This window comes from Necator americanus, chromosome III (assembly GCF_031761385.1).
Source record: "Necator americanus strain Aroian chromosome III, whole genome shotgun sequence".
NCBI lineage: Eukaryota > Metazoa > Nematoda > Chromadorea > Rhabditida > Ancylostomatidae > Necator > Necator americanus.
In genome coordinates this window covers 35,579,345-35,723,523 of record NC_087373.1, presented here as the reverse complement: position 1 = coordinate 35,723,523, position 144,179 = coordinate 35,579,345, and the positions used below count along the sequence as shown (strand labels likewise).

Sequence of the window (144,179 nt, the reverse complement as noted above, 5' to 3'; positions counted from 1 at the left end):
AAGGGATAGGTAGATCATGACCTAATGCTACGTCTGGATCTACTCGGATCTGGGCGCCTTTATTTTTTGTATAAGAGAGATCTACAGTAAGTAAGTAAAACACTGCAATATGGGATAACTTCAAGCAACACTTCCTCGAATACTACAAGGACCTTTACCTACTTTTTGTTTTTTCTCATCCTATGGAAAAAAAATCATGCACATTTTTTATTCAGAGGTGCTTATAACGGGTTATTATCATTGTTTTTATCGGCTATGTTATCTGCTTCCAAGGATTGTACGAATTTTCTTTGTATGCAATGAATATTTGAAAAATTCGAAGCATGTATCGATGGGTCCCATTTATCTATTGTGTAGCTATTCGCCATACACATGGTCTGTACGCATCATGTTTGTTGAACGTGCCGTGTGTCACGTAATACTGTTTTTTTTTGAGAATATCTATATATTGTAAAAAAGAAGGTCTATGCATTCTTTGAAAGTCGCATCGGACTATTTCTTCAAAAAAATATTTAGTCATTAAAAAAGCAGGAGAAAGTAATAGTGTTGGATTATTAGGAATTATTATTTAAAATCAGCACCGAATAAATTTGACTGGAGACTATGACGTACTTTTTTTTTGCTTTTGAGCGGACAAATAAATGACAATTTAGCGTGAGAGTGTCAAAAATCTCTAAATCTAGCCTTTCACGTGAGTGAATTGCAGAAGTTGTGAGCTTAGGAGTTTTATCGTGGGATTACTGAGTGATTTTATCCCAAAATTTCCGATTATTGCTTTTGAAAGCTCAATGGTTCTTTAGCGAATTACTTTCAACCTAAAAAATCGTGTTTTTCGGAATATAACCCTTGAAAGGCACCTTCACGAAACTGACGGGTTCACGATCTCCACGAAAAAGTATGGCCGGTGGTGTAAAAAACAAGTGCAAGCGCAGTAACGTTCAATTCTCCTTGATTGTACCCTAGAGAACGACATGGGAAACTCCCTTGACGATCGAATCCTCCTACGAGGCACCTCATTACGCGCTATGTCAGCGAGCAAACGGATGGAAACCAGGAGCTTTTCTCTGTAGCCTATTCAAGGGATATCAATAGAAGCACAATAAAAAGCCGGCTAAGGGAGCTGGTGCATGTACAAACGTGGCGCTTAATAAGGTGTCTTGTGGGAAAATTCGATCCACATGGCAGTTTCCCACATCGTTTTTCGGGACGCTTGGAGGGAATTGAGGGTGATCTTCTTCATACTCGTCATCTACACTCTAACTAGTCATACCTAACCATATCTCTTCCTGGAAAGATCCCAAAATTGTCAATTTTGTGGTGGGATCCTTTTAGTAGATGCAAAAGCGATGCTGATTCAATGAAAACTGTCATTTTTGTTTTGCCGCCAGATTTAAAATTAATTGAAGGCTAACAACAAGCAACATACAGTTCTATACATTTATTATTTCCTAGCACACACATACGGTAAGTACAACTAAACATAGATCATCAACAATGCAACTAACACAACAATCATCTGTGTAACTGTTACCCGAATCGTGTCGAGACCATTCATGGCACGTTGCCAATCGGATACATTTCCATGGATTTGTAATTTACCGCAGTCAACCACGTTTGATGTGCCCGCTTCGACAACGATAATTACCTAAAAATAGGCGTCAGGATAAGAAAATCTTCAAGAAATCCCAAGGAAGCCAAAATTTCCTTAATGATATATAACTTTCTTGAGATGGTTGACGAGTTAACCCTTAAGGGACCCAGTATTAGGAGGGAAGATACATATCTTGCTTGTAAGAATAGAATCTTTTGAAAAAAATCTCTCAATAAGCAAGGTCCAATAATCGTAGACTACTTTTTTACAGATGAATGCCATCAGAGCCAAGAGCTATAATCCATACTTCCAGGCAAAGTTGCATATTTTCTGGAAAATTCCGAGAGTTTTTCCCTTGAACTGACTCAAAAATCCTCGTTTTCCTTGCCTCCGATAACCTCTGGAGTTTTCTCGAATGTTTGACTATTACAATTTCGAATAAACAGTTAATTCAATGAAATGTTCTGCGTAATTTCAATTCTCGAATAACTCGATTTCCGATCACTCATTCGAGCAATCAGACGAATATTCGACCTGTTGTAGTTCGATGCGACATTGCTTTCATTTCTGATAGATATCGATTGTGCTTGATCGCAGCGATCGATAGTTGCCAGACCAAGCGCCATTCGTATCAAACCAAAGCAGCAGCAGCACAATCCCGTCACTTTGTTGCGGCGACCGCGTCGCGTCGAGTCTTGCGTAGCAACACGGGAGACAATAAACTTGGTAGCGTGTATGAATACATAGAATAACGATTTTTCAATGAGACGAACGATTGCTTCGCTCCAACTCAAATTATTCTTTTAGTAATATCTTGCAATAAATGCAATGTAATTGTAACTGTTATAATTATAATGTAATTAATTGTGATGTAATTAATGTAATTTGTAAGGTAGTAAGCTGCAATTATTAATTATCAAAAAAATTGTCGTTATCCTTTTTTTGAAGAATTTCTTTTCTTTTCATCTTTCCATTTATTAGCTTAGAGGTGTATTCGAGCGAAAATACATAAAATCCGATTACCTTATCAATAACTCCATCATCTAGGATATGGAAATCAACGTCGGTCCATGGCTAAAATAAAAAGTTAGCTAAATGGAAAATCAACAATCAACAAACAAACAATAATAAACAATAAGGCAATAATAACCTGAATAGCCATTCCTCGACTATCACTGTCAATAGTGATTAGTTTCTTGCCTTTATGTTCATTGACCATGCCCGGTTTAAAGCAAGCGGATAGCTCGATATCAGGCATGTAGATCAAATGGAAGTCCTGGAACACGCTCGGACAAATAAGGAATCTACAATGCAATAAATAACAATAGAAATGTAGCATTTGTTGAAATTTGTTAGAAATCTCCGCCAAAAAAATTTCCTCATCACATCTGAATGCAAATCTAATTCTTTGATTTTTTTTTGAAGTTTTTTTTTCTTTTTTTTTTTGAATTCTGACAATAAATCTTTCCTTCCCGTAAAAGAAGAACGCAAAAGAAAGAGCTAAGATGAGGAGAAAAATCAATATTAGTTTTTTTTTGGAGTTTTTTTTTAATTTGTATCGTTTGATTTAAAATCGCTGCACATCGTAGATGTGATCCCACCTTATTTTCGTGCAAACCGGTCATTATGGCTAGTAGCTTAGGATTTTGTCCTTTTCGTTGTGCTAACTCCAAAATTCCTTCACCACCACGAAATCCGGTTAGACGAGCTTCAAGTCGACCACCTTCTGTAAAAATATGTGAGTAGTGTAGTTTATCTTCAAAAAAAAAAATCACGTGAAAAAGTTAATCCCAACTCATCCACAACCTTTTTTCTCAAACTTTCTCAGTTGTACTTTTACTATTGACTTAGTCTTAGTCGAAGGAAAAACTACGGGAAATAGAATTTTAAATTTTTCCCGCTTTCAGTTTTTCGGTAGCGAAAATATACCTTTTGCGTGTTCTAGGTGGGAAAATACAAAAAATCGATATTTTCAATAGTTTCTCGGATTACTGCGACAGAGTTCAGGAAAAACAACAGAACAACATCTTTTGAGTGCGATAAGCTCATAAATCACCACCAAAAAATATATTTTAAAAAAATCATTTAAAAAACACTACGCGAACGCCACGATCCAACTATGAGGTTCACTTTTAGATTTAAAACCATCACCCCAGGAATCTGGGGTGGTATGGATTCTGGATGGCTAAAGACTATACGGGGTCGTAGTTTGCAGAAACGGGTGGGATCAACCGGTCATTTCTCCCTAATCGCCGTGAAAAAAAAAACGGTCCATGCTTCGAGCGTCACGGCGTTTTCTACGACGAGTTCTATTGGAGCGCGCCAGCCTTGTGCACGCGCCGCATCTTCGGGGCCGTTTTTTACGGCTATTAGGAGGAAATGAGCGTTATCCCACCCAAGTTTCTGCAATCAACGAGCCCGTATAGTCTTTAGCCATCGAAAATCCATACCACTCCAGATTCGCGTGGTGATGCCTTTAAAGTAGAACAGGACCTGTAGGTGGATCAAGATCAGCGTCGTTCACGGTGTCAGTCATCTTTTTTCCAGAATAATCTTTACGTATGAAATCATTCTGTCACATAAAGCCGACGACTGAGCCCGCCGCCGAAAAGCGACGCGACGAAGTTATTGACAGCCAGCTGACCAGCTATTTTTGATCTACAGGATCCATAATCCTGATCCAAAACGACCTAAGGGTGAAGTTCGTGGTGAAGTTGCGTAGGCCGTCGCTGCGCTAGAAGTAGCGTTAAGGGACCGTTGTTCACTTCTGTAGATCGACTGGAGTTAGCGAGGGTCCCATCTCGATTCGCTGTCGCTTTACGAAACTTCATCAAGAATAAGGTGTTTTTGACCCGACTTGATCTGAACCTTGCCAAGGATCAATCACCCAGTTGTGTTCCTTCACCAATATCCGTGTGACCGCACAAACTTTTCAGTTTTCAGTTTAAGGATGAACATCCTTGAGGTCATGTTGTCTGAAACCTAGTCGGTGAGGGACGACCTTCCCACTGTTTGATCAGGGCCATGTTAATATCAGCAGATCCATGGCGATTGTAATCCATGACCTACAGTACTTAGGTCACGCCAAATTTCCATACGATCCATCATATTGTCGTCATTTTGATCGGTTTTTCTTACTCAATCCTGCAGTACTACAGTAAGGTCGAAACGACATGAAGCACGTACGCAATTGCGTACGCGGCTTCTCTCGAGGCGATTCAGTGGAGCGTAGCGACTAGGAACCTACTGGGACCCTTGCTGGCACAACCCTTCGCTGCAGTTTGCGACGGTCCCACCTCGGTTCCAATCGCTGCCTCCAGTGAACTGTTTCGAGCGCGTACGCAAATGCACCGCAACTACACTCGTGCACATGTCGTTTTGACCCGACTATAGATTTTCATTTGAACATTTCAATATCGCTCCTTTCCCATGCTCAATACGCTAAATACAAAAGCGGTACGGTGAAGAGTAGCGTTTAGGATCGTGTCAACATCACTAATCGCTGCAGCTCACCTGGATCCCAGCCGCTACCGGCTTCACCGCGCCGCTTCGAGCGCAACCGCTTACGTGACCACGCACTGTGTTTCATATCGTTTTCACCCGACTGCGCTCCGAAGAAGTATCTTCAGGATTTTTACAAGTACATCCCGGTAAGATTTTCTCTTAATTAAGTACTTATGATTTACCTGCCAACTATTTCTTGCATACTTTCATATTTCTAGGTTTCATCCTTATAGGAGATCCATTTGTGATCGTGTTTACTTCCTTTCTTAGTTCTATCTCTATCTATTATATGGTTCTTTATGTAATAATGTTGCTAATTGGATCAAAACGATATTATAGTGGATCTACTATACTATTATTCAATTTCAGGTCAGTTCTTTTTTTCGCTTGGTATCGACTTTTCACTTTTACCAAATCTTTTTTTGGTTACAAAAGGTGAGTGAACGATTTCAATACTGTTTTCCTTGTGTTGATTCGGTATTGATTTGTATTTGGTGTTCGATTTTTATTGATTCTTTGAATTTTTCTCCGTAACTATTTGCTCGATTATTTATCATTCATTTACAACAGTTATGTTATTCCTGTGTTCCTCCTTACGTTCAGAAATCCTTCGTGATTTATTGATTATGTAATTAATTCCATTAATAAGCGCAGAAGCGCATTTTTTTCCCATAACCATTGGAGGGCAACAGTTTTGTCGTGGAGTATGAATGCAAATCAAAAAAACTTTAAATTTGTGTCTTTCTCATTCTAAGTAATACAAAAAAAAGCGTGAATATATGTTCTCTACGTTCTAACTATGGTGCAATTGTCTACAGTTTATGGGTCATGGCTCCGTGAACTTTGGATAATTCCACCATGATTCGTCAAATGTTCTTTTACTGAGAAATAGTTGAGGATATTAAGAAGTATCAAGCGGTAATACCACCCGTTTGTTTTGAAACTTTACCTAACCTTTTAAAGGCGGATCCACGCATGTGTTCCTAAAATAATTCACGGTAAAAGTGTTGTGCGCATCATTTTCGATAAATAAATCCGGTCTTGTTAATTGATCCTGATCCGAAATCACGCATTGATCATCGCCAGGAATATGCATTGCAGATTTACAACGTGAACCACGAATTAGCGCCGAAAGACATAGACGCAAACATTCGTCTTTGAACTGAAATAACGACTTTAGCGAAGAGTTTGAAGATTTTGGAGTAGAAAAAAAAGGATTTACTAAAGATATGAATCGTAGATGCTGGATTTAGAAAAGCTGAATGACAAAAAGAAGAGAGAAAGGCAGAGAGACAGAGAGATAGGGAGAAAGAGAGAAAGAGTGGGGAATCTTTGAAAACTATTTGCTGCTAGATGAGTTAGGTTCCAATGAAAGCTAGATGAAAAGAAACTTGCATAAAAATTGTATTTTCTAAGGCAAGGAGAAGAAACTTCTCCTTTTAAAGGTGCTAACTATATCGGAAAGCACCAGCTTAAAGACATCACCCCACGAATCTGAGGTGATACGGATTTTAGGTGGAGTATTCGAATACGGGATGGGAGACTGCGGAGAGGGGGGTGATTCCGTCCATTTCTTCCTAATTGCCGTAAAAAACGTCCCGGAAGATACGGCTTCATTCGTTTTGGCGCACCATTTTCTACAAGAGGTTAGATTGGAGCGCGCCAGTCTTGTGCGGCGCCACATCTTTCGGGCCGTTTTTTACGGCAATTAGGAAGAAATGGACGGAATCACCCCCCTCTCCGTAGTCTCCCATCCCGTATACGAATACTCCACCTGAAATCTGCACCACCTCAGATTCGTGGGGTGATGCCTTTAAGGTATTTTTTCAAGTTAGTAAGTCTCTGAATGTTGAATTTCATCAGGAAAAAGATCGTGAAATGAGTTTTAAATGTTTTCAAAACATCTGTTGTTTATACTTGTTTGCAATGTGGGCATCGTTAAAAATGTAGTAAACATCTGACTGGAATCCTCTTAAATTCGTTTAAAACCGTTCAAAAAAGTGACTTTATCGATTTATCCTACAGGATCAGAGTAGCTTTGGCGACATTAAGGCCTAAGTGAACAAACTTAAGTTAGGAATCTGGTTTTAATGGTCGTTTTTTTTTTGTTTAAAATCATAGCTAATCACTCACACGGTAGAAATAGTACAAATCCCACAACAAATTACGGTCAACGTGATTGTGTAATTTGTCGTGGAATGTGGTCATAGCATGCGATTCTTTCGTCGAATTCGTAAAGAAATAGTAGTGCCTATACACTAAAAGTCACCATTCGTAAATTGTTCGATTTCCCTCTCAAGGACGAGTGATACTCGTTGTTCCGTGGAACTAACGGAATGGTTTTTGATGCATCGGGTACGGGACTCGGCCCACTTTGTGTGACTTGTGATTTTCTTCAACACACAGTACAGTATTGTAGGAGCCTGTAACATGACAGAACGATGGAGAAGGTTAGGAATAGGAAAGTTCTGGTGGAGCTGGTTATCTCCATAAATGAACCCACATACCATCACATTATTTACTTAAATAAATTAAATGTCACATATAATTATGATTGTAATCAATTCACTTAACAACATTTCCATTGCAGTCATAGACGTTCAAAAATTTCATCTAACAGGTGGGCTGTGCAATTCCTACAACCAGTTTCATGTCAGAAAAATAAAGGAATCCGCTAATGTGAGCGAAGTTTTTGATCAGAAAACTCTATGGCTATCTGCGCGATCGCTCGATCACAATCCACTAAAAACTAGGAGATTGAACTGCAACGAGACGAAAAAAAAGAGCTTCCTAGAAAAATTATCTTAGAAAAATCAGTAGAACTACGTGGTTGTTTCTATGCACAAAAGAAAATTTCTTTCCAAATCAATGCGAATTTTAAATATTTGGCGGTGGTATGGAAAATGTGGCTTTTTAAAATTGATTTTTTTTTTCTGAATATGAGGAATGCTAGTAGTAGTGTGCTTCCCACAAATATAAATAGTTGAAGATTTCCTTTTTATTTTTTTCTTGATTGTGGATTATTATTTTTTGTTTGTTTTTAGTATTGTAGTTGTGGTACGAATATTTTACAGGAGAAAATCTGGGAAATTCTTAGTCAATCAAAAAAAAAAATCTGTACAATCAGAACTGGCTTTGCAATTAGTAAACCATTTATGCGGATGCCTTTGTTTGGCAAAGAGGAAAATTTGTTTACATGATTTGTTTTTCCTCATTCTTCCTTATTTATTGATCGCCTTGATTGAACCTACGAATAGATGAGGATAAAAACCCCAAGAAAGCCATTCAATCATTTAAAGACCTTTTTCTAATCGATTCAAAACGAGGGAAGGCAAACCTTATTGAAGATGAATATAAATTGAACACGAATAAGTATTCATTTCAATTTATATTCATCTTCAACAAGGTTTGCCTTTCTTCGTTTTGAATCGATTAGAATAATGTCTTTAAATGATTGAATGGCTTTCTTGGGGTTTTTATCCTCATCTATTCGTAGGTTCAATCAAGGCGAAAGGAATTTTCAGTGTAACGATTGTGGTACGAATATTTCAGAGGGAAAAATCTGGGGAATTGTGTAGTCAAACAAAATAATTTTCAACAATTAGACCAATCTAATCGATAAATAATAAATGAACAAGCACATAAATGCAGTTTTTTTTAAAGGAGGCATGCTAAGTACGTTTCCTGGGATTTCCATGGTTTCTGTTAGTTTGGACTGGATAAAGGATAAAAGGGTAGAGTTTCTGGCGTTAATCAATCCGCTTGGGATGCGCCCCCACGTTCACTTCAATTCAGAATCGTGATCTTACGGTGGCTAGCCGATGTGTCAAGTCAGTGTTTTTATCCTCCCAGACAAGTCTGGTACCAATTTATCGACCCCGTAGGGATGAAAGGCTTGGTGAGCGCTAGGGCGGATTCGAACCTCCGATCGATCGTGCAGGAAGCGGAACCTCTAACCGCTACACTACACCCGTCGCTTTCGACTGGAAGTTAAGACAAATGGTAAAGTGCAAATTTCTCAATGATGACCACAAGCTGGGGAAGTGATTGTCAAAATGGGATCAGTTTATGGATTTGTGATCTGCTTGGACGAGTTTACGGGACTGCCCTCTCCGTGCTAGTTGTACGTGCCTGTCCCCTGTACACGTGCACCCGAACAGATCACGTGATTGTGCCGTGATGTACGAGTGAACGCTGAAAACTCGTCCATTGAATTAATGTGACATTTTCGTTTCCTAGCAAAATCAGATCTTACTGGAGGAGTTTTGCATGAGTGTCTAATTCAGATCCACTCCTACAGTAATACATACAAGTAACTTTCTGTCAGGACTTTTCCTTCTATGTCTAGATACTGTTAGACTGTCGCGCTTTGGTGAAGATTTATCCTTTACCATAAATATTGTTTATTATTTACTATTGTTATTGTTTATCATTTATTGTTATCAGTGAAAATAGTTCTTTACTGCTATTATTGTTCAATATTTATTATTATTATCATTATTATTGTTATTATTGAAGAAAAAACCACTGCAAACTCAAAAGAGTGCACAAGTGAAAACGAGAGCATCAATTTTTTTTAAAATCTTATCTAGGTAAACCTCTTTAATACGTTTTTCAATAACTCAGGGAGAGACTGGGGGTACTGTAAACCGTTAGTAAATAAATTTTCGCCTTTTTTCTGTTACTTTTAGTTTTGTTTGGTCCTTTTGTTATATTTTATTATGTATGAGGCAAAATTTTGAGCAAACTCAACAATAATTCACAGTCACAGCTATAGATTATAGGCTCCTGATTGATCGATTGACCATTCAGGAACTCACTATGCACATAGATAAGGAAATTTGTGGAATTCTGCACTTAGGGACTTAGTCGTTCAAAAGTAGCAATTTTTCCAGAGATATCTTCTTAAACGCTTCGAGTAGATGAAATGAGTCAGTGAGGTAGGAAATGAAGAGATAAAGAAGAAGAAGAATGATGACAGAAGAAGAATTCTGGGACATTATTCGGCAAACCCTGGATGGGTCTAACCTTCGTAATACCCACTAGCTCATCTACTCGACAAAATCCGTGAGAAATATTTCCTTAAAAATATTTCAAAGTTCAAAATGGGGTAGTAAATCAGTGGTGGTCATCAATCTTAATAAAGGTGAAGTTCTTGAAAAGCACGATCTAGCAAGAGAATCTACAGTAAGATAAAGGTGCAGATAACAAAAGTAGAAGATACAGAAAGAAAAGCAACGAAAAAGCAAGGATCAAGAATAATCTAACCAAAGAATCTGAATCTCGATAAAATTTATACCGTACCTCCACAGATGAAGTGTGAAACGCGTAACCAACCAGCCAAAAATTACGTTTATAGTCGAAACATTCTAATAGCTTATAGTTTATGCCGAAATCAACCGCCGATGCAATATCCAGTATCGAACATACGAAGCCGAATAACCATATTAACCGCATATCAGCTGCCGATGCCGATCCGTAGTCTTGAATGAATGTCAGATGTGTGTATCAGATGACGACGACGACGACAACGACGACGTGCATCAGATTTCTTTGTAGGATTGTCAGCGATTGTGGGGCGTTACGTTTTCGCTGCTACGCCCACCCCACCCCCAAATCACATACACCTTAACAACGACCAACGGCCACATCTCATTTGTGAGTGTGTGTGCGTGTATGGAATGTCTTCTATGGATGGAACAAGTTCATTTCGATACACCGTAAATAGCAGCAGCAGCTCGCAAGGTCAGCAACCGGCCGATAACTGAAGATATCAGCTGTGATGTGATGGTTGAAATCGTCCGTTTTTATGATCGACAACGATTGAACATCAATCTAATCAATCTAAACCCCTTATATGGCCTAAAAATAGACATAGAACGATCTTCAAGTCTTTCCTTCTTAAAAATTCTTCATTGTGAACTGAATTTATGTTTTCTTGTTGTGCCATTAAGGTTTTGATGAAACTTTCTGCATCAAGATTTCTCTTTAGGGACAATTTGAGATAAGCCTTTGATAAAGAGAAGGTTGTCGAAACGTCATGGCACTAACAAAACTTCACCGAGACCTCGTTGCCACAACAAAAAAAAAACATAAATCTAGGCTTAGAACAGCCTCTGTGTTGCAAAGAAGACGTTACTTCCAAAGAAGCGGTGAACACTCGGCTCTACTCCTCATTCTGAAACCGACAACCTAGCGCCAAAATGTCAGTCCAAAATAGACATCTTATTAGCATCGTGCTAGGAGTAATCCATACGGAGTATTGATAAATAGGTTAAGCTTGGGTTAGATTTGCAAAGTACGCTAGCACATCCTTAGTTCCAAAAGCCAAGGATGGGGGAAAGATGCGTCCTCTTTCTGAGGATCCAGCGACAGTTCCTTAGGACCGAATCACATTCGCGCGAATCGCTTCACGTGCTTGTGGACCCATGTTCAGGTTCTAGTTTCTTAGGTTTTTTTTTTTTTTTTTTTTGTTCCGCTATCTCTAGGAACCTTTTAAACCCGAAACAAGAGAGAGGAATTTTTACTATCATCCCTTTATTTAGGATAAATGGATGTAAATTTAACGATAACTACCTACGGTCGTAGAGGAAAAGTTTGGTAGGGGAGATCAGTACAAGTTGATCAGGCGATTGTCGACTACTCCTTGCCTCTCTATGCTAAATTTAAGAGATGTTCGAGAAATAGAGAGAAAGAGGGAAGGAGAGAAAGAGAGAGAGATACATTTTAAAATGTTAAAAATTAACCAGATGGAGTTTCCTGGATCCCAGGGATGGTGTGGTCGCTTCCATATTAACTCGGAAGAGCAAGAGATTTTCTGCATATTTCATATTTTTCTGTGAGATTAATGTAGAATTGTACTTATATCTTTGTCCAAGATGTTCTTACAGCTTTCTTACAGTGCCATGATGGTCCCATTGATAATACTATCGCAGCGGTAGCCTCTAATGAAGAGGGAAGAATTTTTGGCTCCTTCTACCTCTTGAGAAACAAATTCGTCAAAGGATTCCTCACGTAAACATTTTAATTAGAGTTTTCTGGTTTTAGATAGATTAGAATAACCTTTCTGAATGATTACACGGTTTGTTTTTCGTCATTCTTCCTCATATACACATGTGTTCAATTTATATTCATTTTTATTTATTTTATATTAATTTCTTTTAATTTATTTCATACAAAGATAGTTGTTTATATCGTGGAGAACCTTGTGAGTTACTACCTGAACAGTTGATTGAAAACGAATTTACAGAAAATTTCTCCTTTGTAGATTGAAAGGAGTAAGGTCGAGAGAAGAGTAGCGAAAACTGGTAGCCTCTTCCACTTCTCTCAAAAATTAGAAATCTTTACGTGGTTCAAATCTCTCTCCACCTAAATGGTATGTCGTCTCTACGGTAATAAGAAAAGTGCAGAAACTTCTCTGAAATGCTTAGGTTCTTCTGCATCTGCAGGTAGATGATGAAAATCAGAAAATCGACTCAGAATCCAGAAAACAATCTTTTTCCGCTGAAGAATTACCTGGTCATATGAGTTGGAGCAGAAAATATTACAATTCCCAGTTTGTTGTTCTTTCCATATTTGAGTAAGTTTAAAAAATCTAAGGATAGAAATCAACTGAGAAAGTTTGAACGAACTTAATTACTTGACAGAAATCACTGGAAAAGGTTTTTAAAAAAAAAGTAATAAATTGTAGTAATAGTAATAATAATAGTAAGACTCCTCTTTGCGCGTGCTTAAATTTATAAAAAAAATGCATTCGTGAAAAATAAGAAGAAAGTTCCAACGAATCAAATCATTGAAACAATCTGTTGAGTCTTTTTAATTTCCCATTACCGATACACATTACCGAAATAAATCAAATTAAAAACAATTACTTGTATGGAATTCCAATCATCCGCGCAGTCAAGGTGAACCACCGTGGTTCGGTAACGAGGAGAGGAAAAAAAAACGCGCTCTCGCGAACGCTTCGACTGTAAATCACGCCGCGTCGCGCAATAACATTCCATTCGTTAACCAATGAACTAGGTGCGGGTGAGTCCTATACGGAAAAAAAGGAACCCTTTTACATCTAACCGACATTTTGAGAACGCAACGAATGAGGTGGAACGTGTTGGAGAATAACTCGTGGGGAGAAAAAAAACGAACGAACGACAGTTGAGTACGTGAGCGTGTAAGCGTTAAAGTATGAAATCGAATCTGACTCTGAGCAGAATCAAATCAAGCACACGGAATTCCTTGTATACCTCAAAATTAACGATGCGCGGCATCGTGTTTGGCGGATGTTTTCGTGGTTCCAACGTTACTTACGGTAACTGCTCTGAGATTCGGAGCATTCTGGATTTCCCGTCAAGAATCTATCCGTGAATAATAAAAAAGAGTGCTTATTAATTACCGGTGGACGTTATGGCGTTCGTAACACTCTGTGAGCTATAAGATTGTCTCACATACAGTTCTTTAGCGCTATCCAGACATCAATACTTAAAGGCATCACCCCACGAATCTGAGGTGATGCAGATTTCAGGTGGAGTATTCGTATACGGAATGGGAGACTATGGAGAGGGGGGTGATTCCGTCCATTTCTTCCTAATTGCCGTGAAAAACGGCCAGGAAGATGCGGCGCCGCACAGGGCTGGCGCCCTCCAGTCGAACTCCTTGTGGGAAATAGTGCGCCAGAACGCCCGAAGCCGTATCTTTCGGGCCTTTTTTTACGTCAATTAGGAAGAAATGGACAGAATCACCCACCTCCCCAAAATTTACTATCCTGTATACGAATACTCCACCTAAAATCCGTACCACCTCATATTGGAGTGATGCCTTTAAGGATGCTGCACAGTGTGTAGATATTATTCACGTTAGGTGACAATCCGTAGGAACGTAGGGGGTCACCAGCCCCGTTACTCGGTAAGATTCGACAGTTTGTTTTCCTGTTTAGAGTTCTAGCATGGTGTAATTAGAACAATATCGAGGTTTGGCGAGGACAGAGGAGGAGTTTGATGGGATATTCATAACATAAAAAAAACCTCGAACCATTTTCAGGTCATTGATTAAAAACGAGATTGCCGAAACGTCAGAAAATAGATAATGTTTCACCAGAACCTCGTTGGCATAACAAGAAAACATAAATACAGTTCCCAGTGCCGAGGTTTCAAGAAGAGAGGACTTGGAGACTATTATTATTATTCATTTCTTATTTTCTTATTTCTACTATTATCAAACAAACTAACCAATTAAACCTGAAAACACTTTAAAGAGCCCATTATTTCTTTTACACTACGGTATTATTTCCTGGTTCCTCGTTGCCAAAACACAAAGACATAAATTCTGATCTCTCTCTCTCCCTATTCTTCATTCTGATAACCATGTGCGAGCATAATTACGGTTATGAGATCTATTTTCAGAGACAATATGATTTTATGCTTGTCAGTAGTAAAGCGATCAGTATCAACTGTTCTGCTCTAAATTTATAATTCACTCTAATTTCATGCGCAGAACCGCTTCAAACAGAGCAAATTTTGTTTGCAACAGATTTATTCTGTTGCTACCAAGCGCAGTACGACCATTGCGGATCGAGTGCACTGATCAATACTCTGTGAGTTAACGGCAGCATTCCACGAATCTGGGGTGATACGGATTTCAGGTGGAGTATTCGTACGCGGGGTCGTAGATTATGGAGACCGAGGTGGTTCCGCTCATCTCTCCCTGAATCACTGCAAGCAGCCGGCCCCTGAATGCTGCTTTGTACGATGCTTTCTATTGCAGCGCGCCACCTTTGCACGCGTAGCGTCCCTTACTGGCCTATCGGGGCAGTCCGAATTGATTTTCGACGAATCACAGGGCGGCAGGGGGGAGCGTGCAATAGATGGCGTCGACAAAACCCATTCGGTGGGGGTTGTGCGGAGCAGGAAGCGGAACACCCCCCCCATAACACGACCCTGTATAGAAACCCACCTGGAATCCGCACCGCCTCAGATTCGTTGTATGCTGCCTTTAAATTTTGGGGTTAGTAGGTATCGAGGGTCAATTAGCAATGTCGCACGATAGCTCCACCATCTAGCTCTGCTATATAGCCTGAAGTATAGTGAGAGTCATTACAGTACGATGTGTCGAAGCGGCGGTGAGGCGTTTGCTTCACTTGCTCAACACAGAGTCACCAACACTTATGTTTGCTGGGATTGCCGCGACGCGTCTAGGAGAAATAACAGAACACTATTTTCTCGCTTCTCACCTTTCTATCTTTGTGCCCTGTCCCAATTAAAAATAGCGCCGCAGTACTTAGAATGTAAACCCTTTCTATGATTCCCTAATTTAGAAACAACGCCGTTGAGCGAGCTCTCTTACACTGAAAAACAGAAGAAGAAGAAGAGGAGAAAAAAAAAGGAAAAATGAAATGACAGAAATGTAAATACTGGCGCATACATCTAGCAGCGCAAGAGAACAAAATGTACAGTCGGGTCGAAACGGCCTAAAGCTCGCTGCAATTACGTAAGCGGCGCGTTGGAAGCGGTGTGATGAAGATAGCGATTGTGATCAAGATGGGACCCTTAGTCATCTTGATCACAATCGATCCAATCAATCAGTCGATTGGACCAAAGAAGTGTTTCTTCTCGATCTCACCCCGGCTTTGTGTCGTTTTCACTTGCCTAGGTCGAGGCTAGACAGTGAGTGTAGCGTAGTCGGTAAGAGGTTGCACTGTAACTGCACGATCGATCGATGGTTCGGAACCGCCTTGATGCCAACTAAGCCTTTCATCCCTCCGGCGTCGATAAAATGGTACCAGACTTGTCTGGAAGGACTGACTTGATACAACGGCTATTCCCTCAAATTATTGTATAGGCTACACACGTGTTCGTAAACCTCGAACAGTCCTGAATTGAAGTGATCATGAGTGAGTATCCCAAGCGGATTCACTAATGCCAGACACTTTATCCCCTATCCTTCTTGTTTTCGAATTCTTTTTCTTATGAGATGGTCTAGCGCTGAGGTAACAACATCTACAGTTTCCGTGGAGCCAAGGAGGTACTGTAATTGTTTGGTGTTGCTAGAACCAGTTGCTGCGCATTTGAGTTGTTGAGTGGGGGGAGGGGGTCTCGCGCTTGCGGTGCTTTACACGCGTGCTAATGGGACAATAAGAAAAAGATACTCTGTCTTTTCTATCTTTCTATCTCCTTCTACTTATCTCTTTTCCTTTCTCCTCTCTTTTATCTTTTTTTCTTTATCCAGCTTTTTTCTTTTGGTGCAAGACAGGATCACCATTACTTTAAACACGATTATCTATAGACAGGATAGGTGTAGCGCAGTTTCAGTTGATAGATTCCGGTGTGTCTCATGGTTTGAAACCTGCCTAGGGCAACCAAACTTCTCGTTCTGTCTTATGGTAGATGAACTACACTACGAGGTTTGTCTGGGAATATGAAAGCGCTGAGTTGATCAATCGGCTAATTTTAAGGACGAAACGATCAAACCCAGGAACTCCTGAAAAAACATTGTGCGGGTGATACTTTGATCCAAAAAATTGGAAATCCAAAGAATAAAAGATAAAGAGATGAAAAAAGAGATAAAATGATAATTTTGTGAAAAGATCCTAGTTGACCACAAACGATTAAACTGTTCCAGCAAAAAAAGCAAAAAAAAAACAATTCAGCGATAAAAATTGAGATCGAATAGCAACTCTTCATATTTGTTAAAAGAAAAGAAGGTATCAAAAAACGCCAAGCAACGCATCGTCTTAAGCAAAATAAGGATAGCACATTTCTTAAGATCACTTTTTCTGGGGAATTCTTGAATTCGGACTCAGAACATACACTTTTTCTAAATGAGTTTAAAGTAGCGTGACACGGAGAACCACATCCGAGAATTTGTGGTCCCATATTCCCGTAATAGGCAGCACGTTTATCAACTGTAGAAATGGATCTCAACTCGGGATTCACCTAACAATTAGTTTAATTGGTTTCATTTCGATTGGAGCACGTTATTGAACTTTATAGGTTGAAATATTTGTTGGTGCTCGGACTATGCATTTTCAGTCATCCTGTAATAAATAGCGGGTAGAAATGTGGAAATGTAGGAGAGCGAGCTCGAAAAAATGATTGATTCCACGTCAATTTCATAAATATGAAGAAGTTAACAGTGTCTGCCTTAAAATGGTAGAAAACACACGATAAATTGAATCATAAAGACATTATGGAACCAATTTGTAAAGCCACGGTTAGAGGAAAGAATAGAATTGTTGTAAATGAATACTGTCAGCGATGATTTATAGCGAATAGAACCAACAAAGTCAGCACATTGGCGGACTCCACGAATCAATCAATTCATATCCGCCGTACTGCGTCATGGTCGCGCTCGTGCCAGGTGCATGTCGTGAATCCCAAACAAGCAATCCCGTTAACGCCTATTAATAATTCTAACAGTTTTAATCTTTTCTTTCCCTAATCTAACCTGTGCCGCTTTCTCTTTATTTATTATTTTTTTACTTTATTTTTATTTATTCTTATCACATTATTTTTATTTATTTCTAGTACTTTTTTCTAGTAATTTTTTTTATTATCTTTATTTACTTCATAACTTTTGAATGACGAAGTTTCAGGGCAGTAATAGAAAAAAAAACAAGAATGCTATCTTACACCTTTTTTTTAAATAGAGTTATTCTTGTAATCGTATTTTTTCTTGTGGAAATCTTTCTTTTTTTCGGGTATGGTGACGTAATCGACATACTGCAGCTGAATCTCTTCTGAATTGCTTAAAAAAAGAACTCGGACACGAACTTTCTGTGACTAACACCAAAAGGAGAATAGTCATCCTTTTCCTCCCTTATTCATTCATTTTCGATAAAAGAATCTGAAAGATCCGAAAGAATTTGTCAGAGAATTTTCTCGTCTCTTCCTTACATGATAGATGTGACTTATAATTAGGCTAGGAAAAAAAGAAAGGCACTGGAACCGCACATAGTGCGACTGGAAAGGCCGGATTCTGTGAAGGGTTCTCGGAAAGATTGTAATCTCTAGGTGTGCTTAGAAAACTCGCATCAATTTAGGGATTTGATCACAGTTTCCATATTTCTTACTCAATAATTTATTAGTGCTTACGTAAACGAGTAAAGGAAGAGGTGGTCACATGACGGAAAGCTTTTCTGATCTATTTTATTTTCACCTTCACTGATGTAGAAAAAGGCAACAGAAGTGCTGTTAATATTGTAAGGAATCTTCCCGAAATTAAGAGAAGCTTTGATCTGGAATCCCCGGATGTGACGTGTACCTATTAAATAACAAAAGAAATAACGGCAAATTTGATCTGCTGCGACATTTCTATCGAAATGTCTTTTATTTAGAGCTGTTTTTTTTTGTTGATGTTTTTCTTTTCGAAACCACTCTTACCAAAATTTCACTTTCTCATTAAGAGAATAACAAGAAAAACTGCAAAAGAAAAATACTGTGGAAAATATTACAAAAATATCGCAGAACAAAACCACAAAACTTTTTCAAAAAAAAGTTACAGAAATATTGCTCTATATTATTGACTATTTGGACATAAGCACTTTGATTAATGTCTCTACGAAGTTCTTTTTCTGTAGATTCAGACACTTAAATTTTTGTAGATCATTTCGAAATAGCTTAAATTTTCGTAGATCACTTTGAAGTAGCTTCTGTATCTGCTTGCTTCTCTTCGTATACTTGATGCTAAAGAGGGGAGGAGGCTGCCCAATGTGTCAGTTTTATCTTCCGCCCCATAGGTACAATAGTTAAAGAATTACTATAGGTTCTGCTACAGTAATTTGCTACAAATAATTAAAGGCGCTGCTAGGACCTAGGACTTGACCCTTAGGACACAGGCAGATCGTTTTTGTAGCGGTCAGCAATTTCCATCTTTTATTATTGAATGCAATGCACCTATTGAATTCATTTCTCTTCCATCTTACAATTATTACCTCTTTTTTTTCTTTTTCTTCTAATTCATTTTTCCACAATTTTTTTTCCTAACTTTTCTGAGAGTTACGGATGATCATCCAAAAAACTCACAAAACTAGTGTTCTTTTCTGTTCCCGAAATCAGTAGTGGTGTGGAACGTTTCTTTTTCCCAGAACTAAGAGTTAATTACGTTTGTTGGTTTTTTTTGCGTTCCAAGATAGTGACTATTTAATTATCAATATTCTTTGTGAAGTCACACTCTTTTCTGATTAGTCATCTTAAATGAAATACTCGTAAAAAGCATCGAAACATATTGGAAGCTACTTGGGGAATATTGTTTTAACCTACTTTTTCTAATGGTAAAATATATAATATATCGAAATGTTTGACTTTCAATGATCCCTGACATAGAAGGATGTCGTATTGATTTCTAATGAGCCGAATACGAGGTTGTTATTGATTAATTTTATTGCCTAACGTTTCGACTAATCGCCTTCTTCATAGAGCATAAAAGGGCGATTCACAATCAATTGAATTCGTTATCAATTCACAGTCTAAGCGACCAAATCTCTCCACAGCTAAAGAGACAAGAAAACTCTAAACCTACTTTTTCGAACACTAACGTAGTGACTGCACTGAACGATCACCTTGGATTGGGGGAACCCTAGCAGGGACTGATGACTAATCGATCACGAGAACGAATGATTCGAATGTATCATTCGGATCAAAAGAACCATTTGAGATGAGGGGCGGGGGTCTCGCATTATTGAGAGACATCCACTGTAGCGATTCATTTTAAGGTTTGTGGTTTGGATCCGAAATGCCTCCAGCGATTATCGAGCCAACGTTTTAGATTTGTGCGCAAAGATTTATGCCCTGGTTCAAAGATTGGCTCCGTCGTGTGTTTGTTTTGTGTGTTTGTTGTTGTTTTTGTGTTTTTTGCCTAAAGGTGTCCATTTCATTCCAAATAACCCATTTTTTTCCATTCACACGCTCTTTAACGCGAGTATGTAGCGGTTGCGCAGTCTCACCAACATATGTATTCGTCACCACAGCTCTTGCATGAAATAAGGTAGATTACGCTGGATCTCAAGCAGTACCTGGTCTATCTGTGGGACAAACAACACAGTTTTGTGTTGTACAAATAGTACTGTACAAGCGATTTCGAATTAGCTGACGCTTTAAATTGTTCGATGCTATTTCAACAATTGAAACGGAGTTGTTTGAGTCTGCTCTTGTCAGAAACCACCTTCCGGCACTGCTCATTTCATCAAAGATATGAGAAAGCTATAAAGGTTTTATCCTATCTGTGGTTTTGGTTTTATGTATGAATTCACATTATAGGTGCGATAGGAAGAAGCCGGACCGTCCTCAGGTGAAGGGGGTTCAGCTAATGGGGTGCAGCTCAAAGGCATCACCCCACGAATCTGAGGTGGTGCAGATTTCAGGTGGAGTATTCGTATACGGGATGGGAGACTATCGAGAGGGGGGTGATTCTGTCCATTTCTTCCTAACTGCCGTAAAAAAACGGCCTGGAAGATGTGGCACCGCACAAGGCTGGCGCGCTCTAGTTGAACTCCTTGTAGAAAATAGTGCGCCAAAACGCCTGAAGCCGTATCTTGCGGACCGTTTTTTTATGGCAATTACGAGGAAATGGACGGAATCACCCCTCTCTCCATAGTCTCCCATCCCGTATACGAATACTCCACCTGAAATCGGTACCACCTCAGATTCGTGGAGTGATGCCTTCAAGTGAAGGCGGTCATTTCGATAGCCGTCCAGAAGTGAAGTGGTTAATTTCGCCAACCTTTTAAAAGTGAAGGAGGTCCTTTCCCCAACGTTCAAAAGTGAAGGGGTCTGAGCACCGGCTCCGACTATCGCATCCTATGATTCACATTGTATACCCAATACATAATGTAAATTCGTACATAAATATTAATTTAAAATTCATACAATGTAATAATATAATGTAAATAATGTAAATAAATGAAACGTTTATTCGTATTTGTAATAATGTAATGTAAGTAATGTAAATAAATTAAACATTTATAATGTAAATAAATGAAACGCCCAGTAATCGTTTTTAATTCAGGCAGAAATGAGTATGGTTAGGTCATTTTTATAGTTTTCTTCAAATGCGAAGCGGAGGGAGTCCTGTTTTTCGATTACCCGCATAGCTACCCTACAGCACCGGCGCTACCGTTTAACTTCATACAAGTTCCTGAAATGCTGCGCAGAGCTCGTACTTGTTACTCCACCCTGTAGGGTCCCTATTCATCATTCGATGCTGCAAAACTACGGGAACGGGTTTAGAAACCGCGCCACTGTAGATACAAGCGCTCACGATGTGATATATGGAAATAATTTTCTTTCTCGACATATAGTATGATCCGCTCTAGAGACACTAATCAATATTTTCCACAAAAGCTTTCAAATATCCCCTAAGGTTTCGTTCCTCTTTTAACCCTGCACCATCTTCATAAATTGTTCTTTGTAACATTCTCAACAAACAAACAAACAAATAGTATCAAGTACAGTTCCAATCTCTTCAGGGCGTACCTTCGTGTATCCACCAATTAAGGACTCCTTCTTTTTTCGAGAATGTGTCAAAAATTTTGTAAAATAATCAGTTATCAGTTACTGAGTTATTTTTGATTCTTCGTTTTTTACAACTATTATATTTTCTTCAGATAATTTTTTTCTAGCCATTATTATCGATTTGATTTCCCATTTTCGTCTCTGACTCTGTCAATTGGCCGCATTTCTTCCATGACCTTAACAAAATCCAATTCTACAAATTATTTCAAAGTTATGGTTTCAAAAAATTCGGATTTTCAAAAAGGTCTGTTCTAGATAAATAATATCCAGATTTTGTTTATAGTATTGTAGACAATTTTAAAATTTTGTTAAAATGTTAAAATGTTTGTTGACAATTGTTAAAATTTTGCACCAACCTGGTGGTCGCGCGCACACATTTTCATAGTAGCTTCCTCGCTTCGGCGTATTTGGTGCTTGCCTTTCGCCGGGTTTGTCCGATAGTACACAACTCTGAAAATTACGTAATTATGCACAAGTATCGTTGAACGATTTCTCCACCCACATTATCCTTGGGGCGATGTTCGACACCAGTGCATGGTTTTCCGCGCAATTGACTACGCAGACATGCTCGAAGGCAATCATCCTTGAATTCCACTGATTCGACTCCCATTGTATCCGTGGGAAGCTAGATTATTGATTATTGATTTATGGCATTTATTGATGGCAAAGTAGGAGAAACTGTTGATAGGGTTATAAAATGACGAATATATTAAGCTCATGAAATATTCCAGTATTATTTACAATTTTAAACTCTTAATTCAAGTTAATATAAGAAATAATACAATGAAAATATAAAATAAAAAGAAATGATATAAAAAATAAAATATCACTTATAATACAATGACAATAAAAAAGTATATTCAAAATATTTGAAATAGCATTTATGTAATAGATAAATGTTATAACTGTATATTATTGTTTTCAGACGGAAAATTCAGCAGCGAAAAAAAAAATACTCACTTCAAAATTTGGCAATTCCACGAAACATTCGTTGATATCGAGATAGTCTCCTAAAGAGAAAAATTAATTACTTTGACGTTCGGTTTTCTCGCAATCATGTCGGGTCACGGTCGCGTCAGTTGTTTTTATAGCGGTTCTTCTGAACTAAATACGCTCTTGCTTCTGGCTATTGATTGAGAGAACTTCGAAAGTATTACTCGTCTTGTTGCCTTCGATAAATCGATAAATTTGAATCTGTTCGGTTTATGACTCCCTTTTGGCTCTGAAAAAAGGTTAAAGCGTCTTGGTTCTATTGAATAGCTTGGAGTTATGAGCACCAAGCACTGGGAGAATCCGGTGAGGATTTCGCGCGCTTTGTGTTGCCGTCCTTTTTGCATGTGTCCGTATTAAAAGGGTTTACCGAAAGCCGAGGTGGGAGGGGCCGCTTCCGCAACGCGGCTTTTTGGCTCGAACCTCATCCACCATAATGAAATACATGTGATCGAAAGTCGTTGAAAAACTGTTCTTATCACGTGATCTCACAAAATAACACGTCTGATCACATGTAATCACGAAAAAAACACGATTTATTACTGTAACACTTCGTAAATAACTGTAATCACGTCGCACTGTACTCCATAAATCAAAGTATCCAGACTCCGTATTTGCAGTGTATTTGGATGGCATCCTACAGAAAAAAAAATCACAAAATTGGAAAGATTCGTGCTTTTGAGTACACTCCGAGAAAAAAGAACGTTTCCTACATAAATATAATAATATAATAATAAATATATGTAGCGTTGTAGTTCAGCACTTTTAAGAAAGACCACAGAAAAAAACCCTTCCTTCACCCACTCTAAAAATTCTTTTCACGTGAAATGTGACTGGAAGTTTCTAAGCTGTACTCTCCGCAAGGTTTTTTTTTTTTGAACAATTCAAACTTCGTTCACTTTTCCTAGTATTTTTATAATCTAATAGAAGCAGTTCCTTGAGATATTAGCTGAATATTAGATTTTGTGTACAGCATGCATTTATATAGTATTTGATGCACACACTTTTGACCGCTTAACAGTTACATATAATCGAATGTGAATACAAAAGAAAAAAAAAATTCTGAAAAAGGCGTTGCATAATCTTAAAAGGTGAGAAGAATCTTACTCAAGGATTGTTCCTTTGAAAAATATTTAGAGAAAAGAATTCAGAGAATAGAAAGAGAAGAAGAAGAAGAGGTGTAAAATGAGGATAATAGATGTGGAATTTGGAGGAAATTAGGTCACCGAACTTACAGATATTACACATTTGTAAGTGTAGCTTACTATTATTATAGTTATTACTATTAATATAGTTTGAGATTTTGCATATGCTAATAGAGAAATATCGAAAAAGAGGGAAAAGAATGCACTCATAGCAAGAATTTCGCTGGCGGGGATAGATAGAAGGCGGACCCTCCTCAGGTGAAAGGATTTAGCTCATGGGGTGCAGCTCAAGTGAAGGAGGTCCTGTCGCGAACCGTTCAAAAGTGAAGGGGGCAATTTCACCAACCGTTTAAAAGTGAAGGGGGTCAGACCACTGGCTCCGACTATCGCATCTATGCTGGCGGGGTGCCAAAAAATGAAGGGATCGGGACATTTGACTTCGTCTCTTCTATTTGTGAGCTGACGCTGAATGAGAGTAGGGAACACTTCAGCTCGATAACCAACAGCAAAGTTTCACTCTATAATTAAATCGAATACTGCTAGCAAAACATCTTTGAGATAATAATGTAACAAATAAAAATTTTTTTATCCATTCTTTTTTCTAACATTTAAAAATATTTAAAAGCTTTTTGCGAATACATAGTTTTCTAACGTTATTTTATATACTGGATGTTTTTTAATTACTTTTTCTGAAGCTTTTTTTTGCACGTTTTTTACTACAAATTAACTTTTTTTTTTAAAGGCTGGAGCTTATTTTCACAGTGATTGATGTTATTCAGGAGCGTAACAGTAAAGTTTCACTCAATAATTAAACTGAATACTGCTAGCAAAACATCTTTAAGATAATAAAGTAACCATTAAATTTTTTTCTTCATTCTTTTTCTTAACATTTAAAAATATTTAAAAACCAATCGCCAATACACGTACTTTTCTAGTGTTATTTCGAGTAAATCACATATTTAAAATCTCGTCACTGAAAATTTTGGAAAATAGATGGAGAAGGGAATTCAATTTTAGAAAAAAATAGTAAGATAAAAATTTCATATAAATAGTAACTGCTGGAATCGACACATTCACAAAAAAAAATTTTCATTTCTTAGTGTAGGCAATATTTTTGATTCTTGACTATCTTTGACTCTTTTTTAGTCAGTAGTTGATTTTTCGAATGATTCGAAACCCATTCGACTGATTCGTTTTGACTTTAGACGTTAAATTCCTTTATTTCGATAGGTTCTACCTTTTACGTGTTCACAACGCGTATACGTGGTAAGACACGTCTTACCTTTGAAAAGGTCACGTTTTTTCCCGTTTCACGGTCGTGGTTCTACTTGTCAGAAACACGTAAAGGCATGTTATTTGTCATTTATATTCAACATATAGACAATGACACGAAAACACGTATGAGATCACTATATATGCTCCTGCGGTCCTACCGCACAAAAAAAAAACTTCACGAAATTTTGTAAATGGGAAAATCCAGCTACACAGTGTAGAAGGAAGAATTTCCACTTCAAAGACTGACTACCACGTACCGATGATTTTATCCGTAAGGCTGATCAGTAGCAACGTTTCGAATAGCAATCGCATGGTCGACTAGGATGTGGTCAGGATGGTCAGCACACGCGCGCAAGTCGAGAACGTTGACAACGATAAGATGGCCGAGCGCGATCGACGGTGGTGGTGGCGGCGGCGATCGCAGTAGAACACGCATCGCACGTCGTCAAATACCGGTTCCGACCGACGTCACGGCGTTTGCACACCACGAACCACCACTGATTTAGGAAATCAATCGGATGCCCGAGAATAGTCTAGCGCGTACGGTCCCTCGTTCGTCGTGGAACGCATCTTCTTCCAGATTTTTAGGACCATCATTAGATTTCAGTATTCTACCCAGCTTTTCGACGATTACCGTGCAATACTCGTCGAATTCAAAGGCATCTTAGACGTCCGTCAATCGATACCCATCATAAAGACGATCGCAGTAGTCAAACCCAGCAGCAGGACTTTTTATTCGCTTTTGAATTGCTTTGCGAAAAGAAAAGAGTTATAGCTGGACTCCACAGATTTTCCAGAACAGTTCCCGCACCTTTGAAGTATGTGAATGATCGGTTCTCAAACTCATCGCCGCATTGTAACCCATAATCCAACGAACCGCCAATTTACACGTCCTAAAAAGCACACCTAAAATGGTTACTTGGCGTTTTATTGCGATACGCACCTTTCAATGCAAGAAAATCGCACCGTATAATCTCTACTCACATCGCTAATTTTCTGGAGCGTGTAAATTGGAGTTTTGTCAGATTTTAGGTCGCACAGAATAACACCTTTGGAGGGACTCTGTAATCAGACACTCCTCGCAGAGATAATGGAAAATCATTTGAAAGATAATGGCTAGTCAACTGATCGACTTCGTATTTTCGTATTCTGATAGTTTCGGAAATTCCCACTTTCTATGGCTTGTTTCCATAATAGATTATTATGTGTAAGCAAGATTCCTCATGTGGCCAAGTAAAACTTAGTTGGAAAGAAGTTTCGCTGCGTATGTACTGTCGATGGTTCGGAACCGCGCCAGAGACAACTAAGCCTTTCATGCTTATGGGATCAATAAACTGATGCCAGACTTTTCTGACCCGATAAAAACACTAATTTGTCGCCTGCACGTCATTTTATGGGTTCACATGCGCAAACGTACGTAAACCTAAATTAAAGTCGAACGATGCGGAGGTGCATCCCCATAGGGATTGATCAGCGCCGTGTATCTTATTGTACCTTATCCTTTTAAAAGTCAACAACCCTCCATTATTGATTTTTTCCGAGGAGCTCGGTAACTCATTTATACTAAGGTCTTCTTATTTCAGAGTAGCTAGAAAAATCTACTCTTCTTGCGCTTTCCTTCGATGTCTCACAAAAAGACAATTTTCTTTTTTTCTGCATTTGCAACAAAAAGAGCAAATATCATCAACCATCCTTGTCTTCCTCTGCTTACTAAGAGCCCAGGTTTCCAAACGTAGAAAGATTAGAGCAGGAGGAGCGGTTGTGTTTAAACGAGTTTCTTTGTTGTGTAAGCAATATGCAGGTCCCCGCTTTCTCTTACATATCTTCGCATAAGTCGACCGGACAAGCTGACGCTGAATCACTTGTCCATCATGCTGAATCTCCGGATTGTAACCATCAGTTTCCGCACCCCTCGCTCCAGGACAAAAATCGCTGCGTTCGAAAAGCTCACAATTGAGGTACCTTTGATATGCAGTACACAGTACAGTATATGCAGTTTCAAAAAAAAAGGAGGGTACAAAGTTCTAGACCTCAAGCTAAGCGGTCACCATGATTTACTTCTCCGATTCAACACTGTTCCTGATTATCAAGAAATGGATAAATTTCTGCTCTTTTCACCCACATTGTGACAGCCTCTTACATCGATATTCTCACGAAAACCAGCCGTTTTCGTGTAGTTCAAGTATACGCGCCAACAACTAACCATGATGACAACGAAATCGCTGATTCACTTCAAATTCTTTCTGAAGCACTGCGATTACGTCTCCAAAGTTCTCCACAAATTAGATATTCCAGATACAAATTCGTCGTTGGAGACTTAATGCTAAAGTTGAATGTGGAGAATTGGGAGAGAAACTTATTGGATCATGGACTAGGAAAATGCGACCGAAGAGGACACACAGTGGTTAGTTTCTGTTCGGAGAATGAGCCCTGTCTAACGCATAATCGCTTTCGCAGAAGGCTTTCTAGAAAATGAGCACATATATCTCCTAGTATGAATACAAGAAATGCCATCGATTTTCTCTCATCAACGAAATCTTCCATTTTCCCTGACGTCGACATCATCGGTCCATTCAAGTTTGATAATGAACATCGGCTCATCGTGGCAAAAATCTGTTTTCCGTCTCAGTTCCACTATTTTCCGAAGAAGCACAACATCAAGACAGTCTTGAATAGATCACTTTTCCGTTCTACTTTAAAACAACTTGCAACAACCGCCGATCTAAGTAGGTGTGAGCGACTGAAAGGAACAATAAAGATAGCGCCACTCCAGATTCCATCACTGCCAAACTGCTGATATCTGGATATAATGAGTCCAAAGATTTCTTGACCAAACTTTTTAATTGTTTTCTAGAAAGAAAAGCTTCCAGCTGCGCTTCCCGATCACTACTGTTGTTTAAAAAAGGGAAACATTTTAATATCAACAGCTACCGCCCAGTTCCACTGCTGCCCCTTATGATGGTTCCCCTAGACATCAACCAACCCTTTTAACAAGGTGGCTTCCGGCGCAACTTTTCCACCCTAAATCACATCTGGATCAATAACCTATTGTTAAAGGAAACCCTTGATTATAATTTTTCTCTGTACGTAGCTTCTGTTGACTACTAAAAAGTGTTTGATTCTGTGGAACATGACATGATTCGGACATCACTATATCGACAAAGAATCCATGATAAATAATTGGTCTTCTGCTGAACATCTACACATCTGCTGTTGTAACATTCAAAATATGGACCATCAAGTTCCTATCAACGCTAGAAGTGGTGCTTGACAAGGAGACCCTACCTCTCCTGCCCACTTAACTTCTTCACTGCCATTTTGGAAACCGTCTTCCGTAGCTCAGATTGGTGAAAGGAATCATCATGAATACCCTCCGTTTAAATTGTCTGAGGTACGCTGGTGATGTAGTTTTCTTCGCGCACGGATCACAAGAACTCCGCTTTATGCTTCAAGAAACAAGCGAAAAAAAATCAAATTGTACAACTGAGAATGAATTTTTCTAAGACAGTTGTCATGACCAGTTCCGAAGAAACACCGATCATCACTCATGGATCTCCTGTACATTACCACTGCAACTTCGTTTATCTTGGTCAGTGTTTGATTTTTGATAGGAATCTAACAGCTAAGTTAAACAGACTATTGGTTCCGTTTGGAACACTTTTAACCGATTCCGTTCATATTTCACAAGCAGAAGATTTCTAAGAGGTTGAAGCGTCGGCTCCATCCAAAATACGTGGAGCCTTCTCTCGTTTACAGCTCTGAATCATGGGCTACAAGAAGCAAGTATCTCAAAGCGCTCAACCGCAATTAATGGGAAGAATGCTTGGTGTTACTCATCTCATGGATCGTGCGGATATGTGGTTGGAAAATACTGCAAAACTCCCTGATACCAGGAGTAGGGCGATTGAAAGAAAATGGACGTGGGTCAGAGAGATGTGTGCTGCAAAACACAACCGATGGACGAAGATAATTACTGAATGGCAACGATGGATTTGCAAGCGACAAGTTGCCCGACCAAAAACAAGATGGAGAGATTGATTGTGTACTACTTTCTTAAGCTGAACCAAGATTGTTATTGATCTTTATTCTGGCTAACGTTTCGGCGTCGTCGCCTTCTTCAGAGCCTGGAAAAATCAAAGACACGTGTAATCTACTCTCTCAAACGCCTCGTCATCCCACAAGACATGATTTAGCAAACAGATTATTTAAAAGCAACGTCAGAAAAGCAGACCAGCGCTCACCTTGATAGCCACGAAATCGTGATGTTAGCGGACCACCAGTTGTGAGAGTTGCGCCGCTAGTATTAACTAATAACGATGCCCCGCCTCTGACCCCGTAGGTCAAAACCCGCAAAGGTCCTGATATGGCGCCAGCTCGTTGGTCACAGCGATGCATTCTTCTTTACGATTCATGATAGGACTTTTGGCCGTGATATAAAACGCTTACCAATGTTTTTCGCGCTAGAACGTCTGATTCGCGTGCTAAGATAGTGACAGCTATCTTGAAAGGGGTGTTGTCATGACACTGTCTGCGATGAGCACCTAAAGGGGATTATGTTTTTGATTTTAAGAGCCCGTCTAGGTGCTCCTTGATGCGGATACATAGTGATCTTCCTGTTTCGCCAATGCACTCAGCCCCACATAACTGACAGGTGATTAGGTAGATAACCCCCGATACCACGCAATCACCCTGCCTCCCGTTTGGACAAACGATGCAATTCGGTGTCTCACAAAGTCTGTCATATGCGCGATTGCGGACTAGCTGCTGCTTCAGGTTTACAGGTGGTATGTCCACTACTCTGACTGAGTCTTGCAGACCCGCCTGTCGTAAGCTTGCTCGCACTGCATTGCTCATGTCGTCCGAAATAAAAGGAAGGCAGAAAGAAATCTTTGTTGCTTGTTCTACCCTGTGGCACCGCCGCTCAGTTGCATGGCTCCGATTTGAATGAGAGACCTTTGCTGGGTACCCGTTGGACTGAGCAATGCGGTTAGCCATGTTTATGGAGGTAATGCGCCCTTGAGCCTCAGATGAAACCGTTGCCGCTGTCTTAAACATATTTTCAATGACTGACTTTTGGTTCTCCAGGGGTGCGCCGATTGGTAGTGAATCAGAATGTTTTTACAGCTTGGTTTTCGATACCATTTTGTTTTCCAATTTCCCCTACACAAATGAACCTGGACATTGAGAAACGGCAGCCAGTTGTCTTTAGGTGTTTCCCTCGTGAACTTTATGTACTGGGATTGTTTATTTAAGAGATCGAAGCAAGAGTCTATTTCAGCTTGTGTTGGACATACAATGCAACAATCATCTATGTATCGGCAGTATAATAAAGGTTTGCGTTCCAGTAGGGGTTTTTCCACTTTAGACATGAAAGCAACGGCTAATGTAGGCGCAAGTCTTTGTCCCATGGCCAATCTGCCTATAGTATTGCCCAGACCAGCGAAATACGGAACATCTCAAACATTCGCTCAGCAGCATCATTATTTGCTGTATCGCAAAACCATCCATGTTAAGAGTCCCCTTCTGTTCGAGAAGCAGCTCTGATGTTGCTTGTAGTGCAGCATCGATGGAGACGTTGGTGTAGAGCGAAGTGACATCGAAAGATTCGATGACACAATCTCCATCAAGGCGCGCTTTGCGGAGGTGCTCTATGAACATTTTTGTGTTTGAGAGATGAGCTGGAACGTACGGTAGTAGCTGGGTGAGAATAGTGTTAAGGAACCAGGATATTCTGTCGGTGGGACCTCCAATATTGCTAATGATAGGTCTAACCTTGAAATCCCCTGGGTTGTTTGAACTAAATTCGGCAGCGGAAAGCTTGTGGGCCTTGATGAGGACGTTAAGGACCGGGCAGGTGGGCCGATCACACTTTAGACGTGTGATAGTTGTTTTCGGTAAGCCTACTGATTTTGCGGTCTCTATCCATATCCTATTCGGGCGGCGATATTGTCTGCCAAATTCATGTGCCGATGAAGGGTGGTATAGACTATCGTCCGTAAGGTGAAGTTTCGTTATAGCCCTGTCCAGTTCACTTGAAATCACTACAAATTCTCCTCCTTTATCACTGACCGAGATTTTTATCTTCCCTCAGCGCAGATGTCACGTAGTTCGCACAAACCTTTGCGTTGTGTGGGTGTTAGATTTTCAAAAGCGCGTTTGTGTGAGTACCGGGAGAGAATTGAGAAAACCGAAGTAGCAAATAAGCGAAACTTAGTGTCTACCACCGAATTTGCTTCCTGTGGCTTGTACAGTAATGTAGGAAAAGGGATAGGAGGAAAAACTCGAACTCTAGAGGTTTCTTGCACTCTGTCTTGCTCTTCCTCTTTAGCTCTCAATCGCAGACGTTCATGAACCAATTGCAGGCTGCCCACTATCTTGCGCGATATCACGGGGCGTATTGATTGAGATGGAGCGAAATCGGAGCCATGCAACTGAGCGGCGGTGCCACAGGGTAGAATAAGCAACAAAGATCCCTTTCTGCCTTCCTTTTATTTCGGACGACATGAGCAATGCAGTGCGAGCAAGCTTACGACAGGCGGGTCTGCAAGACTCAGTCAGAGTAGTGGACATACCACCTGTAAACCTGAAGCAGCAGCTAGTCCGCAATCGCGCATATGACAGACTTTGTGAGACACCGAATTGCATCGTTTGTCCAAACGGGAGGCAGGGTGATTGCGTGGTATCGGGGGTTATCTACCTAATCACCTGTCAGTTATGTGGGGCTGAGGCATTGGCGAAACAGGAAGATCACTATGTATCCGCATCAAGGAGCACCTAGACGGGCTCTTAAAATCAAAAACATAATCCCCTTTAGGTGCTCATCGCAGACAGTGTCATGACAACACCCCTTTCAAGATAGCTGTCACTATCTTAGCACGCGAATCAGACGTTCTAGCGCGAAAAACATTGGTAAGCGTTTTATATCACGGCCAAAAGTCCTATCATGAATCGTAAAGAAGAATGCATCGCTGTGACCAACGAGCTGGCGCCATATCAGGACCTTTGCGGGTTTTGACCTACGGGGTCAGAGGCGGGGCATCGTTATTAGTTAATACTAGCGGCGCAACTCTCACAACTGGTGGTCCGCTAACATCACGATTTCGTGGCTATCAAGGTGAGCGCTGGTCTGCTTTTCTGACGTTGCTTTTAAATAATCTGTTTGCTAAATCATGTCTTGTGGGATGACGAGGCGTTTGAGAGAGTAGATTACACGTGTCTTTGATTTTTCCAGGCTCTGAAGAAGGCGACGACGCCGAAACGTTAGCCAGAATAAAGATCAATAACAATCTTGGTTTAGCTTAAGAAAGTAGTACACAATCAAACTCTACGATGCCAAGATTCAAAGAAGGTCGAACTTGAAACTAAAGATGGAGAGAGTTTGGAAAAACATGGAGGCGAAGCACCAATACTGATGTCTGATGTCAGCTGATGAGACGAATTATGCGACGACACATTGTAAAACTGTGGTATCGCATCTAATAAATTAATTCGTTATTTTAGTTATTTCACCCAAATATCAAAAAATGTCCATTTCAGCTGTCTATGTGGGATTTTCCACAGATTTCCCTCTCTGGAGGGATCACAGCCGTTTAGTTGCGAGGCGACGCTGCGCGTTAACGGGTGGCGGACAGGAGGCTGATCGCTGACCAAAAGCGGCCTTGTGCTTGTCCAGAGACGCGGGTGGATTCAAGGGATGGACTTCCTGTTTCTGCTGAGCCAGGACTGACTCATGACATCCTTGTATCCCGCACGTCGGTCCGGCCAAAAGCCTGCAATCAAGTGACTGGGAGGCGCAAAGGAGGCGGTTTGGAGTCGCCTCCAACAAATAAGCTCCACATGTCCACTCCGGGAGAACGGAAGTTCTCTCAAAAACTCATGGGACTAGAGGCTTGCAACCTTCCCATGGGTTTTAAAATTTTATTCATATCACAGTGATAAAAAAGAGTCTCCTGATTCTTGAGGAAAGCCTGGTACGGTAGCGCCAGGAAGGACGGGGTTGCAGGACTCATATAGGCTACCGAAACGGAAAAGGACTAGGATGACGATCTGTGCTTATAACGCTTGCATCGGAAGCGGCCATCGAAGATCTGATGATGCAAGCCAAGAAGATTAAGTACGACGTCATCGGACTGACCGAGCCGACGCAACGTAACCATCTCAACGCCGTTTATGAAAATGGAGAAGAACTGTTCTTAGGAACATGCGACAGTAGAGGTGTTGGTGGAGTTGGCGTTTTCGTCAAGAGTATGCCAAAGAACATCGACTTTTTCCAACAACTTACGACCCAAATCGGACGTCTGCGGATGAGAAGATGTGGTCCAACACCAGCTTTGACAATCTTCGTCGCCTGCGCTCCAACATCAAGCTACGAAGAAGAAGAAGAAGTCGAAGTTTTCTATATGGACCTGAAGAAGTTCTACCGAGAAGATCATGCCTTCTACAAGGTCATAATTGGTGAATTCAACGCCAAAATTGGCTTCCAGAAGAACGCCCTTCACATCGGGAGCCACGGCCTTCAATGGAATGAACAGGGGGAGAAGTTCTCAGAGTTCATCATGAAGACTAAGACCATCCATAAGAACTCGCAATTCAAGAAGCCCTCCTCTCTACGCTGGACGTGGAAGTTACCCGGTGGAGGTGTCACCGTAATAAAATAGATCACATCATCGTCAATAAAAGGTTCTGCAGACGTCGCTGTTGTGCCAAAGTTCTATACGAGATCGGACCATCGCCTCCTCCGAGGAAGATTTTCCTTCACAAGGATAGAAGAGACAGCCGCCAAGTTCAGAGAGCGAAATTCCAGAACTATCATTAACTGGGATCTCTCCGCTACGCTAGCTGGCTTTTGGGAAGAATCCGCAATGGACAACATGGACGAGAAATATGACCGGCTCGTTGAACACCTTCACGACTGCACGGTGGAAGCTGAGAGTTTGAAAACCACCAAGAGAGGCATGTCTCTTGAAACTCTTGGGCTGATACGCCAGAGTGGAGCAGCACGAGCCGGAAAAGAAACGTCCGACCCAAGGTTTGCAGAACCAAGAACTCAGGAGAGGAAACGACCATTGCAGTCGCAGACGGGGACGAAGGAAACGACCATTGCATCGAGAGGGGGATGGAGAAAATCATCTACGACTTCTACTCTGATCTCTTCGACAGCCATGTCCACCTGCCTCCTCACCATCTGAGGGAAGAGGGACATGTCATTCCAGAGGTTCTCCCGTCCGAGATACGAAGATACGACATGCTATCGTGTCGGTAAGAAGTCGTACGGCACCCGCTCCCGACAGAACAAGACCAGAACACCTCAAGAATTCCGCCAGTACTCATCAACACCCTGGCGGGGCTCATTACACGTTACCTGTCGGAATGCAAGGTTCCTAACCAGTGGAAGACCAGCAGGACCGTGTTGTTGTATAAAAAGGGAGATCCACATGACATCGGCGACTATCGTCCAATCTGCTGACCGTCCGTCATCTACAAGCTCTTTACAATAGTGATCATTAATAGGTTTGAAAAAGTCTTGGATGAGGAACAGCCATGCGAGCAAACAGGGTTTCGAAAAGGATTCAGCACGATTGACCACATTCACACCTGTTTCGAAACTCATCGAGGTATCACGAGAGTACAAGATGCCGCTCTGTCTCACGTTCATCGACTTGAAGAAGGCCTTCGACTCATTGAGACGGAAGCAGTCATGGAAGCCTTGGACAATCAAAGCGTCTCTACTCACTACATAAAGGTACTTCGAGAGTTGTGCAGTAACTTCGCGACCGAAATTTCGCCATTCTACAAGAACATCATTGACGTGAGGAGGGGGGTCCGACAGGGTGATACAATTTCACCCAAAATATTCACAGCCACCCTCGAGAACGCAATGCGAAAGTTGGAATGGGACGACATGGGAGTGAAGGTTGATGGTCGACAGCTACACCATTTGTGCTTTGTTGATGACATCGTACTGATAACACCTAGCATCAGCCAAGCGGAACGAATGCTGACCGAATTTGACGAAACATGTGGATGAATCGGTCTTCAGCTGAATCTACAAAAGACGATGTTCATGCGGAACGGATGGGTCTCGGATGCTCCGTTCACGCTCAACGGAAGGACCGGATTCGAATGCACCAGCTACATTTATCTGGGTCAGCGAATTGAATATGATGAACGACGCGATCCGCAGGTTCGTCAGGAGGAGACAGCTAAGGAAGCGTATAAGAGCATCGAGGATGTAGTGAAGAAGGCCAGCAACACCCAGCTCCGTGATGCACCTCTTCAACGATAACCGTACTTCCTGCTTTGACCTGAGCCGGTTTGCGAAACCTGAGCATTCCGCAAGCAGGATAGAAAACGCGGTGAGCGTCATTTAGCGCACAATTGGAAGAGCGCTCTAGGAGCATCCCGTTTCACGCAAGTGAGGGACGGGATTCGAAGTTCTCTCCTCACGTAGTGATTGAATATTAGAGACGCTACCGCGTTCGCAAGGAAAGTAAAATTAGGGGGCACGTGATGCTCCTTAACGACACGTCGGACCAGAGCCGTAGCGACTGGAACCACTGGGCGGCTCTGGCACGCGAGCGGGACAAATGGAAGAATTGCTAGCGCCTGCTCAACCAGTTCGAAGATCTACGTGATCAAGGTGATGTGGGATTTTGAATAAAGAGCTTTTGATTGATTCCCTGCTCCTAACCAAACCGCTAGAAATCTAAAAAATGAGCAGAAAGGATGACTGCATTGGAATCACAAGCGAACTCGTATCTGAGCAGGTTTTGATCTAAAGGGCCCTTTTAAAAACCCTTGTGACTCGTTGTTGTGGTACGTGATGGTCTGTAGCATTACCAGATTCTGCAGCTAAAGATCGAGGAGGATGGGTTCGGATATATTCGGCGAAGATGCGGATAGCCGCGGTAGGCCGTTTCACCTGTCCGCCGACTAAGTCAAGTAAGTAAGGCAGTAGGTTGTAAGAGGGTTAAAAATAATAGGGTTTACGAGTAGAATTCATCTGTATGAAGCTTTTGGAGGAATCTCCGTTTTTGAGATTTGAAGGCGACAATGCCGGTCATTTACCGACGGTTTTTGAGCATTCATGTATAGTATTGGAATTAGAATTGTAAAGTCCTTAATCCTGGTATGAAAAAATGAAACTCGTCCAGGGGCTCTTATTTATTTAATTTACACATAATTAAAATGCAAAGAAAATGCAGAGAAAAATCACTGCAAAATGCAGACAATGGAACTTGTCTAAGACGATATTGTCGATTGGAAAGACATGAAATCAATCACGAGAACAATTCGATATAACTAAAGAAATAAAATAAAAACATCGTAATTAGATGATCAAACAATCAGTAATGTCATAAGTGGCACAAGAACGAAACTGATAGAACTCTCGAAACAAATGAATTAAAACTCCATTCCAGTCATTAAATTCACTACCCTAGTACTCAGCGCTACAGTAATTCTATATTATTTTCGTTCCCGTACCGTAACGCCCGTAAACAATTGCTCCAAAAATGCACTGTATTCCGGTTATGATAAACACATAGGACCAATTGTTATCCGTCGCGTCTAGGATGTGACCAGCCACATACACCCCGATGAAGCCTGTGATCGCACCACATGCGTTGAAAATCCCTGCAATTTTTTATATAGGTCAGTTCGGCAAGTTTTCATATTGGTCATTTTTGCAACTACAGACAACACAAGAAAAACGCTAGGAAGCGCGTCCTGTAAAAAAAAAACATAAGGGGAGATCAATTGAGTCTTATTTTTCGATGCTTTTCTGCAGAAAATTTGTTGAAAGTATCAGACTATTGGTGGCGAGATCTGTATTCCAGGATGGTACCACAACTATAGAACCAAGGACTGAGTCCCACAACAAAGCTCAGTCAATTTTAACATGTTTCTGTAGTAGTTGCGCGAATTTTTAAAAAAATGAACGAACAATATCGGACGGGAACAAAAAAGATGAAAATTAACCGAGAGAAAAACTAACCAAAAACGGCTCCTGTGTGATGTGGAGCAAAATCGTGCGGATTCACAGAAACTCCACCATGATGAAGTCCACGACATGCCATAGCAAAAGAAAACACCAGGAGAGCAGGAACAAATGATGAGGTACCAGGAACAATGAATAAACAAAACGCGATCCCCAAGAGTGAAATGCCCTGCAAAATGGGCACTTTTTCAGAGTACGCCAACATTTCCGGTATCCAATATTTTTCTTGGGTAGATAAACACGATGGAATAACCACTGGTAACCTCTTTTCCAATCGCGCTGTTGAATATTATGTGGCTACTTTGTGGGTGCAAACTCAAGACGCAAATGCACTTCGCCGTGGGACCTAATCGTTTGTTGCAGAGATGTTTCCAGCGCCAAAACGAACGGAAACGTATTTCCGCCGCGTTTCCACGGGCAAATTTTTATTGGATACTAATGTAGTCAAGCAAAGCACGTTCCTCCGCTGTAGCACGTTTATTCAACTGAAAAAAAAATTGGACACAGGAACTGGTGATCGTTAGATCGCAACAATCGCATGCGCGCGCGTTCAGAGAGCGGTTCCGCGCAATCGATTGGCGGACGGGGTCCACATAATGATTGTGGTGCGACAGTAAAATGAGGGTGTTCAAGAACTTTACATTTTTTTTCTTAAACTACAAAAATTAACTCAGTAAACTGCATACTTCCATAATTTTCCTCGTTAATGTCATCGATCGACCAGAATTCAGCAATCGTGTTGCCAAAAAAGGTGAAACCATTGACGTGAAAACAATCGTTAAATTAGGAACAACATTATAAACAATGCCCTAAAAATATTATTTTTGTATTCATATTATTTTTATATCGTAACAATAAGACTCTTACTTGTGCTTCTGGAAATGTTTCATGGAAATAACTTGGTAACCAATTAAACATTGTGAAATAAGCATTTCCACCCGTATATTGTGCAACTGCGGCTGCCCTGAAATTTTCGTAATTACGGATTTCGTGTCGTGAGTCCATCTTTTGAATTTAACGAATCCGGTAAATTTAATATAGGAAGTCAAGTACGATTGATTTTTTTTTTTATTTTGCGAGTTTGAGTTATTTTGACTTTGTCTTACCAAACAGTGCAGCGACAAAATCAATAAGCATGTTCTGCACAGCATTAAATCCTAACCTATGAGTACTACTCAATCAATGCCATTTATTGAACATTGGAGTAGCTGTGGTGCAAGCGGTTGTAAGAATCATCTTAGATATGGACTTGAAAACAAATTTTTACTTGGTTTTTAGCGGATGCTTCTCCTGTTTTCGTTCTTCAACCCTTACTTTTCTTGGTTAAATTTACAAGCTGTTGCAGCTAATCTTCAATACTTCGGAACTTTTAACGTTAGAATGGAAAATATCACTTTTATGGCGTCTTTTCCAATCAAAATTTTTGTTCCTTTGATTGTCGCATTACGACCACGTCACGCCTTTTTGCCGCGCGATCCTGCGAACGTTCTATCGATCGATCAGCACAGCCACATGGTCACGTGCGAGTGCGATTGGTGGAACAAAAATGTTGGTAGGACCTCTAAAGTCTATTAATCCAAAACTTTGAAGCAAAAATAGTAGTTTGTGACATAGAAAAAAGGAGATTATCTCTGGTAGCTGTTTGCGTTTCTCAAAACCGCATCGCATTCCTCTTTTCCAAATAATAGGATTCTGACTTAGCCGAAAATAAGCTGATGGATGTTTTATTCCTATTTCATTCTCTTCTTTACTTTCACGAGTGCGTAACTGATGGAATATGCTCCCAGACGGGAGGTCAATCCTCATTTAAAATGAGGAATGTTTTAGTAAGGTGTAGGGTAAAGCTACTAAACTGTGGTGTGAATTGAACCTTCACCGAGGCACATAGCGCCGGATAACGCTTTTCACATAACTATTCACTTTGCTTACCAAAATCCTGGATGTCGAAACAGTGTTCTCCAAGGGACAGCTGATGATACTATACTAATCCCAGAGATTGAGATATGTCCATTTTGATCCGTTCGATCCTGAACGGATAACATATGTAAACTCCCTGAAAGATTTACTTTTCAACAATAAAATATAAAACAAACTTTCTTATCCAAATCATTCTCTGATATTGATGGGCTTAATTGTCGATAAGCGTATCGTGATAGGGCTAAATGAAGACACCAATACCATAGTAACGACAAAACACCTGCAATAAATGGTGTTTTTCTCTCTAAAATCCATAAAAATGCATCGCCATTGTCGGCATTTGAAGCGCTCAGCCAAGTGACCGCAACGCAGCGTCCGCCGCAATCGAACGCGCTTAGCGTCACCGTGGCGAAGAACTTCAAAGTCGACTACAGTACGTTGAACATAACCGCTCACCTACAAACTGAAATAAAGCTCTCCAACCATAATTTTCCACTAGCAAAGAACCAATGGAGCCAGCTAAAACGGTTCTGAAAATATCAAATATCAAGCACTTGTTTTGAGTAGTCATTCTTCTTCCTACCTTTCGACATGTGCACTAAATTATTTACTTTTTCTATTATTTATTTATTTGTTATTATTTAGGCACAATTATTTATCTTTATTATTTATATTGTGGGATTAATCATTCTAGAGATTTTGCAAAGATATTTGTCTATATGAATTTTTTTCCGATGTACCCAGTAAACCTTACGAAATATCAAAAATCTTTTTTAAAGGGATTCTTCCATTACATGCGGAATGTACGCGAACTTTTTATTCGTCGAATATAACCATTAGGGGGCAGGGGGTAAGACCGAAGCTTAGTGGGAAGCGGCGAGCCGCGCCGCAACCGCAAACGGGGCGTTCGTAGTGCAACGGCCACCGGAGAATAAATTTAGCTTTGACTTTCCTTCAGACTTCCTTTAGTTTTTCTGTAAATATGGTGGTGCGATATATTGGGAGAGTTTTATATCTCTTTGAAATTATCTTTGCATTTTTTTTGCACGAAAAAAACCTTCCTATTCGCTCGCAGTGTTCAGGTTAATTAATTGATTAGTGCTTATAATATAAAATAATCACTAATTCTGCTGTGATTCACGTCAAATCTATGGCATTTTGTCACTGATCAGTCAACATTAATAACCTATTTTCCGTCTAAATTTTTCCCCTCATATTTATTTATTTCGGATTTCGAATGCTAGGTAACTGCTTTCGTTTACTCCCTCCTCTCCATCAGACTCATCTCCTTTTCTATCATGTGGTTTCAAGCACATGACCGTATAGCACCAATCTTATTTTGGTGCTACTTCAAGTTTATACTCCCCCAAGTCGCTAACATTCGTCTCTTCTCACATCTTCATCGCGTTCAACCAACTTTGCTGAAGCAGAAGTGGTATTTTTTTTTTGAAGAAGTAATCGCTTGGACTCGGGTCGCTACTTATTGTCGCTTCTATTCGCTAAGATGCGATTTTCTCCCCGATCTGTAGCATGTAGCATGCTGCTGGCGACAACGTGAGCTACACATGTTTGCATTAGAAAGGTCATCCAAGACTTGTCCACAGGGCATCCGAACAACTACAAACAAAGAAAATAACATTGGTTGAATGAGAAGCACGATGGAAATGAGTTTGAAATAAAGTGTACGACATTACTTCGCGTGGAAGTAATATCTGCTGGAAAGGCATTAGAATCATTCTGAATTTCCGTCAGGAATCCATCCATGAACATCAAAAATGAGTGCTGATCTATTGGTGAAGACTTATGACGTTCGTAGCGGTCTATAAGATCGCCCCACATAAAGTTCCTTAACACACCAACACTTAAAGGCAGCATACCACGAATCTGAGGTGGTGAGGAATCTGCGCGAAAAACAAGAGCTAGGATTGTAGACTGCAGGATTAGGAGCGGTTCCGCTCATCTATCCCTGATCGTCATAAGAAACGGCGTGGAAGACGACATTTTTCTAAGGACGATTTCAGTTGCAACGCGCCACCTTTGTCCGCTAGCCGCATTCAAGTGAGATCGGTCGAAGATCACTGATGTCTTCTCACCAGCTTGCTCAAGTAGAACCAATGAATAGGTTGCTAGGAGGACCGGAACGTGTGCATAGAGGAGCGTTCTAACGTACTTCGAAATAACCAAAGTGGTTCCCATGCCGTTTCTTACGACGATCAGGGGAGGGGGGAATGAGCGGAACCACCTCTGATCCCACAATCTACAACCCCAGTTTTGCCTCAGATCCCCTCACTACTTCAGACTGGTGGTATGCTGCCCTTAAGGATACTGTACAGTGCGTAGATTTCATTCGCCTTTGATGACAATCCGTCAGAACGCGGTGGTTCACTAGCTCCTCTAGTCGGTGAGACTGGACAGTTGGTTTTCGTTCTGGAGTTCTTGCGTACCATACTTTGAACCACCCCGAGGCTTGGCAAAGAGAGAGGAGGAGTTTGATGGGATATGCATAGCATCAAAGGACCTCGAATCATTTTTAGGGCTTTGAAGAAGAGACGAAAGTATCGGAACGTCAAGCTACTAATGAAGTTTCATCCTCGTTGGTGAAACAAGAAAACATAAATTGTTTGGTTGACCTTCAATGTTGCGAGTGCTGATTCCCATTACACAAAACGAAAGAAAGGAAATAAAAATCCAACCCGCAATGAGATCCAGCAAGAATGATACCAAAAACTCGTCCCTTATCGGCTGCTGTCAGATGCCTGGAAACCATTGACGCCATTGAGGGGATATGAAACGCTGTGAATGATAAGAATTTAACAACAAAACTATTAATTCTTCAGTGCGTACAGATTACCTTGTCCAATTCCAGTGAGGATTCTCGTCAATAACAACACGATAAGTGGTAAACCGCTCCAATAAGCGAAATCAAAAAGTTGTGGAGTGAAAAAAGTCAGAATGATCCATACAATACTTGAGGTTGGCAGTATATTCTCGCCGCCGAAAGTGTCCGCAAAGCCGCCGGCAATCAATTGGGTCAACGCATAACCCCAAAAGAAGCACGACAATACAGTACCCTAGCAATTTTTCACGGTTATCGACTGGATACTGTAGTTGCACAACGCTAGCATGGGCACACGTACCGAGTCAGTTTTGTTCCACTCGTATTCTTTGGCGATGGCCGCCGCACATATTGGAAGTGCTACTCTAGAAGCGTACAGGACACTGGTACCGGAAAATAACGTCACCGTCCATATTCGCGACTCCGTCCTATAAGAGATAATTAGGTTTTGAAGTCAATCAATTTCCATATTTATCGCTATGCAGGACATGCTTTGCCGCAAGAAGTATGGTTGTGCTGCAGATTTTGTTTTAAAAAAATAGTTTCACCGAGCCACTGGTTGCCCTACTGATTCTATCTCCAATCTCTCCTCCTATTAGTTCTTGGCTCCATTGAAATATATTGAAAATCAACCAGGAATCGAAACTTTAAAATCGGCGTGGCCTCATAAAATGTAGGTGGATGTTGTGGATAAGCCACGCCCACAATGTGTTTCCATGTTCTAATCATCGTAGGGCACACTTACTTGGACCATAACCGCTTCGTGAGAAGAGGATCATCGTTTTCGCCCGGTCGCCTTAGCATGCCGCGCACCAGCTGCGCTGACGGGGCGAATTTTCACCTGAAAATAAAAAGTTGGGGTTGTTTTCTTGTTAAATGAATGGCCGAAGAAACGAATCATTAAAAAAAATAAAAAGCGAAGAAAATTTTGCGACTAGTTGTAATTTGATTTTTCTGATGGCGCAATATTACGTGCAAAACGCGGCATTTTCCAGTGCTGCCTGCAGAGTTTCCAAAAGCGGCGGCGCTGCGCCATCGCGTCGTTACCAATAGGTGAGTATCGATCCGTCGTGCCAGCGTTCGGTCAATCATGACCATTTGGTGGGCGCGCCATCGATTCCTCACACTCTGCGGTACTCCAGTCGTTCGTGAGCGAGCGTGCGTAACTGTGTAGCGCTGCGCAGACGTCTACGGTAGATTCGTGGTGTTTAGACACGAAGAAATAAGATCAGCATAGGGAACGCAAATTTTTGCCGGAGCATAACTGAATTGTTGATTATTTAATCGTTGCGAAGTTTTTTTTTAAAACATAATTACGATTGCGCTCTTTTTTAAACATTCTCGACACTTTATTTCTGTTTTCACCCATATTTTTTTGGATCGACCATTAGTCGTAGGATGAGGTGGTTGTAGAAATAAAAAATGGCGGAATGGTTGCAGGATAAAATAATTCCTGCGGTAGTTACTTCAGCGAAATGAGAGTGAGGAAATACCAGATAGGATCTATAGAGAACTAGAACTCCTTCCCAGAACACCTTTATCAACGCAAAACTGCAGTTATTCCGAAACAATTCTTTCCTTTAGTTAGATGGAACTATCGGTACTTCCGCAGGATTAATACATAGGTTTATCTACGTCAAAATCCATCTCATCGCTAATTCTATTATTTCGAATTATGCTTTATTATTGTTTTTTTATTATTATTGCTTAGCCTGTAGATCTGTAATTGAGCTCGATTTAATTAATCCAGAAATACAGTATGACCACATTAAAAAGGGCAGAACACAATAATAATGTAGGACTTTTGCTTCGAAAATTTCCCTTCGTAAATTACCGAAATATTGCGGCGTTATAGAGAAAAAGAGAGAATTTATGGAAATGGTAGAAAAAAAACCAGTGTTATCACACATACACGTATCAACACACACAAACACCGAAGCTAGTCTCAAGAAAAAAAAGCCAGCAGGATACTGGGAAAAACAAGGTGGAACAAAGAAAGAAAATAAGACAATAGAAATAAATACGTAGATGATTGAAGTCGATTCGTCGTATGCAGCGATAAGCGCGTACGATAAGCGAACAGCACCATCTAACCAGCAGCAGCAAATGAACAATAATAAAGATCGGCGAAGTCATTGAGCATCGACCGTTAGGAAACTTGCAAATGAATGAAATGTCATATACGGACACGTTCAATCATGAAATTTTCATGAGATGAACGCTAAGAGATAAACATCCAACGCATCTAATTACGATAACTATCGTGTCCCAAAAGTCATGCATGGAGGATCGGTCAAATGTCCAGTTTAATTGACTTTAGACGGTTTTTTTTCCTCACTTTCTTATCCACCTACTCATATATTGAGATGACCTATCTCTACGAATCGTCCGGTCCCCGGAACCAGGTTTTTCCTGAATTCCAGAATTCCCTAAAATGTAACCATAGATGAATTGTATCCGGAAAAGTTTGGTGAGACACAGTTTATCCGCTGTTAGCTACGAATAACTGTTACTAAGGAGATTTATGAAAAGACTACTTAAAATACTGTACTTAATTCGTACAGATCTGATAATTGACATTGTTAGATAAATTCATTTTTGGTGGTGTTCTCAGAAGAAAAATTAAACAAATAAGTTGGAAAACAAATAAAATACTTTTTTTTTTGCAAATGCAGCTGCAAAAACACGTTAAAAGATCATCTCTTTGACGTTTGATGTTGAAAATTTTGCATTGTTCGAAAGGAACATCGAGAACCTACAGGATCCCGCGTGTTTAGCAAAATTATTTACTCATAGCTCCAAAAAATAAGACAGAAAAATAAAAGTGGTCCTTAAAAATGGAGAAGCAGAGAAAAGGCAAGCTATCCTTCCAGAAACACGTGAATTTCTGTTCATTCGTTCTAATTTTTTTTTAATCCCAGCGGAATCACAGGAAAAGTTACTATTGTTAAAAGAGCTACTCAAAAGTTACTGTTTCGAGATTTAGAATGCAAATTTCTCTCTCTAAATTTATACTAGAGTTCTGGAGAACTCTGAGTAAGTTTCTCTAATAATTTTCTCAGAAATCTTCCTAAGTCCTGTTTGGAAAATGAAATAGCCTTTGTTTAGTACGCGTTGGTGGATGTCATAGACTGAGGTTTAAAAAAGAAAAAAACTGAACGAATTTCCCAGCATTCATGGAAATGAATGACACGTCGCCCATCGTTGAATGAGACTAATTTAGAAAATTCGTACTAATTGCAACAGAATTTTTTGGTTTTTCGGATTTCTCCATTTTCTTTTTGGTGTACACAAGCAATTTTTAATAATTAATAATGAATTAGTCAAGAAAATATGTGAATAAATAATCAGACACTGTATCATCAAGGGAGTCTACGTCCTTCAATGGTTCTTTGAAAAAAAAGAAAAAAGAAAAGAAATCGGACAATTATTTTGAAAAACGAGTCCCATGACCACACCATACTCTGGATGGGGTCAGTATCAGTTAAAATGATAACCTACGATTCAACAAATGGATTTCTCTATGGGAAGCACCTTATTTAGAGAAATGGCATGAAAAATTTATTAACAGTGCTGTATTGACTAAATTCAACATAGGATGTGGTCTTTGATGATCAAATTCGCTTCTAAACCAGTTCCATTAAAGTTAATTGTAAAAGTTAGTTCTCTAATAGGGAGGAAAAAATTTTTGGAGCACGTTGTGCAAACAAAATTATCTCAGACTAATCTATTAAATTTCTAGGACAAAGTTATCTTGTACAAATGTCGCAAAAATTATGGAAAGAACATCGCACAGATCTTTTCTCCACGTTTCACTTGAATTTTACAATTGTGAAGATTTCCTGGGATTTTTTCTCTTGAACCTCAACAAAAAATGGTGCGTGTAAAGAGAGTCCCGGCGGAATTTCGAGCATGCCCCTGTCATACCTCGTCAGAGCAATTAGCGATGGTGCATGTCCTAAGGAGATTCACTTTCGTTGGCACCTAAATAGCTGACTCTGCTTACCTACCACTAATCATACGCTGGATCAACGGTTAGGATATAATTCACTATCTGTTAAATTGTTCTGGAGAATCAGACACATTCACTGCAATTTTGTGACGTGAGGTGATCTCAATTTAGTAATCGTACCAGAAGCAAGAGAAATCCTCACGTGAAATATGAGATAAGGATATATCTAATAGCTTCAAATTACGTGAATAAAACTTTTCGTTAAAACGGAAAATTCCAGCTCTCAAAAGTAACGGTAATGAGAATTATGGTTATTCTGTAACTCCCAAGCTTTTTTGTAGCCTAATTTATTTCTGGACAGAGGAATCTTCTGTATCTCTGACTTCTTGAAACATACAGGAAGAAAAAGAGTTCAAATTTGGCAAGATTTCTGAACTTTCTGAAGGTGATATAAATAAAAACTCACTTAGAATTATTAGAATAAATTAGAATTATTAATTATAATTAGAATTCTTAATTAGAACACCATACAAAATCCCATGTACTTCTACTAGCACTATTATTCTTTGACTTATTCGCTAATTTCGACAGCTCAAACCACTTTCCTTTGCATATTTCCTTGTGTCTGCGCAGTTTTTTGCGTCTCTGTGGCTAGAAGAACATCTAAGACGGTTGCGTGCGTCTTCATGAACGACTGGAGCGTGACCTCTTCGAGGTATACTCGCGTATCCACCGGCATATCCACTGGGCACGTTATGTCTCGGAGGCATTCGCAGAGAATCGCCGGGACTCTCTTTACCGTTTGGTAGACAAAAAAAAAAAGAAAAAAATACAGAACTTCATATCGTACAAAACATTAACAATAAAGTAGCGGTGCTACCTTTCTTTAAAAAAGGCGATCAGCATTCAAACTACGTATGGAGAATCCAGTTTTTTTTTCATCGCCTTCCTTTGTTGGAAAAGTAAATTTTGTAAAAAAGACGCCATTGTGATCAGCATTTCGTCGTCTTTCATAACGATTAAATTAGAAAATTACTTCAAAAATTGGCTGCGATTTCGTCGCAATCGTGAAAATTCCAGGTCCAGGAGAGACTTTACAGCAACATCTTAAAGTGGATCGTCTAGGTAGAGACGAAACGATCCATCTTTTCGCCTCTATCTTTTTCTTTCTGATGTTTTTTTTCTCGTAAGGACAACGTAATTATGCCTCGCTTTAATTGCTTGACTTTGACATTGTTATAGACACGAGACTGAAACGAGAGCTGAAGAATAAAACCTTGAAAAATACTGTGTACAGATCATTTTTGACAACAAATCCACAACTGATCCATGGTCAGGTCAAAACAGCATGAACCACGTGCAGCAGCTGCGTAAACGGTTACGCTCGGAGCGGTTCCGTGGAGTGTAGCGTGGTTAGGATCGAGTGAGGACAATCCTGAACTGTAGTGATGAATGGTATTAGCAAGGGTCCTCCCCCCCCCCCGAATTTTACGCTACTGTACGGAGCTTCATTTTGTTTTGACCTTACTATTGCTACTCATATTGATCAGAATGGTTCCAAAGATCAAGAAGAACCAAGTTCCAAGGAAATTTCCTGAAAACTATTGCTGTTCTTTCTGTAGGGTGGATCTCAGCTTATCAAAAATTCGATTTCGACTCCTCCTTTCGTTTCCTTTTGTTCTTATTTGTTCTATTTTCTCATTTCCTTGTTTTTCTATATTAATATTTATTTGATTCTGTTTTCACTGTTAAATTTCTATTGGATTAACCTCCCTACCCTATTGAGGACCCTCAAGCGAGGCTAATGTAATGTGGATCGTCTAGGCAGAGGCGAAACGATCCACCCATTCAATTTTAGCCTTTATCCTTTTTCTTAGTGAGGTTTTTATGTGAGCAAAATCATACTCGTCACGCTCGTTCTTCAGTGAATCTTCAATATTGGAAATGTACATAGTTACGCTTACACCGCTAAGAAAACTAACAAAAGAAGCGATTTCGAACTGTGGAGCAATGTGTTTCTCTCTGTTTATTTGTTTATTACTCGCTCATTTAATTTCTTAAAAATTTCCTTTTTTTCCTTCTTAATTTTGCTTAATGCACATTTAATTGATTAATTCAATTGAGATGCTGGGGTACATCTTTTCAATGTAATAGCTTTGCAGTAATTCTTTCTTTTTCTTCTGAATTTTGCGACCTTATTGAGGTCACACATGGCTAATTCTGCTAGTCCTTAAGGTCATTTTCAAGGTCATCTGAATGCTCAGGGAATTTCACGGTTACCTCTAACAGTAGAAAGGTGTAGTAGATATAGGTTAAGTATTTCCTAAAGCAACGTAGGTCAAAGTAAACCTTGCTATACTTCTAACCTGAATAATAACGGTGCGACTGTACGACTGGACTAACTGAAATGTGGAAGATTTCAGATCATCTTGTCAGGAGTAGAAATTTTCCACTCCTGAGAGTTTTCAGAATATTAAGAAATACGCGGTGTGTACCTCAAAACCACCTGTTGTAATGTTGTTTTCTTAGGATCTATGCATAACTATACATTACATTCCAATACTGGAAATTTATCTAAGAACTTATGCGGCGAGTCCAATCTTGGCCACATGAGCTGAATTCCACTCTACTGAAAGAACAGTCAAATTTCTTTGAAAACTATTTTCCCTTGACTTATCGGCTCATTGTGACCTGCTACTGAGAACGTACGTAATATTAGTATTTTTTAAAATAAAAAAAATAATACTATAGTAAATAGCAGAAACGAATGTAATGTAAAATAAAATAAATAACAAATACAAAAGAAGTAAAATAAATTATAATAAATTAAATAATAATTTTAGTAACGCTAATTTTAAGTTAATGCTGCCAAAAATAATCTGTACTTTGAGCATATCCTATTGTATAGATAAGAAGAATTAGAAATTCTCTTACTGTCATACTTCTATTCAAGTGAATTCTACATCGCTAGTAATTAATAAGCTAATTTAGAAAATAACAGATTACAGTACTCGTTGTATTGTTAAACTGTAGTTGAAAGAAAGATTCCATATTGAGCATATAATCATGTATCAGGTAGAGTAAAGTTCATCTTCAAACCATCCTTTACGGCTATATTCGCTTTAGGATGGTTTGAAGATGAACTTTACCCCGCCTGATACATGATTATATGCTCAATATGGAATCTTTTGTTCAACTACAGTTTAACAATACAACGGGTACTGTAATCTGTCATTTTGTAAATTAGCTTATTAATTACTAAAGATATAGAATTCACTTGAATAGAAATCTGTACTTTGACATTAAGAAAACTTTACTTGCAAATTTAACACTGAAGTTCCAACTTTTTACTGCTGAACTTTTTATAGGACTGGTAATTATAACGAGACATAATTACGTTGACCATGAACGTGAACCGTAAACGAGCTCGCCACAATATTCCTCGCGTGTTTGTACCATACCAACGAATACGAAGTTGTTATCAAATTTTAAAGATTTTTTTTTCGAACGAACTGAACGTATCTCCTGAAAGATGGCTGGATGCTGATTATAACGGTGTCTTGTGCTTCTTAATTTATTCTTTCAATGATAGAAATAAGGCGAAAGCGCTGAAAAAGAAAAACGCGAATTCTTCGATAACGAGTCGTTTTTAAAGAGGACAGGGTCGCCGAAAATTCCGCCATTAATTCGTGATCTGTGATTCTTTAGCAAATAGCGATTGCACTTAAACTATCCCAACAACAAAAAAGATAAAGGGTCCAATGCGATGTAAAACAAGAAGAAACTTCTATGAGGATCGAAAGAGAGAATACAGTACGCTTACAAAATACATGACTGGTGGACGGAACAGAATGGAATCTAGCAGGCTCCAAAAAATTAAAAAAAAGAAAATACGTTTTTATTACGTCCTTGTGCTCAATAACGGCGGAAATACAAAAAAGGAAGAAAAGTAAGGAAAAAAGTACGAAAAAATCGTGAGAGAGAGGTCGGAAATACGCTCACCAACAACTTCACATGGACGAGTTTTCCCAATATGAGCTACTGACGAAACCAATCCTCACTTTTGCGATGTGCTCGCTTTCCACTTTTCACACTCAAAAAGTTTTCACATCCAAATCCGAAATGCATAAGGACGAGTTCTCGATAGCATTAACGAGTGATGAGAGCGTTTTTTCTTTCTTCCTACCCCTTAGTTTCGGCCCACGCCGCTCTCAGGAACCCGTCAACTATTTACGCAGATGCGGCCGGATGCGACAAGAAAAAAATACGGTAGAAACGAAAATAAAGTAAATATAAATAAATAATAAAAAAATAAACAAAAATACGGCAATGTTTCTAAAATAGAAGGGAACAAGAGGAGAAGAGGAAAAGAAAGCGATAGAGGAGGTCTCTCGTGCTAAATATTAGCAAAGCATAATATAAATAATATAAATATGATATTAATAATATAATATAGCAATATAAACACAATACAAGTATAAATATGGAATATTCGGTGAATCTTCATCGATAGAATGATACAATCACAAAACTTCTTCAATTTAGACATAATACCAATGGGAAGGAAGACCTGTGGTCGGTCGCTTAGCAATAGCGCTCACATATGTCAACATTATATGTATGTGTGCTTAATCGAATAAATATGTAACGCTGGCATGGTTACGAGGCACTTGTCCCCGGTAATATCATGACGTCGTTAACCATTTATGCAATAGCTGTGTCAATAGGACCGCGGGACTCTACTGATAAGGTCAATCCGATCAATTCGCATCTGAAGGATGGTCAGGTGTGGTGACGCAAAAAACTACCCACAACATGGCACCAATTAATCCAAATAAGATAAATCCAAATCCAATTTTTCTAAATTCAATAATCAGGAAATTCTACGTATAAGTCCCCACATATCATATACAGAATGACCGATTTTAGCTCTAATAAAAGCATCCAATCTTTCCCGGAAATTTTTGAGGATGCGCGCGATCATTTCCCACGCCCCATGCCTCTCCAAGGTTCATTTTAGCGAATCCAATGACTTTTGCTTAGAAGAGCAGGCTTTTTGCTCTGGAATCAATTTAAAAAGAATTGAATAGAATTTATGAGAACTGATTCAAATACTATAGAAATTCTTTGAGAAAAATGCAACCAGGCAGCAAAATCAAAAAAAAAAGATGAGATTGGGCGAGTTTGACGGCGAAACACCTTTGTCCAGAAATCCGGAAGATTGGTCTCACACCACTCCAATGTCTTTCTTGCGTCGTGGGCTGGCGCCCAATTTTGCAGCAAGGACCAGTCAGTGTCGCTACCGGTTTCGGTGCCTCAAGAAATCACCGCATCTCTGAATTTTCCGTTGCCCTCCGTCACTCTTTCGGTGGACCACCCTCACCAGGAGCCGAAGGAGCTACATATGCAGGAACGCGTTTTACATACAACTATACATCTTGTGCAAAAGATCACAGCTAATCAACAGATCACAGCCAATAGTGAACAACTTTCTGATCTTTCCCTTAGAAAACCTACACATCACTTGGAGAGATCTTAAAAAAAAACTTGATTTGAGTTGAATGAAAAAAGTTAAGATCCAATTAATCCCAATGGAAGTGGCTAAATCGTGCAAACTTTGTGCTGAATCAATCAAAAAAGGGAAATACCACAAAATCAAATAGAAAGGAGAACTTTCAGAAAAAAAAGGATGGAATAATTACTCAATTAGTAGTGACTCAAATAGTAAATAGTCAAATTAAAAAGTTGGGAAGTAAATAGTGGAATAAATAATACAATAAACCTGCCCACCATAGAATGGCATACGAAGAAAAATTCCTCTCTTTAGAGTGGATTTCGATTTTTTTTTTTGAATTTTCCCGTGCAATAAAACCGTGAAGAGGATGTTGAAAAAAAAGAGATTTCTTTTCCAGAGTGGATTATGTTACAAAATTTCTACGCAGTGGGGACCAGCTTACGATAGAAAATAAAGAAACAGATTTTTTCAAAGTGAATTTTTCCTCGAATTTGAACGCTTTCATTTAATCTGTTGTGTTATTCCTGAACATTCTGTTTTGTTGTTATCGTTCGACGACAGGGGGATTCCGGGCGTAAGAACAGCGCTTGTCGCCGCCACTTGAACGTGTCGAGCGTGACGAGAAACTGGTTCGGATTTAATCGAAGTACCGGTACATTTGTTCGATTACACCAATATCTACACAAGAAAAACTTTCAAATTTAAATGGCCAGGTGAGAAAAATTCGGAAAATCTTTCTAAAGTTCAGAAAAAAAACAAGAAATAACAGTGCAGAGGACTTTTTTCTACCTGAAAACACGTAATTAAGTTAGTGCAGTCCAGTTATTTCTTCCTCCCCTACAAGAAAATGCAGCAACTTGATAGAAGTTTGCAGTTAGAAATTTGAAGAAAAAAATTGAATTTTGAAAAGAATTAAATAGAATTTATGAGAACTGATTCAAATACTATAGAAATCCTTGGAGAAAAATGCACAAAAACTTCAGAAAGGGTTGCTTTCCTCTCTCATAACCCCGCTTTTCAAAAACCGCCATACTTCCATTTTTTGAATAATCATTTTTCCAATTCTGTCTAAAAAAAACTTCTATCTGATGTACAAGTCTAGGGAAAAGTAGAACGTCCCGGAATTTTTCTCGTAAGAAATCAGCTAAAAACTTCGTCAACTTCACAACATTCAACAAAACATTCTATATTTTTCTTATTGTTCCTCTTCTTACCTATGTAGATCACTTTTGTCAGAATAACACCAGGGTATATTTATGTAGTTCCGGATTTTTGTTTATTACAAAAAAAAAGTAGCTTCAGAGCTCATGCAGTCAGCAGAGGAATTTGAAAAAGAGAATTTCCTTCTAAGTTAAGTCTGCTTCTAAATGGCAAATGAATCATTATTTTCAGAAAAAAATGCTCGGAAATTGGGGAAATTTGAAAAATGGATGAGCATAAAGAACAGCGATCTCCAAAAGTTTTTATTTTTATTTTTAATAGAATTTCTCTAGAAGAAAAAAAATTTAGTGACGAGATGATGGAAAAAAGATGATATTTTCTGTTTCATCATAACTCTGAAAACAAAAATAGCTGCTTGCGATATGTGAACCATTTGAAGATTTCGAAAATTTTAAACAGTACTGATCTTTTTGTAAAATGCGGAAAAAAAAACAAAATGAGAAAACGTCAAGAAAAAAATAAACGCGAGCACGATATTTTTGGTGGTTCATTCGTTTTCAGCACTTGATAATTTTTTTTAAAAATGAATTTCAACGAAAAGAAACAGCTTTCACCAACAATGTCGTCACATGATTATCAAAGTTTTTTTTTCTTACAAGCGCAAATAGGTTGAATATTTAGCTCCAAACCGATCCTCTTTTTTTCGTTATTAGAAAAAAACCGTTATTGGAAAAATTATTGGCAAGATAGCATTTTGAGTTCCATGGATTCATGGAAATATTGTAGGAAATTTGGCTGAAATCTGACATTCTTTTCTATTTCCTTGAAGAGAAAAAAATTCGACTAATTGATTACGGGGGTCACATTTTGGGTTACAATCCTGGAAATAAATACGGAAATAGAAAATCAACCCTGAATCAGCCGTAAATTAGCCTAGTTTTAATTAGTTACGGTAGACTTTAAGCCATCCTATGGTATTCGTCATTTTTTTTTTTTTGATTTAATCACACTATCTTAGCTTTTTTTCAAACTGACGTCACTCCTGGAAAAATTTTATCATCTCTACCTAAATCATTTTAAACGATGTCACCTCTACAGATATTTACCAAGTACATATGACAAACGAGAACCTGCAAAAACACTGAAAAACAGGCAACAAGTAATGTTGGATGAAAAACACGATAAATAAATTCGCGGAAATTCCCCCCCCCCCCCCTTTCCCCGTCCACCCTGCATCCCACTAAAACCAGTTATTCCAACGGATCGCGGGGGTGGTGAACAACGAAGATACGACGAGAATGAGTGGAACACGTGGATTGAAGTGGTGGAGCGAGTGAGCGAGCGAGCAGCGGAGGACGGGCGACTCGTAAAGATTTGAATCGCTTTCGCATTTACTTGCGCTGCGGACTTTTAAAAGAAATCAAGGGAGTCAGTGAAGCGTGAACAAACGAATTCGATTAGCAGAATTTTTTTATCTAACAGGAAATATGACGTTGTTTTTGTTGGAACTTTAATTTTTGGTTCTTATGTTGAGAGGGAACTGTCTTTTTCGTTGGTTTATCATTCTAATTTATTTATTTACTTATTCGCTTGTTTATTATTATTTTTATTTTATTTATCTATCTATTTATTCACATACACCAATGGCTCATTTAAAAAAACAAACAAAAACGCATTTGTCTAATTCAGAGTATTTAAGAAATGGAAAAATCGGTCATGCTATTTCTGGTAGAATCTAGAATTTAAACCAATCGTACGATGCAAATATTATAAAAAAACTATTTGGAATTAGTTTTAAAAATTATTTTAAAAAATAAAAATAAAAAATAAATAAAAAATAAAAATAAAAAATAAAAAAGCTTTAGAAAGTTAGTAATTTAAATAAAATAAAATAATAGTGCATCAAATATCGAATATTATTCTGCAATGTATGTCAGGCAAAGTTATTACGATGCCATGAAAAGCTTCCTATCCATATTTCTGTTACTGTAATAGAATAATTTTCATTCTTCCTGCACTTATTGGATGTAAACACGGTATGAAACGAAATTCAACCACGTTTTCAGAGCTTCGAAAACATCAGAGCGGTCAGAAATCACCATCTTTTCCATGCGAAAATTCACCGTAATAGTCTTGTAAGCGAACAGAATTAATATTCGATAAATTATGCTAACATTCCCCGAAAAATACACCGAGAATACAAAATAACACTCTCATCAGACAGCAATACATAATACCGTCAATACAAGTGAAATTTTCGTAGAGAACAGAAAAAAAAAAACATTAACAGCACTTTTTCAATTCCAGAAAAAAATCACCTTATTGTAAAACCTGCTCTTTTTTCGTTTATTTTTATGGTGGTTGTTTGATTAGGTGGAGTTTTGTGGTAAAAAGAAATGATATGGAAAACAACGACTACATAAATTACCGATTCAACCACACCATGGAAACGATTCTGAGAAATTTCGTGCAATGGGGAAGGCTTCGAATTTTTTTCCTTTAGAAATCAGTTGGATGCATTTCGAAGAGTTACTATATAATGATATTGTAAATGAGTTTTCAGTTGTTTGAACCTACTCTCACTCTTTTTTTTCTTTGCGCGAAATATTCGCTATTTTTCAGAAAATTTTCTTTTTACTACGTTTTTTTTGTTCAATCTTCTTCTCCTTTTCCTCTTTGGTCATCAACTCCAAAACTAAACAATTACCAGCGTTTTTGACGGTGCTAAAACGAGCAGCATTGACTCATCACTTAAAAACATCCTAAACGCACGAGAAACGTTTTGAAACGCTGCGAAAACGTTCTCGCTTGCTGCAGTAACGGATGGAAAAAGCGTCACAAGTTGTTCACGTGAGTACCACGGATACATTGACCTTACTGCTGTGACTTATTCGAGTTAATCGTCGTTAGACTCGGTTCTCAACCCCATCATCGCCCCATCATCGCCAAGGTGTGTCGTCCTTGAATACGGATCTGTTCAGAATTTCTTGATCTACAGCAAGAGTTTGAACAGAATCCATCCATCCATCCCTTACTTCCCCGTACCCTGCGGGACCTGTCATAGCGTCCTGACTGCCTATCGAGACCGAATGTCTGGTCAACCTCATCTCTGGAAATCTCTGGCAGTTCAGCATAATGAAACGGAGTCCAGGTATTTGACCTAGTAGGGCTGGGCTCTGGCGGTGTGCTCGAAAACAGCGCCTTTTTGCAATTTATTTGGGTAATTTCTATCATCAGGGCGGGTGTGGCGCAGTCGGCTAGAGGTCCGTTGTAGCCATACGGTCGAGGGTTCGAAACCGCCCTAGTGCAAACCAAGCCTTTCATCCCTCCGGGGTCGATAAATTGGTACCAAACTTGTCTGGGAGGATAAAAACACTGACTTGACCATCGGCTGGCCTCTGCAAGTCATTGTATAGGCCAACACGCGTTCCAAAACCTCATCGACTACGAATTCCAGTAAAACGCGTTGGCGCATCCCAAGTGGATTGATACGCCAGTGACTCTGACTTTTAATTTCTATCATCATACCGATGATGGTCACCTATCGTAACCTCGCTGCAACTCAAGTAGTTATGTGTGTGGCCTGCTTGCAGTAGCTCTTGCTTAGCATGTAGGGACATCTTCGCCTTCCCGTCCATATTACGGAACGATACGTGCCAAGATCCCAAGAGTCTTCGCACCCTACACAAATTCTGCCATATATATTCGGGTCAAGACGATATGAAGCACGGACAGTGCGGACGTAAGGTCGAAGCGGTGCAGTGGAGAAAGCGGTTGGAGTCGAGGTGGAACCATGGGGAACTGCAGAAATGGGTGGCGGTAGCGGAGATCATTACGCGATTCCAACCGCTACGCTACACCGCAGGGCTTCGAACGCACAGTCAGTCACTTACGCAACTGTCCGTGCTTCATGTGATTGTGACCCAATTGTAACTGTACAAGTCATACAGCTCATACGTGCTCAGAGCGTACACTTGTACGTATTTCACATGTAGGAACTACATTACAATATTGAAATCACGATCTAGACAAAATAATTCTTTCGATTCACCGAGAATACCGGAGGGCTCGAAGGGATTTTGCAGCAGATTCCCGACGACAAACTTTACGCACATAAATACTCAGTGCTCAAGCAGGTAGCAATCATACTGGTGCATGCAATCCGAAGTATTCAGTAACCTACGAGAACCTTAGCATAAAAATTATCCTGAAACAAATCACTAAGTCACTTATTTTAGTGCTGCATTAATTTTTAATGTGATTAGGTTGATAGCTACAATAGCGACGAATGAATTGATTCTGTGCAAGCTCTCGCAGAAGATCGAGAATGTTGGGCAGAGCTGTGTTCAAGGACGGCACACCTCGGCGAAGATGCGGGTAATCGCGTCAGGCGATGACATCACCCCGCCGATTAAGTCAAATTAAGTCAAGGTTGATAGCAGCTCATGTTAAAAAAAAAGAAATTTTAAAATAAATAAAATTAAATAAAAAAATAAAATTAGAAATAAAATTAAAAACTAAATAAAATTTCTTTGAATTTCCAAAAGAACTCTTTACTGGCAAGTTCAATCTTAACAACTGATTACTAAGTCCCCAAAAGTCGTGAGATTTATTTTTACAAAAACCGATTCGCAATTCCATAAAATTGTACAAAAATGTCAAATTTGGCAACAAAATGGAAACAGTGTGGTCTCGTGTGCACATAGATCGACGGCGTTCGGAGTAGCACACTGGAAAACATCGTTTCATATTCACTTCGTGGGAAAAAATCAATGGATAGAGATTTCAGCTCATAAACACACACACACACACATTCATATACGCGCACAGTCTCAGCATTATATTCGTGGTTTGGCTTGAAATCAGAGCTAAACGAGAGGGAATTGGTGGGCAAAAAACACAAAAATATTCCGGGCGGGAAAATTATTAACTGTTTACAATTGAAAATACGTTTTTCCCTCGGAAACAACTTGAAGGGGAACTTCTCGATCGCGTCTTTATAAAAGAGCGAGTGAATACGGAGGTATCGTGTGTTTTCGAGGGACGTGAAGACACGTTAACGGGTAAATGAAAGAGTGAATGGATGAATGAATGAATGAATAAATAAATAAATAAACCGTAGAATGAGTAAAGGAGTGATGGAGTGAATGTATATATGAATGAATGGATGAGTGGATGAATGAATGGATGAATGAATGAATGAATAAATAAATAAAAGATAAATAAGTAGATAAATAGATAAATAAATAAATAAATAAACCGTAATGTGTAATGGAGTGAATGAGTGAATATGTATATAAATGAATGGACGAGTCGATGAATAAATAAATAAACAAATATATAGATAAATAGATGAATTAATAAATAAACCGTAAAATGAATGAGTGAGGTATCATGAATGAATGGACGAGAGTATGAATAAATGGACGAGTGGATGAATGAATGAATGAATAAATAAATAAATAAATAAATAGATAAATAAAAAAATAAGTGAAAAGATAAATAGATAAATAAATAAATAAATGTACCGTAATGTGTAATGGAGTGAATGAGTGAATGTGTATATAAATGAATGGACGAGTTGATGAATAAATAAATAAACAAATATATAGATAAATAGATGAATTAATAAATAAACCGTAAAATGTGTAAAGGAGTGAATGAGTGAGTGTATACATGAATGAATGGACGAGAGTATGAATAAATGGACGAGTGGATGAATGAATGAATGAATGAATGAATAAATAAATAAATAAATAAATAGATAAATAGGCAAAGAAATAAACCGTAAAATGTGTGAAGGAGTGAAAAAGTGGATATAAACATGAATGAATGGACGGGTGAATGAATGAATGAATGATTAAATAAATAAATAAATAAACCGTAAATTGTGTAAAGGAGTGAATTGGTGACTGTACATATAAATGAATGGACGGGCGGATGAATAAATAAATAAATAAATAAATAAACAAATAAACAAATAATCAAACCGTAATATGTGTAAAGGAGTGAATGAGAAAATGTATATATGAATGAATGGACGAGTGGATGAATGAGCGGATGAATTTATGAATAAATAAATAAACCGTAAAATTTGTAAAGAAGTGAAAGAGGGGATGTATACATGAATGAATGGACGAGTGAATGAATGAATGAATAAATAAATGAATGAATGAATGAATGAATAAATAAATAAATAAATAAATAAATTGTGTAAAGGAGTGAATTGATGAGTAGTAGAAACAGGAAAATTTCTAGGAAAAACAGGCGAAAATTATGAGTGCAACAAGATAACCCGAGAGGAGAGGAGTTCCCACGCCCGAATGGCTGACCGTTGGTTCCGCGGTGGTCAAGGCGTCGCCACGTTGCAGCCGGCTCTTGCTGCCTGGATGACGGTTCCCTAGTCAAATAATCAAACAAAGCGATACCACCCGTAGCGTTGGCGGAGTTCGATGCGAACGATGGGATCGAAAACCGTGAAAACAAGTCAGATGAAGAGCGAATTCCGCAAAATTTTGAGCATTTGGAGGAAAATAAGAAAAAAAATAGAACAATGGTAGAAAAATAAATTTATGGAAAACTAAAATAATGGACATCATGTTAGTATTATTATTATTATTATCATTATATTATGTAGTATGAAAATTGTGTTTTTGTTTCCAAATGTCGTTGTTTGTTGTTCGTTATTTATTTTTTTTCGTTGTTTATTTTTTCTATTGAAAAGTTCTGACCTAACAAAAGCTATGGTAATCTAATATAACAAATTATTCATTAGCTAAAATAATATTGTTAATCTTAAAATAATAGGAAAAACAATTATATTATTAAAATTGTGGTTTTGTATTTAAGGTTTCTTTTTTTTTGAAAAGTTAAAGGTAGGAGAGTAGAATCCTTAAAAGTATTTTAAGAAAATTGGAAAAATAAACTGAATTTTATTTCTTCTGGTATTTTTTACTGTTATTATTCAATATCGCTACTATCATTTATCGATTTCGGGTTCTTTATTAAGTTGTTACAAAGTAGAAAGTAACTTTTTTGATTAAAAAATCTCTAAAAATTCAGATAATAAAACATATCTTAAATTCTAAAATTTTAATTTTTAACTCTTAAAGTATTTCTGGTACTATCAAATACTTTCAATTCACAAAGTGAATAACGAAAATGAGTTGTTTAAAGTGAATTGTTGAAAACGTATTGTAATCCTAGGAAATTTTTGATTGTAGAATTCTCTGCGGCTGCTCCTCAATCATGGAACAGTTACATGGCATCCATGAAATTTCCCCTGAAATTTCTAATAGTTCTCTCAAACCTCTTATCGAGGTGTGGTTTAAAGTAGATAAGAAGTCGGCGTCAAAGTTGTGGTTCGAACATTACAAAAATTCCTGAAAAAAAATTCACTACTGTGAAGCTTCTGGAATATTCAACTCGTGTACAGATTTTGCCTTTTTTTACAAAAAAAAAACCACCACTCAAACTTACCAGTTATATCGTATAGGCGTGTGAAAAAAGCTCTAGAAATGCCTTTAAGTTGACTTCCGAGTAATTTCTAACAAATCACAGCAAAATTTCAAACGAATTGTGTAGAATTTTGTTGGAAATCATTCAAAATCCCATCAGAATCCCCTAGAATCCCCATACTGTCGACAAGTCGACTACAGTTGATTAGTAGATAGGGTCATTATTTTACTCTATTATAGATTCTTCTTTGCTGTGACTATGTTATTCTGTATTTTGCATTTACATATTTTATTTTGCCTAGCGAGATTTGTGACACATGTTTACATATTTGTGTACTGTATATAAGCATGTATTCCCCATGCTTGGGGCGCTCGAACGGTTCGATAAACCTATTGTGAGCAAGTCTCGGAACAGTCGAACAAGTCATACAAGTCCCGCGTGGCAGGGAAAAATCCCCAACAAGTGAACCTACCACAAGTTACCACACACACTCCCATTTAAAAGAATCTTTTTTTTTCGATGAGCCAAAATTTGTCGTGAAAAATCTATAATGAATACGTATGAATGCAACAGATGAACACAACTAGGAAGATCCGATCTAAATGAAGCGTTCCTGCCGCAGCGATACGGCGAGGTTGTCAAGTGAGTCGTTGTCACAGCGACCGTCGTTCCTATTGTTCCACTAGGTACAAACGTATTCAAACAAATGCCGCTACATATATGTATGTACCTAAAATTACCCTTCTATTCGACCGTTTCCGTCGTCAAGAGGACAGAATTTATGATGTGATTTTTTGTGTATGATGACAATGGGAGGAAGAATAGCATACTGATTTAAAGCTCAACAAGTTAGACCACCGAAGCGGTCGGTCAACACATTCAACACTTTCGTGGACATTTCGTGAAGAGAATGCAATGTGCAATGGAAGTTGAAAATCTTCTCAGTGGAAAAAGGCGGAAAAGAAATAAAGATAGCGTTTGTGGAAACCACTCAGGATAGGATGGTGAGAAGAACTCATCAATCTTCGACCACTCCCTCGTGGATGCGGCGCATGTCGCATTGCAACAGACATTGCCGTGAAAAAAAAAAACGCCTTGGAAGACGCCGATTAGTTGGGAATGAACGGTGCCACCCCGAATCCCGCAATCCATAACCCTCTACCTCTGGTTTTTCCCGCGGGTTTCCTCACCATGTCAGATTCGTGGTATGCTGCTTTTAACACATTTCCAACTCTTGTACTGAACATATACGTTAATCCAACCCAGTTATGGTGATTCTGCCCTCCTCCATCCCATATGGAAGAGGCGTCTGCTGTATCTTTCAAAAATGGTGTGGAAATGAAGACAGCGTCCGTGGAATGCTCTTCACAATGCCGGATCTCTTCATCAATAAGCAACGTGATGTGCAAGTGTGTCTGATAAAGTGTGCCCAGAGTTAAAAGCATCACCCCACGAATCTGAGGTGGTACGGATTTCAGGTGGAGTATTCGTATACGGGATCGTAGATTATGGAGAGGAGGGTGATTCCGTCCATTTCTTCCTAATTTCCGTAAAAAACGGCCCGGAATATGCGGCGCCGCACAGTGCTGGCGCGCTCCAATCGAACTCCTTGTGAAAAGTAGTGCGCCGGAACGCTCGAAGCCGTATCTTCCGGGCCGTTTTCTACGGCAATTAGGAAGAAATGAACGGAATCACCCTCCTCCCCATAATCTACGACCCCGTATACGAATACTCCGCCAGAAATCTGTACCGCTACAGATTCGTGGGGTGATACCTTTAATAAATCCGCTTGGGACGCGCCAACGCATTCACTTCAATACAGGATCGTTTGAGATTTATGAACGAATGTCTAGAGTTATACAATGACTTGTGGGAGCAAGTCGAGATACGCAATCAGTGTTTCTATACTTCCACACAAGTCTGGTACCATATCATCGACCCGGGAGGGATGAATGGCTTCGTTGACCCTTGGGCGGTTTCAAACCATCAGCCGATCGTGGAGTCGCAGCGGAACCTCTTACCAACTGCGTTATAGTAACTCTCGTGATCAAGAAGATCAGCATAAGTATTACGGTAAAGACGTGCAACTTCCTCCCGCGGAAAAAATCCAGAGAAAATAGTGTGCTCAGTGTCGCTCAAAGAGACACACAATGTCCGCGAATACGTGGGCTTACGGGGCCATCACAAAATGCGGGCATGCACGGTACTGGAGCAGTAAAATCTTTCGTGAAATTTCTGTTGATAATTTGCTTAAACGCAAGCAGTAAACGCAATCACAAGAATTTTCTTCATTATTTCGACACGCTCAGGTTATTTTGTCAGACAATTTTTTGCAGATATGCACACTCTGGTGCCCCTGACAGCGCCTCTGACACCAAAAATTTACATTATGTCTATTCCACCAAGAAAATAGTAATGCCCCTGAGCTTCGGAATTTCAGATTTCTGAAAGATGAAGATGAAGCATAAAGGAAAGAAATTCTTTAGACGAAAAGACAAAACGATGACAACAGCTGAGGACCATTGCGTTGCGAGAAAAAAAAAAACTTTTACAAAGATCATGCGAAGCTCCCAGAGACTGGAACTGATAAGGCTAGTAGGAAAGCGCTATCAGCGTATGAATGCCGCATTGATACGAGGGCTTTATGTCCTTTATGAATAATTGTAGCTAGCACATGTACATACTTATGACGCAAAGAAGAATTATTCAAAAACAACATGAGTCAGGCGAGAAAAAACATAACAAGTGCGTAAAGATTAAGACAACAAAAATGACATTTCCAGGAAAGAAAAAAAAAACAGCGAAAATTTCTTGAATTTTCGCGAAAGCTGTTTGAAGGACTACTGAACTTTCTCTGGCTACTGAATCTGAATAATAATGTGAAAAGAATAAATTCTAATTAGAAATTCTTTTTATAAACTGCTGTAGACGACTGCAATGAATTTGCCACCATGCATAATAAAGGCTAAGAGAATGGAAAAGAAGAAAAGGAAGGAAGACAGAAGAAAGAAAGAAGGAGAGTTAGGATCCTGATTCTTCGGAACAATTTCTCGTGTTTACCACTTCTGTTTGCTAGAACTACAAATGAAATAGAAATAGGAACAATGGATTTCTCGGATTAGTAAACTAAACTAATTTTGAGTTTTATGGCTCAAAAGTAAAGTAATTACAACAAGTAGTACTTTTTTTAAAGGTTGCGTTTCACGAAATTTACGATATTGGGATATTTTCGCATGGAACTTGGAGTGTAGTTGTGATCACGCTCTATTCTTCATGGAAGTCCAGAAAAAGGCGTGTGAAACCGTCTTGGTTGCGCCTGTGTGGCCAACGATGCAACTAATTACGACGGGAAGTGGAAAGGCAATTCGCCACGTGTTTGCGATCGTGTTCAGGTAGGGCAGTTTCCGCTGCCTATTTGAGATAAATAAGTTGTATTACGTATGCTGGACGAAGCTGAGAGGACGTTCCGTGGCGTAACAAGTTGCATCGTTGGGGAGACAGGATAGCACAACACTTTCTCACGCTTCTTTTCTGAACTACCAGGCAGAATTGAGCGTGATTATCGTCATATCCGTAAACTACACTCCTACTCGTTGTAAATTTTCAGCACCTACGATTTCGCTGTGATACGCTGCTTTAAATAAACGTCAACAGATTATATCCATTCTCTTTTCCCCACCTGTTGTGTTGATTTGTTTATCGATTGACTGGAGTAACTTTTTGCGAAAGAGTTAGAAACCAGGAATTGTATCTAAAAAGTGAAGATTTCAATATTATATTTCCTTCAACAATTTAAACTCGAATTTAGTTGGAGTTAATAGCTTAAAAAAAAAGCTCAGATTGTATGAAAATTGTTGTTTGAAGGATAACCTCAAAAAAAAAAACAGCAACTTGAGAAACATTTTGAGGAGAAAGATTTGCTTCGTGGAAAAATTATAATGCTATTTTCTGGGACTTCCTAGTTTTCTTTGGGTATCAGATGGAAAACAAATGTAAAAATGAGGGATGGAGTCAAACAGGAGAGGAGAGGTCCTAATGTCGTTCTCGAAAATAACTGAAATTGAGACGATTGAGAGTAGTGCCTTGCAGGTTCGACAACTAGAGCTAGAGCAGGTTTGCATTAAAGGCAAAAACCTGAAATTACACCTAAGAAATGAATATTCCATTATTATATCATCTTCCGCAACGTAAACATGAATTTAATAAAATTTAATGAGCAAAAGAGTTCAGGTGACGTAAAAATATTAGGTTTAAAATATCGTTAAATCAGGAGGAGGCAGACATCTTTAAAAAATATTTTTAGATGTATTATTTATTATTAGAAGATTCTACGTGCAAAATAGTCATTTTGTCATATATTTTTTTGTCACCTAGTGTTAGTGTTTTGGGATTTAGATTTGGTACTTTTTCTCGATTTTTCACTTTTTTTTCTAGATTTGAAAAGAAACATACCATCTGGAAATGAGAAATTTTGTGTATTTAGGATTTTCCTCAGATCCTTTGTCCAAATACAGAGGTGAAATAATACAAATTTTATAAAACGCTGCTCCATTCTCATAGGACGGGAAACTTTGCTAAAATTCTGAATCATACTTGAACGTGAAAAAGTGTATGTCCTTGAATAATCGTCAGGAACTCGAATCACCTTTGATCTAAAACAGATCGGTTTCCAGTTGTTGTAGTGGAGAATAGCTCTCCATTCTTTGCTTTCTGGCCTCCCTCGTTCTTTTACGTTTTCCTAATTTCTGGATGAGAAATACACAAAACTGATATCTGAACCTCCAGAAACTACTAAGATGTCTCAGAAAATGAGAAATAAATCGAAGAGTGTTTTTCGAGCAAACCTTCTGAATAATGCTTCCAAAAATATTTTAGTTGTTAGCAATTTAAAGTTAATAACGTTAATAACTTAATAAGTTATTACCTATTTAACCTTGACAATATTCACACCATATAAGATCTTCTTGATGTTAAATCTTATTAAATTCATGTTTAAATTGAAGAAAACAATATTAAGTATTAATTATTTTATTTTTTTATATTTTATTATATTATTTTTTTAGTATATTAATTATTCATTTTCAAGGTGTAGTTTTTCCTACCTTTTCTGGAGTAGTTTGGCCCAATCAGGTGTCGAACCTGGTGGCGAGGTCCCATTGTCACTTTCGAGTGTTGAAATTTATTATCTATTTTTATTTATTTATTACTTATTTATTTATTAGCATTCAATATGTATATAAGTGTAGTAGTTTCAGTTCTAATAGAAATCTGCACTCTATCATCCAGATTTTGCAGATTTTCCGAGAGCACACAGCACATGAACATTGTTGGAAGGCATGTCATACAACATGTGTACATTATGCCAGTTCTGTCATCTTTATAGTACGGTTTTTGGAAGTACGATGCATGTGAAACCCAACGAAATCGACCGAATGAAACTTTTGAAGCGGACGGTGAGTGACGATGAAAAATGGTCACACACGAGAACAAAAACCGAAAGAGATCGTGGTCCAATCTAAAATTCGTGAAATTAGTGATCCAGAATGCTTAGAGACAAGTTCACAGAGTCATAGATTTAAAAAAAAAATCATTCTCCTTCTTCTAACTCTTTATTCCTTTGTGATGATCAAATTTCTTCAGTTTCTACCGCATTTCCCTTACTCTACTTCATCGTCTCATGGTCATCCTCAATCATGTTTTTTCCTCTTTATTCTCTTACAGAAGAGGCGAAAAGGAAAATGAGGAAAAGAAAAGGTTGAAGACAGAAATTGAAAAATGGAAGGCAATGGAAATGAAAATCACATATCCATTATTTCTATTTGCGTTTTTTCTTTTGTTTGTTATCGATATTTTGTTATTTTTGCTATGCTATCGTTCAAAACAAAAAAAAAATTGTTTCTTTCTCTATAGGTATTAAAAGGCCGAGGCATATAATTAGTCATTTTGTGGATAGAATTGTTCTACTTGTAAGAAATGGAAGTTTGTGGATGACAAACAACATTTCTTTGCATGATGATGCATGCAAAGAAAGGACAAACTTAAAAAAAAAAACTACAAAAATAGACTTGTTTTAATCCCGCGAATCAGTGGTACCAATCAGCGACTATCCTTCATTGACACTCATTGTGCCATCGGAACAATAAATTGCTAAAATTATCAGTGTAGAAAGTGATATTTTGCGCTAAGTCTTTAAAGGATAAGGGGATAAACTTTCTGGCGTTAATCAATCCGCTTGGGATGCGCCCCACGTTTACTTCAATTCAGAATCGTTGGAGGTTCACGAACGTGTGACTGGCCTATACAATGACTTGCGGTGGCTAGCCGATATGTCAAGTCAGTGTTTTTCTCCTCCCAGACAAGTCCGGTACCATTTTATCGACCCCGGAGGGATGGAAGGCTTGGTGAGCACCAGGGCGGTTTCGAACCTCCGATCGATCGTGCAGGAGGCGAAACCTCTAACCTCTCTAACCGCTCCACCACACCCGCCTCTTGGGAAGATATATTTATATTTTTTCACATCAACACTCCTTCTTTTTTCCTCAGAATCCATGACTGTTTCGTTTCCTATGAACTTATACTTATTGGTATAGAAGGACATAGTACAACAACCAGTGTATCTCGGCCACTTCCAGACCGATCGGAAGTCCAGGTTCTGTTGAGCGAGAATACATCGACAACAAAGAGGAGTAAAATCGGAAGAATTGATTTCATACTGGGTACCAGCTTTGGAAAGACATCGCTCACAAGGTTTTCGTTTGCTCCGATCATCCTGCTCCACCTCTCCATTGATCATAAGTGGTTTAATGTTCTCCATCATTAAATGTAGAGATTCAAATCCTTCTGCACTTTCTAAATATGTGCAGATCCAGCCAGTTCAAATTACATTATATAGCACTTTTGAGAGAAATAAATGGAATAAACACACAACAAGTACTTGTGGTTCAAATCATTCTTGCTTCAGATTAGAAAAAAAAAAACCCACAAGATTTTATGTTTCTGATAATTATTTGGTCCTCGCTGTGTCCTCGCTGTTAAACGGCAAATAAACACGGACCTACGGGCCATTACGGTGAATGATTTATTTTCAAGATTTTTGTAATCTAAGTTTTTCTTCTATGTTTTAGTTTTTATTCTCTGAAATTAGATTTGTGTTGTTCTAACAATGCTTTCTTCCTCTTTTCCTCTTTTTTTATTATAAATAAAGGCGAAAGATATCATAGTTTTCTTTCTAAACGTGTCAGCTCTGAAGTTGGAGAATACTCAAACTTCAAACACTTCTTCGTTCCCAACATAATGTAGACACGAATTGAAAGTGTTACTCGAAGTAGGGGTTTTCCTCTTGCTTCTCCCTAACAGTTATCGCAGAATAATGTTTTAACATGACGTGAACGACATCACCGTACTGATAAAGATAGCGTTCCACGTCAGATCATATAAACAGCTTGCTACTCTTTAAGCAGCCGGTGGCACTCCTGCTTCCACTTTCTGAGATGCGGAGAAATCGTAGAAGTAAAAAGCAATGCGGAAAGTGGATACGATTATGAAACGTTTGCAACGTCCGATTTACCTCTTGCGACATGCACACGAAGTTACTCTGCGATACTTCTACACCATGACACAGTAATTCGACCCCGTGGGACCCGCCTCACCACATTCCATAGCATTACGACGCCGGCGCACCAATCCGACGCCGGTGGACCCGTCGCATACCCCTTTTAGAATTTCGTGACACACACACACACGACAGAATAAGCCTTTTATTATATACCAGTCTGAACGAACTTCAGACTTTCTGTGGTGTTCGCCTCACTCCGTCGATACCAATGTAATATAGACACGACTTGGAATCATTACTCAATGTGTAGGTTTCCCTCTTGTTTCCCCCAACAGTTATCACAGAATGATGTTTCACATAAAATGAAGTGAACGACATCATCGTACTGATAAAGGTAGTGTTTCACATTAGATCATGTAAACAGTTGGCCACAATATAAGCAGCAGTTAGCATTCGTGTTTCCACTTTCTGAAGAACGGAGGAATCGTAGAGGTAAAAAGGAATGCAGAAAGTGGATACGACTATGAAACGTTCGCAAGATTCCATTTCCTTTTACGAAATGCACACAAAGTTACTCTGCGATACTTCTACACTATGACACAGGAATTCGACGCTGAGCGACCCGTCGTACCCCATTTTATGGATATCTGGCGCCGAGGCACCAATCCGACGCCGGGGGACCCGTCGCACTCCCTCTTCGAATTTCCTGACTGACACACACGTGACAGAATAAGAATAATAATAAGAAGTTATTATATACCAGTCTGAACGTCCGGCTAAAGCCGGCCTCCGGACTTTCTGTGCTGTTCGCTTCGCTCCCCTTCACTGATCAACAAAAATCAATATTAGTACCCTTTTCTGTGAAATTAGACTTGCGTATCTCTAACAATCTTTCTTCGTCTTTTTTTTTTATTGTAAATAAAGGCAAAAGATTTCATAGTTTTCTTTCTAACCGCGCCAGTACTACATTTCGAGAATATTCAAACTTCAGCTTCAAACACTCTGTCGATACCAATATATTGTAGACACAATTTGAAAGTATTACTCGAAATTTGGGTTTTCCTCCTATTTCTCTCCAAGAGTTATCAGTGAGTGATGTCTTAGCATAAAATGATGTTAAAGACTTTATCCTACTGATAAAGATAACGTTCTACTTCAGATCATTCGCTTATTAACTGTTCGCTACTATTTAAGCAGCCGTTTGCATGCATGTTTCCACTTTCTGAGGGAGGCATGCTACCAACTTGAGGCGAACGAAGAAGGAAATAGACACGTGGAGAAGTCATAAAGGTGAAAAGCAACGCGCCCAGTGGCCACGGCTATGAAGCATCTCATTCACCTTCTGCGACATGCACACGAAGTCATTGCGCACCATTTCGATGCCGCGGGACCCGTCTAATCCCATTTTATAGCTATCTAGCGCCAGCGCACCAATCGGACACCGGTGGACCCGTTGCGCCCCCCCCTTTTCGAATTTCGCGACTGACACACACACACACACACACACACACACACACACACACACACACACACACACACACACACACACACACACACACACACACACACACACACACACACACACACACTCGTCAGAATAGGCCCGTTATTAAATACCAGTCTGAACGTCCGGCTAAAGCCGGACTTCAGACTTTCTGTGGTGTTTGTTTTGCTCGCTCCACTGATCAGGAACTCGTGTATCTCCAAAACAATCATTCTTCCTTTTTTATATTATAACTAAAGGCGAAAGATTTCATAGCCTTCTTTTTAAAAGCGTCAGTTCTACATTTGGAGAACATTCGAATTTCAGCTTCAAACACTCCTTATCAATATGTTATAGACAAAACTCAAGAGTATCACTCGAGGCATAAAATGACGTGAAAGACATAATCCGTTGGCGCAGGAATCCGACGACGGCGGACACACATTCACACACACGCACTATGCTCGTTAATTATATATCATGATCATGATCATGATCATGATATAACAGCTTTTAATGCTGCCAAAACTCCTGAACCCTTGCATTCTGAGGTCGGGCAAGCTTCAAGTATCTGTCTCTTTACTACATATAGCTTCTTTTGTGAACTTTATCTGTGGGAAAGGCCCATTCCCGTAGTGCTCGTCGGGTCATCGATTAGAACTGAAACGAAGCGCGATGCATTCCAAAGGTTTCTATAAAAACCAAGCTCCGGATGTACACGAGAACTGTCGATGGTAAACAATCTTCATTCAATAGACGTTTATTGCTTAATTATTCTGTTTATGCCTTCTTCCACAGCAGCGCCTCACATTATCCGCGGCGGAGTAGACTTCCTATGTTATATCCGACCACTAAAATATTACCACTAAAAATTTGATAACATCGAACTGAACTAAAAAGTAATTTTGACAAGAGGATGAGTTCTTACCACCGCCGAGTAACAATGCGCCTAAAATTTTGAGTAGCATTAAACTATGTAGTCAACAAGGTTAATGTCAAATTTCCTCACCGAAAATAGGGAGAGCTTTATATTTTTTCACATCAGCACTCTTTCTTCCTTCCTCAGAGTCCGCGACTCTTTCGTTTCCTGTGAACTTATACTTGTTGGTATAGAAGAACATATACAACAACAGCTAGTGTATCTCGGGAAGTAACCATAAAAACCCCTTCATACTTCTAATCAAACCGTTTTTATTGAATGACATACTTGCAAATGATTGTACTCACCGATTGCGCCACTTCCAGACCGGTCGGAAGTCCAGGTTCTGTTGAGCGAGAACACATCGACAACAAAGAGAAGTATAATCGGCAGAATTGCTTTCATACTGGGTACCAGCTTTGGAATGACATCGTTCACAAGGTTTCTATTTCTATTTGTTGCGATCATCCAGCTCCACCTCTCCATTGATCATAAATGATTTAATGTTCTCCATTATCAAATGTAGAGATTCGAATCTTTCTGCATTTTCTAAATGTCTGTAGATCCACGTGTGCACTTTTAAAATATGGCTGGTACTAATGCATAGATTGCGCTAAAATTACATTATATAGCACTTCTAGGAGAAATAAATGGAGTAGACACATGGACTTGTGGTTCAAATCATTCTTGCTTCAGATTAGAAAAAACCCACGAGCTTCTATATTTCTGATAATTATTTGGTGTTCGCTGTGTCTTCGCTGTTAGGTTACAAATAAACACGAACCTACGGGCTGTTACTGTGAAAGATTTATTTTCAGGATTTTTGTAGCTTAAGTTTTCGATGCTAACTTCTTCTTCGGTATTTTGGTGGTGTGTAATTTTTCTGCAAATTTGACTATCACAGTAACTGCTCGTACTAGTAACCGCTTATTAACACCACCACAAGCTTTTGTGTTTCTGATGACTATTTGGTGTTTGTTCTATTTTTTTTATTTTTTTATTTTTTCTATTTCTATCTATTTAACAGCTGGTAGATTTCTAAATGTGTAGAGAATTATGTTCATTGCCTGATTTCTCCGACACATTAGGTCCCAATGTACAAAATTCTTAGAAGTGTGCGGTTTGAGTTCCGAATCTCGAACATATGTAAGTGCACGCATATGAAAAGTCACCCGATTGGGAAATTAGTGCTTGGTTGTATCCACACGTCAACAATGTGCGGTGTTTCTACACGGTATGTGGATGATATGATTTGAGAATGCAGTATTTAGCAATTAAATAAATAAATAAATAAAATTATAATAATAAATAAATAAAATTTAAATAATTAAATTTTGGGAAAGATTTTCATAAAGAGCGGAAGAAATGACGTGGGAATTTTTCTTAACGCGTTTTTTATGTGTCTTAGGATTCAGCAAAAATATATCAAAACTCCGTCTAGCGATGATTTCAAAATATTACTTTCATATTCTTAAGTTTCACTGATAGTGATTGCTCAGAACAATTTCTCACGCTTTTTAAACTGGAGACTTTTTGAAGTAGGGGAGTACGCTCAAATCAGACTCATTGCTGGAGAGTTCATTCGGAAAATTGAGAAAAGTGAAAATGAAGTGAAGAAAGACAGAATTTTCCTGACAAAAAACAGAAAGCTGACAAAAAGGAAAAACTCGCTAAAAGTTTTGATTAGATAGCAAACGTTAAGTCACGTTACAGTATTCAGTCGACAGTACATTAACAAATGATAGCGTTTCACCTATGAGCAGGAAAACAGGGGCGAACGATATGTATTTTCGTTTTGAGACTTCGTTACTTTCTCAGAATTCGGAGCCGTTTCATTCCCTGGGAATGCCATAGTTATTATAAATATATATATATATATATAAACTAGTATAGAAGAAAATGCTATATTAGCAAATGTAGCTAAGAAGCGCGCTATTTTAATTCAGAACACCCTCGTACCTCTAACCAATTTTTCTTGGTTGTGAACAGTAATAAATGACTGTACTCACCGAATACGCATTTTTCGAAATGGTCAGAAGACAAACTTCTGTTGAACGACATTGCATCGACAGTAACTAGGAGTGAAATCAGCAGGAAAACTTCTATGCGAGGCTTCGGAGGCTTGAAAATCATCGTTCACAATGTTTTATGTGCTCCTATCATGCATTGTCAGCTCTCCATTAACCATCGATTTAATGTTTTTCATAATCAAATGCAGAAATTCGAATCTTTCTGCATTTTTGGAATATGTGCAGATTCACGTGTCTCATTTTAAAATACCGTTGGTACTAACAAATTTTGAAACATCATAGTGCTATCAAATATATTGCGCTAATGTTATATTATACAACACTCGTAGCAAAATTAGATTGGCTAAATACATAGAGTTGTGCTCCTAAACATTACTGCTGTTGAATAGCTAAAAATCACAGCTTCAATGACTTTGAACTTTTTTGGTCTTCGAGCAAAATATCTATCCTGCTGAGCTAAGAATAATCTCGACCATACAGGTTGTTGGAGTGGACAACTCAATCCTTACATTTTTGAAGACCCAAGTTTTTGACGGCTATCTCTCTTTCAGTATTGTGTAGGTGCCGATTTTCTTGCAATGCGACCATCAAATAAGCTGCCTGTGCTAGTAACTATCTACTAATGTCACCCCCATCTTAACTCTAAAAAAGAACGACCTGATCTAGGGCAGTATTCGTATATAAGGTGGTGGTGGAGAAAGCAAGAAATGGCTGCTGAGGAATTTAGGACCCATCTGTTTCTCATGAACAAATTTGCGAATTCGTCTGAAGCCTGAGCTTACCACAATCTTCATTGAACTCGCCCAAGGTCCGTTTTACTTTCCCGATGCTTGATATTGTCAGAATCGTCTCATGGGCGAAACGAAGATGGTGCAGCTGTCAGCCGTCAACTTTCACTCTGATGTCAAATCGTTCCAACACTCGCATTGCGTTCTCGAAAGTAGCTCTACGTATTTTGGGTGAGGTTGTTTCACTTCACGTGGACTCTTCACGTTCAATTCTAATCAAGCAAACCTCTTCCTTAAAGGCATCACCCCAAGAATCTGAGGTGGTACGGATTTCAGGTAGAGCATTCTTATACGGGATCGTAGGGAAGAAGTGGATGGAATCACTCCTCTTTCAATAATCTACTATGCCGTATACGCGTACTCCACCTGAAATCCGTACCAGCTCATATTCGTGGGCTGATGTCGACCTTTAAGTCGACGAAAGCGACTTAGGGGTATCTTGTACCCCTTCAATACATAGGTACGTCTCGAAATCGTGCTATTGCGGTTATTCGAGCTTAATCATTTTGAGAACTCTTTACAATCCGTCGTCTAATTATTTTAAAGTAGTGAACTTCAGAGCCTAAAAAATCTACGTTATCAGGGATTTTTCTCGCAGGCGCCTCATCATCCCATGCAAAATATTCAAAGCTCAAAGATAAAAGAGTGATTTAGGAGATAACCATAAGGAGGAACGCTCCCCATATTAGTGTTTTGCGTGCAAGAATCTCCGACTAGGAGGACGGTACCGTAACTTATACCTTTGCTTCGGTCCTAATGACATATTCTACGCCAGGTGAGCTCCTGTGGGATCGAAAACTTAGATTTTGTGAGGCCATCTGAAAGCTCTTTTATCCGGATACACAATAGAAGTTCCCATGTAATCATCAGAACACGATCTGCTGGTGAAACCATACACCACTTCAGACACCATAGAATCACTTTCTCTCTCTCTGCCATGTGTTACAACATGTAGTTAGAAATTCTGCGGAACGCTTTCTCCACATTCGTTACGTTGTAGATCGTGGATTCCGATGTATTCATTTTCGGGGGCCCTTCTGGAGTCAATTTTGGCGTTGTAGTCAGCAAGTGGTGATAATTACCTTGTGGAAGGCGTGGTCATCTTCGGAGAACTTCCTCCGGTCTGAAAAACTTCAACTTTCCCTTCCTCTTTGTAGCTTGAGGTTAAATCGTAGTCGACGAAGATAGTTAAAGCTGGCGTTGATCTAATACGTGAACTTAAGATTCAAGTTGTGAATTGTTCGGGTTCAAAGAGCATGTACATTACCACACTCGAGTTGGCAAATACAGCGACTCCGCCAACAGCTCTGACGCCGGATATTCATGAGAAAAGTGCCTTCTCTACTTTCATATACAACGTTTTGCGGGGATGGAGTCGTTTCGATCAATCCCATGACGTCGTACCTGATCTCCTCGGTCTCCAGGTCTCCAACTGCCGCTTCCGATGCTAGCGCACGTCTATGTAGGCACAAAACGTCATCCTAGTCCTCTACCATTGCGTTATATTCAATTCTTTTTCGTCCGTGGTTTTCCCTCATTTAGCAGTCAGAGCTGGTTAATATTGTGGCATCTCCAGACGGCGAATAGTGGTCTAACCGCCAATCAAAAGTGACCTTATCCCTGCTTTGCGGCACATTTAGATCCAAAGAAAAGACCCACCTATGAGCTTGCAATCAAGTGACTGGGAAGTGCTAAAGAAGCGGTATTCTTCAACAAACCAGTTCCATCTGTTCACCCATAGGGACTCGACGCTCTCTCACGAGACAACGTGTGATTAAAGATTAGCTACTTGCCGGTGGGATTTTGTTTCAACGTTAGACATACACAGAGGGAGGAGTCTACTGACTACGGAGGAGTGCCTTGACAGCGCCAGGAAGGATAGAATTGCAGATGTCATCTATTCTGTCAAACTGGAAAAGGACAACAATGAAAACTTGTACCTACAATGGACGTATGGTAGCATCGAAAGCGGCAGTTGAAGACCTAATTATGTAAGCTAAGAAGCTCAAAAGTGGCCTCATCGAACTAACTGAAAAGAGACGACGTCATCCACTGAGCACCGCATATGAAACTGATGAAGAACCATCCATAGGAGCATGCGATGAGAGAGGAGTCAACTCCTTTCGCCAACACGAGTGTGACAATGAATATCGGTCGTTTGAACAGCTTCGGATCCAAATCCCAGGTTTATGTGTGAGTCAACCCTAGCTTTGATTGCCTTCGTCACTTACTTTCTAACGTCGAGCTATGGAGAAGAAGACGAGCCTTCTTTAAGGACCTGGAGAAGTTCTACAGAGAACATCATGCCTTCTATAATGCCATTGTTTCATCGTCAAAATTGGTTCCGGAAGAACTCCTGAGGAGCATCACATCGGGAGCTAATGTCTGCAGCGGAACGAGTAGGGGAGGGGGAGGGGGCTTTCAAGTTTATCGACTTACACGTTTTTATAGAAGTTTGCATTCGCAAAAGCCCTCTTATTTGGGTTGGACGCAGGAAACGCCCGGTGGAGAATACTATAATAACACAGGCCACATCGTCGTTAGTAAAAGGTTTTCCACTAAGGATTTCGCTGTTGCACAAAAATTCTACGACGTCGCCTGTATTTTCCGATGATTGCAACAGAAGGCACAGGATAAACTGTAACAGAAGATTTCCTCATCCTTTCGAGTGGTGCATTGGACACACATATCCTAAATCTTATCTGTCAACTCCCAGTTACTTGGCTGAGGACATCTCTTTAAATGAACAATTTTTATTACCAAATGAACGACAGCTGACCACATCTGTCACTCATAAGTATTGCACAGGTATGGTCGGTTCAAAACTATTTGAAACATGGTGCCGATAGGTGGAACCATCGGTTGCGATGGGGGTGGAATCATGCCTAGTTCTGCAGTCCAGACTGAGTGAACTTAGCATAGTTCGCACTTCGACTGCAACCAACAGCAGTCGGATAAAAAGGATCCCTCAGGTCATTTTGACTAAACTACACTTTAATGCTGCTCTATCCAGCACATGGTACCCACTGTACTTTGGTGCTAAATCTCAATAAATTTTTGCTTTTGTTCTTATTATTAAAAACTATTTCATCGGCTTCTTTCAGCGGTTTTTGAACCAGCATTTAAAGTGCAAAAATTGAATTTTGATACCCCGATTTCTTAGTTTCGAGAACAATCATAATCTATCATTGCACCCGCCTATTCTGTCACGTACGTGAAACTATGTGTGAAACAAAATTCCAGAAAACAAAGAAAGAGGAGGGTCCAGTACGTTCGAATGGTGCATCGAGGTGAGAAAGTGCCAAAAAATGAAAAGCCATTCGTGCGTGAGAATTCTTGAAGATTCTTCTCGAAAACGTGAGGAGGCATTTCCAGAGGCAAGAAGGATCGTGAGCGTTAATCGATAACTAATCATACCTGCCGAATGCAGTGATTGAAGTAATCCGTCTACATAGCCAAACAATTTCCAAAGAATTCAGCATAGTCTATTTATCATTTCAAACCATAGCGAAAAAAAAATTCTTTTTAAAAAGTTCGGTATTCCTGGTCCTGCGCTGGAGAATGAAATTCGAAATGAAAGTTTGCTGCTAGCATTATTCAGAAAAGTTTACAGTCAGCTATTAAATTCTAACCTTGAACGGCAACCATTTTGCTGTGAATTGTGCTGAACAGATCAGAGTGGGTTTTGCCAAGCAATTTCCTTTTGCTATTCTCTGTAGCAAAGTACGAACTCATGAGTCAAAATCTTATAAATCTAAAAGCATCACCCCACGAATCTGGGGTGGGGCGGGTTTCAGCCCACAGGTTCGTAGATTGTGGGGAAGAGGGGGATTCCGTTCATCTCTCCCTGTATCCCTGCGTCTGAATGGGTTTTCGACGAATCGCAGGCGGGGCGCAAAGATTGCGCCGTTTACACTGATACAGGCATAGAGGAACGGAATCAGCCTCTTCCCCACGATCTACGACCCCCCATAGCCATTGCCTGGCTGAAACTCGTACTACTCCAGATTCGTGGGGTGATGCCTTTAATGTTTTGATAGTTTTTGTATGGACAGTTTGAAACCTATGGTGGTGGAGGTACACATAAACTTTGCACGAATCGGAAGAGAGGATATTATATTTAGAGTTAGCATGTAAATTCAATCAGCCATTAGTCTCGAGTTTTAGGATTCTTACCAAACAAAACAACAGTGCAGGATTATGTTGCTCCGACTCCGTCGCAACCTGCTTGGCTGTTATTCATTATAGACGAGAATGCAATCAAGAATATTCTAATAATTCGATTGATACACTCACTGAGTGTTGAATGCTAAACAGATCGGAGTCAATTTTTTTATTGATTCATCTCTTGAAATCACACGCAGTTGCTTGTACTGGGATTAGTTTTAAAGGCATCACTCCATGAATCTGAGGTGGTGCAGATTTCAGGTGGAGTATTCGTATACGGGATGGGAGACTACGGAGAGGGAGGTGATTCCGTCCATTTCTTCCTAATTGCCGTAAAAAATGGCCCGGAAGATACGGCTTCATTCGTTTTGGCGCACTATTTTGTACAAGAGGTTCGAATGGTGCGCGCCAAACTTAAGCGAAGCCGTATCTTCCGGGCCGTTTTTTACGGCAATTAGGAAGAAATGGACGGATTCACCTCCCTCTCCGTAGTCTTCCATCCCCTATACGAATACTCCACTTGAAATCTGCACCACCTCAGATTCATGAGGTGATGCCTTTAAAACAAGCTGCGCGCCTAAAGCCTAAAAAAATAGACTTTCAGATGGGCCTCAAAAACATACTGAAATCCTTCCGCTACGTTAAAATCCTTTATGAGATTAGCAGCAGTTCAATTTTCTCTTAATTGTTGCCAATTTTTTTAAGGAATCAGTTATATGAAAGCTCACAAACACCTCGAGGAACCTTTCAAAAGGTGCGAGTGAAGTGAAATTGAGTAACTTTCAGTATTTACATTGTTCCCCTCCCTATTCACTAACTTCTCTATTGGCGATTGCTTTAAATATCCATCCGTTTTACTGAATGTAGCCTTTTTGTGGTTGAGTTAAACTCCATGTGTGCGAAGGCGCATTCACATCGATGCATCATCGATGAGCACCGGAAAGCGGTTTGATGTTTATCAAATGTTCCCATGAAGTTCAAGTTCACAGTGAACTAGGCAAAAATTGATGGTAAATAAACGTTGCTCAGAAATATTTATTGTTTAATTAGTACGTTCCTGCTGTCGGCTGTCATCCTTTCGTGATAGCGTTTGCAACAGTCTCTATACCTTTTCCAACAACTTAAAAACCATTAGAATTTAATAACGTAGGACTAAATGAAGAACAAATTTTGAAAAGAGGTTAAGAACTTACCGCGGGCGGCCCAACGCGCAGCGGCTGAAATTTTGAGCAACATTCGACTATTCAGTCAACAGAATAAAGCAAAATTAATGTCAAAATTTCCCACCATTTTCGATAGCTCGGTAAATAAACGAGGGTAGTTTCTGTTTTTTCCTATCAATAGTCTTCCTTACTTCGTTAAAATCCACGACTGTTTCATTCCCTATGAACTCATAATTTTATTAGTATAGAAGGAAATACTATAACTATCTCAGGGGTTTACCATTTTACTTCAAAATCCCTTCTTACCTACAACTAAATTGTTCTCAGTGAATAAGGGTTGTAAATGATCGTACTCACCGATTACGCCACTTTCAGACTGGTCGAAAGTCGAGGTTCTGTTGAGCGAGAACACATCGACAACAAGGAGTGAAATTAGCAAAATGGATTTCATACCGGGTACCAGCTTTGAAAAAGCATCGTTCACAAGGTTTTTATTTGTTCCGATCATCCAGCTCCACCTCTCCATTGATCATAAATGATTTAATGTTCTCCATTATCAAATGTAGAAATTCGAATCATTTTATGCATTTTCAAAATCTATGCAGATCGATGCGTGCCTTCTTAAAAATGCTTTTAGCACTAGCTGAATTGGGGTAATGCTATCCTTATTAAACAACAGTCTTAGAAAAATGAGATAACAAAGAAGATCTACATAGATCTACATAGATAGTTGTCCACAAAACTAGAACTGCTGAATAATTGAAAAGCCAAAACTCTGCTCTATGTTATTTTGGCGCTTGGAAACACCTTCTTTGTAGTTCAAGAAATAATGGATCTTACATGTCATTACGGTAGAAGATCTATTCCTTGAACTTTTTAAAGGCATCACTCCACGAATTTGAGGTGGTACGGATTTCAGGTGGAGTATTCGTATACGTGATCGTAGATTATGGAGAGGGGGTGTCCATTCCGTCCATTTCTTCCTAATTGCCGCAAAAAACGGCCCGGAAGATACGACTTCGGGCGTTCTGGCGCACTATTTTCTAAAGGGAGTTCGACTGGAGCGCGCCAGGCTTGTGCGGCGCCGCATCTTCTGGGCCATTTTTCACTGCGATTAGGAAGAAATGGACGGAATCACCTTTCTCTCTATAATCTACTATCCCATATAACAATACTCCATCTGAAATCTGCATCACCTCAGATTCGTGGGATGATGCCTTTAATCTTTCTTATTTTCAATATTTCAATCATCCCCAGATATTTGAAAACAGGAACGAAAGGTTTGTAGGATAATCACTGAATTTTTCAAATTATTCGTATGATTCGATGAATTTACAAATACTTCCAGCGGTTTTTCAACTAGCGTTTCGAGCATTTTTATTTCAACACTAACATTATCACATAATAGCCACATTCACTTCCAATATGCCTATTTGGAGAGTTCGGTTAATTCAGAACATTACCAATCCCAGCCCTATCTTAATTCATTTCTCTTAGCAGCCTTACCCTCCATGACATGTATCTCCGACAACTAAAGCTTAGGTTTTAGGGCCCAACTGACTCAGCAATCCAGATCCAGTGATGAACTGTTTGGAAAGCCAATAATTAACAAAATTAAAATATTTTTATACCAACAATTTTGAAAAACGTAAAACACTAAAGTGATGACGACTAAGAAAGACAAACTATAAAAATACTGGGAACTTGAAGGCATAAAAATGACGGCTAAAGCAAAAACGAGGACGATTTTTCCAAGTTCGAATAAGAATTGAATTATTTCTGTAGTTATATGTTGCTACCTCTAGTTGTTCGTTAAAAAATATCATCCTAGATTCTATAATCCATAGTACTCTGACAAGCTACGTAAATATGGTATGCTTCAGTGTAAACAAATAGATTTCAGGATATAAGCGTCTAAAACAAAGCAAAAGTTAAGTGCCTATGATAACTATGTACGCTTATCCCTCCGGATAAAGTAGCTAAATCAACCCCATCAATCAACCGCAACGTCACGATAACACTGATAAATGGTCGATTCTTTTTCATTGAAATTACATTATTGTCCTGGATTCGTTCGTGTATATCTCAATTTCTCACTGTCAGCATAGGCGAACGGTCTGCTACAAACGGTCTGCAACTACTAACACAATCTGCCTCGCTTGGTACGTCTCAAAACGAACGTTTTCAACGTAGATCTCACAAATATTCTCTACATTTCACAGATGACCAAGAAGAAATCGAATGGATTCATGTTCTTCGCGGATTCACGTCGGGCGTTCTACGAGGCCGAGGCCGGCTGTAATTTCGGCTCAAAAAGGCTTGTTGAACGAGCTGCTGACGACTGGAAACAGATGAGTCATACTGAACAAGAGCACTGGAAAACGGAGAGTAAACGGAGAGCAGAGGAACAGGTATGAATGTCTGTACGGAATGTCCTGGTGGGAATCTATGGAAGTGAACGGAATGAGGCGGAATAGACAGCACTTTCCGTATCCTACTTGCTTTCAGCTATGAATAATAGACACATAAACTGCAATGCTTTTCTGGCAGTTGGTCGAATTATTCGAAGTATAGAAGATTTCTGTAGATTCCATAGTACGTGTGAGACTGAAAATGACGGGTAGTGCCATGCGAGAACGGAATGCGAGTTCCCTAATGGTCACCATGCTCCGTTCCACTACGGTACGATATTTGGCGGAGCCTCAGGATAGTGGGATCAAAACGACCCATCACTCATCGCAGTAAGCGTAGCGGATGCGCTTGAACCGATGCAGTGGAGCGGAGCCATTAGGATCGAAGTGGAACCATTGCCAGCTTCGTCAAGCACTCGTCAAAGCACTCCAACTGTAGCAATAAGTGGAGTTAACGAGGGTCCCAGCTCCACTACCACCAACTGCTAACTCTATCGCTTCGATTCGAGCGCAGCCGCTTAACCTGCAGCAACTGCACTAAACATCAGGTTGCTTTGACGAGACTATAGTTATTGTCTGTATCAAGAGCGTTCAAGATGAAGAGCAGATTCTCGATACTTCTAGAAGTTCTCATCCTAGAAGTATTTCTTTCCAAATCTTTCTTTTAAGTTTCAATTGTTTTTGTTTAGTTTTCGGCGACGAGGGGGTTAGGTGGGGAGGCAGTCAAAACGACTCCAATCGAACTGCTAAATAGAGCACAAAAATCGTTCATAACTCTAAAATGCTGGTTGCAGAATATTCATCTCTCGGGGCATTTTACGGTTTTTTTTTTCTTTGTTGAAAGAAATACATGACCATTGACTAAGCTAATCACTTCGAGTAAACCTGCTTGGGAAGTTTGGGAAGTTAAAAAATGAAGTTAAAGTTAGCTATTAATTCCGGGTCTTCCTTTCTATCTTCCTTTTTCCTTAATAATATAAAAAAAGTAAACATAAACGTCTGAAGAACAAGAAGAACAATGCGTGAATTTGTGTGGAGTGGTGGGAACTCATTACGAAGTATCTGCTCTCTAATATTAGAGAACTGATGGGTCCCAAGGGGAAAGGGTCGGAAATTTGAGCAAGCCCTGGTGCGGTCAAGAACGATTTTTGTGCTCTGGAACAATTCACTACAGTTGCTATGTCCCACCAACAGTTTGACATTATACTACAAATCTAAAGAACCTTTTGTACCCTTTCTTTTACCGCTTCCTTGATGTAAACAAGATTCTTCAATTCTTGTTTGCGGTAAAGAAATTGATTAAGGCATACCGACATACCTGATTTTCAGGGATCATCTCACTCTTCGCATCATATGCACCATCATGGTCCTCGTCAGAAACAACGAGTGATGTCCCAACTCGAGAAGGAACTAATCGAACGTGCCAAAGAACGTGGTGTAGACCGTGCCACCGCCCGTCAAACGCTCACCGACAAACTACTCTGGAAAGAGAAGGGCGAAGTTGTATGGGTTAACGGACTTTTACCGTCTCCAACTTATCCATTTAACATGATTTCGCATCTAGATTGCAGGCAACGATACGTATGCTCCGTTGGGCGTTAGTGGTGCTGAGTAAGGATTCAGTTGGTGTGATTCCAAATGAAATCTGTGCAGTTGTGATGGAAAAGGCGGCCATTGTAGGCGAACTGCGTCTGATTCGTCGCGGATTTCAGCCGAGTACGTGAAGTCATCGAGGGGATTTGATATTGTAAGCCTTAATGAATACATCTTATTCCAGAGCCATCCAGGAATGCTCAGAACGTTCGTAACGTCGTTTGGGATCCAAGTCTTTTGTCCGACGTTAATATGGCTGCCGTTCAGTTGGTCAAATTCGTTCAAGGGACATGGAATGGTTTGGTTATGGTAGGCTAATGGTGTCATATACTAGGGTAAAAACGACATGAAACACGGTGCAATTGCGTACGCGGCTTCTCTCGAGGCGGTTCGGTGGGGCGTAGCGGCTAGTAGCGTGGTGAAATCCTTGCTGGCACCACCCATCCGTTGCAGTGTGCGACGGTCCCAACTCAGTTCCAACTGCTGCCTCCACCGCGCAATTTCGAGCCCACCGCAACTACACCCGTGATTCATGTCGTCTTGACCGGACTATAGCATACTGTTCACATTCAGTGTCTTAAGTATAATATATGTCCGTATTTGGTAATCCTGGCCTATGTTTGTGGCTTCGGACACTGTAGTAGAGTCAAAACGATATTAAACACGGTGAAATTGCGTAGGCGATTGCACTCGGAGCGGTGCGGTGGAGTGCAGGGGTTAGAATTGAATGAAAACCCCTGCTGTCTCGCCGTTCATTGCTGCTAGTTCGCGATGGTCCCACCTCGATTTCATTGGCTGTGCTCCATGGCGCCGCTTCGAGCGTATCCGCTTACGCAGTTGCACCCTGCTTCATGTCGTTTTGACCCATTTTGAGCGGCAATACACATGTGTTCGCCTGAACGATTCTAGCAACAATTTCTTTACATTATTCATCAGACACGGCGGGTCTGGCGCAGTCGGTTAGAGGTCCGTTGTAGCCACACGGTCGAGGGTTCGAAACCGTCCTAGTGCAAACCGAGCCTTTCATCCCTCCGGGGTCGATAAATTGGTATCAGACTTGTCTGGGAGGATAAAAGCACTGACTTGATCATCGGCTGGCCCCCGCATGTCATTGTATAGGCCAACACGCGTTCCAAAACCTAAACGATTACGAATTCCAGTAAAACGCATTGGCGCATCCCGAGTGGATTGATACGCCGGTGACTTTATCCTTTATCCTTTTGTTCATCAGGCATGAAATTTGCGGTATGACCATGCCGTAATCGTAGTCATAGGGCGAATGTGGGGATAAATGCCCTTATTTCTCGAAGTAAATAACCAAATCAATCGGGGCCCTAAGGCCTAAGCATTAGTGTTAGAGGACCTATGACATGTAAGCTAAGGTTGCTAAGAGAAAAAAATAAGTTAGAGCCTCCGGAAATAAGGGCGCCACTGAGCGCCCCCCTCCCACCAACATTTTTCCTGGGAATGTGTAATGTGTAGTGCATATCCTTTTATCTAGGAAGTGTAATGGAAGTACAGCGCGACATTTGCACAGCCGCACAGTTCTCCATTCAGTTTGCAGTGTTAGATGAGCATTTTCGAAGAATTCGTTAAATTTTAGCATCAAAAAACTTCCACTATAATAAACAAAGTTTTATATTGTATTTCGTACTCAGTTAGAACACTTGATCATAACACTTTCTCGCAAGTTCGATAATTGTTGCAGCAGGAGTCCATAAGTCCTTGAGCCATAATCATTATGGTCATGAACGCCGGTGCGGTTGCGTAAGCGGCGTGTTCGAACCGGCGCTGTGGAGCATAGCGAGAGAGATCGAGTCGAGGAACCTCGGTAGCGGAAATTACTGCTGCCGTCCGAATGAAACCAGCGATGGTCCCAGCTCGATCCCAACTGCTAGCTCCACTGAACTGCTTCGAGTGCAGTAGCTCACGCAGCAGCACCGGGTTCAGGTCATTTCGACTCAACTATTTTTTGATGGGGGAAGGGGTTCATCGCATTAGTTACTACGGTATGTGGACTAGCATATGTAGAGAAGATTTAGTCACGCTTCGAAAGGAAAAATGGAAGAAATTTCATCAAATCAATATCTTCGCTCAAAGTGGTTACCACATTATCATATCATAATCGTCTGAAATTAAATGCAGTAACCACAACAAAAAAGTTTCATTGAACGGATAAAAATCAACAAATCGATAAAGTCGAAATTCTTATGCCACGTATTGTCAGATCAAAACACCATGAAGCACGGTGCAGGTACGTAAGCGGCTGGACTCCCAGGGACAGGTGGTGCTAGTGATGGCCCCTACACGGTCCCAAGCGCTACGTCCACCGCGCCGCTTCGAGCGCAGTTGCCTACGCAACTGCATTTCGCAACTTCATTTCGTTTTGATCCTATTCTATCTATCGCTTTCGAAGACAGTGTACACTGGATATTTGACAACTTTTGAGGCGAATCTGCGCTCTGCTCACATATCTTGCACGTGTATGTTGTTCTTTACGTTAGACGAACTTATTTTTTATACGACAGGATTAATAGATAGTTTAATTATGTGATGGTGTTGTGCTGCTGCCGGTTACGTTAGCTTCGAAAATGTTCCAGGTTCCAGAACATCAAATGAGCCGTCTCGGAATAGCTATGCATTGGATGAAGCAAAATAGAGATGTATACTGTAGACGTGAGCACACCTTTCAGATATCTTGGTACTTGCGTTGTTTTCAGTGGTAATGCAGAAGCACAGTAAAATCGACTTTAAGCTTAGTAAAGCATGACTATAGTGACTATATATGTATAACCTTTTCCAAAACCCCAAAAAATTCACTTCCTCCTAATCGTACTAAATAACGGGGTAGAAAGTAGCCTTTTTCATGTTTTTTTTTCCCACCAAGCACGTTACAACTCCACATCTCTGTACACGCATCGCATACGCGAGCGAGCGGAAGAAAATCAATGAGGTTTCCCCAGCGATCTATTCGTGAAAAATCAATGGATGGACAGCTGAAGGACAAGCCACGTATACAAAAAGGTCGCTATTACCTGCCTTGTAAGAAAAAGTATAAAAAGACTGTTTCCCACGCCCTCTTTCATTTTTCGCTCATTGTCGTACTCTACACTCCTAACCCTATCTTTTTCCTGAAAAAATCCGAACTTTGGTGGTATGCTGCCTTTAAGAGGAAGCACAAAATCAAACTTGAGAAGGTGCAGCAGATATTTTTTTTTCGGTTCTTGTTCAAGAGACATTTCCCAGATATACCTGTATCTAGATATAATTCCTCGTGAAGTGCTTGTACTTTCTCATTTACACTTGTTTGCGGACTCTCGTTCAGAAATGAATTCTAAATTTTAATTAGCTTAAAAATATTGAAAGGTAATTCACTTGTTTCATAGAAGTCCCTCAATTCTTTTCACCTAAGATCTATGACGACCTTTTTTCCGCGGTTAAGTAGCCAGGAAGCCGTAGCTCAAGTCATCCTTAAAGTGTTCACTATACAAGAAAAGAACTTCTTATGACGATTTTCATCGGTGTGCTTGGAGAGCCTCCACAACACTTTAACGCCTCATAGTGGCGTGGAGATGCCACTGGGCGTCGAACTGCGATACACAGCGGAGGTTCGTCCTCCGGCAGGGTCTCCCAAGCTGAGAAGGAGTTCGACGCATCCGACTTTCCGACTTCTCGGAGTCGGAAGCCTAGCAAAGAGTAAACCACTGCTAAGATTCACCACCGTCTTGGCAAAATGTCGCAAGCAGGGCTGCTTAGTTTGGGGAAAAGTCTTTTTGCCGCTCCAGCATATTCGCTGCCTCAGTACCGTGCACACTGGGCCCTGTCGTCTCAGACGTGGGACGGTATGGCGACCGATGATAGGCGATCAAATCTCAGCTTGCTTTGATTCTGGACCAAGGCGACACACGCACGACTCGCCATGGAAACTGTCTCAGACTGTGTACTTACAACGCGAGAACAGTGTCCACATACGCTGACCTGCATGCCATTTTCGGACCTGCAGATCGTATCAAATTTCACGTAATTGCTCTGCAGGAGACCAAGTGCAGAAGGAGGGGCGTAAGACAGATGAATGACGGTACACTCGTCACTCGTGGAGAGAAGGTTCCGTCGCGAAATGTAGGCGGTGTTTCTTGTGCACCCATCCGTCGTCCATCTGTTGATTCTCACGAGATCCTGTCACCCCATCTAGCCATCGCCTCCATCCTCTGCGCCAAAAACCCCTCAGTATCATCAACTGCTACTCACCAACATCAGCAGTTGATGAATCCGAATTGGACGCGTTCTACGAGGAGCTGGAGGAAGTGATCTGCGACGAGAAATCCTTCTATAAATTCGTTATCGGAGACTTCAGCGCAAAACTAGGAAAGGCTACAGAAAAGGAATACAAGATCGGAAGATTTGGACTAGGGGACCGGAATGAAAACGGCAATCGTCTCGTCGGGTTGTTGTCCGCCGCTTGCCTCTTTCATGGGAATTCTCGCTTCATGAAGAAAGATCATGGTCGGTTTACATAGGAATCGCCCATGACTTGTGCGGAGGTCGACCACATACCAGCCGGAGGTGTGGTGTCTACTTGATGTCTCAGTAGTATAATCCTTTTGTAGTGGTTATGATCACCGTCTCTTTCGTGCGAAAATACGACTCAGGCACACGATGGAAAAGAACATCTGCTATCGGCAACGAAGGAGAAAAGAAGTCGTCTACGACGATTGCGTACTCGAGGACTCCTTGTCCCAAGGTGACTGGCACATCGAGGAGGACCCAAACGTGGACTACGAGAATCTGCCCAGAGGATTATGAACCTGTGCTGAACTTGCCTCGAAGCCGCGCACGACAAACTTGGATCGAATTTCGAAGACCACCAAGGAATCGTTAGGAAGAAGAAGGACTTTGAGGCTTGATCCGAATGCATCGCACTCCGAAAGATTAGTAGTAGTAGCAAACACTAGCTGCAGAAAAGTGTTGCAGGAGAATCTTTCGAAATACAGGCAGGAGATTCTGGAAGGAGCACAAAGAACGACTCTAAAGAAGTGCCGCAGTTATTTCCGTGAATATAATATTCCAATAGCAGCCTCGCACGTCTTCTCTTCTTGAGATGGAGATCATTACGGAGAGGTTCTACTTGAAACTTTTCCGTTCATCAACTCGTCAAGCCCGATCATCCCCACTGGTGAAGCTCCACCACTCTCGAAGTACGAGTCGCTAACAAGAGCATGAAACCTGGGATAGCCCGCGGACCTGATTTTATATCAGCAGACTTTCTTCTGGCCGGTGGCCATCCTTTTCGTGTAATCTTAGCAGCGCACATGACATCCTACCTTCAGAAAGAAAGGATCCCAGACCAATGGAAGACCTTACGAACCGTTCTTATCCTTACGAAAGGTGACCGAAAGGACCTTCAGAACTACCGCCCGATACGCTTGCTGAGCGTGGTATACAAAGTATTCACCAAGATCATCCTCACGCGCATATCTAGGACGCCAGATGAATGAGCCTCAAGAACAAGCTGGATTCCGTCAGGAGTTCAGCTGCTTGGACCACATCCAGTGTAGAAACGAATGCAGCACTCTCAGCGCTGGTCGATCAAGGTGTGGATGCGTCGTATGTGAGGACAGTAGCCAATTGCTACGATCGATGCACGACTAGAATACAGCTTTTCCACCGCCCTCTCACTATACCCATTGGAAAGGGGATGCGACAAGGCAATACTATATCGCCGAAGCTGTTCACGGCTGCATTACAATGGATAATGAAATCGCTTTCCTGGAAAGAAAGGGTCATACGTTTTGATGGAAGATTTCTATCGAAACTTCGTTTTGCGGACGACATTGTTCTCTTTTCGAGCAGTACCAATGAAGCAGAAGCGATGCTCAACGAGTTGGACGAAGCAGAGAAGAGAATAGGACTGCGAATAAACAGAAAGAAGACACAGTTCATGAAGAACACCTACTGCGAGGATGGAGGAGTACAACTTGAAGGCTCCTAAATCGTGAAAACTTCGTCGTACGTATACCTTGGACGTTCTATGAACATGGAAAACGATTTGAAGGAATAACTGAATAGAAGAATGAGAGCAGCATGGACAGCATTCGCACCCGTCAAGGAAGCTATGGACCAACTGACGGACCAAGATCTTCGTGATAATCTGTTCGACTCAACAGTTCTTCCTGCGCTATTTTACGCAGCGGAGACGTGGACAGACACTGCTGCCACGTCTAGAAAGCTACTTGCTACCCACAGAGCCCTTGAGAGATGTTTCCTGAAGTTTAACCGGCGCACACAACACCTTGGCGGTCTTCGTAGCTCCGACTTAAGAGGAATGTCCCGTTTTCGCGACCCAGCTGAATGTAAATCAAAAGCAAAGCCTAGATGGGCCACTCACATTATGAGAAGAATCGACTATAGATGGACTAAATGAACGCTAGAGTGGAACCTAAGAGATGCTTAACGTCCTAGAGGGAGACCGCCTACGAGATGGGGTGACGTGTTCGCTACAAGGATGGTCCAGCTGACAGCTCAGCTGGATACGGCTCAAGCACCTCGTCAACGTCACTCACGAAACTTGAGAACATCTTGCCCGCACGTCCAGTGAAGACGGGCCATCTAAGTATCTAAGTCTAAGTAAGTGCTTGGAGAGCAGTCATACTTGTATGTGCCATTGCAGCACAGCTTCTGGTTTGTTTTCATATTCCCACGTAGGGATTGAAAGCAGCATATCACGAATCTGACGTGATGGGGGAATCCACGACAAAAGTCAGAGATGGGATTGTAGATTGTGGGATCAGAGCTGGTTCCACTCTCCGCTCCCTAGTCACCCTAAAAGATGAGGAACCGCTTTAGTTCCTACAAGAAACATTAGATCGTTCCTCCATTAACACGTTCTAGTCCCCTCAGCAACCTATTCATTGGTTTCACTTGAACAAGCAGTCGATGAAAACTCACTGGCTTTCGACTGTTGCGCAGCTGAATGAGGCACATGTACAAGGGTGGCCCGTTGCGATTAAAATTTCCGTGAAAAACGGAGTCTGCCGTTCTTTTACAACGATTAGGAAGAGATGAGCGGAACCAGCCCTGATCTCGTATAGAGTTTGTCTATCAGAAATCCATACCACAGATATCGTCAGATTCATGTCTTGTCTTTAAGCGATATCTTTAAGCGATGATGCCACGGCGCAGATGTCCACTATAAGTCCGTTGGACGTACAGTGGATCGCAGAAAGGAGACTGCAATTTTTTCTCCGACTCCACATACATGAGCCGCTAAGAAAAACATTCATATGTTCTCAAAAACGAAACGATTCGACAACACAAGTACCAACCGTCCTGCTCCAGAAGCTCAACTCAATGAGTTTTTACATCCCGTTCTATTCAGGTGACACAAGCACGATGCGTCTAGACCGTATCATGTGTCTCGAAGATATCATTACTGTGTTTCGCGAAGTCAACGAGAAAAGTCCGGTATAGAATTTCAATTTTTACTGCTTACGTATGCCCTTATGCCATTAGTTGCGGGTTTCGAAAAGAAAATCGTGCAAAATTGGAAAAAAAAAACGATTTTTAACTGACTTCTTACGTTGGGAAGTGGAGCCTTCGTAGTTGCTACGTAGGAAGTCAGGAAGCAGAAAATAAGTCCTCAATTCTACTTCTTTTTCCTTCTCGTCTCTATTCAAATTTTCATGATTTAAACTAGTTTGCTTCAAAAAAACTTTTAAACAAACCAGTTGTTTTTTGCTTTTTTTCTAAACTGTTTTCAGATCGATGCTGATGAGGACGAACAATATGAGCAACTCCGCGATCTTGAACTCAGTGACACGATTCTCTTTGTCCGAGCAGCAGCGTAAGATACTTTTAGATGATCCTATCTATGCGACGTTTGATGCAGCGTGGAGTTTCATAAGCGCAAATACGATATTAGGCATTTGACTTGATTAGGTTGTCGGGAAAGTCATGACGTATTTCTCCTGTTTTTCAAACGTTATATTATTCATATAAAGAACAAAGATCAATCAATGACATATTGCCCTTTCAATGAGCTTCATAACTCCTTGTTCATAAAAGGATCTGTTTTTATCGACGATAAACTGAGTAAGGTGCTGATTTACAGCCTCATCTTAGGTGAATGTTATACCACGCAAGGAGTTTCGAAGAGAGCGAGAAACAAGTGGAATGATCGGGATGGCGTCGAGTATGGTAGGTATGGAAACACATCTCATTCAAGCTCCAAAAATCTTAGGGTTTGAGGAGTCATGTCCATCACGACAACGCGAGACCACACATAAGTTTGATCACGCGTAAAAAATTATTGAAGATTGGATTGGATGTATACGGGGTATGTATACTGATTCTCATCTGGTTTTGTACAATCAGATTTGCACCTGTTTCGCCCCCTTCAAACCGCGATATAACATTCGATTTAGCTGTAAATTAGCACCTTACTCAGTTTTTCATGAACAAAGAATTTTGAAACTCGCTAAAAGATGGCAAAAAGCCATCGAACAAAACGGGAAATATATCATTGGTTGATCTTTATTTTTATATTAATAACCTTTGAAAAACCTAGGAATAATACGTCATGACTTTTCCGAGAACCTAATAGAATTAGAGTTACTGCGGCCCGCAAAGACCATCATAGGACAGCAAAATTATGCTACTACGGCACTGATATTAACGTTCAACTTCCACGCACCAGTACTCAGCCCTTTCGATTAAAGATATCACCACACGAATCTGGGGTGGTACAGGTTTCAGACGGGTAACGTCTATACGGGGTTGTAGATTTTGGAGAAGAGGGTGATTTGGTTCATCTTTCCCTGTATCAGTGTAAACAAACGACCCCGGAACGCTGTTTCTTACGACGGCTTCTGTTGCAATGCGGAACCCTTCCGTCCTGCCCCCGCCGGCGATTCGTTGGAAACCCATTCGGACGAAACGAAGGCGGGGCAGGACGTAAGGGTTCCGCATTGCAACAGAAGCCGACGTAAGAAACAGCGTTATGGGCTCGTCCGTTTACACTGGTACGGGGAGAGATGGACCGAATACCCGAAGTGTACGATGCCCCCACCCGCTCCTGATTATTTGCATCGTTATTACCATCACATACCCTTTTCCCCACAGTCTACGACCCCGTATAGGCATTACCCGCCTGAAACCCGTACCACCCCAGATTTGTGGGGTAATTCCTTTAATATCTTAATATCTCTCTTCATAGGAGTTATGCTGGCATTACTCTCCTACTTTTTCAGGGAGTACTTTGCTCGTGTAATGAAAATGTGTACGATGCCCCCACCCGCTCCTGATTATTTGCATCGTTATTACCATCACAATCTCGTACACCAGCCCGTGGTGCATCACTGTTGCAACGCTTCCGTTTCGGACAACTCGTCAACGGAAGAAACTACAGTCCAAGGACAAGGTGACAATTGTTGGGCACTCGGGCCTCCTATATGTTCGTCGGAGACCAGAGCACCTGAACTCTATCCGATTCATTACGAACCACCTCGGCGGAAGATCTTTGGAAAGATGGCTTCGAATCCGTTCACGAAACCTGCGAATCCACAACCTTCTGAGCCAGGTGAGTGTAGACGAATAGTCGACATATTGTTATATATCCTGAGCGATAATAGGGTAAATTTACAGAGTTGTCGCATGTTGCTCGTTGGTTGGACACTATTCGTTTGGACGATATCGAGAAATATCATGAGCCATTGTAGGGGTTTGTTTTGGTAAGACAGCGAAAGTAGGCGGTTAGGGCGAAAAGAAACAGAACGGGTCCGTTGCCTACATCCATTAGATCATTAGCAGTAGTATGGCAAACAACTGTCTCTCAAACCTTAATGTTAGAAGAAACATATTTTGGCAGAACTTTAACTTTTTAAGTCCATGCACAACTTCTAAAAAACGTCGATTTCTATCCTTTCAGTCTAGAAACATACGAAGACTCCGATAGAACAGAAGACATTCTCTCGTCAGACTGTGCTTGTAGCAACTGAGGCTTTGAAATTTATAATTTATTAAAAATTTTCACTTTCTCAACCATCACAAATTACGAGCCACGTCCACATTAGATATACAAGATTCGCTGTTTACATGATAAGCAAATGGGATCTTGATTTCTTTATGAAAAAAAACAACTATGATAACGACATGACACGTATTGGATCCGCATATCCGGATATGAGGTGGGAATGTATCTAGAAAACTGGATTATGCAGGTCTGCTCTCATTATATTAAGCATTATATCAAGTTCTTGCCTGATTGCCAAAACAAGGAAAATGTAATTGTCAAGGGATTTTGGAAGAAATCTAGTCATCATATGCCTTGATTTTATTCGTAGAAGAAATTCTAGCGAATTGGGTGTGAACATTTTGCTATATTAATAACGTCATACACAACTGACGTTCTAAAAAAGAACTCATTGAAACCATTGAAACCTCTTAGCCCCTCTAGGCTCTGTACGAAAATGATTAAAACCTCATGTTAGCTGCATACTAAGGTGGAAAGAAACTTGACAATTCCTAAGCACCTAAGCAGAGCTACTAGAAACAGACTGAGATAGCATAAAACAAACCATACAATAAAGCAAAAACACTTGCACAGCAAGGAATCAAATGAAAGGATCACAAACCGTTTACCCAAGCTGCTATGCGGAACAAGTGAGCGTTTAAAAAGACTAGAATAATAGAACTACTCTAACAAAGTAGCTTATCAAGTTGACACTGTTAAAGGCCATAAACTTGGCAACTAAACACCTCGTAGTAACCACCTGTTATTCAATTCGTTCCACACCTTGCTCCGGTGGAAGCATTTTGTATGCCGTCACGTCAGCCAGTCCTTCAAAGTCGATAGGAGATGGAGCCAGCTTCTTTTTAGGGCTGGCTTGGCCAGTACTGAAAGGTAGGTCATTAGAACTGCATGAAGAAATTTGTCTGAAATTGTGGCTAAACTAATCAAACTATTAGGTTGGTCCAAAAATAATGCGCGTTTTCAAACATTCACTTTGAGACGCTACAACTCCCCTCAAAATCAACTTTATCAATCGAAATATGAACCATTACAGTACAGGAATCATTGCAAATTTGCTTATTCCGCTGAGTAAAAGTCCACGAACTTCCGGAAGTCGTTTTCTGCATAACCTTGGTTTTGGAGGATATTAACCCTTAGGCAGTTGTCCAGATGTATGAAAAAGTGATAGTCGATTAGCGAAAGGTCTGACGAACATGATGGGTGAGGCAGAATTTCATAGCCTAACTCGTCCAAGTTCAGTAGCGTAACCTTTGCGGCCGAAGAAGTTGGAGTTTCTGGAACATTTCGTGCAACTCTTTGCAGTACTTCTCTGCAGTGATGGTACCACCAGATTTCATGACCCTGGATTGGATTACACCTGTGGCACACCATCATGCTGTCACTCTGGTCTTCTTCGGCCACATTTTCGGTTTCCTTAACTTGCTGCTTGGAAGCTTCATCCTTGTTAATTTATTAAGACGACTCTTTCTGTTGTCGTAAAGGATCCGTTTCTCATCGGTCGTAACAATAAGATCGAGAAATGAACTGTTATTGTTGCGTAACGGAAGCGTTGAGCGGATCTCAAAATGGTTTCTTTGGGATTCGCTCAGTTCGTGCGGCACACACTTGTACCGTGGATTCGGTGCTGCTTCCCTCACTCCAGACAGCGTTGATATTCCTAGCTTTCTCCGCTACAAAAATGCTCATCCTGATTTCGTAGATTTGGTGAGAATCTTCCCTGGACATATTATCTTCTCAGTCTTGCTATTGAACAAATACTGATTCTCGTTCGAAAGCACTTCCGCACTAATAACCACAAAGAAATGCGCTACGAAATGCTATACGGCTTCTAATATTAAATTTGAGCGTAACCGAAAAAAAAAACTGGTTGTAAAGATAAGGCAACGAAAAACGTGCATTATTTTTGCAGGAACCTAATATAAGTGAAATTAAACAAGAGTTCCGAAATGACATAGAAAAAAACTCCCACAATCCACGATGAAACTTTGACATGCTTGGTTTCACGATTCGCAAATTTTAAAATCAGCGCATATTCCCAAGGCCACCTTATTCTTCTGCATAAGGATCTTTCAAACCTCAGTACTTCAGCGTTAGAGTGACACAGAGAGGTGTGGAAAAAAATCATGAAGTAGGTACGAAATAGAGCAAATAATGACTGCACTAAGCGTCATCTATCAAAAAAAAAAAGACTCTCGCGTTCTCTATTATTTCTAGTCAGCGCTAATTGGACTTCGCGATTAAAGCCATAACACTAGATTTTCCGCTACCTCACCGTTTCCGCACAGCGCAACTACCCGGTAACAGAAAAACTGCAAGAACTCTTCAAATTTCTAAAATTTTGCTATATTCTGTCAGTTTGTGTTAGTGCAAATAATTTAACTAGACACTTACTCAGATTTTTCTTTCTCTTTTTCTTTCTTCTCAGTTGTCGATGATGAATCATCCTTAATTGACTTCTCTTCACCTTCTGGAATTGATGGAGGTGGTTCGCTTTTGTCTCGTTTAGCGCTAAAACAAGTTGAACTTGGAAACATTTGTGTTAGTTGAGGAAGATGAAGGAAAAATACGTACCGTGACATATGTGCAAGGCTCTGAGTCCTTCTTGGTGGGCGTTCCTCTCGTTCGCGTTCAATACTTCTTCTCTGACTAGCTATCTCGAGTTCATCCCATTGACTCATTAAATCGGAAACAGTGAATCCCTTAACTCCAGCCGTCTGATGTAAGACGTCTGAACAGATAATTTCTGGGATGATATTATAGGACAGAAACAGGAAGGAGTATTTAAAAGTACCAGAAAAGTCGATTAGACTTATTCGTGGGGAACTTGGTGCGCTTTTGCTCTTCTTTTCTACCATTCTCTTACGGTACAGGTCATACTCAGCGCGAGCCTAGATTGAAATGTAATGCAGAAAAGTAGAGATCTACTCTAAGTACAGTTTCAATGTAAAAGATGATGAAACCGACCTGCAACTCCTTATATTCCGTAACATGGACGCACGCCTTTCCAAGCAATACTATACCATTGCATATTTTGATTGAAACCATAAGCAACCAAGCAATCACTGAAAACTTTTAAATAGGAGGAAACTTCCAGGTTCTTGTAAGTAAATATTCGTCCCTACCGCATATAACCAAACTTGTCTTGCTTTGAAGTGTAAATGTTTGGCTTAAGACTCGTATAAGCATGATAGATAGCGGTATTGGGATAAATCCCATTCTCCTCGAGACCTTGAAAAATATTTCCTTTAGTTATTGCTTTCTTTCTTATTCGACACATATGCTTGTTCTAACGATGCGTTGGGTTAAAGGCAGCATACCACGAATCTGGTATGGATTCCAGGTGGAGTATCCGTCTACGGAGTCGCAGATTATGGAGAACGGGGTGGTTCCACTCATTTCTCGCTGAACCACTACAAGCAGCCGGTTTTGTTGCTGTTTTGCACGATGCCTTCTATTGCAGCGCGCCATCCTTGCACGCGTAGCGTCTCTTACTGCCTATCAGGGCAGTCCGAATTGATTTTCAACGAATCGCAGGGTGGAGACGGCACAAGGGATGAAGCGTTACAATAGATGGCGTCGTACAGTACAGCATTCTCGAGGCAGCTGTTTGCAATGATGCAGGGAGAGATGAGCGGAACTGACGTCGTCTCCATAATCTACGACCCCGTATACGGATACTCCACCTGAAATTCGCACCACCTCAGATTCATGGTATGCTGCCTTTAAGCACAACATAGTGGAAAGACCAATCAATAGACCTCACTCAGTTCTATCAATTACCTTGCAAGTACTAAAAATTCCGGCTTATCAATATTTCTACAGAGAGCATGAAACTAACACTTATTTTCCTTGCTCAAGAATGACTGTTCATTATTGTTTCCGTCTATGAGAAATAAAGTCTAAATTGACATCGGCATTACAGTCAAGGGACGCTAAGCAAGGAAGCATGCATAATCCGTTTTTAAAATCTAGTTAGAAGTCAGCATGTCACGGTTTTGACGCGGTGCAAAGCCCACAGCGAAAGCGCAGAGATTGGATAGTAAACTGCGAAACCCAGCATGATTCCACTCATCTTTCCCTAATCGTCATTTTAAAAAAACGGCGTGGAATACGCCGTTTTCAATCGTAACGCCCCATCCTTGTGCATGCGCTGCGTTCAAGAGAGAAAAAAATAACTATTTCTTCTCTCCAATCAGCTGAGACAAATGAATAAGCTGCTGAGAGGACTGGAACGCGTATATTGAAGCGCGCTCTAACGTACCTCGTAGGAACTAAAGCGGTTTAAACTAAAGCACGCTGGGTTCCCCAATGTACTATCCGAACTCTAAGTTTCAATGTTGGTTCCGCACCACGTCAAAGTCATGATACGCTGCCTTTAAGCATCATAATGTTCATGAAGCTCTTCAGGGAAAAAATATTATAAGGAATGACAAATTAGGTGAGAAACCACCTCACCTGGTCTGAATAATCGCTAAATGCTGATGAGTCACGACTCCTCACCACATCATAAGCTATGGTAATTGTGAAATCTGGAAAATTTATAAATTCATTTAAGTAATCTAAGAGAAATCCTATAGAGAAGCGGATATGCTTACGGCATAGAGTAAAATCATAATGCAACAAATCTTGTAAATACGTATCCGAGGAACTGTAAAGTGGGTCCTGGTGGATTCTCCACGGATGTAGTTAAAAGTACATGTCATTTTGTATGGTGTTCTAATCAAAGAAGGGACTGAGTTTTGTCTAGATATTACCTCCAGAAAATCTAAAAATCTTATCAAATGATCTCTTTTTCTTGCAAGAGGTCAGAGATAGAGAAGGTCCATCTGTCCGGAAATAAATTAGGCTACAAAAAAGCTTGGAACTTATAGGATAACAATTATACTCAGTCCCGTCACTCTTGAAAGTTGGAATCTTCCTTTTTTGACGAAAATTTTCATAGACGTAATTTGAAGCTTTCTCTCATATTCGACGTGAGGATTTCTCTTGCTTTTGGTACGGTTACTATTTGAGATCCGACACATCACAAAATTCGCAGTGGTTGTGTCTGATTCTCCAGAACAGTTTAGTAGGTCGTGAATTATATACTAGCTCAAAATGTTGCTCAAAAATCCCTCCTTACACGCAGCCATACGTACCCGACACGGTGACGGCAATCGTTCCAAAAAGAAAGATCTTTTCAATACCCATCGTAGTTCAACAAAGAGAAAACTTTTAGGACCTTTATAAACTTCTGCGTTAATCTCATTGAACTTCGTGATAAATGCGTGCTTTAGCCAGTCCACCAATAGTTCAGCGCCCACAACCATCAACTAAAATACTCAATAATTTCTTAGGAAATTAAAAATTCAGAAATTACCCACAATATCTGGCATCATTTCACGTAAATGCTCGTTACTCCAGTTAACGGCCATCATATTTCGTACCATAACAACGAACAACAACGCAATAATATGAAATCGTTCACGAACATCACTAAATAAGCAGATAGGAAGAATTAATGCTGAATCCTTCTCATAAAATTCACAATAAGATACCCGGCAAATGAGGTTGCCGACTTTCGGCAGTTTTGTGGATCGATGTACAGCAAAGCAAAGCATACCTGCAAGCCATTTGGAAAAGATTGGCCTTAGCGAACTTCTTGAATACTGAGCCCTTTAGCTCGACGAAGTTATTAGACATCATTATTGCCAGAAGAGCTTGATTATGGGAGTTGAAGGCAACGTTTAACGTGGTAGCCTAAGGATAAAGACGATTATGTCTTATGTGAACATCTGGACGAAAACATACATGGAAAACTGTTTAAATTTTAAATGATGTAGTTAAACCTTCGAACGAGTGTTAAGTTAAACAAATATGACGTAAAAACGGTTCCTTCAAAGCAATCCGTATGAAGTCCAAATGAATCAGTGCTGGGTACTAGAGAAAAGTTTTTTTTTTTTGAACCGTAACCTTTTTTCAGAAATCGAAACATGTTTCAATCAATGTAGTATAGCTTTACGCTGTTCAATTTCAAAAAAAAAGTTGTAGGAGCAGATCTACACCTGAACTAAGTCGATCTACTTCGAAACAGATGAAGACAGATGATTCACTCCAAATTTTGCAACGAAATAAAGATTTATTGCGATTTGGATTTCAACATATTCAGTTTATCTTAGATTAACCTATTCTTTAGATGTATAAACTTGAATAAACTTTAAAAAAACCTACAAATTACCTGTAGTAGAACCAAAAATGTGTGTATTGTAGCATACGAAAGCGCAAATGCAAAATGAAACAGTGTCCTTACGACACTTTTAAAAGTTTTCGGTTCATTCGCTGTCCAGAATAAAGCATCAAGGATATCCTATAACACAACTGTTTTCCTACAAACAGAATTCTGTTAAATAAAAAAAAATTCCAGAATTACCTGTCCTAAGCTACTGAAAAGCTTATCTGCCACTTCTAACATGTTATAGAATATGTACAATTTTATAACTCCTTGCCCGCGTACTTGATGATAAACCACTGATGTATCTAGAAGTTATTCACAATAGTAAAACGAAAACATCAATATATTCCAAGAAACGAGATGAGAAGCTGATAAACAAACCTATATGTTGCATAAGAATAGATCCAAAAACTATAATCCAAACTTTGAAAAAATCACAAGTCTCAGCAGAAGTCCAAGGTTGCAGTCGAAGTATGAAACCCATGATTGACATCTATAAAACTTTTCTATTCTGTCGCCAATATGAAATTAATAAAAAAAAATACTAACTTACAAAAAATCTAATGGGTAAAAAAGTGAAAAGATAGCAAAATGCATCAATGCACTGCAACAGCCCATAGAAAAGAAACCGCTCGACCTAGAAGGATTTTATATGAAAAAACATTTCATATATAATATATATATATATATATATATATATATATATATATATATATATTTATATATATATATATATATATATGAAAAAACACGGTAATACAATAGGAACTCACTTCAATGGGTATGCTTAGAAATGCATAAACTTTCCGTCGTTTTTCAGTGTATCGTGTTTGATCATTATGCAAAGAGTATCCTCTGTAAAAAAAACTAAATGCATTTCTTAAGAAAGATATATTCTGAAACTCGTAGGAATTCTCCCCTTAATTTCGTTGCATTTTGTATTGTCACTAATCAGATACGTGGAATTAAAAAGTTATCGAAACTGCTACCTACTACCTAACGAAAGTAAATCATGTACGAAAAATTTGAACGAATCTAATTTATTGCTGCGCTAGTGTTGTTAGCTCAACTTCGCCGCAAAAGTTGGCAAGTGTTAAGTGTACACCATCTTCGAAAGCGATAGATAGAGTAGGGCCAAACGAAATGAAGCTCGGCTGCAGTTGCGCAGGCGGCTCCGCTCGAAGCAGTGCGGTGTAGCGTAGCCGTTGGGATCGAAGAAGGTGGGACCTTTGCTGGCGCTATTCATAGCTGCAGTTCGCGATGGTCCCATCTCGATTCCAACGCTAGCTCGACTTCACGGCTTCGAGCGCAGCTGCTTATGCAACTGGTGCTTCATGTCGTTTCGACTATACTACGCATATTTTCCCTTAGCTCATAAAATCCATAAAATCCAACGAAAAAAAGCAAGACAATAAAAGGTAAGGACTGGAACTGACCTGGTAAGCTCATTCCAACAATATTCGAAGAAACTATATGACTGAGGAGGGAGATTAGATTGACGCTGATCATCTGAAAGGTAGTGACACAATTCGAAATTCGCACCACAACGTAGTGCAGCACAAAATATGCATATTAATTAGTTGATCACTCAGTTATTTTTATCACAGTTCCCAAACAGATTACTTACTATAAGAACTGACGATAACAAACGAGATTCAACCTATCGGACAGCATATAAACGTCAAAAGCAGACGTACTACAGAAAATAGTTGAAGGAAACATCTTATCTCCCTGTTGTACAACGAACGCGTTTTATCACGCATTTTTATGGGATAAAATATACAAGTAGAGTTTATCCTAGAAGCCATAGACAAACAACACTGTTTTACGCTAATAATTTTGGATCCGGAAGTCAAAGCAGAGAAAATGTGGTTACGGACCGATTAGTATGACGAGGATTCGTTTTAGAAGTCAAATCTTTGACTGTTTGCATGCAAATAGCACTTTTTAGGGCTGTTTGCATAGTTATAATAGTAGAAAAGATGACGTCGCTCAATCGCGTCTAGACCAACGGGTGACTATCAACCGAGCGCTGTGACATTACTGAGTTCGATCGATAATAACTAGTTAACCCGCTCATCGCTTCTATTGATTATGCGGATGGCTCAAAAGCAAGGAGTTCGATTGGAGGGCGCCAGTCTTGTGAATGCGCCGCATCTTCCGGGCCATATTTTAGGGTAATTAGGAAGAAATGGACGGAATCACACCCCTCTCCATAATCTACTATCCTGTATAAGAATACTCCACCTGAAACCCGTACCACCTCAGATTCGTGGGGTAATGCCTTTAAGTTGGGAAGTTCAACATGTCTTAATTTTTAACACGAGCATATCGTTCATTACTAAAGGCTCTCAAAAAGAAAAAAAAAACAGAAACAAAGGAAACTGACCCTGATCAGCCAGGAGCAACTCTACGTCATCATCACAAAATATGGTAAGATTTTCAGCTATCGATATGCGTGCCGGACGATATGACGATGAGTTCGGCTCATCCTCCAGGTCGCTGCCGATCGTGAATCCTTCCGATGAACGTGTAGAATCTGTTCGCACCTTCCTCAATCGTATCTCTTCCGCCTCCTCTTGGGTCATGGCTGTAAAACAGAAACATTTCAAGCGAAAAGCTGCTGAAAACATCAGGAATGGTGGAAGAAACATTTGAGGGCATATTTCATGTACGCTTTGTGTAGAATTTAATCGCTATCATCGAAAACATACAAGAGTGAGTTCAAGAAAGTTTATTTCAGTATTGTTTTGCGTGGATGGAAGTTACTGTCAATGAAGAAATACAATAATGGAATGGAATAAGCAACGTTTCGGTCGGTACTTCAATAGGAAAAACTAATTTAGAGGGTTATTGAAAGTGATAAGCACCAAGTGAGGTCCGGACATGTTTCAACACTAGAAGAATAATATTACAAAGGTGTACATTACATCCAATGCATTGCGTTGTGTTGTACTGTATTGTTAGAATTGTGCGCATTGAAGGGTAACGATAGTTTCGTTTTCAAAGCTTCAAAGAATCGGGAATCACGACCACCCGTGGATCAGAACAGCAGAAGCAAAGAAGAGCAAAAAAAAAGGACATAGAAACAAAGGAAAATAAAGATCAACCCTAATCCCAGCTACAGCTCAAGGAAATCAGTAAATAGGCACAACTATTTTGAAACAATTAGAGAAAGATAAAGTGTCGTGGTGGTTTGTCGAGGCATCCGAAAAGGTGCTTCAAAGTAAAACAACGCTCTGTCGCTACGCTGCGACCTTTAACTTGTCAAGTTTTTGTAGAACCTGCCTTGTCGATTCAGATGGTGCTGGCAGCGGTGGGTATCGTTTTCGTGGGATTGTTTTTTCACGATTAATAGTGCTACTGAAAAGGTCACTGATTTCTTCTCTCTCAGGATCTCCCACAGGAGCGGTCCTCTGCAGCTCTTTGATAAAACACTATTTCAAGCGTTGCTTAGTCATGTTACGACTTTTTCACTGCCCAATAACAATCAGCAGAAGAACCTGTTGTATGTCGTACCTTCCCCATCTGTATCTCTTCGCCTTCGCATAGTAGAACAGCTCATTTCTGCCCAACGATGACTCATTCGCACCGTCCCCAACGTTCTCTGATGTTATTGAGCACTTGTTCATTCCGTTTCTCATACCTCTCAACGGAATTTTGTGTCTTTTTATAAGTAACGGTGTTCATTGTGGTCTTGAAGTGCATTGTAAACCTTCATACATACATTTCTTTCACTCATTCTTCACATTCTATCGCGTTTTGTTTTATTGGTTGATCTTTAATCCACATAGATTTCGAGGATATTTCGTTAGATAAAGGTAGAAAGTGCTCACTGTTCAAGGGTACAGCGATCAGTTTGTTATTGGAAGTTGGACGAGTTTCCCTTCAACGTACTTTGTTGGTTCTTTCTTATTTAGTGCCCTAATAGTTAACATTTTTTTTGGGAAAAAAAGAAGTAACGTTGTGGTCAAGGCAGACCATTTTAATATTCAGAGCTGTTCACCTGTAAACTAATAAACAAAAAATACAGTTCTGGTGATCACTTTTCTCTGTCTTTAGGGTGGAGGTGGAAAGAAACAAAATTCCAATGGTCCAATGTTGAATTTGGGAGTATTTCTAAGTATTTCTAGAATTAAATGCGTTCACCTTGTACAATCCAACACACGAGGACCCAGATTTTCTCGGTCGCAAACTAGGACGACTTTAACTTTTTCCTTTGCATCCACCTATGCTGTATCTTTTTCTTCCAGTTCTCGTCTTGAAATTTCTCAATTAAATTATCTACTGGGAATTTTTTTACTATCAGCTATTCCTTTTCATCTGCTATGTATGCTCGATTCTATGTTTTTCTCTTTGTTTACTCTGTCAAGACGGATGTAAGGTGTTGCGTCGTTGAATAATTTCATCGTCAATCTATTATCCGCGATTTCATTCTCCCCAAAGAAGCAAAGAGTTGCATTGTTGGGTGAACTGAGGCTTCTGATTCCGGGATTTGTAGGGAAATTTTTTCTAAAACTACGTCCCTTATGCAATTTCCTAGTTGGAAAACCCAGAACCACAGCACGTGAATTTCACCGAAGTATACAACTTCTTTCGTAGGCTTGGAACTCGAACCAATTGCAGAACGTTGCGTTTCTCTATTCCATCCTATTCTCTATTTTTTTTAATGATTTGCCAGTAATTCAGACTTCTAAATCTCTATTTAGTTCATTTCTCTTCATAAGATCTAAGTTACCTGCAAGCTGCACCAACTATTGATGAACATCGCCCATTTCATTACGTGTTATTCATTTATTATTCTTTTATGTGTTTGTTGTCGACACGTATCAGTGTGAACCTTTAATTTGTTGAAGAAATTGATACGGCTGCTGTTATGATGCTGTCAATTTTGCTTATCGAAAACAGCACTACTTCGTTTTTCACCACATACCTGAACGATTTTCCATTGATGTACGTCCTTTTCTACAGTTTCTACGTTTCGTTTTGCTTTGCGTTTTGCAAATGCACCGCTCGGAAATTGGTTCACCGATTCACCGCTCAATGATATGTATTTTGATCTACAAGTCTTAATTTGCTTTTTGGCTAGTTCTATCACGGTTTTGATACAGTCTCGTTTTGTAGGAGACTGCGTTGATAGAATACCGGCTATATATATTGGTTAATTTGTCTCATAAATGTCAAAAATTGTGCGCTATTCACTTCCGTCCATTGACATAAATATATCATACTACCCTGCATTGTTGGTTGTTGTTTTACTGTTTTATTGTTTCCTCTGCTTTCTTTGGATTCCCCTAAATGCATCTTTTCTCACTTCGTTTTTGACGATCGACGTACTCGTATTCATCGTTAGCTTCAGGTATAAAAAAATATATAAACTATATTTAAGGGCCCAGCTATCAAATGAGAGTTTGAGTTCAGCTCGTATCTCGGAAGGAGGAGTTCGTCGATCATCTATCTATTGCTCAAAATGTCTGCTAAACCGCCAGTTCCTAAGCCAAGGACCCGTTTTAATGTGAGCCAAAAGATTTTACTGCTATTTTCTTCCTCTTTTGTTAAATCTATTTTTTTGCGCATTGCTTTCTTCTATCACAGATGGGCTTGGTTTCCGAAGGATCTCCGAGTCGATCCGCTTCTCATTCGACAGCATCTTCGACCGATAGCACTGCCGTCGTCGACAAGAACGGAAATTCTGAAGCTCACATCAACAATATTTACCCCGTTATCGAAAGTTAGTCATATCCAAACATTCGAAATTTAAAATCCATTTTAGAGTGTCTGTTCGAACAATTTTTTCAAATTGGACTTTTCGTCCTCTATTCTCTTATTCCGTTGTTCACATATATAAGGCTTTGCTTTCATTCATTTGCTTTTATTTCCCTCTTTCCCCCACATTTTCCCAATAATCTACTGATTGAACTGTACCAAGCGACCAAAGATAATGAGCATAATTAACGTTAGATATTGACTTTCTTTTTAGGAGATAGGCTGCAGATATTGTCTTTTTTTCCTCTAGGAGTATTCTACTGTCCACAGAGAGGCAGTAGAATACAGTAGAGATTGTTGGCCATGAATTGTGGTCAGAATGCGGTATATGCTTCACAGCCGAGGGATCACGGTAGAATCGTGGAAACACGTCATTTCCACGATTTGCAGTTATTTGCGCTGAATGTGCACATGCCTGCAACGAATGTCAACGATTTCATTTCCCAAATGTGTTCGAAGTTCTCATATATGCACGAATATGCATATCCCTACCACTTGACTAGAAAAGAGTTGGGATATCTTCAAGCACTCGACTTTCTTAGAAAGATTACAAGCCAACTTTTTAAAGTTATGAAAATTTGCTATAGGTTGTACATAGATTTCTGTCTTTAGTCTGATCAATAAATTCAATTGTTCATAGTTTCCCTATATTTGTGCACTCCATGAAAATTTACCTTTCTTTGTAACTTCTGTCCTTCTACGTACTTGAAAAGTTCGGCTTGGAACTAAATCTTCGAACATCAGATTTTTTGAAGGATTTGTACATGTAGTTGGATTTGAAAGGAAAATATTCATCGCCCAAACTGAGCATGCGTTTTGATGTCGAAGCTCCCAATGAAATGGTTTCATTTTATGAAAACTTATGATGAGTTATAACTCAAATTACGATGATTGTTTCTATTCATAGAACATTTGTTGTTTTTGGTTCTTTAGTCAGTTTGATTAGAAGTATTGATTATTTGGGAGGACTAATCTTTGAAAGTAGTAGGGTTTAATGGTTGCGTCCAAACTGGACATGTTTACTTTTTTCACCTACTAAAAGTAAAATCCTAGATGAACAGTGGATTAAGGCCATCCGAAGAACAAGGGCTACTTTGACATTCTATGAAATGATTTGTTCTTCGTTTACTTTCATCTTTTTTCCGGATTGCTCTCAACAGCTGTGACAAATTAAGACATTATTAAAAAGAGATTTAACAGTACTCTTGAAATGAATTCGAAAAATGTCTTGATCTACCGAAAAATAGCCTTTTCGTTTGTTTTCTTTTTATTTTTGATTTGTTTTTAAGACGTGAGGTGCATTAATATGAGTAGTCCTCTTTATGTTTAGTTCAGCCAAGTCATTATCCGCACAATTTTTGTTGATTTCTAAGTTCCCGGGTTCGTAAGCGAAATTTCGAGATGTATAAGTCTACTTAGACACACTAAATAATATTAATTTCATTGTATTTCCGAATTTTAGATGCACCACCTCCGGAACCTCCTCTTGTTGCCCCGCAGTCAACTCCTCTTAACCATCGTACTGCCCCTCCGCCACCTCGACCACCACCACCGATGCTTCCACCGCCACCTCCGCCACCACCACCACCGCCGGGGTGGAAGGTCTGAATATTCGAATTCCTTTCTTTGCTTTGTCTATTCCAGTTCCTCGTCCTTAAAAGAACAATATTTCACCATCCCATTAGCCATCCTATCACTTCCATTCTATTTCACTGCACAGTTGTTTCTGCGTGTTTTCGAAGCTGCATAGATTGTTCAGGTTCCTCCTCCTATTCCTCCCCTTCCACCAATTTTTCTTCCATCACCTCCACCTCCTGACACACGTAGTCAGAATAGTTCTTCATCGGTGTCCACTCCTTCGCCTCCCGTACCTCCTCGTCCGGTAACAATTTTTGGCCCTTTTCCTCACCTATAACCTTTTTACCATTTTCTCACTTTAGAAAAAATGGGAAACAGCTAAAACTGTCGTGCATTCTCACGGTGACGATGGGTTGTACGATATAATGCCGAGGTAAATATTTGCATTCCCGCTAGTCTACGTCTTTTGGTTCGAAGTTGCGGCCAAGTTCAATTTTAGTGAGAAAGTACCGAATCAATCGCATCTTACTGCTGAAAGAATTGATTTTATCGAAAATCCTATCTACATGTCGCTCTTTTCCACGAAGAAACTTTCACTCCCTAACGGTGACGGAAATTCTGAACAAAACGGTGCGATAAAGCAGGATCTACCAGCACCTGTTAAAGAACTGCCGCCATCGCCAGTGGAGAAAGAATATCCGTTGCGAGTCAATGACACCAGCAGGTAATATTCGATAACATCCTAAATCCTTATGTAATCTTTATTTTAATGTTTTCGTTTAGAACCGACGTGAGCGAGGGTGTAAAAAGTCAACAGTCTGCTTCAGAAGTTTCCTGCTCATCAGGTGTGAATCTTTTTTCAATATTGAATATCAGCCACTCAGCAATATGACCTGTCGAGTACCACTATTTAGATGTTCCGCGAGGTAGATTCGACGCAACTGTTCCTATTCCTCGTCCTCCTATTTCATCATTGAACGACTCCTACGAGGACAGGTACACGCCTACCCCCAGAAGGTATACGATTATTTGAGAAAAGTTACCAGGAAAAGCACAGGAAATGTGGATATTTACGTTTTTCTCTTTTTCTTCTTCTAGAAGTGTTGCACCAAGTGTGGATAGTTTTGCGGCGAATTCGATACCATTTGATCAATTTGAGAAGGTAGTGGAGATAGCTGAGATTCCGGAGAATATAAGCGATACGGTTGAGCTGGGTAAGTGAAAATTACTCTTAAACTCTGACATCTTCCAAAACTTGTAGGCACATATTTCTTGAAATTGCTAAGGTGTTTTTTTTTATTCAATTTGCAGTGTATCTATTGAAATGTTTCAGTGAATGCCGAGATCTCTTCTGGAGATCATGCTAATGGATCAACTGTTGCTTACTTTGGCGACGTTTCTCTCCACATTGGCAAGAAAGAGCGGAAGAAGGCCCATTGTCGTCTAAGAAATATGGAACTCAGTTTCCACGAAGATGACACGGTGAGTTTCAAAGATTTGATGCTTAGACTTCTTTATTATAAATCAAGATTCACCCTTTTTTCAGACAGAGGATTGTATTGCTGGCCCATTTTCTCTTCTCGGTTGCGAACTCATCTGCAGAGAAGAACAAACAATCACTATCAGACTTAATGAAAGGGAAACGACAAAAGTGGTCACTTTCAGCGCCGAAAAGGACTCCGAAACTTGGATTCTGCTTCTAGGAGAGGTGCAAGTGTTTCTTTTTTTAAGTTTGAATTCTTTCATTTGGTTATTGGCTTTGTGATTCAGATGTGCTTATCTGTGCATTTTCCCTTGTTATTCCATCCTTCTGTTAACTTATTCCATATTGAAGTTTCGAGAGGATATTCCACTGAATTTCTGTTTTTTTCAAATTGTTTGGTTTCCATGATTGTTTTGTTGAGAAACAACATAGTGAATCCTTTCTTTCGTCAGACTAACCGCAAATAGCTCACAGTGCGGTAGTTAGAAAATAAATAGCTAGTGAAAATGTGAAGATATGAATATTATGCGAATTTTATTCGTTTCTTTATAGTGTTGGTTGTCCGAATACGATTTACTGCGCTCAAGTGTGCAACAGGTACACGCATGTGGAACTTTTTGGTTACGTCAAGGTATCTTGTATTTTTTCATCCTTATTTCTTCATTTTTTTACTGTTGGGTGTATCTCTATTGTATTTATCGTTTTCTTCTGCATACAAGGATGTTTTAGTCTCTCGAGCTAACTTTTGAGGCTGTTATATTTCTTCTCCTATATTATTAATAACTGTTTCGTCATGAATTTTCATGAAAAAAATGAAAACAACTGTCGATATCGATGTTGTTCAGGAACCACTAGTGATTGGATGTATACAGCGGCAGCTCTTCACGGTAGAACAATGTTTTATGTGCTTCTCGACTCTCCAGATTATATTTATGAGTTGGACGTGAGGAAAGTCAGTGTTGTTTGTACTTTCTTTTTTTGTAAACAATAACGTTTGGTTATTACTCTTTTCTAGGTGTTATTGCTTCGCGAACGCCTTGATAAAAATGATTGGTGTCCGAAATGTAAGCGAAAGGATCAAAAAGGCCCTTTTCTAATATCATTGGAAGGATGGTTAGTTTCCTAGTAATTACTCATCACTTAGCGTAGGGTAATCTCGGCTATTAAAAAAAGTAAATTTTCTACTAAATGACTCCTTGAAATGTCCTATTTCAGTGCTCTGTACGTGGAGTGTTGCGATGATCTATGCACAGGGAAATGGTACTCCACCATACAGGATTCTCTATCCATGTCGCCTCTTGTTGTTGAAGATTTTCGCCTTACTGCTGATAATATTCCAATTGTAAGCCATATTTTCTCAACCTTATCTTTGTACGATGTCGAACTGTAGCACTAACTACTGTAATAGATGTTGACATGACATTGACCCGAATTACTCTTGTTCCAGATTGTTGACAAATGTCTCCGTTTCGTTGCCGCCTATGGAATTCGATCTGAAGGTATTTACAGAAGAAATGGGAAGATATCCGAAGCTAAGGACATTTATAAAAGACTTACAGAAGGTAAATACACATACTGAGTAGATGTGTTCTCCATTTTTTAAATTATACTATTATTACATTTTTTATTATTTTCGGCTTTAGTACATTTTTTTTATCTCCAAATACCTCTTCAGTGGAAAACCTTCCCACGTTTGGCGGCAACTGAGTTTTCTTGATTCATTCCTCTTTCTTAAATATATGATCCGGCGGGGATGTCGCTTATCTTGTTTCCCTTCTGGTAGTTTTTCAAAATCTTTTTCTTTTTTTACCTAGTCCAGATATTTTTTGAAAAAAAAAGCCAAGGAAAAGAAGGATCCCAAGTTCTGCACTAAGACAAACACTAACACGCTAAAAGTGTGAGGTTTATTGTTTATCATACTCTCTTTCGATCTATCTTTCTGCTATCAGGGAACTTCAGTTTTTTTTTTGAATTCCCAGATTTCTCTTTTCCACACTTTTACTTTTTAAATACTTATGTTTAAAGCGCTTTTATTGTCAATATTCTAATGCAGAATTAAACAGCGAACGACAATTCAAGTGTAATCTATTCAATGCTTATAGGAAAAGCTCCTATGAGTCATTTTTCAACATACTTGCGTCCCGTTTATCGTTGCCTCTCCGATTCTCGTGCAAATTTTGATTCGTTGCAGATCCTGTCCGAACACATATAGCGTCTACATCTGAAGAAACCGCTTATGCTGTTGCTGACGTTTTGCGACAATTTTTCCGACGCCTGAAATCTCCTCTTGTTCCAGTTTCCATTCATAAAGAGATCTACAAGCTTGGTTAGTTAGTTTTCGATAATCTCACCGACTTATAATGTTTATTGTAATAACTTTTTGACGGAAGTCTACTGTTAAAATGTGTCACGGTAATTATTCCAGTAGATGCACGAAATACCTGTGATAATGCGATTAGATACGCGGAGTATCGTCGTGTTCTCCAGCAAATGCCTCTCATTCATTATCATACCTTGAGGAAGCTTATGGCTCACTTAAGCGAGGTCGTTAAATACTGCGATGTGAACAAAGCGAGCGTGGAAAATGTCGCAAAGGTACATGTGCACTATTTTATCAGAAAATAGCTCAAATGAGTCAGCATTTTGCAGAAATCCGTATCTGCGTCAATTAGTTATGGTTTAGTTATTTTGAACTTCTGTATCAACAGTAATTCAGGTGTTTGGTCCGTCACTGTTTCATACAGATGATGAACTTAAAGCTTGTTTTGATGATACTACACAACAAATTGGAGCTGTTATTGATCTCATTAATGGTTATGATGTTATATTTGAGGTAATAATGAGTTTAACTGTGTTTTTTCCTTCTACGGAAAAACTTTTTCGTTTCAGGTGACCAGCAGAGAAGAGATTTGCCGAGCAATGGTTGAACAAGCACAACTGCACAAAGCTACAACATCGAATGCAGTATATATTTTTTTATTCTCATTTTATTAACGGTCGGCTTCTCAGAATATCCATTTCATTGCTAAGGTTCGCGCTGATGGCTTACTCGTACCGATCCATGTTTGGGAAAGAGAAAATCGGCCGTTTAATGTAAAAATTGATTTGGCTGCTGAAGAAGTATGTAGAGAAGCTGTTGCAAGGCGAGGTTTTGATGCTCCTCAAGATGGCAATTATGCGATATTCGAGGTAATCACACAGTGTTATGCAAATAGGCTGTTTTTGATTTTTCTGCTCCAGAAAACGGTCTGAAATCTAGGTGATCATGGATGGTGCACTGTCACGTAGACTTACTCCATTTGAAAAGCTGTCCAGGACCGTAATTGATCACTGGTTGACGTGGCAATGTACGGACGGATATCTGCTCTTTGATCACGATAATTGGCCGTATAACGACTCAGAATTGGTTCGTTTTAAACCAAAATTTCTTGCTTTGGATGCTTGTTTGATGAATGTACAGTAACTGCATTCCTTTCAGGATTTCTTCTCTGGAAAAGTAAAAATTGCTGAGCCCGGCTCGAAAACTTTCCATTCTTATGAAATGAAAGTAGAGGAAGGCGTTAAAGTCAGTAGCTTATCCCGATTTTTTTTTGTTAATTCGTAACTAATCTATGTTTATTTTTTTCAGATAGCCGCCTATAAGCATGATAAGCTTTGGAAGGAGTGGAAAGTGTCGGACTCGATCTTCTATTCTGGATGTTGTGCTAATCGGAAGGTTCGTATACTAGTCATTCAAGTGGTTATATGCGTTATGTCGAATATGGAAGAGTTCTCTCTGAAAACAAGCGCTGTTTACCTGTTTGTTGAGTAAATGTTAGCTAACAGTTGGCTAGAGTGATAACAAGACTGAAGTAAAAATTGTAAAATTAGCGAGTCAAGGAAAGAGAGTCAAAGTGGAAATCAGTGGCAGAATTCGGAGAGAGGTTCTCCAGTGCTGGTCCCATGAATCAGACTGGCTAGTACTTACGATCATGTACTGTTTTTTTTTTTGAATTTCATACTAATCGAACGGAATCAGAATAAGTTCAAGAATCTGCGAACATGGTTAGAGTAAAGACGTTAGGAATTTGTTGAAACGAAGAAATATCCTTTATTTGGTATCATCAAAACAAGCTTTAAGTTTATCATTTGTATGAAATAATGGACCAAACATCTTGTTGATACAGAAGATCAAAAGCGACTAAAATGTAAATAGTAAAAAAAAAGTGGGGATGAGTCGGTCTTCTATTTTATTTTAGCCACATAATTTTCTGGAAAATTCACTAGTGCTTTCGAAAACAGTCTGCCTTTCCCGGATCGTTGAACCTGCTTGATCTACAACGCGCATTGATCGTTCGTGTTACCTACAGCGTGTTGCAACGTCGCTGAATTCTGTTCTCATCCCACGTTTTTCTTTCCAAAGAATAATTTTGCATCTAGCAAGAGTTTTTTTGAAAAAAAAAGTGTAAGAGAAGAGTAGTTTAGAGCTCATGATTCAATTTTTTCCCGTTGTTCTTATGCGTTACGTGTTTGCTTTTTGAACTCTTTCATTATGGCTGATTCATGTAGTTTTGGATCGCGATCAATACGGCATTCATTCTTTTCTTTGCGAAGAGCTGTTGCGTTTCTCCAAACGTTGCAATATCATCGATTTATAGTTTATTATTTGGTTTTCTTTCTCTGCTGCCAATGAATAGATTCGACTTTTTTTAGGCACCAAATCCTTACAATGTGACTGTGTTTGAGAAGAAAGGAGTCTGTATGACGGACAAGTTTCTTGGATATTGCATCTCGTTCAGACTTATGCCGGAGAGAACTCGCTTTCTGAATGTAATTCAATTTATTGAGACCGGAGGACAACCTCCTCCACTTGTGCATTTGTAATTAGTTAATTTCTTTCTTCCTTTACAGTGCTGCTCATGTCACTTATGTATTACTCCTTTTTCGCAAGTTTTTGACCCTCATTTATCAAGATCTATCAGTATGTACATAGCTGAGCCTGTTTTTTTTTGTGAAGCCAGTGGACGAGTTGCGGTAGCTTGCGGACTTTAATTGTTATGAATCAGAATGCAGCTTTCTATGTAGTTTCTCTTTGTTTTTCTGTAAGAACTTCGCAATTCTAAGCCCAAATTATTGTGGAGAGCGTAAAATTATTGGCAATCATCAAGTGATATTAGTAAATTGCGGGACGACCGTAGTCATCAAACGCGGTATTAATTCAACTCAAATGTATGTACCAGGCAGAATGCCTATATCACTCTTATATATCTTCAACCATCTTTCATTCCTTGCTCTCTATTTATTGAAGCCGTTTGATAGTACCTTGTATACAGTGCCTATTGAAGCATTTCGTATCCAGCATACATAAGTTTTGGTGCATTTTTTTTCTGTTGAATCTAATTTTTTTATTCTTTTTCTCCTGTTGTTTTCCATTTAAGAGTGCTTAGTTACGGTGAAAAATACGCATAAAGAGCTTATTTTTATATGTTTCTGTTCATGAACTGGTCTAAACCGTCATGTGGGATTTATTTATATGGAACTGATGGTTTTTGAAGGAAAAGACTATTTTTTTATATGAAAATTTCCGTCTTAAAGAGTTGGCGGTGGTAGTTTCCATGCTTCGATCGCTTTTGCCCAGCGTACGATCTGTACGACTATTATCCAGTGATGCAGTCGCCTCATCCAGTATCATGGAGGAAAAACCGATCAAAAAGATCGGACGGGCATTAGAGACGTACATAAGACTGAGTAAGGAGCACGTTTCGATGATGGCAAAAGAAAGGTAAAATTTAATGGAAAGAAAAAAGGACAGTGTCAGGCTATGGATCTATTTGTTTGTGATAGAGATTCACTTATTTCTAGAGCCGACTTTGAACTTGGAAAGAGACATTTGGCAAATATGATGAATTTGGATCCTCATGCAATGACACAGGATGATATTGACAAGTGAGATGCATTCCCTGGTGTTACTTTGAAGCTCACACTACTTTTTTCTCCGGATCTTTGTCCTGGATGTATATTTGTTAATGCATTTTTGGGTGGCTTTGAAGTTTTTTGTCGGAGTTATTAAAGTCTTCGCTGAAGCTGTGCTGTACGATGAAGTCCTGATTCCTTAGTCCCCTTTACTCTAAAACAGTGAGAGCTGCACTTTCAATTAACTGTTTTGGATATGAAAGCTCGCTGACTGAAGTTAGTTTATTAGTTGAATATTGCCTGTTGATTTTTTCGCTGAGGTTTTCGTTAGTTATTTTCGCTATTTTATAGATCCTTTTTGAATTGGTTAGTTTATTTTTCTTTTCAAAGATACTTTTTCATTCTTTGGGGCGGGTGTAGTGTAGCGGTTAGAGGTTCCGCTTCCTTCACGATCGATCGAAGATTCAAATTCGCCCTCGTGCCCACCAAGCCTTTCATCCCTCCGAGGTCGCTAAATTGGTACCAGACTTGTCTGAGAGGATAAAAACACTGACCTGACACATTGGCTAGCCACCGCAGGTCATTGTATCGGAAAGTTACACGTTCGTGAACCTCAAACGATTCTGAATTGAAGTGAACGTGAGGGCGCATCCCAAGCGGATTGATTAACGCCAGAAGGTTTATCCTTTATCCTTTATTCATCCTTTATAGTGCACAACCCTCATATAAGTGTTATATGGAAGGTTATAGTGGAGGATACTCTTGAAACTACTTTTATTTTCATAAATTCACCATAAGGGTTATACCTTAGCTTCGGCAGAGCTCCGACGAAGTTTGTTAGCTTTATACTGCCACTTCTCCTTTAAGGAACGGTTTTCCTGAAGAATTTTCATCAGTGACTTGTCACAACTGAACCTATTTTAACTTATTTATTTACTTATTAAAATGAGTGTATTTTGATATATTTCAGAGCGATAGCGTATTTGTTCCCTTCCGGACTGTTCGACCTGAAAGCTCGCCCAGTTATGCGACCACCTGACGAGATATTGCCAAAGTAAGTTTATTTCTTTCAGTACTATCATTAAAGTTCAGGTAGGTTTCTATAAATTGTTTTCATTCAACACCAATTGTTGTGTTCCTATTCCTTCCTTCATTTTACATCTCTCGTTGTTCTTTTTTTTTGCGGAGATAAATGCGCTATTTGAGGTTCCATCGTTTTTCGTTCGATGATGAAGGTCGACCTATGGATAGTCGTTTCTTTACTCTTCATCCAGTTTTCTATGGACTGTTGTCGGTACGTTTCTATGATATTTGCTGACTTTCACATGCAATGGTATTTGGCATAACCTACATTTTACTACATTGAGTTTTGTTCTAGGAAATTGGTATCAAAACGAAAGCAATTACTTCATTCTATAATGACCATCTATTGTTGGGCCGAAAGGGTGCTGAACTGGAGCCTTTGTATGTCTTGTACTTTTATGGTCCATTCTTTTTGTTTTGCGTCTATCATGCTACGTAATTTTCCTATATCGTCGTTTCGATTTACTACTATCTCAGTAATACAATCAGTAATACATTGCTACAATAATATTCTTTTGACTGCTCCAAGAAAGGGAAGAAATTACGTTTATCGGATCCAAGCAATTCTTTGTACTTGCCAATTTTGATTGCATAGTCTTTCCTTCAGAAATGTAAGTGGATCTCAATGGCTCGGTAGAGAGAAACTTGAGAAGAAACTGGGTGAGAAGATCAGCGAAGAGATGGTGATTTTTTCTTGAAAAAAAAAACTTTTTCTAATTTCTGCTACTAAACCCTTTTAAAACAGAGTCTACCTTCTGATTTCGAGTTTTTTTTCTCTTGTTTTCTAATGAGTGTAGTAAATTTGAGTACTTCAGACAAATAGGTAGCAAATCTGTTTCAGTATACTCAGTTATTGATGGCTTTCGATTATCTAGTCAGTCTTCCTTCGTCATCAGTTGAGGAAAAATTCATTATGGAATACAGGTAAATGTCGTTCTCTCTAGTTCTCTATTAGAAGCCAAAAACTGCAGAAAAATCTTGCGATGTTTCTTCTATAACTTTACTGATTAAGGGAACCGCTTGCGGCTTCCACTGAATCCAGACTTTTTGGGCCAGATATTCCTGAAGTGATGGTTGATCCAGTGACTCAGAGAAGATACACATTTGTGAAGTATGTTGCTAATTACTAGCAGCACAATTGATATTTTGATGCGAGGCTGTAAAAGTGTTGCTGCTTTCCTTTGTAGGACTCGTTGTAAGGACACGAAAACTGAGGTGCAGGTCTTTGATGCCGGTACAGGAGAATTTGATATTGATGGACATGATCTATCCACTTTCCGCCATCTTATATCCAGGTGTGGTTTTCATGGAGAGTTGTTTTTTTTTTCCTGGACGACAAGAAGAGTTATTTACGTGTTTTCATGAAGTAGTGAGGATCTGAGCATAGTTGCGAAAGTCGGAGTCGGTGCTTTGGCCCCTTTCACTTTTGAACGGTTGGCGAAATTACCCTCTTCACTTGAGGTGCACCCCATGATCTAAACCCCCTTCACCTGAAGAGGGTCCGGCTCGACCCTATAGCACCTATGGATCTGAGGATGAAGTGTTAGCAGCACTTTACTTGGCTAAAGTGTAAATAGCCAGGCTATCTCTAGAGAAATCTCAAATTAACACTTTTTTCGCTGCTATCAATAATAGAAAAAAGCTTTTGATCATATTTCTCTCAAATTTCCTTAATTACGTATGTTTCAAACGCTCAGATGTTCTCCATTGAGGAATATCACGTTTTAAAATTTTTCATTAACAGAATGCTTTCTTTCAGAATTGATTTAATTTAATTTATAACAAACGTTTTTGCCACTCTGCGAAGCTCACTACTACACCCCTTCTTTTCCTTTTCCTATTTCTTTTCTTTCACTTTATGCCAAAAAAAAAGAAAACAATTTCTCAAAATCACGTTGTCGTTTTTTGTCTTGGTGAATATGATTTTCCACTGTATACCAAACAGCGGCAGAATTTTTCTTCACTTTCTTTTCTTTTCTTTTGTATTCTTTTGACAACACTTTAGGCACTAGACGAAGGTGAGTCAGTGAATTTTGTTGCCAATTTGCCTATGTTATTATGCCTATTGACAGCGGCTGTCAAAGTGATTATGAGAATAACGCTTATAAAAACTTTATGTTTAATCACCTTTTCACTTCACCCAATTTTCGATGATGTGTGAGAAAACGGGCTACTTGTTAGGATTTTTTTCAGAGGTTTGGGTCCGAACTGTTGATCTCGTTTTTATGCGAGAATCAGTGAGTAAGAACTTTTTTCCAGTATTATTTTGACTGAAAAACACTATTTATGAGTATCTGTTGATTTCGGCTACCGTTATTTATTTTTCGCCTTAGTGTTTATATGCCTGGTTCTTTGCTTGGAATGCATTTACGACTGTTTGGTTTCGATTTTTTTTTCCACTGGAATCCTTGTGGAGCTATATATTCTCAAAAAGTGCAACTATATACTCTCATTCTAAGCTGCACTCACTTGAAAAGCAACTCTAGTGCGTTTGGCTGCGAGCCAAATCGTTGCTTAGTGCAAATAAAAGTTTATGCTTCCATTATCGCTATGCGCATGTGTTTGTGCATCGTTTTTCTTTGTACTTTCGTAGTTGCAGAATGTGTAGTGTTTACAGAGGCGAGCAGGCGTGCGATTAACAACTTCCCAATCAAGAACTATAAACATTCCAGTGAACTTTCAATGATTGTAACAGAAAAGAGCGTGGAACAGTGTGATAAGGCAGTTCATTGCTGTTGTTATTGTTCCACGTTGCGCTCGCTAAACTGAGTACACCATAAAATGAAGTGATTTTAATTGAAATCCAGTACTCGGATTATTTCTTCTTACCTTATCTTTTCTTTTTTTTTTTTGTTAAAAGAGAGGAAGGGGGAGAAGGAATGCATATTAAGCTATATTTTGTTTTTCTCTTTCCATGGTACTTATTTCTTGACTTTAATTAGGATAATTTGAAAAGTTTTTGTAGTGGATGGTCTCTTTTTTCATAATAGTTATTTTTAATTTTCCTTTATAACGTTGATTTCCTAAATATTTGATGTTATGAACTGCAGCAAAACCTGTTTATTGTTGTTTTTGTTTTTAACAAATGTTTTCAGCACAGCAATTGAAATTTTAATCCAAAAATGTGGATTTTAAGTAGCACTAAATTATTATTTGTATCAAATGATGTATTGCTAAATGATGTAAGTGGTTACAAGCTAATTTTCCTAGTCCGAAGAGAATTAGCTTGATTTTTCAATCAAAATGTACAAATATTTAATAATCTCCTAGTTAAAGAGGAGCATATTTTCGCACGGTCATAAATGTTGTTTTTCAGAGGACCTCAGCGCTACTGGTACAAGAGGGGAAATAATAAAAAGTAATAAGAATTACACTTAGTTTTATATGGAAGGCGGACGCTCTGTTTGCCACAGGATAGTTCTGAAAAGTTCAGCCAAGAAATATTATGATTATATTACTAATTATTATTATTATATTATTAAGAATCCGAATAATAATTTTTTAGAGTCTATTTTTAGCCTCATTCTAATCTGATATCTTCTCATTGTATAGTTCTGGATCTAAAGAATAGTTCTGGCCTTCAATTTGCGCAATGTGAAATAATTTGATAGCCTTAGTTTCTAATGATCGTGTAGGAATTTGGGCAAATTTGCCGCGACGTGACCTCCGATGGGTTTGTTTTCAGAGAATATAATAGACTGATGCTCCGTGTATTTTGAAAAAAAAATATGAATAAAAATATTATAAACAAAAAGTTATGAATTATGAATAAAACATTTATGAGACGTTCTAAAAGTGAAGTACTTTACGCGTTTCGTACTGTTGAATTTTTTCAGCTGACAATGGTTCAGCAGTTGATTAAATCGCTAAAAGCGTTAAATGATTCCAAAAAATAAAATTTGAATTAATGTCGAATCAGTAAAAGTCAAATGAAAACTAAATTTGAAGGACGAATTCAGTAAATATCTGGCAACATTAACGGAACTGTTTTTCTTTCCTTTAAGGGACAAATATGTAGTTTTTCTTCTTGGTAGTAAATGCTTAAAATTAACCTAATTAATTGAATAGGAAGCAAATCATAGGCATGACATTTTTGCATTCTAAAAAAATATGATGGCATATATAGTGTTGTATTTATATGCGTTATAATACACTTTATTGCTATTATATATTTTTTAAAATGCAACAGTTCTATGGCCATGATTTAGGTTTCAAGTAAATAAGGTTTCCAAAAATACGAATAAAAATTTGAACTTTATACATCAGCTTTGTGTCACTTCAACTAATCGATTTTTTCTTCTGAAAATGGATTTTTTCGTTTTATCTTCGGCCTTACTCATAGAAAACGAAATATCCGAACTTGCCTTAAAAATTTAGCTTTTTTGTAGAAGATAAGGGGATAAAAAATAATTGCAACTTATTTCAAGGGGGATTTGTGATTTGTATGGATCAAAAGGCGGGTGTGGTGTAGCGGTTAGAGGTTCCGCTTCTTGCACGATCGTTCGGAGGTTCGAATCCGCACTACCGCTCACCAAGCCTTTCATCGCTCCGGGATCGATAAATTAGTACCAGACTTGTCTGGGAGGATAAAAGCACTGATTTGACCACCGGCTAGCCACCGCAAGTCATTGTATAGGCCAGATACACGTTCGTAAACCTCAAACGATTCTGAATTGAAGTGAACGTGGGGGCGCATCCCAAGCGGATTGATTAACGCCAGAAACTTTATCCTTTATCCCTTATGGATCAAAAACACCTTAAACAGGTGGATATTGCTCGGTAATCGCTGGTATAACGGTCAAACTACGATTAAGAATGCACAACCGCCCAAATCCAATGAAATATAGTTAACACTACTGGCTCTGCTTCATTGAACCCGTTAGAAGGGGAGAAATTGTCTATGATGTGGTATTTTAAGCTAAACATGTTTAAAATATAATGTCACATACCTTATAATGTGGTTAGGTATGATAAAATTTTATATTTTAGAATATAATGCAGTTATATATAAAAAATAGCCATTAACTGAATCTATGTGAAATTTTGAAATAATATGTACTTTTGAAAAATGTGTTCATTTATTGGCTTTTCATTGTTTGCATATCGGTTTATAGCGAAAAGCACTCGTATCTGGAAGCTGTTAGAACTTTCAAAACTTTTCAAATCACTAACGAAAGAGGATTCTCTATTATTTTCTAACTACGATCAAGACCTTCATAGACGCCAATCTGAAATTGTCGTAAATAATTTTTATTCCTTGCGTTAGAAAAATTATGTTGTGGTGTTTATTTTCTTGTTTTTTTTATGTTATGATGAATGTTTATGTTTTTTTGCTATCCCATATGTCTCGAAAATTTATATTCTTTTTGAATATGAACTTTGTCGACATAGCTACGTAAGAAATTAAAATAACAGTTTCGAAGAAAATCGTTAATAGGTAAAAGGGATTTGTTTGAAATGTGGCTGAAATTACTGTAACTGGTGTGGATATTTGTTTGTTGTTTGTTGAAATAATCAGGTTTTTTGTGTTTCTACGCATTTTTATAATTCTCTAAGTCATATCCTCTAATTTTTCCATGAATGTGTGGCTGTGACTGACTTGTACGTGGGCTGGATGGCAACAAATAATTCGATGAGTATTCCTCACAAAATCTTCTGCGGGAAGTACAAGTCAAAAAAATACGGTAGTTTTACGTAATTCCACGATGGGTGCTTATTTTCTAACGCTATAACATCTAGTTTACTTAAAGGGTGAAAATTTCAGAAGTTTTTGACTTCTCCATGGGTTACAAAATTGTAAAATGTTTTGCAAAATATTTCTATGGGACCTTTTTTTTAAACGAAATTAGATCTTTTGGCGCGTCAATATTAGTTGCCATCGAGCTCATGTACAGTTACATCTGCACGTTCAATATAAATGTTTTTATTCATGATAATCAAAGAACGTCTTAAGGTATAAATTTCTTAGTAGGCTTTTTTTCGTCCTCTCTGTTTTATTTTTCTGTTTCAGAGCTTATAGTGCAGAATACTAATAAAGATAAGGTTTTGCACTAAGTTCTGTAACATTTTGTATAGGTTCTGGAACAGGAACAAATTTTCCAAATATAAGCTTTTCCAACGACAGGGCAACGTATGCGTCTTGCTCTCGCTCTCGCTCTCGCTCTCGCGCTCGCTTCCCTTCCCCAAATCACTCCGTTTTCGCCCTCTCGGATCGTTCCCGATAGAAAACGGAACAGCGTCACAGTGAAGTGTTTGTCTCGTTTGTCTTTGCAGACGTTGATGCAGCGTGCGTGTCCATTCGTTGACCGTTATGAAGTGTGCGTGAGCGGGTGACTATGGAAAAAAACAGTGCCGCCCGCCGCCGGGATGGTGGTTGTTGAGTGAATAGGAACGTGCACCTCATAGTACGAATTGAGTGTATGGAATTTAGGTCAAAGAAATTATGATTTTACGGCACGCCAATCACCCTGACTGACTTATTCTGGCCCATTTAAGATGAGAAACTGGGAAAATCCGCTAGAATCGAGAATTATGACGGTAGCGTCTAGGACTATGGATTGAAATAAAGCATCGTGAACGATGACAACGTCGGTGTGTGAGTGTATGCGTGTGTCACAATTGTTTATAGTGCAAATTTGGCAGCGGCTAACTACCACGTTAACGCAAGATTCATCCCCGTTCCCCTTCCCCATATCCTTTCTACCGCCCACAAAGGCTAATAAAGTCAATAGATCTTTAATGTCCTGAATTTTGTTGTTCCTGCTAACCGCCGTACCGTTCCGGTGTTCGATGTCGGATAGAAATTGCAATCTGCAACCGGCTTTTGCATTTGTTGCACTCCGTTGCACTCACGATGATGCCAGAAAAACCTGGACCTGAACATCTTAAGATTTTGCACGATTGGCTATCGCTGAGTGCTGCACTGGGTCAGTTGTTGAACGTTAGAAAGAACGAACGCATTATGAGAGGAGGTCGACTGCAATGTTGTAGGAAACTGCGAAATAAATTTCCTTTAAACTACGGTGATAACACGGAACTTTCTGGATGCTCATTAACAAGTTGATTTACCGCCTTCGAGACGAGATTTTTCTTCCAATTAAATATAAATAATTAATAATTATCTTATTATCACTATTATCTCAACTATCATCATATTGTATTATCATTATTTTACCATTATCCTTATGTCATATTATATTATTATTGGTTGGTATTATATTAAAAATAAATAAAAAAAGTTAAGACTACAGCTAAAGAATGAGTGAAATGCTCAGCGTTGCTTACTTCTCCTGGTGGCTATAATTCAGCCAGTAATTTTTTTTGGAAGTCCACAAAATATTCTCCATTGAATTTTTATAGGCTATTCTTCGCCTGTTGAAACTTCATGTAGTAGTTCCCTTACTTTATAAATAACTAGTTTTTGTTTACTACCAGATAAAAATATCAATATAATAATAATATTTAACTCAAGTCAAGTATCATTGTTATATTATTATGTTCATTATCCGAAAGTAAACAAAAATTAGTTATTTGTAAAGTAAAGAAACTACTATATGTTTAACAGGCGAAGGATGTCCTATGAAATTTCGATAAACAATAATTTGTGGATTTCCAAAAAAAAAAACTAGGAGTTAAATTATGGCCTCAAGGAGAATTTATCAACCCTTATCATTTCACTAATTCTTTATCAGTAGTCTTAACTTTTTTTCGAAACTATTTCTTTGTTACTCGTAAATTTGGTTGTTTTTTTTTCAAGGTAATTCGGCAGTTCAGCTGTAATTGGACTGGATTTTTTGGATTGTGTCTTCGTGTCTTCCTAAAAAAAACTGCTTTAAGATGGAAATTGTTCATTCGGATACTATGAATGTACTATTTTGAATTTTGTTTTACTTCCTTGAAAAGATTGAAAGAAAGTGCGGATGGAAAGATTTTAATGTACTTAAGTATGTGAGTACATAAGCACTTTATCTGATCAACTAGTACTGACTGGTACGAGTGGCGACGAGGAAGAAGAGTAAGATGATCTTTTAGAGTTCTTGTTTATGACCTTTTCGCTTTTTGATCATATGTTTATTTTTTGACTTAATGCCATTGCTCATTTTTTTAATTTTATTTTTGTGATGAAATGGTTGAAGAAAAAATGGCTAGATGCTTTCATTTCTTTTATTTTTCGTGCCGAACTCTAACGACCTTTTTTTCTCCGTATGAGGGGAAAATATCGGGTAGAAGGTCCAACTTTATGTATTGGTCAGTCCCTCACCTTGGCGAAAACAAAGTTCTTCTTGAATAGGTGGCGTCGGGCGTGAAAAACGAGCTTTTGTTTTCTCAACCGCTGTTTTGCCGAATGAGTCGAGAAAGTTCTTCCGGGATGACCGCTAAGCCAAGCGTGTAGTGTTCCGCTATAGTTGAATTAGCAATTACGGATGTGATGAACTAATGCTTGTTAGGGGGAAAACAAGGAATTTATATTAATTCTACTACTTTTCGGTATCACGTCTTTAGAAAAGAAGTCTTCTGTAGAAGTTAGTCTGGAAATCGGATTTTGTAACCTGGGACTATGTCTATTGGCTCAATCCTACAAAACCTCTGGAGTGGGAAAAATATTACTAATATTAAAAAAAAATATGTGAGTTGAAGCTGTGGAGTAGAAATCGCTAAAAGGCCTAAATCTGTGAATTTTGCCCGTAAAATGCCATGAAAGTGAGAATTCTATTCCTGGAGTACCGAGGAAAATATACTTTTCCAAATTATACAGTGGATGCTCTCGAATTGCGATTTCCTTAACAACACTTAAGTAGAACGAACGGCAGATTGATCTGCAGTTGATTGATTTAAAGATTGATTAATTGATTTAAAGATTGATCTGCAAAATGAGCACAAATTCGGAGACTGTATGCAATAAATAGATAGAATGTTGTGGGAATTTGTTTAATTAATTAATTAATTAATTAATTAACTGGAATGAATGGTCCCCGATCTTTGTGTGAATTCCAAATAAAATAAATGACGTGATCATCATATGTGACACGTCCATGCGTGAGTAATCCCTATTGATGCTGAATCATCTGTATGAAAATCACGACACGACCACCACCACCGTGAACATAGAACTTCCGTATTCTTCAGTCGTTCACTCCATTTTCCCATTCGAACAATACGTAGTGGTCGTAGGAGGACAGGGGAAAAAAACCTGAGAAATATCGGTCTGTACACTCACGACCGGACACTCTCGAAAATCCTGAAAAATCCGCAACGTCGTGTCGGGTTGAGCGTCGGTTTTTATGGTACAATTTGGCCAATATGATGTTTGATTGATGTCAAGTGCCAGACGATCTTATTCAATGCTTTTTTTTTCCTCGTCGAAACTCGTGTCAATTGAGTGAAGAGTTCTTTGGATTTTATTTTCTTTCAAGTTCATATGCTCTTTTAAGTACTTGACAGCGAGTCAAATTGAGAAAATTTTTCAGAAGAGAAAAAAAACGATGAAACACTGCCAAAATTTCCCCACAAATCACTGCGCTAAACTGCGATCCGATAGGTTGTGTGCTGTCCGTGAGAAGTAAACGTTTCGGCGCAACGTAAAGAATGACTCACAAGGGAGTCGAGAAGCGAATGTGATGCGTCGGAATCTCAGGAATGATTAAAATCGAAGCAGAGAAGCGCAACGTTCTCCAGGAAATGCATTTATTGCTTGGACTGGGGTGTATAGAGAAATATTTTGCAGTTTTTGTAGAATAATTGATGCTAAAAAAACGTATATTGGAAGGGAAAACAGTTTTACCTACGACACAGAAGATTCCGGAATCAATTTTTCTGCAAGGAAAGACTGATTACCTCTTGAGCACCGTGTGTCATTACAGTTGCACAACTGACACAATGATTAAGTTTGTTCGGATATCACGGATAAAAGAGCAAAATTTGACAAGTGGAAGAAAAAATCGCAAAAAAAAAATTGAAATGACTCGTTCAATGTCATCAAACCAAACAGAAACGTGAGAACACATAAGTAAACAGACCAGATGCGTTCGACCGGAAGGAAACAAACAAACAACTAATTGTGCAAACAGTTAATCACTTTTCAAATTCAATCATCGTTGAACAACAACATTAAAACGAAGCAGCTGTTCGAATTGCAGCTGGCCCGTTTGAATGTCGAAATGAAATCATGGAAGTATCCTCGAAAAGAAAAATTATATGAATGTTGCACCGATGATTATTCGCTCGGGTATTAGCTCTGTATTTGTTTTGAAGGCGGGAAGGTTAAAAACAATGAATCTCCTCTGAAACTCCTTAAAAATAGCTGAAATTCCTCTAAAACTCTGAAGCATTGGGGGTAGAAATGAAACCCAAAAATCGGATTTAGTAGATATCCAGCCGCGTGAAGGTTTCTGTCTTCTGGAGAGAAAATAGTTTTTTTTTTTTTTTTTTTTGAGAACAGATCCTAAACGTATTTTCGGTTAGCTCTATAATGATTTTTTTCCTCCAAATCCCGGAAGACAATAATGATTTCTTTCCTTTCTCTAAATCAATAACATTTTAAACAGAAGAAAACTCATGTTGAATTTATTAATAGTAGTTTTCTTCAGTTATTTTTAATTAGTCTACTTATTCTGTCAATTTTCTCGTGGTGACTAGGAAAAAAATTGGTCCTTTAACTTGTATTAATCGTCTTCTAAGAAAATTTAAGTGTTAAAGATTTATTAACGTTAAAATTTATTGATAGCCTGGTTCGTCCAGAACCAGCTCTAGATAGATCATCTCGTTTCTAGAGACTAAATCTGAAAACAGTTATCTGAACTCATAAACCGTATAAGTGATCTGGTTTGATAGGAATCGAATTAGCTTAATTAAGATTCGGATTTCCTTGCCCCAGATCACCTATAATAATAATAATATAAACTTCAATTACCCAGAAAGTCGTATGCGTACCGGATTTCTTCGAGGAGACATTGCCTGTTTGATTCATGATATCCATTAAGGCAAAGTGCATTTTGTGTCCCGCTTTTTTCCCCAAATGTGTTCTCGAAATTCGTTTCTAGGAATGTGACTTGGCCATAAATTTTGAGATGAATTAAAAGACGTTTCTTTCTGAACTGCTATTTATAGTACGTTGTCCATTAGAATTGTCGACAAGCACTATATTTGATATTCATTTGTTAACATAAATTTTTGGGGCAAAAGCTCAGGTCTCTCTAAGCGTTTCGAAGCACTTGGGAATTTGTGGCTTTCTGCAGGAGAATTTGAAGAAAAAAATCTTCAGGAACCTCTACAACCTCCTTTTCATTTCTAGACACTCAGAATTTGACCGAAAAAAAACCCATTACATTAAATGCAGACATCCAAAGCTGCATTAAACAGATCATCGTCGGATCACCTTCTGCCAAAGTAATTAGCTGTCTCCCATACGTTGTAAACTCTTCGCCGCTGCCGCCGCCCCCCTGGATGTCTGCTGGCCCGTTGTGCTGGTTTTTTCCCCGTCGGTTTAAGTTGGCAAGCTGCTGCTGCTGCTGGCCGCTGCCGAGAAAATGATGATCTTTGCTCGGGCGCATGTCTCGTTCGTTCGTTGTTTGTCGCGGTTTGTTGTGTTGTTGACTGGGACGACGGGGACGGCGGCGGCGGCGACCGACGTTCAACACACACAAACACACACACGGGGCACATGCGGTTGGCGGCGTTCCTGGCAGTGTCACCTGTGACGCGACATCAAATTTGACCGCTCACGTCTCGTTCACGTGTTGACAAGCGCAAAGATTGAAAGGGACCGATTAATAATAAAGAGAACACTTGACTCTTGAATTTCCACACACCGGCTCCTTAAAGACGAACACGAAACACTTTAAAAAAGAATAGTCAGAGTACTGTAACCGGAACCAGAAACTATGCAAACATTCTTCCCCTCAGGTCTTTTTTCTAGGCTTTGAAGTATTTTCATGGAAATCCTTTGAAGATAAGATTTAGATACCAGATATTTTAAATATTTAGAAATTTTGTTCTACAGAAAAAGATGCAGAAAATCAAGCGTGACGTCATCTTATTAAAGTTAAGGCACGTAGAGTTCGTGGATTTGATGGATTTAAGCTTAACACTTCGTAACCGTATACATTGACCGATTCAAAAAAAAAACGTCTTGAAGAAGGTAAAAAAAAATTGTGGGATTGAATATGAAAAGTGCATGTTTAAATGGAAGAAGAGTCCCTGAGTCTGAAGATTTCTGGCTAACCCTTGGCTCGTGAGGGTCAACGCAGGTCCCTTATCGTGCTTTAGAAGCATAATTGTGTTTGTCCGAATCCGAAACGTTTTGTGATTTGTCACAGAATCTGTACTATTTTGTAAACTTTTCGGATCTATGTTATCTGTTAATAGATATATACGGAAGGATTTCGTGGAGAAATATCAGTTTACGCTAGAAAACAGTTTATGAAATTGTAACATAGTGAATTCCCCCCTGAATTATTGACCTCTTCGAAACCCCTCCGAACGAACCCCTTAAATATGTTGAGTGGAATTTTCATGGATTAAACACTTTAGTGTTGAGTGTTCACCTCATTCATATTCCAGGGGAAATGAGCTGCAGCTTCGTTATGGATGTATTTAACCAAAGATTATGAGAAATATAATAGAAGATGTTCGGCGCAAAAACCTATTATCGGCAAACACCTGATAGTGACTTTTGATCCGATGTCAGCGTTATCTTTATAGGCGGTGATTTTTTAATGGGCTATCGGAAACAAGCTTTGGACACGGAACAATCGTTGAAACGTCATCGGAAACCACCGAAATTGATTCGATCTGATTGAACTTTTAAAAATGTTACAGAGAGATTCTGTTGGCGCCAATGATTGTTGCTGGGCTTCTCGGTAAAGTGGACGTTAAAGCAACCTCTACAGGATCCGGTGGTATCACTGCACTGCCACGTGCGGTTAGACATGGAACTGCGCTTGGAATAGCTGCACTTTATCCAAAAACTATGGAACCATTACGATTAGGTACGAAATTTTTATTGGATTCATTTCTGTTTTTTTTTTCATGATAATGTGGTAGATGTATTTTTATGGATGCAGTTTATCCATTACCAACCATCTGTATCTTTGCTGTCATCTGTCACTAGACCCACTATGGATCCCCCTATGCGGTCGCTAATTCATGCGACAGCTATTCAAGATGGTCGAGTCGCGAAACGATATGTTACTGACAAGGCCATCTAGGATCAAGGGGTTTGTGTGAACCGAAACGGGGTCATTTGAGAGCATCTCACGCTAGCAACGGAGCGCCATTGTGTGACCTTGGCAATCTGCCAGCCGCGCCGTCACCGGCTTATCCCGCTAACTATATGTCATTATGAAGAAGAATGGATTGCCGACATTGGCGATTTGCCCACGAAGAAATCTCAGGGCGAAATGGGAGAATGATGATCCTTCACTCGACCGCTGACCACAGTTTCCCACAGTGCAATTTTGCATGTACATATGGAATATATAGGAATCGACTGGTCTTTGGTGTGAGGTGCTCATTTTAAATCTGTTTCTGTAAAATACTAAGATTAAGAAGATATCCATTTTTGATGGATTTTTGATGCCAAAAAAAATCGAAGGGTAACTAAATTAATCCTGGAATCTGTACAGGACCCATCCACATGCAATGAATGTTCCGTGCTATTTTCTAAAATCTGTTATACATTACAGAATAATAGGGGGGATCATTCCGACCAGCGGATCATTCATATCTCAGATATCTATGTGATGTCTTTTGTTGATTTTACAGTGTAGGACCTGAATCGGGAAACAATAATGTTCAAACGACTCTCATGCTAGCTCTGACAGTTATATTTCCAGAAAATGTTTAATAACGCTCTCCACTTTTTTTTTGTGAAATATAAGATGGTGCGAAAATCATTCATTGTGGAAGGAAGGATCCTGTACAGATTCCGGGATCGAATTACTCGACTTTCAACAACTTCAAAGTACTCAAGAAAGCGCAACATAGCTTAAATTTCTTTCCTGGCCATGAGCGATGACTTTTCTTAGCAGAAAAGGTGCGTCATATGTGTGTAGAAAGAGTACACAGAAGGATGACTTATGATCTCTGTTCAGCGGTTTGCGTTTGATGAAATGAAAATTAGATTGAATGATGAATAACTTCCGCTCAGGTACAAGGTACCTGGGCGGTACCATGGTACATGACACTTGTTGTTGTTTACGCATGCAATAGGTTACCCAAAAAAGGGATTTTTGTTATCGTTACGCAGGCAGAAATTCGCTTAGTCTTCAGACAGCAGTCTAGTGTTGTCCAGGTTACGGTTAATTTTTTTTTTCGTCCACCTTAAAAATGAAGAATCAAAAAATACATTTGCGCCATGTGATACTTTGGGAATTTAAACAGGGGAATGCTGCGACTATGGCTCAAAAAATATGCAGTGTATATGGTGAGGGAGTGATAACCGATCGGGCGATTAGAAATTGGTTTGTCAAATTCCGTTCTGGAGATGTGACCTTGAAAGATGAACCAAGAAAAGGTCGCCCATCAAACTTCGATGACGATATTTTGAAGTCAATATTGGAACAAAATCCACGTCAAACAACGAGAAAGTTAGCAAAGCAGCTCAATACATCACAATCAACGGTTTGCCGCCATTTAGAGAAATGTATGCAAAAACAAAACGGAAATTATCCATGACTCAACCCTAATAATTTACTTGTTGCAGCTGGCCTATTAACGGCAGATCCTCGAAAGAAAGAACGCAGTAAGGTGAATCAACCTGGTGCACGAGCTAAATGGATTTGGTATGTAATAGTCTTTTTTTTCTTCACTGTTATTATTTTTGTTTTTGTTGTTTCTCTTTTTTTTTGTTCATTGGCCAAAAAGTCCTATCAAAATCTGCTTATTCTTTTTACTTTTTCGTCTTTTGTTTAGTTTCTTTTGAACTACTGCTTGAACTTCAAGTTTTAACGATCGATTGAGCAGTTTAATTTGATCTTTTTTAAATTCAACTTTCTTCCCTTTCTCTTCCCTTTTTCTTTCCTTTTACTTCCCTTTTTATTTCCATATTATCTTGAACTTAACTCGGTGCACAAATAACTTTTAAAAGATCGAACGTATTTTGCATTATCTGTGCAGAAGTGTTTTTGCAAACTCGGTTCCGTTTCTTTCTGACTCTTTCCGAGTGAGTTATTGATAATACACCAGCTGAACACAGCGGCACACTGCCAATTGCACTTTGCTGCATTTTTGCATGGGTTGCAGTAGCACGTAAACACGTCGATCAGCACGTAGCACAACGATGAGTGCAAAATGGGGGCTGAGGGCTGAGAATCACGAACAATATAGAAATTTGCCCGGGGGGAGGGGGATGAGATGAGTTGAGATGCGCGACCGTTTATACTATTACAAGTGGATTTTAGGAAGAAAAACTTGCTCTAATTTAAAATTAACGTTAGGAGTTCCGTGTGATCCTTGTTTCTATCATAATTTTTTTAAAATAATACTGCGAATTAAAAATAGAGATTATACTTATCCTATAGCACTGCTATCGCTTCGTTTCAATTTTCATATTCATACCGATTTCTGTTCTCGTTCACATGCATTACTAATCTCTTTAAACATCCCGTTGATTACAGATGTTGCATGCGATTAGATTCATATGCATAGCTGAAATGTGCACATTGCATCTCCTTTTGTTTGAAAGTTAAGCCCATTTAAAAACTGGACTATTCAAGGGAGGATCTTGTAGGATCTTGTCCTTTTACGGTCAAAATTTATTTAGATGCCTAAAGTTCTTTTTTTTTCATTTTAGTTTCACTCCAAACTCCGATACGTTTCAGTTTTTAAACAGAAACTCCTTATCACATACTTTTTCATCACTCCGTCACCGCTCGAAAATACTCCTATGAAACCCCTGCGTTTCATTCTTACAGGCTTCCGGATTGAAATTGGCTTTCAAACACATGTTCTGCAAAATGCGGTTTTCGTTGACTTTAAACTTTTAACATTTTTCTGTTTAAACCACGCAGTTGCAGGCTTTTTTCTTGTATTTCAGTTGCGAAGTTCAACTATTCTCTTGGGTTTTTTTTTTGCGTCGTGTGGACGTGAAATTCATATTGTTCAGTTTTTTTACACTACATTCCTCTCTGCATCAATTAGTTTTCAAGTTCTTTTTTTTCAAAACAACTATCCGTATCCACGAAATTCACAAAAACCCTTTCTTCTGATTATCTCCAAAGCATCGGCGCTGCTGTGGCGGCCGCGCGCAGATACGCTAATCCGACAGCACTGACCCCTATACGTCAGCTGATTCGGTCGCGATGTTCGGTCGTGAACCTCTTATGTGGTATTTTTTGCAGGAAACGTCGTTGAGTGGCAGTGCCCGGCACGCGTCTGGCCACGCCCATCCGGAAAGGACCGCGTGTATTTGTTTGCGATTACCAAGAGTCGCGACGCGGCGCGACCTGTCATCGTGGTGGTGATGTTGGTGTTGAAGGCAAACAAACGCAGTTCTTTTTTTTTCGCATAGGGCGTGTCCGCTTGTAAATGTTGCGTAGTTTCGAATATGTAAAAGTTGTTATCGAAAGTTGTTTACTAGTTGTACTTTATTGATTTGTTGAAGTGAAATCAGTTGAATTACGTGATAAAGAGATTAATTAAGAATTCTGAGGTACACAAATATATGAAGATAAAAACAAATTTTCACGAGATACAAGGAAAAATAATACAAGCAAAAAAAAAACAATACATACTACACATTTAAAAAAAACTACGAGGAGTAGTTACGGTTATTACTAGGTGGACTCCTGTAACTTGCCAGGATACTGTAATGTGACCTTTTTTGCGCGCGGAACTAATGTATGACATCACTCCAAACTAGTATGTAAAGAGCACGTGCAGCGAATTTTAGTCACACGTACAATTTTTTTTTAGATTGAAATAATAATTAAAAATAATAAAAAAAGAATATTTAAAACACGGCTTAAACTTCAGTTTTTCTACAATCAAGTTTTTTTTTTCTAGTGAACTTTGTTTGGTTTGGATATGGTTAGGTTCGGGCTTTCTTGTTTCAGTAAATTGGCAAGTCTCCAATATTTGCGTAAATTAGCATTTTCTAAAGATAAGCCATCGCACTTTAGTGTACGGCTACAACAGGCAATTTCTTGTGCAAATTATCCAATTGTTCTGATTTTTGCAGGTCCATAGAAAAAAAACGTTACCGAATGAATCACATCATTTGAATATTCAGTTGTCTGTTGGGTTAGGGTGCTTTTTTCCGTAGAATTTCCGTTAAGTGAGCAATGATGTTGATGTTTGAGGTCTTACGTTCCCTCAGTCATCAGGAGGTAGAATTACAGATAACGTATCCCACGATTTCCGATGCCCGGATCTCTCTACGAGAGGACATTCTTCTGTTGTTCGGAAGTATGAGAAAGGTCAATCTCGATTCATCTCAAAAACGAAGAAAAATAAAGAATAGAAATAGATGAAAACTAAAAATTAAAAAAAAATGAGTAGAAAGAAAGAAGTGGAAATGTGTAATAGTCCCTCTAAGTGATCTTGTCTTCCCAACTATGCAACTCATTACGGATGATAAACGGCGGGCAATGCGCAACTCGTCCGCGATTGTATGGGAGTGGCAGCTTCTACTGCTTATTTGAATGTTTTATTTAATTATTTATCTGAAAACACCTAAAAATGTGCACAGAAGGAAAACAAGAAGGAATAGAACTCAGTAAAATTTTACCTAAACTTTCTTATAGGCTCAGTTCCGCTTGGACGAGTTCCCGAGTTCTCCAGTGCAATAATTTGACAAGACGGGATCACATAGGGCTAATGTACACAACATCTTCTGGATTTTCGAGAAGAAATCGAGCGTGATGCCCTGATACTTGTGAACTACGCCTAATATACCTATCTACTCGTGGCAAGACCCAACATTTGAAAATCTCGAGGTCCCTGAGTTCCTCTGTCTTAAAATACGTTGCTTTATATAAATTATGTACGCGAAAGCGGCACCCATTCCGAAACATACTAGGTTTATTAATTGGTGAGATGAAATGTGATGCAACGAGTTTTTTTGTGGCGTTTTTCGTCGCGGGACCTATGCGTGGTTCCATAGTTTATGCGTTTACACAGCACAATCGTACAATTTAAAAAAAACCATACTGATTGCCCGCTTGAGGATGAACGGAGCTTAAGAAGTTAAGAAATAAGAGTGTAAGCGGAGGAGGAGCCAAAAAACCAGAAGTACGTATAATAGGTACTGTGGGGCGGAGCTAATTTAGTCCCACAACGAAAACTAAAGTTGGCATTGCTGTACGACTGTAGGATAGCTAAAGTCGGTACGAAGAAGAAAAGAAATTAGAAAACTGTTCTAATTTTCGTACAGCAGCACAAAAAGGATTGTATTCAAGATCCCATAAGACGAATCAGAACGTACTCTCTAAATTGGTTTCCTCCGGTTTTCCCCTCAGGACCCATGTTCATGCTTGTCGAATGTCATCATTTCAACGGAAACTTGTAGGTTGTGGAACACACACTACCTACACTACTCATCTAGGTCCCATCATATTGATTCTTGTAATCCAGACCGTATCTAAGTGCCAATCCATCACCCTATAGCAAGTTTTTGTGCAAATGCACTAAAAGTCTTCGACTTCCGCCTTGTAAATTATAAGTTAGTGGTAAGTGATTACAGAATATTTTTTGTGTATTTTCAAAATTCGATTCTTTTCTTCTTGGATATGTTTAATCCGTTCTTTCCTTCTTTCTTTTTTTTTTGTTTGCGGATGATCTCATCGTTTTCTGCTCAGCGTCTTTAAAGAGAACAGAGCATGCACATAAACACACAAACGCACACACAGTTCGACTATCTTATTGCAGGTCTCGAGTGGATTCTGCAATTCGCTGCTTAGCTTAACTCGTAGGTGTGTATGCGTTCCTTGAAAGTGCTATTGCTAACTCATTTACTCAGTCTAACAGAGTACTATCTAGCACTAGATCATGGAAAATTATTGATTTTATTTCAGAAGACTGGAATTTCCGGAATGAATAAGACTAAATACGAAACGAGGGAAGGTGGTGAACTGTTGAACGTTTTTTCATCAAAACATTAGTTCATGTATTGTTCAGAAGTTGAACTTTTGTTTACATATGTCTAGTCTTTGTTTTGATTCTATTCTTATTCTGCTTGTTACCTTCATTAAGTAGTCGCATATTTTCCCATGCCTCACTGTTGTGTTTCGTCTTTAAACTCATATTAGAGGAAGAAAAGAATGGGCTTTCCTTTCCGGGGATCTCAACGGAATTGAAAGCACGTGAATCTGATTATTTGCTATTCAGTTAGTTGGTTGATGGTATCCGGAGACTCTGGATAGGATACGACTGGGTCCAAGTTCAAGAAATAGCACGACGACCTTCAAGGACACAGAAGGAAACGGTAACTTGATAGTAATCGTGTTGATGGTTCTTTGCCAGGACGTGGCTGATTACTCGAATGGATGGAAGGGCGTGGGAGAGGAGCGGATATACTTGAATTTCGTGGTTGCGCCACCCGCGGGCTGGTACCGTGTGGTCCCGCCACGTGAGTTGTTATGGTAATGCAAAAGAGTGCAACTCGTGCACTCGTCCCCAGATTGCACTGTGCTCGCTGGGCTCGTTTGCTCGTTCGTGGTTCTCCGCGCGATCGTTCCTCAGCGACTGCTCTCTCCTCGCCGAGGCCGTCGTGCTGCGTGCGCGCAGACGATCTTGATCTCTTCCGTGCTGGTGGCGGTGTCGGGCTGCTGGTGTCGACGCGGAGGCTATTGACCGCCGAGCGGCTGCGACGGCCGAGCGTCCGGGGTCGTCGCGTCCTGGCACGCCCCGCCCAGCTGCGCGCCGCCAGATGGCTTTGCGGTGCGCTCGTGAACGGGCGCCGTCCCTGATGGAAGGCCCGCTGTTCGCCGCCGCGCCTCAAGCCGCCGCCGCCAGCTTCTTTGGCGCCAACTCTACCTCCACTGCTCAATCTGTTGCTGCTACTGCCGCCACAGGACCTCGTAATCATAGTACTGCCTCTAGGCACCTATTCTCTTCCAGCAATCCGTCCTCGACCGGCACCGAAGTGCTCGGAAATTGCTGGACCTCGGAGGACACTTGGCATAACGTCTACAGTTGGATTAATAGCACTCAGGTGAGCAGCATTCTTTGCACTTTTACCATTAATTACTCTCTATCATCAAACTAGGAATCTGTCCTGGACAATTGCAGATAAAATCCACATCTTTAAAGAACACTTCTGCTTCGCAATGTATTTCTTACCGTATCTGTGCCGTTACACCTGGTCCACGTTATCTTTTTCTCTTAGGAACCTGGTGAACAACAACTTTGGTTTCCTATCTCCTCGAAATGCCGCCAAGTAACACAATCTCATCCACTTTTATTGGTGAAATTAAGCCGACACACGTGCCATTCGGGCTCGGGCAATTATTTACGTATAAGCACGATCGTTTCCTGCACTTCCTGAATATCCACAATGATCAGTTTTGAAGCAGCTTTCGATTTCTTTTCTATGTTATAATCATTTATTTTCAGTCCTTTTCCACCTCTTCTCTCCAACTCTCCGTGAATAAAATTTTCACAGTGTCTCATTGGGGAATTAGAGACTTAGTGAAATTTCTAACAAAGGACTACTAATTTTATTGAGATCTCTCTTGAAATATCTTATTTCCAAAGATTGCGAATCTTGCGTAATCGTTGCAGGACCTTATTCAGTAGCTGCTTCTGCTACTAATGGTTTCCTCCTGTAGTTTATTTATTTTCATGTATTAAAATCGAAAATGTATAACGAAGGAAAATATTAGTGTTGGAAATTTCGAAATTAGTCACATAACACATTTCCAAATTTCCTCTGAAATATGGTATGGATATTTGTTCATGTGGAGATTTCATGATGTTTGTAAATTTTTTACTAAATTTACTATTCGTTTTCTTATTCCGATCCGAAGTTTTATGCGCGCCGAAATCCATTTTCCAATGAACTGAATACGTTTTTAAGCTGTCTGACCTCTTTCTGCTGTTCTAGATCGTGGTCATCGCGACATTGCATTCTGCTCTCTTTTTTTTCGACATTTGAAAACGTCCTTTGTGCTGACGTTTCAATGTGTTCATTTGTGCGTATAACAGATGTCTGATCGTGTATAACGGTTTTTTCCCCCTAAACCACAATTTTTCGCACGAAGAATTCAACGAAATAGCTTATTTGTGCGTACTTTATTCTAAATAGTTCCCAAATAGTATGCTGTAAATGCTGTTCAATGCAATCAATCAATAATCCCTGAATTCGTATCGATGTGATGGTGAAGTGAACGTGCAAATCTGCTTAACACAGCAAAAGTTCGTTGTATGCAGCAACGGAACGCCATTGGCGGCGCTTTTTTTCCATAGTGGGTTTTTTTTTCGCCACTGTGATTTTCCGTTGCACTAGGCTGTACTCTTGCGAAATGACGCGTTCGCGTTTTCGTGTTATGTCGGTGCCGCTGCTGCTGTTGCTCTCAATTCTCAAAAGCGATGCTGAGGTGAACGGAGACGATCTTTGATTGATGAGTGAGCCCGTGGTCGATACACCTCGGCCTCTCAATGTCAACGTGACGATTCAACTCGATATCATCTTGTGTCCAGGTGATAATTACATATTTGGCGCGATATAAATTCTTTCACGTGTATCCATCCTAGCTCTGGGTTTTTTTTCCTTTTTTTTCTCCTTTTCTTTCCCAAGAACTTTAATAGAAGCAATTTATAATTGTTTTTATTCTGATTCCATGCAGCCTTTATTACATGAACAGTTGTTCTAGTTTGACTAGTTTTAAGTGGAACATAGTGTCCTAACATTAAAGCAACGGGGTTTCCTGCTTGATGTTTCCATGTAGGAAAAAGAATACGAAATTCCACCTTCCTTCAATTCGTCAACGCTTTAATTCCGTTTGCTTCTCGATTTTTTTCTTCTTCGTCGATAAGCCAGCTGATGCTGTATTCGTAGGCGTTCAGGATCTACCTAGGATCGGAACAGGTGACATCGTGTTCTTTCTCTTCCCTGATTCTTTTTCTTTCTTTTTTTTGCCTGTTTATAATTTTTCCCTAATGATGAAACCGTCACCTCTCTTTTACTGATTTTTTGAAAGGTGCTGGATGAATTACTGTAATTCTGGATGTGGAATTCAAAATCCAGTTCATTGCACAGAATTCGCATCTAGGTTGAATCCATAGTGGTTGAGCGAGAGTTCGTAGTCGATTGTTGTAGTTAATGTGTTTATGTAACATTCATTCATGATATCTCTCAATATGAACCACTACAAATCCTACAGTAGTCTCAATCACTTTTTATTCTCGTGTCAGGACCTCGCTGGGTGTACATATACACTATTGGTAGTATATAAGGATTCTTGTGAACTAGGGAAAAGAGAGAAAAACCATGAATTTATCACTGCAGAAGAAATTAATCATAAGTTAATCATAAATCGTTTAGCAAAAGTACTCTACTGCACTCTCTAGTACTTGTTATCGTCATTCATTCATTTTTTTCTTCGCTTCCTCCTCTCAATCCGAGGATGATAGCTGAGAATATTTTTGTTGTTCATTTTTCATGGCTAACATCCTCCATTCAAGATATTCTCTTCTGTGTTTCTTTTCGATTTTCCGTGCAGGATCACCCTTTGACGTCGGGTAGTCAGTGGTAGTTTACGCAGACCCTACAGACTGTTACGCAGTTTTCAGTTTTTTTCTTGCCGTACAAAGCAAGCAAACGCAAAATTTTGAACTTTTATCGCATAATGTGTGTGTGTCTGTGTGCGTGTGTGCGTACGAGCGCATAAGGTTCATGTATCAATGACGACCTTCACGTTTGAATAGAGTTTTGTGTTGCGCTCGCAGAAAACTCGCTCGTTTACAATTCTCGATTCGTTCCCGCTCTTCACGACATGAAGTTTTGTAATTGCACTAGAAATACGTAACTGATTTATGTTATTGCTAATTAATATGACTACTAAAGAAGTGTTGTTTTCAGATGAAGGTTGACATCAAGAAAACATGAAAAAACATAAAAATAGCAGATGTATTCTTTGCATTAAAAAACAGTAGTTGTGCAGTCACGTAGCCTCTTATGGATTGACGTCACTTTTCTAACGTTATACTTCGTCACCGTTTAATGCCCAGCTGATTAGAAGAGCGTCCACGCTGAAAAAAAAGCGATGCAAGGGAAAAATCACTGATAGCGCTTAGTTCTTTCACATTTCTTTCCAATATTTCACGACTTTTTGTCCTAGTCAATTGTCCCTAACTTTCCTTTGACTTATTGGATGGTGTTAGTATAGTTAAAGTAGTTGAAATTTCATTACATCATTGACTTCAACGTAGTGAAAACAATTTCTTTTACCGATGTGGTCCTGATTCCAGAAATAGCTCCACACTAACAGAGCATATTTGGTCTGATTTTTTTCTTCAAATCTCTCTTTGCTTTGAGGACCACTGAGGACCACTTTTTTTCGTAGCTCCGTCTTTGTGAATGGACTAAAGATTTCACGAATTTCAACTCATGATTTGGAAATTTATCCAGGGTTTCAGTGAACTCAGGAGTCTCTAACTAGAATAACTGTGATTGGTTATCGTGGCTAGTACATGGTACATTCTGTTCATGGAAATCCTGTCAACGTTTGTTTTTGTTTGTTTAGACTTCTAGGCACAATCTTTTTTTTTGTGTAGAATTTAAGATAAAATAATTTCACACTTCGAGTCCGCCCTAGTGGCAACTAACCATCTTTTCATGGTCGTTAAATTGGTACCAGACTCACCTGGGGGGATAAAAACACTGAGTTGTCACACCTCCGGGTAGCCTCCACAACTATTTTTCAATTGAAGTGAACGTGTAGTCACATGGCAAACGCACTGATTAACGTCAGACACTTTTTATCCTTCTATCCTTTCATTTCACATGTCCCCTGATTCCTTAACCTAACATTTTTCAGAATTGCAACGATTCCGAAGGCGACAGCGTACGCTCATCCAGCTCTTCTCATCTACAGTCAAGCCCAAAACAGTCTGCATGGCCAATTGATGACTCGCACCTCTTCGAACCTCTTTTTGACTCCACCTATGCGCATTTGAACCAGGATAGAAAACATTTTGATGTCACCTTTGACCGCCCTACAGCACGTCAACCAACGCCACCGGTTGTTGCAAAACCATGCGCTGAATATAACCTCATCCAGGAACTGCTGAAATTGAACATCCATCAGCCAGCTGCTTCTGAATGGGGCCTTCCAGATGCCGGTCTCGGTCATCGAGAGGCGGCGGCAGCAGCCGCATATCGCCCTACTCCAATCCAGAGACCGCCGCAAGTGGAAGCTTGGAACACGCGACAAGAAGAGCAGGACGTGTTCTCGCAAATGAATAACAACGATATGAGCTACTTCCTGCCGCGTCTCAGCCAACAAGTGCAACGTGAAGCGATTTTGAGACGGAACAATGCTGTTATGGAGTCGCACGCAAGACTCGAGGAGTGCTGTGAGGAGTACCGTCAACTCGAGAAGGAACGTAAGCAAACTGAAGCCGAACTGGCCAGACATAATCTCGGCAAGAAGATTAGGTATGTGGATTATTTGTTTGTTTGTGAAGAAGTTGGTCATTGTTTCGGGGGGGATTCAGCAGCAGTTTTTCTTTAGAAGGCTATTGTCCACTCACGACACAAACTGGTTGTCAGACATCCAATTACGGTGCGCATGAGTGGACTTCGAACGGATTCTTGTCATATTCGTTCCTTGACGTTTTGAGGACATTTCAAAACGCATAATGATGTTATCCTTCCAATCTCTGGGGATGTGTTTTACAGTAGAATAGAAAAAACGATTAGTATAAAACCGCGGCGACAAATTGTCATTTGAAAGGGCTCTTAGCAAATCCCTAGCATATTTCCAGAGACAGAATCCATTTGGAAATCCAAAAATGTTCAGAGTATTTTGATTTGTTGCGTAGAGGACCTCCTCTTGACACTTTTTTTTTCGTGTTTTTCCTGGTCAGTATGGCATTTTTGCACATTCAAGCGAATATTTTCGAATGGCTAGTCAAACAAGTTACTTATTGCTAAGCCCACATTAACCCATAAAACCTTACCAACCGTTTGCATGAACAAAATCATTGCTAAGACGAAAACCCGTTGTTACGTCATCACCAACCTAACCAATCAAGCAGCACAGCACAAAACCACTGATATGCACTCTTTTCCAGTTCCTCCAACGGTCTGCCAATTCCACGTCTGCCCACTGCCCCATCACGTGTGGATCGGCTTATAGTGGATTTTTTCCGTGAACATGCTCGTATCACGACGCTGTTATCGAAGATGGAACAACTTCGAGGTGCCCCATTACCAAGCCCAGTTCATCAGGCACTTAAAGGTACACCTGGACATCCTACCCGTCTTATACAACTTTTTTTTCTCATGGATTATGACTTTCCAGAATTGCTCGAAGCTGTCACTGTCCTACAGCATTGCCGTCATCATGAGCGTACAGCAATTCTGCAACAGTTACGCGGTGAAACAGTGAGATATGACGAGGAGAAAGGTGATAGTTTGATGGATTTTTCATGCATTTCCTTCTATTTTTGCTGCTTCTCTAATTTCTATCCCATCATTTCATTATCTCCTGCAGCAGGCAGAATTTTTGCAAACAGCTAACGTTTTCTGTTCTTATGGCAGTACACAAATCGAATTAATAGACAATACCTGTGTAAAGACTGCTGCTCACATGAATACCACTTGATAAAGATTATGATAAACAGACGTCGATTACCTCACAACGTAATACTAATTATTGTATCTCCTTGTAAATTTTCAGAATTACTCTTATTAGAACGTATAACCGTATAACAGAGAAAAAGCGTCCAAGCTCAAGACATGGAAAGTTCCATTAGGAAGATTTCTCATGCGTTTCCTTCTCTTTATAAGTTTTTTTTTTTCGCTGTTCATCCTTAATGTTATTATAGCGGCTGGTTTGTCTCTGAGGCAGAGTTTCCAAATAGGCATTATTTGTTAGAATATCGTCTACTGCAATTCCTTGATTTTGCAATACAAGAAGCAGTAAAAAGTACCTGTTACTTACCCACTGTTTCGATTTTTCTCCTGTGAAGGACCTTATTTTTTCAAATTGCTGTTTACAAACAATCAACAGTGCTCTTTGTTAATTGTATGGGATTGGGAATCATTTTAAATTGGAACTTTTAACGAATAATGCACAAACTCTATTGGAGCTCGAGAACATGGCGGCGCCAAAAAAGTGGTAGCGTCGCAAGATTGCACGATTTATAGCGTGCGTGCCGAAATGTTTCAACGAGTGCAATATCCGTCCGGTGCGTAGGGAAATGAGCTGTCAGGAGTATAATTGACTGACTGTTAGAACCTTAATTTAGCCTTAATTTCTTCAATTACCATTCTCCTAAACCTAATATGTTAATGTGCTCATTTCAGAAACAGCTAGTCTGACGCAGGCGTTAATTGCCGTGCGACGAGCTGCATGTCGAGCACGTGCGGTAAATTGGTGCTCTTTGGTGTGGACACTTGGCCCAGAAGATGTGGTGCAGAAATCGCAAGTAGAACGCTTGGTCGCTTCGGATTTCTCGGTTGGACCGCCACCGATCCGTCCTCGTCCGCTGAAGAACTAATACGCGACCGCATTCATTCATTACCTTTCTATGCATCGAACTCTTATAACTATTCGCAATTTCATTGTTTCTTTTAATTATGAGACAGTTGTTGTACTTGTTCGGCCCTGATCGCGACTTGCTCCTGTTGTTTTAGTAGGCACATTGTGTTCGCCTACGATTAGCAGCCGTGATTCGGGTGCGTGTACGTTTGTAGGCAGAGCCGCCGTTGTTCTGTTCTGGCGCCCATTCCCTGTATATATGTTGTAAAACGGTATGTGTGTGAGTGTGTGTTGCAATTCGTTTGTCGCGAATCGCGCGAATCCGATCGCTCGATTTCCCCATTTGTCGCGAGTTTCGTAGTCTGTCTAGCCATTGTAGTGATCAGCCGTGGTCCGTGTCACCGGTGTAGATCTTACGTAGTACTCCCTCGGCACCCGGTTTAGCTTCGAAAATTACTAGTTACAGCGCATCCTCCGTTTTCTCCCGACGAAATCATATTTCTTCTGTGTCTTCCCGCTATTTTATTTTAATTTTTTTTGCTAATAACATCCTGTACTTTGTTTGGATATTTTTGTTCGGGCGCAGGTAGCAAAGTAATAAACAGTCATAGTCGGTATTGATCAAATTCAATGGTTTCAATGGTTGGATCGACTCTTTTACCTACAAATACACGAGGATCTTCTACTTCTTCTGAACTCCGAAGTTTGAGGGAATTAGAATTACTAAAATAGAGATTAAAGTTCTGTAGACAGCTTTATTTGCACAACTGAATTCGAGATTCTTCGCTGTGATCCGTAAAATTACGGACAATGCTGCTGCACAAACGAATGACGACGACCATCGTAGAAAGGTTGCATTTACTCACCAATGTAATTCTTATTTTATTCCGAAATGAATATCTATGAAGGAGGAAAGCGTAGAGTCAATGACTACAGTTTATTCTATACAAACACTCTAGATACAGTATGAGAAAAAAGTAAATAAACGAGAACTAAAGTGCATCAGCATCCTCGTGCGTGGTAACTGTTTCGCAGACGTTCGGAGTTAGTGCTTCGTACAACATCGCGTATTTTACAATCGTTTCGAAGCACAACTGTCGAACATTTAAGTTTTTTCTTTCTTTGTTTCTCTGAAAGTAGCGTTACACACATCACGGCGCAATACATATGCGTCACATATTGAGCTTACGATTATATTACGTGTTAGAGAAGTACGGCTTCTTCTCGCGATTGTATAGAATTCGTTGGCCGCCGCTTAGCAAAGCAAGGATGTGCAGCGCTTTTTTTACCCATGAAGTTACCATTGCTTCATTTAAGTTTCAAATGATATGATTCTCAAAAAAAAAGGGAGAAAATGTGCTGGAATCCACCATATTTTGACACATCGTTGAATCCATTCGTCGAAATCATCATACATCCCCGCACGCTTATCTCCGGCGATTTTTCGTTTCATTTAACAAGCAAACAAAGAGACAGCAAAGAATGTTATTGATATTACGTTTCGTGTATGTTTGTACGTTGATATCTGTCGGATGTACTTTGGTCATCTAGTACAATCTGTTAACCGCACACTATTCCTATGAAAATACACGTGAAATGTTCTGTTCCTCTCAGAAAGTAGAGCTTCTCTATTGTATCCAAAACTTTAAAAAGGTTCTATAACCTTTTTTTAATGGTAAGGAAGGGTTTTAGAGGTCAAGTCTGAGGTCTTAAGATCCTACTAAGAAGTTATTGTCTCTTAGATTTTCCGTGTACCGCCGACATCTTCGTCTCCAAAGATTACAGCTGTAACGAAGTCTATTTCGAGGTATGTGGACGAGTTTTCACTCCGTCTTTTCACTCCACTAGTACGTCCAATGAACGTACATATGGATATATCTATCACGTGAGGATTTCGGATGGGAGTACTGTAAGTGTCGTTTATTGGATTAATCTGAAGTGTATTACTCAAGGAAATAAGACCGAATTCAAGGAGTTTTGTGCGATACGAATTTGTGTTCGTCCAGTCCACATACGTATGTCGTCCGAATCCATTAGAACCCCACGATGATCTTGTTATCGTTGCTGCCTCCAAATTTACACGAAGAATGGTGATTTTCGATGAGAAATGTGGGAACGATTAACTGAACTACAACACTTAACCTTAATAAAGGGGTTCTTTCCTTATTAGGGCCAAGTGCTGTAGTTCACATCATTGTCTCCTTTTTTGTTGTGAGGATTATGGATTGAGTTCCACAACTTTCCATACGAGTTCGATGAATTCAATGGGAACAGTTGGCTCGCAAGCAATTCAGTGAACGTTTTCAATCAGTGAAACTTCCATTTATATGGGTTTTTTTTTGTTATGGTGCCCTCGTTGTATATGACACAGTTTTCACTGCCGAATATGGATTATGAGGCCGAAGTGTGATATGACCTCAAAACATGGATTTATGGGCAATGGACTTTTTTTTGTTTTGGATAAATCTTCTATCATGTATATTACATGGATTACAGGGGTTCAGCTAAATGGTACTGAAGATACTGGTGAGCACTATGCGTTTGTTCTTCTTTGTTTGTTTTTTTCTTAAAGAAAACTGTTATACATCACCATAGATCGACGATGAATTGCGATTTTGCTTTGCTTTAGAAGATATTAACTTCTTCTTTCACATGTTGTGTTCCGTTTCCAAAGAGAGAGTGACTCTGTCACGAGAGTTACTACTCAAGTTCTTTGAAATCACCTTAGATTTTATAAGTTGTGAAAATTGTGTACTTTTCGCACTAAGAACAAATGTCGAAAACCATTATTTCAACTTTAGCCTTTTCCCTTTACTAAACAATACCATATATTTTAACTAATACAGATTTCCAGACATTAATAATTTCATTGGATCTTTCTGGAAGCGGGAAGAAGTAAGTACAGTGATTTTCATGTGTGTAGTAGAATAATCGTCATCATCGTCATCATCTCCAACAATCCCAACATTGTTGTGTAGGTTTGCGCGTTTTTATTTACTTGCCTATCTGTTTGTTCAATGCCGTCATCTTCGTTCGCTCATTGCGGATGACGACATCGATAATCAAATGTGGTTGTTGTTGATCATTAATTTGCTTATTGAAGTTACATGTATTTTTTTTGGAGGAACGAAAATTGTTAAAATTGTTATATAAGAATCACTTTAACGCCGAAACAAAGGTGTGACGTTATTTTCTTATTTTTGATGAGGATTTTACGCAAGTAGGTGATAAAAGCGTAGGTAGTACGAATGTGCAGTCTGCAGCCAAAGCGTTGTCAGCAACGTATGACACCCAGAAACTGTCAGTAAACTAGATTAGAAATGAAATCAACTAAATAAGAAGAGTCTTTCTGCGACAGTAACGATGAGAGTAAAAGTTGAAAACATGTCACTTACAAATCATCGACTGGGCTGCGTAATGTTTTCGTGAAACATTCCCATTGTTATTGTCTCCTTCCTCACCACCTCCGACCGTCGGCTTCCATCCTAGATTGTGGGACCTTGTTGATGCTAAGTAGATCCTAGATCGTGGAACCTTGTTGATG

General features: G+C 39.5%; 15 protein-coding genes across 22 annotated transcripts; 8 read left to right on the top strand and 7 right to left on the bottom strand.

Moving 5' to 3' along the window:
* Positions 1-1,474: 1,474 nt before the first annotated feature.
* RB195_012026 (uncharacterized protein) lies at positions 1,475-25,316 on the bottom strand (the record flags this gene model as incomplete). 4 transcript variants are annotated; one of them, XM_064193695.1, is made up of 8 exons in its annotated part: positions 1,475-1,645; positions 2,615-2,665; positions 2,742-2,867; positions 3,193-3,317; positions 21,951-22,044; positions 22,097-22,219; positions 22,555-22,604; positions 25,262-25,316. In XM_064193695.1, 8 exons carry the CDS (start codon positions 25,314-25,316, stop codon positions 1,475-1,477), a joined length of 795 nt encoding a protein of 264 aa, XP_064051277.1. The 4 variants fall into 4 exon arrangements, with proteins under 4 accessions (XP_064051277.1, XP_064051278.1, XP_013308808.1 ...); XM_064193694.1 differs by lacking the exons at positions 21,951-22,044; positions 22,097-22,219; positions 22,555-22,604; positions 25,262-25,316 and adding exons at positions 6,050-6,257; positions 10,400-10,552; XM_013453354.2 differs by lacking the exons at positions 21,951-22,044; positions 22,097-22,219; positions 22,555-22,604; positions 25,262-25,316 and adding an exon at positions 6,050-6,191.
* Positions 25,317-33,094: 7,778 nt separating this feature from the next.
* On the top strand, positions 33,095-35,031 carry RB195_012025 (uncharacterized protein; the record flags this gene model as incomplete). 2 transcript variants are annotated; one of them, XM_064193693.1, is made up of 3 exons in its annotated part: positions 33,095-33,635; positions 33,693-34,032; positions 34,515-35,031. In XM_064193693.1, 3 exons carry the CDS (start codon positions 33,095-33,097, stop codon positions 35,029-35,031), a joined length of 1,398 nt encoding a protein of 465 aa, XP_064051275.1. The 2 variants fall into 2 exon arrangements, with proteins under 2 accessions (XP_064051275.1, XP_064051276.1); XM_064193692.1 differs by having other exon boundaries at positions 33,095-33,641.
* A 30-nt stretch (positions 35,032-35,061) lies between these two features.
* Positions 35,062-35,289, top strand: RB195_012024 (uncharacterized protein; the record flags this gene model as incomplete). The annotated part of the gene is made up of 1 exon (XM_064193691.1): positions 35,062-35,289. One exon carries the CDS (start codon positions 35,062-35,064, stop codon positions 35,287-35,289), a length of 228 nt encoding a protein of 75 aa, XP_064051274.1.
* Positions 35,290-36,465: 1,176 nt separating this feature from the next.
* On the bottom strand, positions 36,466-42,559 carry RB195_012023 (uncharacterized protein; the record flags this gene model as incomplete). Its single annotated transcript, XM_064193690.1, has 11 exons — positions 36,466-36,638; positions 37,000-37,171; positions 37,689-37,811; positions 37,870-37,966; positions 38,932-39,029; positions 39,096-39,199; positions 39,376-39,449; positions 41,613-41,712; positions 41,771-41,990; positions 42,057-42,183; positions 42,501-42,559. The coding sequence occupies 11 exons, from the start codon at positions 42,557-42,559 to the stop codon at positions 36,466-36,468; spliced, it is 1,347 nt and encodes a 448-aa protein (XP_064051273.1).
* A 27,130-nt stretch (positions 42,560-69,689) lies between these two features.
* RB195_012022 (uncharacterized protein) lies at positions 69,690-70,203 on the bottom strand (the record flags this gene model as incomplete). Its single annotated transcript, XM_064193689.1, has 4 exons — positions 69,690-69,730; positions 69,808-69,828; positions 69,889-69,966; positions 70,107-70,203. 4 exons carry the CDS (start codon positions 70,201-70,203, stop codon positions 69,690-69,692), a joined length of 237 nt encoding a protein of 78 aa, XP_064051272.1.
* A 19-nt stretch (positions 70,204-70,222) lies between these two features.
* RB195_012020 (uncharacterized protein) lies at positions 70,223-73,943 on the top strand (the record flags this gene model as incomplete). Its single annotated transcript, XM_064193687.1, has 3 exons — positions 70,223-70,239; positions 72,672-72,787; positions 73,840-73,943. 3 exons carry the CDS (start codon positions 70,223-70,225, stop codon positions 73,941-73,943), a joined length of 237 nt encoding a protein of 78 aa, XP_064051270.1.
* Positions 71,552-71,931, bottom strand: RB195_012021 (uncharacterized protein; the record flags this gene model as incomplete). The annotated part of the gene is made up of 2 exons (XM_064193688.1): positions 71,552-71,637; positions 71,808-71,931. The coding sequence occupies 2 exons, from the start codon at positions 71,929-71,931 to the stop codon at positions 71,552-71,554; spliced, it is 210 nt and encodes a 69-aa protein (XP_064051271.1).
* Positions 73,944-77,853: 3,910 nt separating the features above from the next.
* On the bottom strand, positions 77,854-78,397 carry RB195_012019 (uncharacterized protein; the record flags this gene model as incomplete). The annotated part of the gene is made up of 4 exons (XM_064193686.1): positions 77,854-77,903; positions 77,977-78,000; positions 78,071-78,166; positions 78,304-78,397. 4 exons carry the CDS (start codon positions 78,395-78,397, stop codon positions 77,854-77,856), a joined length of 264 nt encoding a protein of 87 aa, XP_064051269.1.
* Positions 78,398-78,573: 176 nt separating this feature from the next.
* RB195_012018 (uncharacterized protein) lies at positions 78,574-91,942 on the top strand (the record flags this gene model as incomplete). 2 transcript variants are annotated; one of them, XM_064193685.1, is made up of 13 exons in its annotated part: positions 78,574-78,599; positions 80,050-80,108; positions 80,169-80,214; positions 80,264-80,357; positions 81,687-81,860; positions 81,929-82,073; positions 82,135-82,259; positions 84,551-84,626; positions 89,326-89,411; positions 89,708-89,790; positions 91,196-91,524; positions 91,590-91,659; positions 91,873-91,942. In XM_064193685.1, the coding sequence occupies 13 exons, from the start codon at positions 78,574-78,576 to the stop codon at positions 91,940-91,942; spliced, it is 1,383 nt and encodes a 460-aa protein (XP_064051267.1). The 2 variants fall into 2 exon arrangements, with proteins under 2 accessions (XP_064051267.1, XP_064051268.1); XM_064193684.1 differs by lacking the exons at positions 78,574-78,599; positions 80,050-80,108 and having other exon boundaries at positions 80,169-80,357.
* A 777-nt stretch (positions 91,943-92,719) lies between these two features.
* On the bottom strand, positions 92,720-100,776 carry RB195_012017 (uncharacterized protein; the record flags this gene model as incomplete). Its single annotated transcript, XM_064193683.1, has 17 exons — positions 92,720-92,840; positions 94,369-94,485; positions 94,549-94,705; positions 94,769-94,865; positions 94,942-95,039; positions 95,100-95,205; positions 96,433-96,506; positions 97,199-97,289; positions 97,341-97,452; positions 97,580-97,716; positions 98,195-98,323; positions 98,387-98,493; positions 98,570-98,681; positions 98,742-98,825; positions 98,962-99,043; positions 99,625-99,697; positions 100,578-100,776. 17 exons carry the CDS (start codon positions 100,774-100,776, stop codon positions 92,720-92,722), a joined length of 1,896 nt encoding a protein of 631 aa, XP_064051266.1.
* A 657-nt stretch (positions 100,777-101,433) lies between these two features.
* On the bottom strand, positions 101,434-101,832 carry RB195_012016 (uncharacterized protein; the record flags this gene model as incomplete). Of its 2 annotated transcripts, none has more annotated exons than XM_064193681.1 (2): positions 101,434-101,551; positions 101,708-101,832. In XM_064193681.1, the coding sequence occupies 2 exons, from the start codon at positions 101,830-101,832 to the stop codon at positions 101,434-101,436; spliced, it is 243 nt and encodes an 80-aa protein (XP_064051264.1). The 2 variants fall into 2 exon arrangements, with proteins under 2 accessions (XP_064051264.1, XP_064051265.1); XM_064193682.1 differs by having other exon boundaries at positions 101,708-101,820.
* Positions 101,833-103,658: 1,826 nt separating this feature from the next.
* RB195_012015 (uncharacterized protein) lies at positions 103,659-111,878 on the top strand (the record flags this gene model as incomplete). Its single annotated transcript, XM_064193680.1, has 25 exons — positions 103,659-103,703; positions 103,784-103,919; positions 105,417-105,556; positions 105,714-105,836; positions 105,895-105,965; positions 106,032-106,256; positions 106,316-106,377; positions 106,447-106,549; positions 106,631-106,746; positions 106,866-107,014; positions 107,079-107,240; positions 107,568-107,646; positions 107,861-107,967; positions 108,031-108,128; positions 108,231-108,357; positions 108,463-108,577; positions 109,207-109,341; positions 109,441-109,610; positions 109,732-109,848; positions 109,905-109,979; positions 110,046-110,204; positions 110,275-110,421; positions 110,494-110,580; positions 110,644-110,730; positions 111,708-111,878. 25 exons carry the CDS (start codon positions 103,659-103,661, stop codon positions 111,876-111,878), a joined length of 3,006 nt encoding a protein of 1,001 aa, XP_064051263.1.
* A 731-nt stretch (positions 111,879-112,609) lies between these two features.
* RB195_012014 (uncharacterized protein) lies at positions 112,610-130,340 on the top strand (the record flags this gene model as incomplete). The annotated part of the gene is made up of 12 exons (XM_013453364.2): positions 112,610-112,776; positions 112,857-112,940; positions 113,878-113,961; positions 114,114-114,201; positions 114,286-114,371; positions 114,598-114,673; positions 114,832-114,914; positions 115,003-115,101; positions 115,178-115,285; positions 126,807-126,976; positions 128,692-128,770; positions 130,328-130,340. 12 exons carry the CDS (start codon positions 112,610-112,612, stop codon positions 130,338-130,340), a joined length of 1,137 nt encoding a protein of 378 aa, XP_013308818.2.
* A 3,131-nt stretch (positions 130,341-133,471) lies between these two features.
* RB195_012013 (uncharacterized protein) lies at positions 133,472-140,654 on the top strand (the record flags this gene model as incomplete). Of its 2 annotated transcripts, XM_064193679.1 has the most annotated exons (6): positions 133,472-133,554; positions 134,046-134,139; positions 137,966-138,585; positions 139,224-139,390; positions 139,454-139,558; positions 140,461-140,654. In XM_064193679.1, the coding sequence occupies 6 exons, from the start codon at positions 133,472-133,474 to the stop codon at positions 140,652-140,654; spliced, it is 1,263 nt and encodes a 420-aa protein (XP_064051261.1). The 2 variants fall into 2 exon arrangements, with proteins under 2 accessions (XP_064051261.1, XP_064051262.1); XM_064193678.1 differs by lacking the exon at positions 133,472-133,554 and having other exon boundaries at positions 133,855-134,139.
* Positions 140,655-142,533: 1,879 nt separating this feature from the next.
* On the top strand, positions 142,534-143,566 carry RB195_012012 (uncharacterized protein; the record flags this gene model as incomplete). The annotated part of the gene is made up of 3 exons (XM_064193677.1): positions 142,534-142,544; positions 143,007-143,161; positions 143,490-143,566. The coding sequence occupies 3 exons, from the start codon at positions 142,534-142,536 to the stop codon at positions 143,564-143,566; spliced, it is 243 nt and encodes an 80-aa protein (XP_064051260.1).
* Between the last annotated feature and the right edge of the window lie 613 nt (positions 143,567-144,179).